This window comes from Arachis hypogaea, chromosome 11, assembly GCF_003086295.3.
Source record: "Arachis hypogaea cultivar Tifrunner chromosome 11, arahy.Tifrunner.gnm2.J5K5, whole genome shotgun sequence".
In the NCBI taxonomy this organism is placed as follows: domain Eukaryota; kingdom Viridiplantae; phylum Streptophyta; class Magnoliopsida; order Fabales; family Fabaceae; genus Arachis; species Arachis hypogaea.
Window position 1 is genome coordinate 19,140,448 of NC_092046.1, and position 144,179 is coordinate 19,284,626.

General features: G+C 34.2%; 9 protein-coding genes, 1 long non-coding RNA gene, 1 other non-coding gene and 1 pseudogene across 16 annotated transcripts; 7 read left to right on the forward strand and 5 right to left on the reverse strand.

The window, feature by feature from the left end:
• The first annotated feature begins 19,664 nt into the window (after nucleotides 1–19,664).
• Nucleotides 19,665–24,450, forward strand: LOC112720482 (UDP-D-xylose:L-fucose alpha-1,3-D-xylosyltransferase MGP4). 3 transcript variants are annotated; one of them, XM_025771432.3, is made up of 6 exons: nucleotides 19,665–20,318; nucleotides 21,068–21,335; nucleotides 21,577–22,242; nucleotides 23,116–23,277; nucleotides 23,381–23,596; nucleotides 23,892–24,450. In XM_025771432.3, the coding sequence occupies exons 3-6, from the start codon at nucleotides 21,763–21,765 to the stop codon at nucleotides 24,099–24,101; spliced, it is 1,068 nt and encodes a 355-aa protein (XP_025627217.1). In that variant the 5' UTR covers nucleotides 19,665–20,318; nucleotides 21,068–21,335; nucleotides 21,577–21,762; the 3' UTR covers nucleotides 24,102–24,450. The 3 variants fall into 3 exon arrangements, with proteins under 3 accessions (XP_025627217.1, XP_025627218.1, XP_072062669.1); XM_072206568.1 differs by having other exon boundaries at nucleotides 19,711–20,318; nucleotides 21,272–21,335; XM_025771433.3 differs by lacking the exon at nucleotides 21,068–21,335 and having other exon boundaries at nucleotides 19,690–20,318.
• Nucleotides 24,451–44,925: 20,475 nt separating this feature from the next.
• On the reverse strand, nucleotides 44,926–46,889 carry LOC112720483 (uncharacterized). The gene is made up of 3 exons (XM_025771434.2): nucleotides 46,236–46,889; nucleotides 45,627–45,812; nucleotides 44,926–45,516 (listed from the first exon to the last, which is right to left on the reverse strand). The coding sequence occupies exons 1-3, from the start codon at nucleotides 46,731–46,733 to the stop codon at nucleotides 45,232–45,234; spliced, it is 969 nt and encodes a 322-aa protein (XP_025627219.1). The 5' UTR covers nucleotides 46,734–46,889; the 3' UTR covers nucleotides 44,926–45,231.
• Nucleotides 46,890–52,750: 5,861 nt separating this feature from the next.
• Nucleotides 52,751–58,323, forward strand: LOC112720484 (PI-PLC X domain-containing protein At5g67130). Its single transcript, XM_025771435.3, has 9 exons — nucleotides 52,751–52,898; nucleotides 53,008–53,067; nucleotides 53,151–53,276; nucleotides 53,435–53,572; nucleotides 53,708–53,806; nucleotides 54,400–54,703; nucleotides 56,393–56,616; nucleotides 57,659–57,745; nucleotides 57,858–58,323. The coding sequence occupies exons 1-9, from the start codon at nucleotides 52,809–52,811 to the stop codon at nucleotides 58,047–58,049; spliced, it is 1,320 nt and encodes a 439-aa protein (XP_025627220.1). The 5' UTR covers nucleotides 52,751–52,808; the 3' UTR covers nucleotides 58,050–58,323.
• Nucleotides 58,324–59,849: 1,526 nt separating this feature from the next.
• Nucleotides 59,850–62,643, reverse strand: LOC112720487 (probable serine/threonine-protein kinase At1g01540). 2 transcript variants are annotated; one of them, XM_025771442.3, is made up of 8 exons: nucleotides 61,970–62,643; nucleotides 61,775–61,879; nucleotides 61,543–61,671; nucleotides 61,165–61,335; nucleotides 60,952–61,081; nucleotides 60,640–60,849; nucleotides 60,273–60,452; nucleotides 59,850–60,090 (listed from the first exon to the last, which is right to left on the reverse strand). In XM_025771442.3, exons 1-7 carry the CDS (start codon nucleotides 62,641–62,643, stop codon nucleotides 60,321–60,323), a joined length of 1,551 nt encoding a protein of 516 aa, XP_025627227.1. In that variant the 3' UTR covers nucleotides 59,850–60,090; nucleotides 60,273–60,320. The 2 variants fall into 2 exon arrangements, with proteins under 2 accessions (XP_025627227.1, XP_025627226.1); XM_025771441.3 differs by having other exon boundaries at nucleotides 59,850–60,452.
• Nucleotides 62,644–62,745: 102 nt separating this feature from the next.
• Nucleotides 62,746–64,075, forward strand: LOC112720488 (uncharacterized). The gene is made up of 2 exons (XR_003162187.2): nucleotides 62,746–63,400; nucleotides 63,580–64,075. It is a non-coding gene; the product is annotated as an uncharacterized lncRNA (long non-coding RNA).
• A 346-nt stretch (nucleotides 64,076–64,421) lies between these two features.
• LOC112720486 (nicotinate phosphoribosyltransferase 2) lies at nucleotides 64,422–74,325 on the reverse strand. 2 transcript variants are annotated; one of them, XM_029290139.2, is made up of 15 exons: nucleotides 73,319–74,325; nucleotides 72,899–73,046; nucleotides 72,324–72,443; nucleotides 72,083–72,217; nucleotides 71,913–71,974; nucleotides 70,706–70,781; nucleotides 70,137–70,238; nucleotides 69,417–69,533; nucleotides 68,585–68,643; nucleotides 67,963–68,137; nucleotides 66,518–66,652; nucleotides 66,332–66,430; nucleotides 65,420–65,528; nucleotides 64,885–64,997; nucleotides 64,422–64,776 (listed from the first exon to the last, which is right to left on the reverse strand). In XM_029290139.2, the coding sequence occupies exons 1-15, from the start codon at nucleotides 73,453–73,455 to the stop codon at nucleotides 64,699–64,701; spliced, it is 1,665 nt and encodes a 554-aa protein (XP_029145972.1). In that variant the 5' UTR covers nucleotides 73,456–74,325; the 3' UTR covers nucleotides 64,422–64,698. The 2 variants fall into 2 exon arrangements, with proteins under 2 accessions (XP_029145972.1, XP_072062670.1); XM_072206569.1 differs by lacking the exon at nucleotides 72,899–73,046 and having other exon boundaries at nucleotides 72,324–72,420; nucleotides 73,319–74,315.
• A 4,239-nt stretch (nucleotides 74,326–78,564) lies between these two features.
• Nucleotides 78,565–81,906, forward strand: LOC112721097 (uncharacterized; annotated as a pseudogene).
• A 176-nt stretch (nucleotides 81,907–82,082) lies between these two features.
• On the forward strand, nucleotides 82,083–88,395 carry LOC112721098 (uncharacterized). The gene is made up of 5 exons (XM_025772171.1): nucleotides 82,083–82,360; nucleotides 84,166–84,396; nucleotides 86,021–86,214; nucleotides 86,331–87,635; nucleotides 87,722–88,395. Exons 1-5 carry the CDS (start codon nucleotides 82,083–82,085, stop codon nucleotides 88,393–88,395), a joined length of 2,682 nt encoding a protein of 893 aa, XP_025627956.1.
• Nucleotides 88,396–88,877: 482 nt separating this feature from the next.
• LOC140176054 (uncharacterized) lies at nucleotides 88,878–89,399 on the forward strand. Its single transcript, XM_072205908.1, has one exon. The coding sequence runs from the start codon at nucleotides 88,878–88,880 to the stop codon at nucleotides 89,397–89,399; it is 522 nt and encodes a 173-aa protein (XP_072062009.1).
• Nucleotides 89,400–90,089: 690 nt separating this feature from the next.
• LOC112720489 (uncharacterized) lies at nucleotides 90,090–96,593 on the forward strand. Of its 2 annotated transcripts, XM_029290141.2 has the most exons (8): nucleotides 90,090–90,430; nucleotides 90,550–90,781; nucleotides 92,711–92,797; nucleotides 93,305–93,442; nucleotides 94,285–94,445; nucleotides 95,071–95,113; nucleotides 95,555–95,587; nucleotides 96,203–96,593. In XM_029290141.2, the coding sequence occupies exons 4-8, from the start codon at nucleotides 93,437–93,439 to the stop codon at nucleotides 96,242–96,244; spliced, it is 285 nt and encodes a 94-aa protein (XP_029145974.1). In that variant the 5' UTR covers nucleotides 90,090–90,430; nucleotides 90,550–90,781; nucleotides 92,711–92,797; nucleotides 93,305–93,436; the 3' UTR covers nucleotides 96,245–96,593. The 2 variants fall into 2 exon arrangements, with proteins under 2 accessions (XP_029145974.1, XP_072064140.1); XM_072208039.1 differs by having other exon boundaries at nucleotides 90,093–90,453; nucleotides 93,305–94,445.
• An 11,605-nt stretch (nucleotides 96,594–108,198) lies between these two features.
• On the reverse strand, nucleotides 108,199–112,627 carry LOC112720490 (caffeoyl-CoA O-methyltransferase 5). The gene is made up of 5 exons (XM_025771450.2): nucleotides 112,317–112,627; nucleotides 112,027–112,106; nucleotides 110,434–110,578; nucleotides 110,165–110,296; nucleotides 108,199–108,700 (listed from the first exon to the last, which is right to left on the reverse strand). Exons 1-5 carry the CDS (start codon nucleotides 112,422–112,424, stop codon nucleotides 108,407–108,409), a joined length of 759 nt encoding a protein of 252 aa, XP_025627235.1. The 5' UTR covers nucleotides 112,425–112,627; the 3' UTR covers nucleotides 108,199–108,406.
• A 20,611-nt stretch (nucleotides 112,628–133,238) lies between these two features.
• On the reverse strand, nucleotides 133,239–133,346 carry LOC112724533 (small nucleolar RNA R71). Its single transcript, XR_003163691.1, has one exon. It is a non-coding gene; the product is annotated as a small nucleolar RNA R71 (small nucleolar RNA).
• Nucleotides 133,347–144,179: the final 10,833 nt, after the last annotated feature.

Genomic DNA, 144,179 nt, shown 5'->3' on the forward strand with positions numbered 1-144,179 from the left:
TGTGTAATTCCTAATTGCCATGACTACAGCTCTCTTGGAATTGAATTCTATTCCAATAGCAAACTCACTATCTTGCACAGAAGGAATACTTGTATATGAAGAATATCAATTTTTAAGTTGTATAAAAGTATATTTAGTTGTATACTTGTATTTAACTGGTACCTTAACTAAATTCATAAAATATGTACTTTCAACAAATATATTTTAAATAATTCAATATCTAAATTTAAAACGTATAATCGTAATTTAAAGATTAAAAAGTAAAATTATTATAACGAAAAATAAAATAATGACAGCTGAATTTGCCAGCTCAGAAAATTTTGGTACGTTCATAGCTTCGTATAAAAGATGACAAACCAAAAGGATGTTGGTTTGTTACCATGTTTATTACAGTCTGAACTTCCGTGTTCGTGCTCTCGTTTTTTTCATCGTTTTCTCCCAACATGTCATTATTGGTTAAGAACTCCTCATCACTGTCACTGTTATTTTCTTTTTTACAGTATGTGTTGTTCCCTTCATTTACGAAGGATTCGTTCACTTCATGACTAATAGCCAATTCTTTGAATGCAACATATAACTCGATCATCGACACATGAGTTTGATTCTATTGATAAATCATTAACATCTCTAGCATGGTGGCTTCATTGGTCACATTCATTACTTGAAACTGTATTATACTACGAAAAACTAATATGGGATGTCTGTATAAAATAGTACTGATTCTCTTTGAAAAATTATCATATATGTGTTGGCATAATATACTTTATAATTCTACAAATGACATCATGCAATGAATAATAAAAGATGATGGAATCGTATAGATAAATTTTACATCCTCATTTGTATATGGTATAATCTTACCATTAAAAATAGTAACAAATACACATTAATTTTTATTGTTTCTAAAAAAATTTCATATCTCTAATATTCTTACATTCTAAAACTTCAAGAAAAATTACAAATAAGAACACAAATAGAAATCACAAGTAAGTACATAAAGGTATGAAAAAAATGAATGTTCTAAAACTTGAAGAGAAATTAAAAGAATATGAAAGTAGAAAAAAAAGTGAATGAATGTATGATTTACTTCTGTGAGGTTAACTTATTTATACTAAAATAAAAACTAATTTTTTTTATTTTTTTCGCAAAACAGTAAAATTTTATTTGAAATAATATTTAATTATTAATTTTTTTAGATAAAATGAGAAACTGAGTTAGTCAATTTAATCTGATAAAGAAAACTCTGGCAGTATACGATGGATCAAAAATGCCTAATCATCCATTTAAAAAAATAATAAACATTCTTAGTCCACAAAATTATTTTTAAAATTAAAAAAAATTTGTAAAATCCTTCTCGTTAACAACGTGAGAAGAATGATCCCATTACTTTTCGGTTTAACACTCCATGTTTTCATCTTCGAGAATAATACCAAAAATAAATTTATAATTAAATTTTTGGCTTTATTGTTCATGTGATGGATTTTATTTTATTTTTATAATATTTTTTCTCTAATTCTTTTTCATGTATGTTATTATTTTTTTATGAGACTTTATTATTTCTTGTTAATGAGTTTTTTTAACTTTTTTTATGAAATCTTTTTTGTTTTATCTTGTGATTTTATTAATCTCGTTATAAAGACCAAATTAAATAAAAAACTAACATAAAAATAATATTAGAATCATAAGTAATAAAAATTTATAAATAAAAAATATTAAAAAGTATTGAGAATACTAAAAAAGATTAAAATTTTTTTAAATAATTTTTGTCAAAAATAATTTTAAATAATATAATTAAAATAATATTTAACTTATTATAATTTATTTTAATATTAAAAATTATTACACATAAACTACATTTAATTCACTTTTAATCAAAATAAAATTTATAAAATTAATTTTATGAAAGGTCAATTTGGTATTAATATTTTTTTTTATTGGAAAAGCACTAATAATTTAACTTCACAACATCAATACTTTACAATTGTTCTGACCTGTTGATGTCGAGATATAACTCGTTCTCCAGCAAAGGTCGGCAAACTCTCGAGATAGAACACGAACACGTCAGCGATGGGAACCGAGGTGGTGGATACCTGCAAAGGTCCTCCGACGCTCAAGTTAGTAAGAGGATATATGAGCTTATGCTTTTTGGAAAAGATTGAATACCTCTTTTGGCCTCTGTTCTTTTCCTTATATCTAGCTGGATGAAGCTGACCGTTTTTCATGTAACGTCCGAGCATTAACTGTGTATCCGACGTTACAGGAAGAACATAGATGCTGATTATCTGGAATATGCAGTTACAATTTGAAAATCGTGCGTTGCCGAGCTATAACTCGTAACCGACCTTTACTGTCCATATCACAGCCTCCAAGCTTGGCCTGATTTGAAAGAGACAGGTTGAGCTTTTTTATTGTCTTGACGAGTTATAGTTCGGTATGCCCAGCCCCCAGGTCAACGTGGCTCATCAGAATCCAACCTTGGCATATGAAAGCGTTGTTTGAAATAAATTTGAGTCATTTACTTTTATTGGCCCTTGTGTTATTTATTATTTGTTTGGTTCAACTTCCAATGTCACGCTTCAACCGTTAAAGTGAGTTTGGCTTGCACGGCTAAGATTTAATTATGGAACTGAAAAGTTAATTAAATTAGTGGTTAGGTTTCAAGTTTTCTCACTCATTGGGTTTAAGCTGGAGGCAGAAGCTCTTAAGGGACCATGAGTAGAAGAGGTTAGTAAGCTTTCTTCACCCCCCTCTGTTCCCATTACTTTTTCTGCTAGATTCGTTAAGAATGAGTGAGAAGAAGAAAAAATTGCTTCCCCAAGTTAAAGATGATGAGAGTTATGACTGGGTTGACAGTGATGTCCATATACGGGCTTCATTGTTTTCTGATATTGAGAGTGTGAAGCGGGTAAACATGGGTAGGATAGTGAGGGCTGGTTTTCATATAGAACTGTTGCCATGCAGTCAAACTGACCATGTTTTCCATAGAAAAATGGATTTTGAAAATTTTTATATTTATAGTTGCATGATCGAGGAACTGAAAGTTAAACTTCCTTTTTCCAGCTTTGAATGTGATGTGATGAAACAGCTGAATTGTGCTCCATCCCAAATACACCCGAACGGGTGGGCTTTTATCAGGTGTTTTCAAGCGTTGACGGGGGAAAAAATTCTCAAGGTAGGAAAAAGAGTACTGGTATGCTGCTTATTGTTAACTGTAATATTGCTTCAAAGAGTTAATGTTCCATGTGTTGGGAATTTGTGTGCCATCTAGCTGCTCCAATTTATATGCTCCTCTACCTAGCACCTCAGATACTCGGTACGGACCGTCCCAGGCTGCGGCGAGCTTCCCGTGAGAAGGAGGTCGGCGAGCTTGTTCAGTCTTCCGAAGTACTAAGTCTCCGTTGCTGAATGATCTTGGAACTACCTTCCGAGAATATCATCGGCCCACTTGCTGTTGTAAGGCTCTATGCCTAACGGCTGCTATTTCTCTAATTTCTTCAACTAGGTCAAGCTCCGCTTGCCGAGCTTGCTCATGATGTTCGGCTAACGTCTGAATAGAGTTTTGGGACACCTCAATGGGGATCATTGCTTCAGATCCGTAGACCAGCCGGAACGGGGTTTCCTTGGTCGTTGAATGGACTGTAGTGTTATATGCCCATAGCACTTCAGGAATAAGTTCGGCCCATAACCCTTTTGCATTGTCGAGCTTCTTCTTTAATACTTGCAAGATGACCTTATTAGCGGCCTCTGCCAGGCCGTTGGACTGCGGATTCTCCACAGAAGAGAAGTGTTGTTTTATCTTTAAATTCTGCAAAAATTCCTTGAAAGTATTATTAGCAAATTGCCGACCATTATCAGTTACGATGTGGCTTGGTATACTAAATCTACAAATTATATGTTTCCAAACAAAACTTATCATTTGTGATGATGTGATTTTTGCCAGCGGCTGCACCTCAATCCATTTAGAAAAGTAATCTATTGCAACTACTAAAAATTTCACCTGTCTTGGAGCAGTGGGGAAAGGACCGAGGATATCTATCCCCCATCGATTGAACGGCCAGCTTACCACTGAATGATGAAGATGCTCAGCAGGCATATTAATGATCGGCGAGTGTTTTTGACAGTTGTCGCAGGTTCTGACTTTGCGCCTACTGTCCTCCCATATTGTCGGCCAATAAAAACCTGCTCGGAGAACCTTCTGTGCTAGGCTCCGAGCTCCACAGTGTATGCCACAGATCCCTTCGTGGGCCTTGGCTAAGAGAAGATCTGCTTCTGACCTATCCAAGCATTTTAACAATGGTCGAGAATAACCTCGCCTATACAGAGTGTTATTTAACAAGGTAAAAAAAGAAGCTTGTCTTCTGAATTTACTCTTGTCTCCAATTTCCTTCGGAATGGAACCATGGCGGAGGTATTGAATGTAAGGTTCCTGCCAACTTTCTTTACTCAAAGTGGTCAAAATGGTGGCTGATTCAATGCTCAGTTTGTCTAAAGTTGATTGTAAAAGTGTAGCAGTGTGTGCTTGCGTTGTTGCTAGTTTTGATAAAACATCGACTCTGTGGTTTTGTTCTCTAGGTATATGGACAATTTCCACTTTAGAAAATTCATTTAACAGCCTCTAAACAATATTTAAATACTTCAAAAGAGTTAGATCTTTTGTTTGGAAACTTTGATTTACTTGTTGGACGACTAATAAGGAATCGCAGTAAACTTTTAAATTACCAATATGTAAATCAGTAGCTAACCTGAGCCTAGCTATGAGGGCTTCGTATTCTGCTTGGTTATTGCTGGCTTTGAATGAAAATCTGAGAGAATATTCGAGAACTATACCATCCGAGCTTTCTAGCAGTACTCCTGCTCCAGCTCCTTGAGGGTTTGAAGCGCCATCAACAAACAAGGTCCAGAGCGGACTTCTTTCCTCGGATGAAGTGCTGGTAAATTCGGCCACAAAGTCGGCTAAACATTGCGATTTAACAGATCTCCTAGGTTGGAATTGTATGTCGAACTCGGAGAGTTCAATAGACCATTTAATTAGTCGTCCTGCTAATTCAGGTTTAGAAAGTATCTGCCGAAGTGGGTGTGCTGTTCTGACAATGACTGTATGACTCTGAAAATAAGGTCGGAGTCGTCTCGCAGAGAAAATTAGTGCCAGGACGAGCTTTTCAAGTTTTGGATATCTAAGTTCTGCATTTTGTAATGACTTGCTGACGAAGTAGACTGGCTGCTGGTCTTTGTTGTTTTCTGTAATAAGAACAGAACTAATGGTCATATCAGTAACAGACAAATATAGATATAATGGGTCGTCGAGCATTGGTTTCTGCAAAACAGGTGGTTTGGAAAGGAACTGTTTCAAACCCAAAAATGCTTCTTCACATTTGTCATCCCAAGAAAAGCTCTTCGCACTTTTCTTTAAACATTGAAAAAAGTTAAAAGATTTGAACGCCAAGCACGGCAAGAATCTTGACAATGCCGCTAATCTGCCTGTTAACCTTTGAACTTCTTTCGTCGTCTTCGGACTGTGTATATCGAGTATTGCTTGGCACTTCTCTGGATTTGCCTCAATACCCCGACTTGTTAGAATAAATCCGAGGAATTTTCCGCCTTTCACACCAAAGGCACACTTCTCGGGGTTTAGCCGCATACTATATTTTCTGATTTGTGCAAATATTTCCTCAAGGTCTTGTATATGGGATTGGCCAATCTTTGTCTTGACGACCATGTCGTCGACGTATACCTCGATATTTCTGCCTATTTGCTACTCGAAAATCTTGTTCATTAGCCTTTGATATGTCGCCCCTGCATTCTTTAAACCAAAAGGTATAACATTATAGCAATAATTACCATATTCAGTTATAAAAGCTGTTTTTTCTTGGTCTGATGGATGCATAAGGATTTGATTATAACCAGAATATGCATCCATAAAACTCAAAGTGCCGTAACCACAAGAATTGTCTACTAAAGTGTCTATGCAAGGTAGAGGATAAGCATCCTTTGGACAGGCTTTATTTAAATCAGTAAAGTCGACGCACATGCGCCATTTACCGTTATTCTTTTTTACCATAACAACGTTAGCCAACCACGTGGTGAATCTGATTTCTCGGATGAACTGTGCTTCGAGAAGTTTGTTGACTTCTGTTATGGAGGCTGATCACTTCTCGGCGCCGAGGTTTCTCTTCCTCTGGGAAACTGGTCGGGCTGCCGGACTGACGGCTAATTTGTGTGTGATTACTGACGAACTAATCCCTGGCATATCCCCGGAGGTCCAAGCAAAGAGGTCGGCGTTCATACGCAAGAAATTAATCAGCTTGTTCTTGACCTCGTCGTCAATTGATGTTCTGATAAATGTGAATTTTTTTGGGTCTTCGGTTAAGGCGACCTTTTCCAGATCTTCATTAGGCATAGGGCATTCCTGAAAGTCGGCTCTTGGGTCTAATTCTGCCAAGATTGGTTGTTCGGATTGTATTGAGTTGACCCTAGCTTCAGTGTTCCTTCTGACGGGCTTCAAACTTATGTTGTAGCACTGCCGAGCTTCTTGCAAATCACCATGTATGGTTGCGACGACATTATCCTGCACAGGGAACTTGACACAGAGGTGATATGTAGAAACGATAGCAGCAAATCTGTTTAAAAAAGGTCTCCCTAAGATAACATTATAAGGACTAAAACAGTCTACGATGAGATATTGAATATCCTGTGTTCTGGATAATGGTTGTTCGCCTAGTGTAGTTTGCAACCATGCGGACCCCAAGACAGGGACTCGATCTCCTGAGAATCCGACCAAGTCTCCTGAATATGGCTGCAAAATGTTAGTGCTCAATTTCATTTTTCGAAATGTTGCAAAGAAAAGTACATCAGCACTACTTCCTGGATCAAGCAGTGCTTTCCGAACAATAAGGTCTCCCAGTTGGATAGAGACAACCACGGGATCGTCGTAGTTTGTGTGGCTGCAATTGAAGTCGGTAGGGCGAAAAGTCAGCTCGGGGACATCTGGAATTGGTGCAGAATTATGGGCAGTATCTCCGACTGCTAACATAGCTCGGTAAGTTCGCTTCCTGGCCGAGCTTGTATTTCCTCCCCCGGCATAACCTCCTGAAATACAATTGATTACTCCCCGAGGTTGAGCCGGAACTTTATCCTTCTCCTTTGACGATTGACCTGCTGTGGGTTGCTCGGAGCTGGATGCTGTTCTCTTCTGCATATGACCTGCAAAGAATTTATCGAGATGGCCTTGTCGTGCCAATCGTTCCAGGAGATCTTTAGCAATTACGCACTTATCAGTTGTGTGGCCGTGCTTCTGGTGAAAGGTGCAGTATTTTGATTTGTCTACGTTTTTGGGTTCGGGATAACTGCCTGCCTTGCGGGGGGGGGGTTTAATTAACTTTGAATTCAAAATTTCCTTAATGATATCATCCCTTTTGGTATTGAACTGGGTGTATGATTCATAACGGGGGGACTGGCTTGAAGACCTTCTTGTTATCGCAAGTTCTTTCGTCCTCTTTAGTGACCGACTTATCTGACTTTCGTGCTTGGCGAAGCTCTTCTATATCTATCTGTCCTTTAGCTTTCTCACAGAATTCGGCCAAAGTTTTTGGCTTAGCAACAGCAATGGTCTCCTGGAACTTCCCTGGACGAAGACCACTTTTAATGGCATGAAGGTGAACCTCAGGGTGCAAATCCGGAATACTCATGGCGACCTTGGTGAACCGAGTTATATACTCCTTTAGACTTTCCTGTGGTCCCTGCTTAATGGTCGTTAAGTAGTCAGAATCATGGAGGTATATCGCCGAGGCTGCAAAATGGTCCTCAAACTGTTTGGCTAACTCCTGAAAACGTGATATAGAATCTGCAGGCAAAGAGCAAAACCAGTCAAGTGCAGGACCATCTAAAAAAGAAGGAAAACATCGGCATAAAATAGTATCAGATGCACCGTTAACAATCATAATTGATCGGAATTTTTTAACATGTTGTTTTGGGTCTCCCAATCCATCATATGGGGTCAACGACGCTGGTAGAGTGAACTATCTGGGGAGCTGGAAGTTCATTATGTCAGCTGTGAATGGCCCTGCAGAGTTGTCGGGCTTTTCTCCTTCATCATCAGGTTGGGCCTCTTCGTTCTGTTGCTCCTCGTCATTCCTATTTTGTGGTGTATCAGAGACATGAGTTGGTAGTGATTGTCGTTCATCATTTTCGTGTTGTTCGTGGTCATTATTGTTATGCTCCAGCCGAGCATTCACCAGTTGCGCGATTTGATTTTGCATTCGTTGATTGTCTTCTGCCATCCGTTGGTTTGCTTGTTGGAGCTCGGTCACCATTCTTAGGAGCTCGGATGGGGTAGGGGGAGGAGCGTCAGCCATAAGGAATTTTGGGCTTACAACAAATGATATCTCAAATCGGCCCTCCTTCTAGCGCCAAATGTTCTGACCTGTTGATGCCGAGATATAACTCGTTCTCCAGTAAAGGTCGGCAAACTCTCGAGATAGAACACGAACACGTCAGCGATGGGAACCGAGGTGGTGGGTACCTGCAAAGGTCCTCCGACGCTCAAGTTAGTAAGAGGATATATGAGCTTATGCTTTTTGGAAAAGATTGAATACTTCTTTTGGCCTCTGTTCTTCTCCTTATATTTAGCTGGATGAAGCTGACCGTTTTTCATGTAACGTCCGAGCATTAACTGTGTATCCGACATTACAGGAAGAACATAGATGCTGATTATCTGAAATATGCAGTTACAATTTGAAAATCGTGCGTTGCCGAACTATAACTCATAACCGACCTTTACTGTCCATATCAACAATACTAATAAATTGTGCCATTGAGGTTAATAAATTTTGCTACTCTTATTATTAGTTATTGTATAAAATAGAGTATAATCTGACTCAACATGCACAAATGAGTGATGTTTGATGAAAGTTATTGACTTACAAATTACACTAGTTTAAATATTTATATAATAAGATCGAACACTACAAATTATTTTTTGCAAATAAAGCCTCACTAGCGATTCCAATTAACATGTCATTCCATATTTTTTTGGGATTCTCAGTTCACAGTCACTATCGATTCTAATCAATATGTCATACTATAATTTGTCGAAACTTTCAGCTCACATCCACTTTCTCCCTTTTCTAATATTATTTGTACGTGCATTCATGTGAAATGTATATAAAAAAATTATCAACGTGTGTCAGTGTGTTAAATATCTTAAAAAATAAAAATATAATAATATAATAAATATAAATTAATTAGTTAGTTATTAAAATAAAAAATAATTATTTTAATATAAAAATAAAACTAAAAAAATTTATTATAAAAAAATATTAAAATTTTATATACTTATTTTTAATAATAAAATTTGATTTTTAATTATTTTATATTTTTTATTTATATAAGGTTAATTTTACCGATTCAACCCGTGACTCATCGATTTAATATATAAATCAATGAACCAATAGTCTAATTAGTTTGATCACCAATTCAATTCTGACAATTAGCTTCACAAAGATAACAATTGTAATGAGAAAAAAACATAAAAAAAATATTCTTGAAAAAAAATAAAAAAGATGTTAAAAACAAAAAGCTACGTTTTGTTTCATATTCATCCACGAGTTTGTTTATGTAATTCTAATTTAGAGTTAATATCAATATTTTAAAATACTTTAACGTGTCATTCCATAATTATGGGGATTCTCAATTCACATCCACTATGGATTTCAATCAACATTTGATACCATAGTTTATGGGGACTCTCAGCTCACGCCTACTTCCTCTCTTTCTGATATCATTTGCATGTGCATTATCGGAACTCTCAGCTCACACCCACTTCCTCTCTTTCTGATATCATTTGCACATCAACATTTGATACCATAGTTTATCAGGACTCTCAGCTCACGCCTACTTCCTCTCTTTCTGATATCATTTGCACGTGCATTATCGGAACTCCCAGCTCACACCCACTTCCTCTCTTTCTGATATCATTTGCATGTGCATTCATGTGAAATATATATAAAAAAATATCAGCGTGTCAACGTATTAAATATTTTAAATATCTTAAAAAGTAAAAAAAATATAACAATATAATAAATATAAATTAATTAATTAATTATTAAAATAAAAAAATAATTATTTTAATATAAAAATAAAATTAAAAAATTTTTATTATAAAAAAATATTAAAATTTTATATACTTATTTTTTTATTATTTTATATACTTATTTAATAATAAAATTAGATTTTTAATTGTTTTATATTTTTTATTTACGTAAAGCTAATTTTACTGATTTAACCTATGACTCATCGGTTGAATCAACAAAGCAATGAACCAATAGTTTAATTGATTCAATCACCGATTTGATTCTGATAACTAGGCTCATAAAAATAATAATTGTAACAAGAGAAAAACATAAAAAAAAATTCTTGAGAAAAAATACAAAAGATATTAAAAACAAAATGCTATGATTTAGTTTTTCATATTCATCCATGAGTTTGTTTGTGTAATTCTAATTTAGAGTTATTAGTATTTTAGAATATTTTAGATTAATTTAAAGTTTAGTCCTAATTTTGGAACTTATTTTTTATTGGGCTGTTTTTTCTTTCTAAATGCAAACGTGATTCTATCGCGTTTGCACTAAAACTACAAGTTTTAATTTTTGTATTTATTTTTGTCCATTAGGCGATTAATTAAAAAATATTATTTTTTATCTATTAATTTTATCCTTCGTTCAGTTCATTATTCATATGATGAATTTTATTATTTTTTATAATATTTTTTCTATAATACTCCCTCATGTATGTTATTATTTTTTTATGGGATTTTTATTATTTCTTGTCCATGAGTTTTTTTTTTTACTTTTTTTTCATTTTGTCTTGTAATTTTATTAATCTTATTAGAAAGATCAAATTAAATAAAAAACTAACATAAAAATAATATTCAAATGATAAATAATAAAAATTTATAGTTAAAAAATATCAAAGAATACTGAGAGTATTAAAAAATATTAAAATTTATTTAAATATTTAAAATAAAATAATATAAAATAATTATTTAAAATTATATTCTTTTTAATAATTGTTACCAAAAATATTTTTAAATAATATAATCAAACTAATATTTAATTTATTATAATCCATTTTAACATAAAAATTACTAAATATAAATCACATTTAATTCATTTTTAATCAAAATAAAATTTATAAAATTAATTTTATAAAAGGTCAATTTGATATTGATATTTTCTTCCATTGAAAAACACCAATAATTTGACAATCAAATACTTTGCAATACTAATAAATTGTGCCTCCCAACATGAATTTTGCTGCTTTTGTTGTTGGCTATTACATGAAATAGAGTATAATTAGATTCAAATAGGTGACAAACGGATGAATCTCGTTAGTTTACAAATTACACTTATTTCTTGCAAATAAAGCCTCTTCTTACCAGCTTCAATAAAAATGTTATACCATAACTTTTCTGAGCTCTTAGTTCACATTTGTTATCCACTTCAATTAATATGTCATACCATAATTTTTTGAGACTTTCAGTTCACACTTACTCTCTCACTCTTTGATATCATTTTTATGTATATTCATGTAAAATATATATATAAAAAAATATCAGTGAAGTTGATTTTTAATTTAGACGGAACGGTACCATTAATTATTTTTTTATTGTAAAAGATATAGGTATTTTAGGTATTGTATTTAGTAAATTATCATTTTGGATCGTTCTAATAAAAGATTTATATTTTTATAAAATATTAAAAAATAATAGTATTTCAATCTTTTAAAACTAATTTTAATTAGACAAAATACATCTTATTTTTTCGTAACAAACTGTTAATGTAATTTATCTAATTTTTTATATAAATATTTAAATAATTATTTAAAAAATCAATAAAAAATATCAATATCGGATAGTCTTTGAAAAAATACTATTTTTTAATTAATTAAAATTTTTAAGATTAAATAGTAATTTAGTCTATTTTATTTAACACTAATAGTACTATAAGAAATAGAAAACATCAATTTGTGTATATGCATGTATTTTTCTTTTAAACAAACTAAATGTCAAGATAAATAAATGTTAACATCTGAATGTATATGAGCATATATATATTATTTAAATTATAATGTGCTAAAACACAAAAAAATTCAGTATGTTATAAGTAATTTATATGATAAATTCTATTAGTACTTTGAAGCATCAAATCTTTTTGGCCTATCTTAAAAAGAAGAACTATATACAATGTATGCCCATTTCTACATTAATTAATTATTTACCTTTTAGGCCTTTTCATATAAGACAATAGTCGCAAAAAAGATAGAAAGATTTGTTAGGTAATTAAGAATTGAGTTATACTACACATACAAATTTTTTTAGTTTATAAGTCTTACAAGTTGGACCAAATCTAACAAAAACTACATTCACCCATTGGAGCGTGATAACATGCACGTCACTCAACTGTTTCCAAAGCGCGCTTTCACTCACCATTATGGAAGACACTTCTTCTTCTTCACGTTCCTCCTTCTCCTCCTCCTCTTCCTTCTTCTTTTTCTCCTTCTTTGTGTTTCTCTTCCTTTTTCTTCGTGTGTTTCATCTTCATCGTTGTTTTTTATTATTGTTGTTGTTACTGTATTTTTTTCCTCCTCCTCTTTCTATTGATTTTGCAATATTATGAATTTTTTTCTTTGTTTGATTTTTTCTCCCAAGAAGAATTATAAGAAAACGAAATAAGAAGATGAAGAAGAAGAAGCAGTAGAAGATGAAGAGGAGGAAGAGAAAGAGTTTTTAATTATGCAAAACTTATCAGAATAAAAATACACCAAAAAATTCTTAAAATACACCCAAATATCTTCGTGTTACACCCAAATATCTTCGTACTACACCCAAATTTGCTGCAAATACAGAAAAATATTTTCTCTAATGCTGCATTTTTTTCTTCTTTTTTTCCTTATTTCTTTCTTTCTTTTAGTTAAATGAATGTAAGTTCATCCTCTTCCAAGTAATTTTGCAGCATTATGTATTTCTTCTTCTTCTTTGTTTGATTTTTTTATTTTTATTCTTGTTAAAAGAGTAAAACAAGAAGAAACTTGAGAAGATAAAATAAAAAGGAAAAGATGAATAAGAAAAAAAAGAAGAAGATCGTGATGATGATAAAAAAAATAAGAAATAGTAGAAGATGAGAAGGAGGAAGAGGAAGAGTTTTGAGTTATGCAGAACTTATCAGAATAAAAATACACTCAAAAATTCTTAAAATACACCCAAATATTTTCGTATTACACCCAAATATCTTCGTGCTACACCCAAATTTGCTGCAGAAAAATATTTCCTCTAACACTGTATTTTTTTTCCTAAATTGAACCACACTTTAGCCACTTGATTAGATTCAAAACAATAATCAATTTCGTTCTAGTTCAATTGACAATTTGAACGTAAATTATTTATTATCTTCAACAACGAGATAACTGATGATGAAGGGGAAAGAGAAAAAGAAAAGAGGTGAAGAAATTTCAATGAAAAAAGAAGGAGGAAGAGGTGGTGTTGATGACGATGATAACGAGAAAGAAAAATTACGAAGAAGAAGAAGAGGCCCAGAGAAAAACGTGAAAGCGCGTGAATATAAATGACTTGTATGACTTGTATGGAAAAACGCTTGTACGTGGAGAATAATTCTTAAGAATTATAATATTCAATGGATAAGCAAAAATAATGAGACCTATACCTTTGTATGCATGCACTATACTTGCTAATTTTTCTATGAAAAAAAGAAATAAAAAATGTATGTACTTATTATTCCGTGTGCCAAACTTTGGTCGTTCACGTGTTCTAAGTGTGAAACAATTTGTATGCTTAGAAATTTAAAATATAAAAGAAAAAGAAATTTAGAATGCTATTTACATATTACTAAATAATAATCTTTTGTCAATATTAGAACTTTTGTGCTCTATTAGGGTTTGGTCAAAATCTTACGGAATCCTGTTTCTAAATACGAGTGTGATTTAAAAATTTTATTGTTCTATTGAGCAACTGCAGGCATAGTGATGAGGAGAACCTTACTAAACTATGACCCTGATCCACCTAGTGGAGAAGACGAAGAAGAAATTTTTTTATAGAAGGAAGATATAAGAAAAGATATAAAAAATTGTAATAGAAGCTTGATACAGAGATTGATGGCGGATAGAGAATTTGGCAGTGGAACCATGGAGGTAGCCTTCAATGCGATCTAGAATCAACCAGAAGAAATGCGAATCAAAATGCATAGAGATAATATATACCAATTTTTTTTAATCGAGAGGCTAACGTGATCCGAATAAAAAGGGGATCTCCATGACTTTCTAAGCAATATGTGATTCATCTAAGGAGGTGGAAGGAAGGAACAAGGATAGAAGAAGAGGATTTCACAAGAATTTCTACATGAGCGCAACTTTTGGGAATGCTTGAGAATTGCAAAACTACTGAGGCTACAACCAAGATAGTAAAAAGGGTTGGTGAAGTTTTGGAGGTGACAACTTTCAATATGAGAGGAAAAGATGGACGAATCATGAAGCCATAATTGAACTCGACATAACCAAATCCCTTAAACAATCAATCAAAGTTTCAGGCCCAACAACCCAACCTTTGTGATTCAACTTAGATATGAACGTCTAGGAACTTACTGCACATTCTGCAGATACATTGGCCATGAATACAAAAATTGCAGTAATTATCTAGAGGCTTCAACTAATCAACAACATCCTAAAATCAAACGGAGCAAGGAATTAAAAGTTGAGCAAATAGGGTGGAAAGCGGAAGAATTAAAGGAGAATACAAACCCAAACTCAAGAAGAACGATGGATGAAGGTGCCCAACATATATATAAGAAAATCAACACTAGTTAATTTACTAGAATTATTTTTTAAATGATCAGTTAGTGAATCTCATCATCCAAAATATCCACACACCCCGGATACAAACTATCACAACTTTTCAATCACCATCTAACCAAACCGACCATATCAGCATCAAACTATCCAAGATACCTAAACTAAAAACTAAAACCCCATCCACATAACCCGATCCATGAAATAGCAAAGTATCCATCACAAACACATCCACTTGGCGGCGACAGCACCCTCCACTTGAGGAGAATGATTTGACGATGAGTTTGAGCTCATGAGTTAGTGGAGTGGGATGGTGGCTGGGATGCTGGGTATCGAAGGGTTTAGGGTTACATTTTTTTCAATTTTCAAAGAGAGAAATGGGTGGTAAGGGTTTTTGATCTCTGAATCTTTTTTTTTTAAATAAAAAATTAAAAAAGACGTCATTCTGAAGCGTCTGGGTCTGAAACAAAAACTCTCTAAAATTGAACCTGTTCTAACAATTCATCAGTTAATAACCAGTTCGGCCAGTTTGTTTATCGATTTTTTGTCAGATAATTTCTGACCTCAACTGAATTAGTCAGAGAACCAATTTTCGGTTAATCCAATAAATCGACTGATTCGATCTTATTTTCAGAATTATGATTAAAAAAAAAGAAAAATACATATAATTGTTTGGCATATGTAAATGAAGTATTAATAATTTATCAATGCGTCATCGATATGTTAATCCACAAGGAAAGGGATAAGAAAATAATTACCTTACCTGACATTAACAGAAAATGCCAGATCTCAAAGTCTTGGAATCAAATACCATGTTGCAAATTCATTAGAGGTAGAGTAAAGAAAAAAATATATGGCGAAATAAAACAGAAATTATTTTTCTTATGGAACTCTTTTTTGTGTATTGGCTGAATATTGGTGAAGGAGGTATTTTGTCGAAGTGTGGTGTTAGATTCAACACGCCGGGGACGTGATGTCTGAGTTCGTCAGTGATGTGTCAGCACCCCGTCAATACGCAGGGGGCGTGGTGATGTGGCGAGCAGGGACGGATGGCAGTCCACTACCAACACGCCAGGGGCGTGGTGCTGTGGAACCCGTAAAGCGGTGCAGATTTTTGCTGAGTTCCAATGTTACAGCAGCAGCATGGGAGGGGGCGTGTTGCAATCCTGTCTGCATGCAGGAAACAGCCCCTCACTCCGGTAACTAGTGAGCAGCCTTCAACCCTTTATAAATTCAATCTTCTTTCCTTCCATTGAAGCACACAAGGAGAGTGCTGAAGCAAGGAATCGAGAGAGAAAAAAAAATAGTGTATGAGGAGGAGCGTGTAGCTTGAAAGAAGAAAAAAATTATACGGCGCAGTAGTGAAGAGAGTATTGGTAGCAGTAGTGATAGTAGTGTATAGTGTAAGTGGTGGTTTAGAAGAAAAAAAATTTTGAAAATAAAATTATTAGTTTGTAGTGATTAAAAAATGGTACGTAATTATACGGCACCCGAAGAACATACTATCAATTATTTGGATCATCCAATTTATGTAAGTTGACACATTTTATTTTTTATGTATTTAAATTTTTTAAAATTTGGATCATCCAGCCGCAGCGGGCGTTCGTGGTTGTTGACGAGTACAACCCCGGTGCATTTGCTCCGGCAGAGGCAGGTGGGTTGACAACTCCGGGTGTGGATGACTCAGTTCGAGGTTACCTGTATGACTCAGGTGGGTCGGCAGCTCCGGGTGGGTCGTCGCCGGCTTCATAAGTGGCTTCGAAGTCCTCTTCGCTGTCACTATTCATTCCTTCGCACACTGCAGCTCTATCATCCTCTATATCTAAATCATTTTGAATCTCTTCTGCCTTTATGTTTTCAAACTCAACATACAGTTCAATTTGTGGCTGTCGCATCTGATTTTGCCGGTGAATTTGGAACATATTCTGCATACTCGTTTCATCAGTGATCGACATGATATCAAACTGTATTAGACCACCAAAAACTACAACAGAATTTTGGTACAGAATTCTGCTCACTCTCGTTAACATACCGTTCTCCATATTTTGACAAAGACCGTTCTGAAGCTCCATTAACGTCATGGTGCATGGAACCACAAACGAAAACGGATTCTGGCACACAAACCTCACTCCCTCATGAGTATTCCGTATTATCTCACTGTTGCGATACACTACCAAATTTACAGTACCCTCCATTACACTACCAACACTCAAAGACCACTCAAAGTACACTCTTCTTCAGAATGAAAATGGTACCGAGTTTTGCCTTATATAGAGGTGAGCATTCAACACGCCCCCCACGTGCTGCTAGCTTCAACCAACTAGGCGTCGCTACGTATCAGCATGCTCTTGCGTGCTGACTCAGCACGCCCCCACGTGCTGCCTAGTTCAACCAACCAGGCCTCGCCATGTCAGCACGCCCCCTGTGTGCTTTCTCAGCACGCCCCCCACGTGCTGCCAGCTTCAACCAACCAGTCCTCGCCACGTGTCCTCCACGTCCCTTGTGTGATGTATGTAACACGTCCTCTGTGTGTTAGACCTCTCATCTGACACGTCCACCAAAGTTTAAATACACTCCTTGCACCCATTTCTAACTAAAACACCACCCTTTACTCCATAACAAAATTCTTGAGCCTAAATAAAAACTATGAATAATAGTAAAGTGTTGCCATTGTTTATTTGTTTATTTGAGCATCATAGAAAATGGTCCTAGATTTTGATACAATATGTTATTGTCATGCATTTAAGCTAGACCTCTCATAGTATCTTGGAGCAGCTTTATAACAAAAATGTGCTTTTTGTTTAAAGCGATTTAGGAACTCTCACTTGTAAAATTTGCAAAATCATCCGCATTATATTTTCCGTCATCACGAAAAGCAAGCCACTAAAATAAGTAGATTATTTCTCCAAAAAAATCATTAAAAAAAAATCAATTCACGGTATAGAAAATCCAACTTTATTTTGAAAGAAGATGGTAATCCGAAAAGATATTTGAGGATGATGAAAAATTTGAGAATATATTTTGTTTAAATGAAGATGTTAAAAACATCTACTCAAATATAGATAATATTTTATAACATATTTAGGGGTAGTAATAGATAGAATAAGGTTTGAACTTAATCCTAATTTTATCCTACTTGCAAGATTAAAATATGTCAACTCTAATTCTACTTATCCTTAATCCGTAAGTATTTGACTCTATCCACACGTTAGCAAAAAAATATAATATTATTATATAATTTGATGAGTATATATATTAAAAATTAAATAAAATATATTTTTTGTCTTTAATATTTTTTAAAATTTTTAAAATTATCCCTAACATTTAATTTGATTCAATTATATTATATGCTTAACGTTTATAATGGTTTTAATTTTACTCCTATTGTTAAATTTTTTATAATAAAAAATTAGTTAAATTTTTTTACTTTGATTTCAATCTTAATTTAATTTCATCCTCCAACTCCAATCTAATCTCCCATCACTATTACTATCACTGTCACTATCATCAACATCATTCATCCATCCACCATTAAAATCTAACCCTAAATGCATTGTTCAAAAGTAAAAAAAAAAAAAATTTATATAAAAACAATTATAAAATTTTGGTTGACTATCCAAAAATATATTTCTAAAGAAAAAGTATAAGCTAATATAATTTTTCAGCGCTTTATTTTTTTGTATATTAAAAAATGTTGGTGTAATACTCAATCATTGAGTTTTATGGTATATTTTAAAATTATGGAAGCATGACAATATGCCCCTTATATTTGACATACAATACAAGGAGGCGTATTGTCAATATAAGAACTAACAAAATTATAGGGACTAACAAAATAATTAAATTTTATTTTTTTTACTTGATTATTTTAACATAAATTTAATACTAATTGGAATTTTTTTATTAATTATTTTTAGAAATTGAGATTTGATTGTTGTTATAATTTTAGTCAAAAACATATATTCCCACTAATTAGGGGTGACAAGTGGGCTGGTCCGTCCCTCCCTAGTCTACTCTACCAAAAGTCCGTCCTTCGGCAAAATAGTTCATCCCGCCCGCTTATTGAGGTGGTCCCAAATTTCTACCCCTTCCTACCTAACGGCGAGTTGGCAGCTTTTTTTTTTTAATTATTAAACCATTAAATATTAAAAAATATAATTTCATAAACATTTTGATAAATTTATAATTTTCGAAGACATAAAAAAATTATAATTTTTAAAGTCACAAACACTAAAGTCTTTATAATTCTAAATATTTAATAAACATAATTATCAACTAAGCTTTTTGAAACTAAATAATGAAACAATAAACATTGTCCAAAATATATAATTAACCATTGTCCAAGTCTCTAATCAATTAAACATAGTCCAAAATATAACTTAAAATAAACAAACATTTTAAATACATATAAAAGTAACATTCTAAATTTAATTATCATCTTAAAACCAAAAACCCACCAAACAAATTTGTCATGTTCTATAAAATCCGTCAAAATCTGCAAATTAAGTTGTAAGTTAGACAAACTTTTTTATTATAGTAGTATCAAATTCGAGCGAGTTCGACGAATTTTGGCCCGTTTATAATTCCTACTACTAATGAAACAATCCATTCAATCCATACATGGTTCTGAAAATCCGTTTTTAATGTTAATTTAATCCGTTTGCCATCCTAGTATTTTAATGTTAATTTAATCCGATTCAATCCATACATAGTTTTGAAAATCAGATTGGACAGATCGGTCCAATGGTGAACCGGATCATTCTGCGGTTCGAATCAATGTTTAAACCGGCCGGTTCACTTGAAACGGCGTCATGTTGTTCTTTCCTTGAAGAAAAGAAAGCCTTCTCCTTTCCCCTCGAGCTGCGCAACGCAGGTTCCCCACTTCCCCTTCTCCTCATTCAGAATTTCAGATGCAGCCCCCCACCCCCCAAAACACAAAGCCTAGGTTACTCCTCCACCGCCGCAAGAGTCTTACTCAGCGCCGCCGTCCATTGCGCTCAGACACCACTGTGTCTCCGTCCGGTCGTCCGCGGCTCCGCGCGTCTTCCTCTATCCCAAAACACAACCTAAGCTTACAGTAATCTCCCCCACCGCCGCAAGGAGTGAGACTCAGCGCTGCCGTCGCATCTGCTCGAAGCCGCCGCCGTCCCCACTGGGCTCGTCTACGCCACTGCTCGAAGGCGTGGTCCCCACTGCAACTCGTTGCGTGGTTCCTCCGTCGCCCAGCCGCTGTTCCGCCGCGCCGGCACTGTTCCACCGCGCTCCACCCCTCCTCTTCTCCGGATCCGCCGCGCTTCACCCTCCTCTTCTCCATTCCGTGCGCTCCACCCTCCGCTGCTCCAAAATCCCTCTCCCTCATATTCTGCCACTTCTCCGCATTGTAAACATAAAACTGCCTCCAGCTTCTGCGCGTCACGTTCTTGCTCCTTCTCCTTCATACTCTGCTCGTTCGAAGACCACCGAAGGTTAGTCAATTTTTCTTGCTTTCTCTTTTTGTTTTTAATCTGTTGTTTATAAAAAGAAAATGTGATTTGGTTAATTTAGTTTTTTAAGTGTTCAGCATGATTTAGTTAACAACAATTAGTTAATTTTGTGTGTGTTTGTGAGCTCTGATCTCTTATGATGCTATGTATGTAATGTAGTTGACTAATTGCTTGGTTCTGAATTTATGATGAGACTTGAATTTGCCATTTTGTTAAACGGGATACTTAAATTTGTTGAATGGGAAGCTTGCTAATTACTAATTTAGTTATGCTGCTGACTGCTGATTTTGGGTGCATTTGCTAATTTTGAATTTGTTAAATGGAAAGCTTGTTAATTTTTGTGTGTTTGCTATTTAGTTCTACTTTATGTAACTTCATATCTTGCAAAATTAATCTTCCAATAGTTCTAGTTCCATGAATGACTGAATAATATCATGAAAATATATCTAACATGATGAGAGAGATTTGAATGATAACTGCAAAATATAATGATGTAATCTGAGTTATAGAACATTCATGTTTAAAGTACCAAAAGTATTGCCACAAAAACTCTCATAGATAATCATATGTAAGTTAACAAGTGACACAGTATGAGATCTGAGGGCTATGAATGTATTTTTCTCTTGTAGAAATGATAATTGGGATGTATGCTTAGTAGGGAGGGGGCACTGGTATCTTAAATCAATGTTTTTTGCTTGATTTAATTGAGTAGGGTCCTGACATTTTGACAGGAGATGGGAATGATGCTGGCTACTATGAATTGTGCATATTGGAAATCTCAGCTTTGTTGGCATTTGGAGCTGCTTTATATTCCTGCATTGCTCTTTGTGGTGCTTGACTAGGCTCTAGTTAGGATATAAATAACCATTTTCTAGTTGTACAGTGGACTAGTATATTATCGGGGCATGTTGATAATGTAGTCTTATTCTAATTAGAGTATCAAGTGTTGAAAAGAAAGAAAGAAAGGAAGTGATCAAACAAGTGACACAGAAAAATGTGGTAATAATATTGTGTATGTTACTTATTAATATATGTTTCGTATTTTCATTTTATATGCATATTTTTATTTTTATTTTATTTATTATTTTATTATAAAATGGTTTTTCCGGTTGAACTGGTTGAAGCAGTAAACCAGTAATTAGAACTGTTCGATGACCGGTCGGTTTTCAGAACCTTGAATTCCATATACTTACATTTTCAATTGATTATTCTACTGATATTTACTTTAATCTTTTGTAAGGGTCGAATTTTATTGGATCCATTCAAGTGTTGCCACAGCACCACTACCGCTGTCACTACCTCTGTTTCTTGCTTAATCTAAATCTTCCCATCTCAAATCTCAAACCTCCAATAATTTCATCAAAGTCTCAATCTTTTCCCTTTTCCACAACAACCCCACTTCTCCATTTCTTCTTTACGAGCTACGATGTCAATGTTTCTGCATCAAAGAAGCTTGCACAATGCCTTTTCGAACCCATTTGCCGCTCCACCACCTTCCTCAGCCAATTCCAAGAGACCCATCTCCATCCTCACCCCAATGACACTCTTGGTCCTCCTTTGCCTCATCATGGTGGTGGGTGTCTTCAGCCCCTGGGTCAATATCCCCCATGGAATCTTCTCAGTTTCCAAGCCTGCTGTTTCAAAGTGGAACTCATACACATTGGACCAAGCTCTCTCCTTTGTGGCAAAAAATGGAACTGTCATAGTTTGCATTGTGAGTCAGCCTTACTTGCCGTTTCTCAACAACTGGTTGATCAGTATCACAAGGCAGAACCGCCAGGATATGGTTCTTGTCATTGCTGAGGACTATGCTTCACTCTATAAGGTTAATGAGCGTTGGCCTGGTCATGCTGTTCTTATTCCACCTGTGCTTGATGCTGAATCTGCTCATAAGTTTGGATCTAAGGTTTGTATGTATGCTCTTACTTTATTAGGAACTGAAATTTAGTTGTTTTCATGTGTTTTGGAGTTTAGGCCTGAATTGAATTGGGCTTTCATTTAGTAATATATGGATCATGATTTATTATAGTTTGCTTTACCAGTTATTAGAAATTGATCTTATTAATCGTATACTCTGTTAGTTATGTGCATGGCTCAAACATGCTTTGTGCTTGTTTGGGTGCCATTAAATTGATAGAAAAAAGATTTTATTTTTTTTATTTTTTAGCGTGTTTGGTAAATTTCTAGTAGTAAAAGCACTAGAAAAAAAAAAAAACTTTTTTGAGAAGCTACAAGTTACATTTTTTTCAAAAGATCATTTTCCTTAAAAAAAGATGTTTTTCATATAATAAATAAACAAAAAAGTACTTTTATATTGTTATACCCAAATATAATTGATAGATAAAAAGATCTTTTTGCATGAGATATTCAAACATAAAATTACTTTTACTTTTCTATAAGGTTTTTTAAAAAAAGAGAACTCGAAAAAAGATCTTTTCTTAGAAGTTCATCCAAACAAGCCCTTAGTTATATTTCATACCCTTATACAGGGGTGGACGACCTCAATTGTATTGCTTACCTTGTCCCAGTAAATTTTCATATTCTTTACCTTCTATCTATATTATCTTTTCTCTTATAAACATGTTTCTCAATGTTCGGTTACTTTAATTCTTGTTATTGTATTGGATTCATCTCGGAAATTATCACACATATATCCTGTCCTGTGTTACTCTTCCTGCTTATGTTATGTCTGAAGTGTTATTAATTATCTTGATCTATTTTTTTTTCTGAATGTGTTTCTGAATTTTAGAATCTGTTCTTGTTTATTTTCACTGTCTAGGGATTTTTCAACTTCACGGCCAGAAGGCCTAGCCATCTTCTGAAGATTTTGGAGCTCGGATATAGTGTAATGTACAATGATGTTGATATGGTCTGGTTGGGGGATCCATTGCTTCAGTTAGAAGGGAATCATGATGTGTACTTTACAGATGATATGATTCCGGTAAGTATGATGATATGTGTATATGCTGCGGTCTAGTGCTTTTCTGTTTCATTCTTGGTATTACAGACTTTTTTATTTTCTTTTTGTTACCTTGTGAGATCAGATCAAACCATTAAACCATTCTCATGCTTTACCGCCACCAGGAAAAAAGGGCCACCCTTACATATGCAGTTGCATGATTTTCCTTCGCCCTACAGACGGAGCAAAGCTAGTCTTGAGAAAGTGGATCGAGGAACTTCAGAATCAACCATGGTCTAGAACCCAGAAATCAAATGATCAACCTGCTTTTAACTGGGCTTTGATGAAGACAGCTAAAGAGGTTTGTCCCTTTTTTATTTCTCTTTTTATTCTCTTCCAGTGTGGATAACTTCTATACCTTAAATAGACCAATATATGACCGAAGCTTATTTATGTCATCATGGTAGTGTATTACATGATTTATGGTCAATTACAAGGGAGAGATCTTCAATTCAGAAAACAGGAAAATGTCAATTGTTCTGATATTTGTACTAATTGCTTGATCTCAAGTTTGTTATATAACCAGTTTATTCTTTGTAACATGTAAGAGGCTGAATATGTTCTTTTTCATGATTCATTTCCATGACTACCTACAGGTGGACTTATACTTGTTGCCGCAGGCAGCTTTTCCTACAGGTGGGTTATATTTCAAGAACAAGACATGGGTTAAGGAAACTAAAGGAAAGCATGTGATCATTCACAATAACTATATAGTAGGTTTTGAGAAGAAGATAAAGCGATTTCGCGACTATGGCCTCTGGTTGGTGGATGATCATGCTGACGAATCCCCGCTTGGTAGAATATGACCCTTAGATGTCTCGAGTTTATCGTCGGATTTTGTTAGAGCATTTATTTTCGGAAATTAGAACATGGTTTCTGCCAATTCATTCATCCGCCTATCTGGTAGAGGCTTGATGAAGACATCCGAACTCTTGCTATCAACATGTGCTGCACCCATACCAGCCTCCAAACGATTCCTTGGCAGATAGTTTGTGTTTCATTTTTGTGCGGAAAAAGGTGCTTCAAAGATGCTGGATTGTATTACAAGTCCATAGAAGAGAAGGATAGAATTTATTTGGTTCTTGTAGTTGGACTACAAATGCTACTTAAAATAATATTTATAAGAGAAATTATAGGAAATGAATTTTTAATTAACCAATATTAGCAAGTAAATGGACAAGTATATATGAAAGAGTTTAGGATAGAAAAAAGTACACAAGATTCATATATATTGAGTTACACTTGAAATGGTTTTTTTTTTTTTTTTTTTTTTTTTTTTTTTTTTTTTATCGGCAAAAATGTCTATGTCGTCAGCAGATTTGTGAGGCTTATGGTATATTTTTATATTTATAAATTTTGATGTGTATTTTTGTCTACTTTAAAGTCTTTTATGTGTACTTTTATTTATTTATTCAATATTAGTCAATTTTGTTTTAAGATTTATAATTTAGAGTTTGGTTGGAAGCTTGGTTTAAGTGGCATATTATATGCTTCTCAAACAACCACATCCGGTTCAAATTTTACTCGTGGAAAAAAGAACGATATAGTGTAGTGTGTGAGAGTGTTGTCTGGGTGTGTTGTGTTATAAAAAACAAAAAAGAAAAATTAGAGTCTAAAATTAAGGTTTTAGAATTTATGATTTATAGTCTAAAATTAAGATAAATAAAATAATTTTTAAAAAATTGGTTAATATTAGCTAAAAAAAACTTTCCAGTATTATTCCAATAATAAATTTTCAGCTTCGAAAGATACAAAACTAAATTTTTAGTCGATAAAAATGAATAACAGTTTTTAGCCGATAAAAATAAATGGTTTAATTATTCTGTTGGTCTCTATAGTTTCGCAAAATTTTTAATTAAGTCCCTATATTTTTTTTTCCTTTTAATTGAGTCTTTGTACCAATTTTTTTTTAATTAGGTCTCTGCACCAAATTTTTTTGTTAGTTGGATTTCTATAAAATTAATCCAATTACTGCTAACAAGGGCCTAATTGAAAAAAAAATTCGGTGTAGGAACTCAATTAAAAGGAAAAAAGTATAAGAATCTAATTGAAAATTTTGTAAAACTATAGAGACCACAAAGTAATTAAACCAAAATAAATAGCACTGGCTAAATGTTAGCTGAAAAAAAAAATTAGTTTTCAAGTAAGAAATACTCATAGCCAACTTAGAATTTACGAATCCCATCTTATTAGACAATTGATATTTTGTTTTCCTATTCGCTACTAAATTTAATTACATGTATAAAAATGATATCATAAATCTATAATGTCATTGTAACTCAAGTGTAAAGTTCAGTTGCTAAATTCAATTCAATGAACTTTTCAAATCTTTTTTTCTTTTGGTGTATATTTTCAAGCTTTTCTTCTAGCTATTAAATTACCTTCTGTTTAATTTATTATCTATATTGCATTGATAAAAAAGAACAAATAATTTTATTTAGATAATAGTTCCAAAAATGAGTACAACTTTTTATTTTTTTTTTTTCTTTGACAAGAATGAGCACAAGCTTGTTGCAATACGAAAATGGCAAAACAACTAACTCTTAAAGATAATTCAACAACTACTCAGCATCCTATACGCTATGCATAGCATTAAAAATGAAGAAATTGTTTAGACATATCCATAAATTTTCTCTGTTGCTTTAGACAATCATAAACATTTTTATATATATTTGAATTTACTCTTGCGATCTTTCTAGTTTCTTCTCTTCCGTTGTCTCCAAAATTAAAGAATCTGTGAGATGGTATCAAGAAAATGAGCAAAGCAGAGTACTTATATTGTTTAATATCTTACCTAGCCTGCAAACGCATACATAAACATGTATTATTAATGCATTTAATAGCATATACTCTCAACTAACAACAAAGTAATGATCATAGATTCTGGGTTAATTGAGTTTCAACATCATTTCTTGCCTGCAAATGTATAATCAGTGTGAGAGAATGCTTTCAACAAAATATAGAAAAATCAAAAATCACTAAAAATGTTGGGAAACCAAATACAAAAAATGGGTAAAAATGTGATGGCATTCTGATCTCATAATGTATAATAGTTGTGTGCACTTCTATCTGCTTTGTGTAAATTGGTCAAGGTTACATTGAGATAAAAGCATGTCAGCAATGATTAGATAAATTTAAAAGAAAAATCTTTAATTGGGATAATTTGTATCCCATAAAGGATATATAAAGCTCTGTAGATTCTAGTACCATGTTTTCAACTCTTAGAAGGATATCAACTCTCCCAATTGGCACAAATGGAGAATTCTAAAGAAAAAAGTATATCTCATTAGCATAAATCAATAAATCTTGAAGCTCCACATAAACCTGACCATATAAAGTAATTGATTTGAACACAAAAATATAAGTAATGTAATTGAACAAATGAAGCAATTCAAACAATTTGCAAGTTTACTTCACAGTAACGTAGATCAAGAAACCAGTATCTTAAGATAAGTAAGTGGATAAAAAATAAAAAAGACAGATCGCATTTGCAACCCACCTCATTACATGATCCATTATCATTTACATGAGTGCATAAGAATACAACTACTACATGGGCAAATTTTCTTATTGCCAAAATTTCACTTTTCACAAAGTTACCAATAACATTCACGTTGATCATAGCCGAGTGCTATACCCCTTTGACCTTTAATTACCAAAAACAAAATGATGGAATCAACTCTTAGATTTCTCACCTAACATTACCAGCATTCAGGGAGGGGTTAATACCCATTCGAATCAAGTCGTTGTGACGATCACTGGTCATTGTTTGTCCGTAAACTTGACACCCCGGATTTTTCTTCTCAGAAGCATATACACAAACAATTAGAATACATTGATCACAACAAATATAAAAGCTTCGGCTATACCTCTCCAATTTTAAGCTACAAAACGATCTAGAACCCTAGAACCCACTGAGCAAGACATGGGTGATTTTGATCCTAATTAGAGTGTGATTCTTGAGTGGGTCAAACATGTTATATACATAGTTAAATACTATTTTGATCTTGCATATTATTGGTAAAAATCAAAATCGTCTTAAATGTTTTTTTTTTTAAATTGTCCATATCGTTAAAATTAATTTTAAAATGATCCTTGGGACTAAATTATTCTTGTGACATAAATCTTTTATCTGTTACTCACCGATGCATGAGCATCTTAAGCACTTTTCATTGGGATTTCTTATAGAAAAGTTACGACTTTTGTTTGATATATAATTTTTAAGATTATTCTATTAGTACTTTCATTTTCTTGATTTCATGATTCTTGTAGAAAAATATTAAAAAAGAGAAGCAAAAGAATAAGGAGGAACAAAAAATTAAAAACAATTGTAAAGAGAATTCGTGGATGCTGTCAACCCTGACCTCCTCACACTCCAACAACCATAACTTGAGATATATAGGTCCAAATGATGCGGTTTCAGCGGCATTAGAAAGCCAACTTATAGAGCTTTCCTACGATATATAATAATCCATACATGCTCTCTGGCATCATGGTGCTAAACGCCGCGACATTGGCGTTTAGTGCCAAACCGCCTCCATCATCAATTCTTCTCGGGAGACTTGGCGCTAAACACCACTCTTCCGGCGTTTAGCGCCAGACCTGCAGAAAGGAGCGTTAGAATTGCTACAGAAGTGGCGTTAATGCCAGTAAGGCCTAAAGCTCAAAAATCATGCTGATATAAAATAAAAAAGGGCTCTCTCTCGTGAGACACTCTCCCTCTTCCGTCTTTCATTCGTTAGTTTTAGGTTTTATACATTAGATTATGATTTTAATTTTCTGCACTATGAATAACTAAATCTTTATTGTTAAAGTTAGAAGCTCTATTTACTTTGATGGACTAATAATTATTTGTTCATCTACTTTTGATTAATGCATTAATTTATGTTTAAGAATTAGTTTCGTTCTTCATCCTATGAATTACTATGTATTGGAAAACAACTCTGATCTAAATTGAATTCTTTTGAATCTTGAAAAAGTTATATCATTAGAATTAAAGCTTAAAATCCTTTCTCACAACTCCTTAATTGTCTGGATTTAATATGATACATGACATATAATTGCATCATTTTTAGGTTCTTAGGGTTTGTGTGGCTTATAAATCAGAATTTGAACTTAACCCTATAATACAATTGATTGATCAAGAAATTGACAATTGGTTGGGTTAGAGGTGATTGAATTTCCTAAGAATAGGAATTCAATCACCTAGGGTTTATCATAAACTCAATCTTTGCATGATCAAAGTAGATAGCAATAATTGTTAATCGAAAAATTTAAATATCTTTCACACCTTAATTATAATGTAACACCCTATCACACAGAACTTTATGCTTAAGCTGTAAAATAGAGGTGGTATGGTATTACGGCCTCTAATATAAAATATATACATATAGTAGTAGAAAGAATATAATAACTAGGAGCCTTGAAAAACGGATAATTCGAAATCACAAAATAAAAAGCGCAACGCTCAGGAAACGAGATTACGTACGTGCGAAGAAATCTAAAGATCATAGGTATAGGTAAACAAAAAGTGAGATTAGAGAGTCAAGGATACAAAATATCTAACTCCTAACTCAGCCTGCGAAGTCAAGGCTGGTCGAAGAATATTTACACACATATATACATATCCCAAAATGCCCAAAATACATAGATAAAACCCTAACTCTCCTTAAACCTCTCAGAGGAACAAAATAAACAAGATATTCAGAGAGAAAGTTAAGTACATATATACATAAATTATACAACAAAAGAAACCTAGAAACCACTCCACTTCAGAAGTCCAGACGCCTAGCGAGGTGCCTCTCGACCTGCTTCTGAAAATAATAACACAGTATGGAGTGAGAACCAGAGGTTCTAACCATGGTAAAGATGCCATGCACATAATATACAAGGTCCTGGGAATGCCAGAGGCAATCCTAGAATGCCTATTTTCATATTGAAAAGCTTAAAGTCTTAAACAGAAACCATGAAAAGAGGGTAGGTATCTAGAGAATTCTAAACTCAACTTAAACTTAATCTTAACACTCAACCGGTCCACCTTTCCTACGTTCCTCCATCTCCAGTGAATTAACAAGACAGACAAACAAACAATTGCAAGCATAGGTAGGAGACAAGTAGTGCAAGTAGCAATTATTACAATTAGCATAATATATTCCGTTAGACATTCCCAAATAAAGTCATAGCAAACAAACAAACAAAATGCACATGATGTATGCATGTCCTATGGCTGATGAGGCTCATCTGTCAGTTATCAAGCCAAGCCGACAGTTCCGAAATCCTTGGACTGTCCCCCGTCACACATTCCCATGAGTCTATGCATATATAGCTTTTTTTTCTCATCTCATTCATAAATCATGCATCCATATATAATTTTACTCAATGGGGATAACCATTCCTGGGAATTTATACGTGCCCGATCACCCTTACGACGTAGGGTCAACAGAGTATCAAGTCTCAACCTGGTACACGTGGTGGCAAGCCACGGTATCTACCTAGGGAAACTCGTATCTCAGATAACATTAAATGCATAAGTCACATAAGTATTCATAATCATTCATATTCATTACATAATCGTTCATCATAGCCATGGCATCATATATCCTTCATGCATACACATTCTCCTCATATACTCATCACTTTTAACCTTTACTTCATTCCCAAGTTATCTCTATTACCTAGCTCCAAGTTATTACTAGGCCTATCATCATGTTCTATGACTAAAAAGGATGAAAATAGAGGTTTGGAGGTTCAAAATTGAGTTTTAAAACACAAAATACCTTTGCTGAAAACAGGAGAGTCACGCGTACGCGTGGGCCACGCGTACGCGTGGGTGTGCAAACGGACCATTATGCGTACGCATCCCTATATACGCATACTCATGGGAGTTTCGCGTACGCAAGCACCATTGTCACGCGTTCGCGTGGACATGCATCCTGGCCCATTACGCGTACGCGTATGCTTTTTCGCGTACGCATGGGGAGGAGGCAGTGGCAACAGTCTGTGAATGGGGTGTATGCATGCGCAAAATTTCCATGCCACGCGTACGCGTGTGCATACGTTTCTCCAAAAATTTACATAAGTTCGAAAAAAACTGCAGAATTTCAACTTTTTTATTCCAACTTCCGACGTGCATAACTTTTTGTTTTAAATTATTTTTCTTCCGTTTTTCGAATGGCGTAAACTTCACGGACCCAATTTTCATATAAAATAAATTTGAAACGATTTGGGAGTCCGAAAGTCGAGTTATGCCTCGCCGAAGTTCGACTAAAAACCAATTTTTACAAAACCTCAAAAACCTCCATTTTTATTAAAACTCAACTTACTACCTTTATATCCATCAACACAACACATCTATATCAATACCACAACAATCTCCTCATCCATACCATTCCTCAATTCATCCATATAATGCATCAACATCTCAAATAATAAACAAGGTGAACATATCCCTATTCCTTATATATATACAAACACATATCATTTATCAACTCATCACTAAACTCTTATTCAACCAGCATTAAGCTCACAATATATCAGTTAACACATATCCAACAAGCACCAAAATCATATCACAATTCTTATCAAAGTCACTAAACATTAAATATACTCATACGTTCCAACTTATCCTAGGTCACCTAGCCTAAGTTTTCATAGAACATTATATATTAAATACGCGAAACCTAAACCATACCTTGACTGATTTTCGCGTATTTACCGAGACACCACCAAGGTTTCAAACACAACCCTCAAAGTCCAAAGTCTCCAAAGCAAGGTCTCCCAAACTCCACCAAGATCTTAATGTCCACAATTCAAGCTCCAATTACATATACACAACCTAATTCGTATATATATATATACACACACCCAAATTCAATATCTAGCATACCAAATCAAGAAATTGACTAGGGTTAGTGATCCTTACCGTACTCACGGACAAAACAACCCAAACCCGATAAGCTCCGCAAGCTAAATCAAACCTAGAATACCAAAATCGAGAAAATCTCAACATAGAGGCTCACAATTTTTCGAAAATCAAAGGGAGTAGAGAAATTGAGGTGAGATTGTGGCTTACCTATGAAATTGTTCCAGTAGAATCATAGAGCTCGACGCAGTAGTCATCGTGGCCGCAAACAGTGCAGCGATCAGAGCTCGGATGGAAGAGATATGGTGATTTATATGTGATGTTAGGGTTTGAAAGCTTTCCCCCTTCTCCTCTGGTTATGCAGCGTGAATGAAGAGGAAGAAGGAAGGGGGAGGCTGGGTTCATTAAGGGTATTGGGCTGAGCTGGGGCTTAGGCCCATTTTGGACCCGGTTCAATCGGTTCGGTCCGTTCGGCTCAATCTTAGGACAAATTTTTTGAAATTAGTGTCAAAATTCTTATTTTAATGAGCTCTATCCTAATTTAATATAAAATTCACGTTTTTAATTTTTCTTATTAAAATTTAATTTATTGACTAATTATTTACTAATTTAACGGGATTTACAACTTTATCATATTATTTTTTTATCTAATTTTACTTTGTTTTTATTTATTTTTCTATTTTTATGTTATTTACTATTAAAATTCTAAATTTTGATTGTTTGAGTAGAATAATTAATTAACTATTATTTACTTAATTTATTAATTTTCGTAAAATTGACACTCTCTCACCTAAATTTATTACACTTGTCATAAGTTGTTGTTAGAAAAATCCGCACCACTCACTCCCCCCCCGCACAGTCACATCACATTCTTATATAGATCATCAAGAGGCAAAGAGAAACAAAGATCAACCAAAAATAGGTGATAGTGGTGGTAGGGGTCAGATATGAAGCCTATTGGCGATGAGAGTTGTGGGAGGGAGACAGAAGTGGAAAGGGAATAAATTTGTCCAAAATATAAATTTTTTTAATAAAAAGACCATTTTAAAATTTATTATAAAATTAGAGACAATTTAAAAAAAATACTAAAAGCGATTTTAATTTTAAAAATTAAAATAGACTTAATATATATATATATATTATTTTTAATATTATATTTTTTTAGGTTCGTCACTCTTTTTTATTTGGACTTTTTAAATAAATAAATTAAATATTTTATTTATAAATATAAATAATTTATAATCTATTTATTAATTTGCACTGTTTAACTTATTTCATTTACTATGTAAATAAAATAATTATATAAATATTTTATTTATATTGAGAAATAAGATATAATTTTATTTGATTTTATCTCGTTTATAAATAAAATATATAAAATTTAAAAAAAATACATATCTTGTTTATAGTGTCATTTACGCTACAAACAAAATACATATATTTATATAGATAGAGAGAATAGCTGGTGAATGATTAGTAGTGCCAATATAGAGCACAGTTTCAAACTAAACCGTATGAAACAGAAGAAACAGAGATGAGTGGTGTAGTGAGAACTGCGAAATTGGAGAGCTTTTTTCTCTTGCTTTTTATTTATTTGACTTTTTTTTTCTCCCTTCTTTTCACTACTAATAATGAATTAATGATACAGTCAAATAAATCGAAAATCAAATATCAAAGTTACCAATTAGTAATTAGTATATAATTCGATATTGATAACAATAATTATTATTATATTATATTTAAATTTGGTTATGTGTATGTGTTTGCACTATTATATGCATTGAGGTGAATGGTGGTGGCGAAGAACGCACACGTTTCCTGGCGAAGAACGTGGCGAGGACGAATGATTGTTGTAACATTTAATTATAATTTTTTCAAATTTTTCGACAGTTAAATATATATCTTTTAAATTTAAATCAATCCAATTCATTTTATTTTTTGTGTATTTTTTTTAGTTTTAATTTAAATGAATTGATTTAAAAAAATAGTATATTAATTTTAAATAGACAATTTTAAATTACTAGTTTTAGATTAAAAAAATTAAAATTAATATCACTGTATAAAATTAAATTATATTAGAGGGACAGTTTACAAAAATTTTTAATTTTTAAAAATTGAATTAATTTAAAAATATAAATTATATTATATTATTTTAATTATAAATTTTTTTATAATAATACACATATCTCGTTTACATTATGAATTTATCTCGTTTGCAAATGAGATAAAGTTAAATAAAATTGTGTCTTATATTATTTACTTAGTGGTGAAATTGATCGTTTTAATATAAAATTAGTTGCTAAAGAATACAAACAAAAGTCAAGTATTAACTATTTTGAAGTATTTGCTCTTGTTGCTAGATTAGACACTATTCGTATGACTATTTCATTCTCGGCTCAAAATAAATGAAAGATACATCAGATAAATGTTAAGTAAGCATTTTTAAATAGTATTTTAGAAGAAGTGTATGTTGAGCAACCTATAGGATATGAAATTTCTGGCAAAGAAAATAAAGTGTACATGTTGAAAAAGTCTTGTACGGGTTGAAACAAGCACCAAGAACATAGTACAACAAGATTAATTCTTATTTCACTAAGAATGGTTTTAGAAGATGTCCGTTTGAGCGTACCCTTTACATCAAGTTTATTGAATAATCTGAAGATATCTTGATCGTGTATTTTTATGTTGACGATTTAATCTTTGCTGGCATCAATTTGAAGATAATTGCAGAATTATAGAAAGCTATGATAAAACCATTTGAAGTGACAGACATGGACTTGATGTCTTATTTTTTTTGGCATTGAAGTAGTTCAAAAAGATGATGAAGTTTTCATTTTTCAAAAAAAAAAATGCAAATGATATTGCTAAGAAATTTCAGATGGAGCGTTCAAAACCAGTTCTTACTCCCGTAGAAGAGAAATTCAAGTTGCTGAGAAAAAAATAAAAAAAGAGCAGTAAATCTCACTTATTACAAAAGTTTGATTGGAAGTCTGAGGTACCTAACTACGACTAGACCAGATATTGTGTTTGGAGTTAGATTGCTTAGCAGAATTATGGAAGAGCCTTGTACCAACCATTTGCAAGCGGCAAAAATAATGCTTCGAAATATCAAAGGTACTTTAAATGATGGTATTTTTTATGAAACTAATGAAGTAAATCTTGTCGGTTACACTGATAGTGATTGGGTTGGAGATATTGAAACAAGAAAAAGTACTTCAAGATTTGCATTTCATCTTGGTTCTGATGTAATTTCATGGTCTTCTAAAAAAAATCAGTAGTAGTACTTTCTACAGCATAAACGGAATATATAATAGCAGCAAGTTGTGTAACGTAAGCAGTTTGACTAAGAAGAATTATTGAGGAATTGAACCAGAAATAAAGTACTCCAACAATGATATTTTGTGATAACAAGTTAACTATTGTATTTTGCAAAAATTCAATATTTCATAGGAGATTAAAGCACATTGATATTCGATTTCATAAAATCAGAGAGTTGGTGAATGAGAAAGAAATTGTGATCGAATATTATCTAACTGAAGAACAAATTATAAATATCTTTACAAAACTGTTAAAGATTGAATTATTTTATAAGTTAAAAAAAATACTTAAAATGATTAATTCTACAAACTTAATTTAAGTTAATAATTAAATCAACTTCTAACACATCACCATTGTACTAGAAGAGTTATGCAAGTTTACAAGTGGGAGGAAGGATCATGAAAACATCATATGACAAGTTGAAAAGTTTAAAAAGTCAAATACCAATTCAAATTGAAAATTAGTGTCTACAAGCTTTAGTGCAAGTTGTGATAGATTGTCTATAAAAGACCATGTAATATGTTAACATTGTGTGTGTTTCATGAAATAAACATGAGCATGATTATGAGAAGTGTTTTTCATTCTATCATATGAATATATGAATGTTAGTGAGTTTGAGAGATAAAAAATATAATAATATTATTTATGTAAATGAATGATTTTGAAACTAATAAATTGTGGGTATAATACTTACGTGTTGCTATTTTTTTTGGAAGTATTTCTTGTGTGGTTTTAAAAGCTGACCTTCATGAAACAGATCACCCCTAGAACTGTGTTCTTTAGAATTTGATGTGAGGTGATGAAGTATTGGACGTGGTGATATAAGTTGAAAAAGACAAAGTTTTGAGATTGGTCGAAAAACTAATGGATCAATGGAAGGAGAAGTGGTGGCCAACTGGCCATGGAGTGATGTTGGAACTTGGAAGACAGTTGCCAAGGAAGAGAGTAGAGGGCAGCTGAGTATATCAATGAAATAAGGAAATAAGAGTATGGAGATAGAAGGAGAAGAAAATGGTAATCACGGGCCACTTGCGATTCTTCATATTAGTTGGGGAATATTTTGAATTAAAAAAAGGATGCATTCTCTTTCACTAATTTGGTATCTCCAAACATGGTCCTTTAATTTAAGCTCCAACTCTAACTTTTCCCACTATAGACAGTGTTTTATTTTTATGGAATGGAATATTATTCAAATAATTTATATGCTCTGCAACAATGATTCGTCTAACATTACGACTTTTACTGTCCATTTATCAGTTTAAGTGGAAGAGTTTAGTATGGTAAAAATATTTAGGATTTGTTTGGGAAGTTTTAAAAGTAATTTTTTTTAGTTTTTGATTTATGCAAAGTAATACGTAGTATTAATGTTTGGTGTAATTTTTTAAACTAAATTGTAACTTTTTAAGAAGCTATTTAAGAATTTATAGAGAAATTAAAAAAAAAATAACTCCTCTCATAATACTACTACTTTTTATTATATTTCTATAAAATAAGCACTTTTAGAACAAAAAATTTAAATATAAAATAACTTATTTATAAGTTACTTTTAATATAGTCATTTATTATTTAAACTATTTTTTTAAAAGGAACTTAATTAAACTGTTTATGCAAATTGGATTTTAATGATCTTTAAAGAATCATGATGTTTAGAAAAATTTAAAATAAATTTAGGATGAAATTATAAATATATTAATATAATTTTTTTTATGTAGAATATTATAAATTTGTCACATGTTCTTTTCATTTTCTATTTTTACTGGATTTAAGCTTTTTTATTTTAGACTTTTTTAAATAAATAATTTATTTATTGATATAATTTTCATTGCTAATGAAATAAATAATAAAAAATAAAAAATATTATATGATCAAATTATTTTTTAACCAAATTCAGTTAAGTATTTTTATTTTTTTTATATGTCTTTTCTTTCTTTTCTATTAGACCAATTAATTTTATTCAAAATAATAAAATTTATATTACATCAATTTAAATCTATTTTTTCATCCATTCCAATTCAAATTATTGTAATAAATAAATAAATAAAGAAATAAATAATTTATTGATATGTAATTCTTAAAATATTTTAAATTTTAAAAATATATGTGTATTAATAAAAGAAAAAATGTAAATATTTCAAAAAAATCTAAACAAATAATTACTTTAATTAATTTATTAATTTTTTTATATTAACAAAAATTTGTCCACCTATATTTGTCAAACTATATTAAACAATTACAATTTTTTTTTTAAATAAACTCTTTCTAAAATTTTAATATTTTAAAATAAACATCAAATTTTAATTTGTAATATAATTAAATAATTTTAAAAATAAAATAGTATTTTTGTTTTTTAATACTAATACCGAAAATATTATTTTTTGGTAATATTAAGAAAAATCTTTAATCCTTCCAAAAAAAATTAATTATGTACGTGGTCTTTAACTAATATTGCTTAAAGAGGAGTACTAGGGGTAGTAATTTTTGTGTTTTGTAACCATTAATTGGCCATCAATAATCTTTTTAATGGTGTGAGATTACATCCAATGGTAAAAAATTATTCACTTTTCTTTTGATGATTAAATGCTAGCCACAAAATACAAAAATTACTGGCCCCTAGACTTTTCCTTGCTTAAATTATCAATTCTTTACATAATTCAATAGACCATTTTATAATTAGCACAAACTTAAAGAATTAAAGTCAAACTTTGTAAATTTACAATTTTATATACAATACCAATAAAAAATACTAAATTAAATATGCTCACCTGGTCCATTAAGAACCAATTTTAAGTTTTCCAGCAGAGACGATTCCTTAGTTTAAACAACAAAATTTCTATATCTAAAATTAGACTCCATTAAATTTTGAATTAAATAGGTTGAAACCAATTAACCTAAAAATATATTAGGTTAAGTGAGTTAGTTCATGTTGTGATAAGCATGGGACGTGGATGTCCATTTCTCTATGTGAAACTCACATTCTCAAGAGAGAATGTATTTAATAAAGGTTGAAAAAGGGTGATATTTTATGTGTATAAATAGGGGATGCATTGCATCCATCTGAACACAGCAATAACAAATATTCCTACCTTTTTCTTCTTTCATATATTATAAAATCTATTTTCATTTCTCTTTCTCTCCTTACAGTAATAAAACAAATGCAATTCTCTCTCTTTACTTTTAATACTTCTTTCTATCTTTACATATATATACATATTACAACATATAATATTAATGTATATATACAAATTATTATTGAGCTAATTATATTAATGCTAGAGTCTTCTATTTACATATTTTATTTTATATTTACATCTTCCTTATTTATTTAATTGTTTTACAACACGTTATCAGCACGAGACTCTGATCAAATTTTTAGGAAGACTCCAGGTAACAAATTTTTATTATGTCGAAACTCTTTCATCTTAAATATAATGCTCTTGATATATTTGGAAATAATTATTTATCATGGATATAGATGTTGAAATCCATCTTGATTCAATGGATCTTGAAGATACCATTGAGGCTGAAAATAATACATCCCAGAAGGATAAAAGTCAAGGCCATGATTTTCCTTCGTCGTCAAGATATGATTGAAAAATGAATATCTCACATTAAAAGATCCTGCAGATCTGTAAAAAGACCTTGAAGAAAGGTACAATCATGTGATACTTCCTCAAGCCCGATATGTTAGAGAAAATTTTCTCAACCTTCCATGCCTCGAATGTGCTCCTGCAGCAGCAGTATCGAGAGAAAGGGTTTAAAAAATATTCTGAGTTAATTTCTTGCCTTCTTGTTGCTGAACACAACAATGAGTTGTTATTGAAAAATCATGAAGCGCGCCCAGCTGGCGCTGCCCCATTTCCTGAAGTAAATGTGGCAAATTACCCCAGAAGAAGTAAATGGCAAGGTTTTAATAATAAGAAAAATTATGGAAGGAAAAAGAATTATGTTCAAAAGAGAGGATCTCACCAGAAGTGGGATAGAGAAAGGAATATCGGGCAGAATAAATCAACAGAGGATAAGTGTTTCTGTTGTGGTGGAAAGGGCCATTGGTCACGTACCTGTCGTACCCCAAGGCACCTAGTCGATCTTTACCAGGCATCTTTGAAAAAGGACGACAAAGGAAAGAAAAAAATTTTGTCTCAAATGATGCTGAGAACTCCACCACTCATTATGATGTATCTGATTTCTTTGAGGATCCTGAAGGAAATATTGGTCATTTGATCAATGATGGAATAGTTTGATATATGTATGTGTTTGTTAAGTATTCAGGTGAATAATTTTACTGTGCATGTACTTCTACTCATTTTATTATTATCATTTGTTTTTGAAGAAAAATGGCAAGGACATATTCTGAAGATATTTGCCTTACGGATAGTGCAAGTTCGCACACTATTCTCAAAAGTGATATATATTTTACCCATCTTGTACCAAAAGAGGAATATGTTAATCCTATTATTGGCTCAGGCAATGTGATAGAAGGCTCCGGAAGAGCTATAATTTTGTTTCCTGGAGGAACAAAATTTATAATAAATAATGCACTATTATCTACCAAGTCTCTGAGAAACTTGTTGAGTTTCAAAGATATTCGCCGAAATGGATATCATATTGAAACAATGAATGAGGAAAATCATGAGTATTTATGTATTACAACTCATGATTTAAATAAAAAGTTATATTAGAAAAGTTACCCTCACTTTCATCTGGGTTGTATTATACCAAGATTAGTGCAATTGAATCACATGCCATTGTAAACCAGAAGTTTACTAGCCCAAATGAGTTCATAACTTGGCACGACCGATTGGGTCATCCGCGAACAACCATGATGAGGAAAATTATTGAAAACTCTCATGGACATTCACTAAAGAACCAGAAGATTCTTAAAACTAGTGAATTTTGTTGTGCTGCGTGTTCTCAGGGAAAGTTAATTTTAAGGCCATCACCAGTAAAGATTGGATTTGAGTCCCCTGAATTCCTAGAAAGGATTCAAGGTGATATATGTGGACCTATTCATCCACCATGTGGATCTTTTAGATATTTTATGGTCCTAATAGACGCATCTTCGAGATGGTCACATGTGTGCTTATTATCTTCTCGCAACCTGGCGTTTGCGAGATTACTGGCTCAAATTATTCGATTAAAAGCACAATTTCCAGAAATCCAATCAAAGCAATTCGTCTTGATAATGCTGGTGAATTTACTTTCCAAGCTTTTGATGCTTATTGTATGGCTAATGGAATAAGTGTTGAACATCCAGTAGCTTATGTTCACACACAAAATGGGTTAGCAGAATCACTTATTAAGCGCCTCCAATTAATTGCTAGACCCTTGCTTATGAGAACAAATCTCCCAACCTCGTTTTGGGGGCATGCAGTTTTACATGCCGCAACACTTATTCATTTGAGGCCAACGAGTTATCATCAATTCTCTCCTATGCAATTAACTTTTGGCCAGCAGCCAAATGTTTCCCATTTAAGAATATTTGGGTGTGCAATATATGTTCCCATTGCACCACTTAATCGCACCAAAATGGGACCCCAAAGAAAATTGGGGATATATGTTGGATATGATTCTCCCTCTATAGTGAGGTATCTTAAGATACAAACTGGTGATGTGTTTAAAGCCCGGTTTGCGGATTGTCATTTTGATGAATCAAAATTTCCAACATTAGGGGGAGAGAATAAGCTTCCTGAAAAGGAACTTAATTGGAATGCATCATCATTGATGCATTTAGATCCTCGATCAGGGCAATGTGAACTAGAAGTTCAAAAGATTATACATTTGCAAAGAATAGCAAATGAATTGCCTGATGCATTTTCCGATACAAAGAGCATTACCAAGTCGTATATACCAGCGGAAAATGCTCCAATTCGAATTGATGTTCCAGTAGGACAAGTAGTCACTGAAGCAAATTCACGCCAGAAGCGTGGCAGGGCGAAAAATGCCCCAATTCGAATTGATGTCCCAGTTGGACAAATTGCCACTGAAGCAAATACACGCCAGAAGCGCGGCAGGCCTGTCGGTTCCAAAGATAAAAATCCTCGAAAGAGAAAAGAGGTAAATATTCATGTGGAAAAAGACATAGTAAAGACACCTGCAGTTGTCCAAAATTCTGATATAACGCCAGAAGACGTTCAGGTACCTGAAAATTGTGAAAATGACGAGATCTCGATAAATTATGTCTTTACAGGAGAGAAATGGGACCGAAATAAGACAATTGTCAATGAAATATTTGCATATAATGTGGCATTGAATATCATGCATGAAAGTAAGGATCTTGAGCCAAGATCAGTCGAAGAATGTCGACAAAGGAATGATTGGCCAAAATGGAAAGAAGCCATGAAGGCTGAATTAGACTCACTTGCAAAACGTGAAGTCTTTGGTCCTGTAGTCCGTACACCAGAATATGTAAAACCTGTAGGATACCGGTGGGTATTTGTGAGAAAACGAAATGAGAAAAATGAAGTTGTGCGCTATAAAACCCGACTTGTGGCACAAGGTTTTTCACAAAGGCCCGGTATAGATTTTGAAGAAACGTATTCCCCTGTAGTGGATGCGATAACATTGCGTTATTTGGTCAGTTTATCTGCATATCATAAACTGCATATGCATTTAATGGATGTGGGAACAGCCTATTTATACGGCTCATTAGATCGGGATATCTATATGAAAGTCCCTGAAGGACTAAAGATATCTAAACCATCCAATGAATATTCACAGGGATTATACTCAGTTAAATTGCAAAGATCTCTATACGGTCTAAAGCAATCTGGACGAATGTGGTATAATCGTCTTACTGAGTATCTGGCCAAAAATGGATGATGATATCTGCCCCTGTGTTTTCATAAAGAAAACTGCTTCTGGATTCATTATAATTGCTGTGTACGTTGATGATTTAAATATCATTGGGACTCTTGAAGAGATTCCAACAATTATAAAAACTAGAGTAAAGTATCGTTTTTGTCCCCAACGTTTGGGGTAAGTCCCAAAGTTGTTCCTAACGTTTCAATCGTCCTATTTATGTCCCTAACGTTTCAAAACTGACTCAATGTTGTCCTGCCGTTAGAGATCCGTTAACAGAATTGATGGCAGGACAAAATTGAGACAATTTTGAAACGCCAGGGACTTAAATAGGACGAAAACATTGGGGACAAAAATGATACATAAAAATAAATTTTAATTGTATCCTTCAAAAATATCAATTTCTTACTATACGACATAGTATTCAATTATTTTTTAATCACATATAAGTAAATTACACTTAATCATATTACTTTCATTTTAAATAAATTAATTTTTTTTATAATTTTACTCTTAAAGATGTTTAGTTATCATGAAATGTTTGTAGAATGACTAGTATATAAACTTGCAGAAAAAAATAATATATATACAATAAAATATAAATTATACCTTTTGTCTCTAATGTATCAAAATTCTTTGAAATTATAAAAAAAAATAAATTTATTTAAAATGAAAGTAATGTGATTAAGTGTAATTTATTTAGATGTAATTAAAAAAATAATTGAATACTATGTACAGTAAAAAAATTAATATTATTGAAAGATAAAATTAAATTAAAATTTATTTTTATGTATCGTTTTTATCCCTAACGTTTTCGTCCTATTTAAGTCCCTAACGTTTTAAAATCGTCTCAATTTTGTCCCGCCGTCAATTCTGTTAACGGATCCTTAACGGCAGGACAACATTGAGTCAATTTTGAAACGTTAGGGACTTAAATAGGATGATTGAAACGTTAGGGACAACTTTGAGACTTATCCCAAACGTTGGGGACAAAAACGATACTTTACTCTAAAAACTACCATATCTTAGTGTCATTGGGGTACTTAATGTATCTTGCTAATAATACGCGACCTGACATATCATTTGCTGTGAATTTACTAGCAAGATATAGTTCCTCTCCAACCAGAAGACATTGGAGTGGAATCAAACAAATCTTTTGATATCTTCATGGGACGGTTGATATGGGATTGTTTTATCTCTATGGATCCAAGTCACAACTAGTTGGCTATGCAGATGCCGGATACTTGTCTGATCCACATAAAGGGAGATCTCAAACAGGATACCTGTTTACATATGGTGGAACAGCTATATCATGGAGGTCCATGAAACAGACGATTGCTGCAACATCCTCTAATCATGCCGAAATACTGGCGATTCATGAAACTAGTCGCGAGTGTTTTTGGCTGAGGAGTCTGATCCAATATATTCTGTCATCATGTGGACTTATTGATCATAAGATAGCTCCAACTATCCTGTTGAAGATAATGCAGCATGTATTGCTCAACTTAAAGGCGGATACATCAAAGGCGATAGAACAAAGCATATTTCTCCCAAATTCTTCTTCATTCATGATCTTCAAAATCAAGGGACAATTGATGTGCAACAGATCTGCTCAAGTGACAATCTGGCAGATTTATTTACAAAGTCACTCCCAAAATCCTCCTTTGAAAGATTGGTACATGAGATTGAGATGCTCCGATTTCGAGACATTAAATGATGTCGGCAAGAGGGGGAAACTGTACTCTTTTTCCCTTGATCAAGTTTTTTTTCCCATTGGGTTTTTCTTGACAAGGTTTTTAATGAGGCAGCCCCATCATTAAAGGATATTGTACTCTTTTTCCTTTACTAAAGTTTTTTTTCCACTGGGTTTTTCTTTAGTAAGGTTTTAACGAGGTAATAATCCTAAAATGGTCATCCAAGGAGGAGTGTTGTGATAAGCATGGGACGTGGATGCCCATTTCTCCATGTGAAGCTCACATTCTCAAGAGAGAATGTATTTAATAAAGGTTGAAAAAGGGTGATATTTTATGTGTATAAATAGGGGATGCATTGCATCCATCTGAACACAGCAATAACAAATATTCCTACCTTTCTCTTCTTTCATATATTATAAAGTCTATTTCCATTTCTCTCTCTCTCTTTACAATAATAAAACAAATGCAATTCTCTCTCTTTACTTTTAATACTTCTTTCTATCTTTACATATATATATATATTACAACATATAATATTAATGTATATATACAAATTATTATTGGACTAATTATATTAATGCTAGAGTCTTCTATTTACATATTTTATTTTATATTTATATCTTCCTTATTTATTTAATTATTTTACAACAGTTCACAATAAAACAGGTCTTTTTTCAAAAAATCATCATTCTTTTTAATATAAAAAATATGTTTGTTTAAGATTTTTTTCATATAAAAGTGATATTTTTCTGTCTAATTTTTTAGCCAAAAAATTGATTTTTTTAAATATTTTTTTAAAATAAAAGATAAATGAATTAATCTCTATAATCCGTCAAAATGATCATAAACAGTTTATTTTCGGTCCACAAACAAACAAAAAAATAAATGAACTAGGTAGTATAACACGCACGCGTGTTTAAACAAATTGGGCTGGCCTGTTTAATGGCGCCAAACGAAATTATTTCATCTATTGAATTTGACTTGACTTTTTGCGGTTTCATTGCATGTGTTAAGAGTAAAAGTTTCTTCTAAATGCATTGTAATATTATTAAGTATATAAAATTAAATTTATTTCCTGCTAATGGAATGGTATAATCGGTTGAAGCCTAGATAGGGATTCAGTAACTTATGGTATAATCCTGCTAAGGGATTCAGTCACTTTCATTGAATTGTCGTGTTCGTGTATTAATATATTTTGGATACGATAATTATCGATATTCGTTCGACACGCGTGTCTGTTGTATTCAATTGTGTCTTACTAAAAAATAAAAAATTATTTTTCAGATAGTTTGAATACACCTAAATATCATTACGTGTCAACGTGTCCAATCTTATTCTTAACATATATTTTTAAAATAAATTTAGATATAGTGTATATTATTATTTATTAAAACAAAAAAATATTTTAAAAATTTGATATAATTAAAATAAGACATTAAAAATAATTAAAAATTTTAATTTATATTTGAATATAAAAAAAATATCAAGATATCATTACGATTTATTTAAAAAATACTTTATATTTTATATATATGCGTGTCCCGTATCATATAAGATTTTAAAATTTGCGTGTCGGCGTATTACTTATCGTATCGTGTCCCGTGTCTATGTCAGCGTTCGTACAATATAAATAGAGTGAAGACTAATAAATTTTATAATTTGTAACTATTAATTAATTATTATTAATATTTTTTAATATTATAAAATTATATCTAATAATATAAAATTATTCCTTCTTTTTTATTAATAAAATATTGATAAAATTTTAATAAAAATACTAATTACTTAGACTTTCTCTGTGTTTAATTCGGTTCTAGTATTTACTCATACAACTTGTCAACGTGATTAAACATATATATTGAATCCTCCGAAAAAGAAAAAGAAAAAGAAAAAGAACATATCGTATCCGCAAGAGACAAGAAAAGTTGGAAAAATAAATAAAGGAGATTGAGATAGAGATAGAGAGAAAACAAATCAAATTAAGATATAAAAATTCACTTAACTTCTGCCTGTAATATAGCACAAGACAAGATACAATATATTATTGAAATTAAGCCACCGACGAGCTCCAAAATTACCCTTTAGCCCATCTCATGCAGGTTTCGTGAGAATGAGGCAAAACTTGGCAAAACCTCGATACGTTCATGCTTGCTTTAATTCTTTCATGTACCTTTTCTCCAACGCTCATAATCAAATTACTAATAACTCACATTATCCTTAATTAATTACTTTTTTATTGTTTTAGTTGATTAATTAATTAATTCATTACTGGTAAGTGCACTTGTTCTTGAGGGAGATGGGCACGCCCATCTTCTTGGGATCCATGACCACGGTGCACTCTATCTTCTTGTAGAACTTGGGCTTCACCAACTTGCCCAAAACATAAGCCTTTGACCTCACCATCAAGGTCAGCTTCAACGGCACCGGTTCCACAGGTGCGCCGTTGATGCTGCTCAGGTCAGCTCCCCCTCCGTACAGTGGGATATGACTCCCCTTCACCACTATTCTCACTGATCTCTGGCTTTTCCTCGATTGGTAAAACTTTGGCATCTACAACAAATTAGTTTTGATTAAAAATTTATATATCTATCTCTACATCTAGTAGTATTAATTGATGTAGGAAACAATGTTTAGATGAACTTAATTAATTAGATACTCACATTTCCAGTGGCTAGAGTGAGCTGGGAATAACTGAGATCTAAGGGTGTTGGAGTCACATGGACTCCAAAGAATGTTGCGGTGTTGCGAAAGGTCAATTTCACCGAAGAATTCATGGTAACTAAGCTAGTTGCAACTCCTGACATATCCGCACCCGCTTGAATCACAAATTCATCAAATGTTATACTCTGCCATAAAAAATTATTCAAAGTCACACTTAAAATTAATTAAGATTAATACATCAACAAATTGCCCTTCACACTAAATGTACAATATAAATAAGCCAATTCTATAAAATACGTTTAAATACAAAATATATTTATACACATATGACTGGTTTGGTGACAGAGTTTTTGAAATAAATAATTACAAAAGCTCATTACTAATAAATGTCCAGATAGTTTGAGATTCATAAATTTATAGCAGTTAATGGTTGAGACAGCCGTCATTTTCTTTTTTGAGAATTAAATTTAATAATTAGAGAAAAATACTAAATATTGGAAAAATACAATCACATAACTTCACTTGTCATCAATCTTTTAAACAAGTGAAAATATGAAAGAGTTAATGTGAGAAAGATGAATACATATTAAGGATGAATGAAGTCCTACCTTGACAGTAATGGCGGGTTTCTGGGGGCGGCTGGCGCCCCAGAGAATGAGAGAGAACACGGAGAACAGCAAGGCGAAGCCAACGACGAAGGCTGGGAAGTAGCATCGACGAGGGAGGCCATGGTGATCTGCATCGTGCAGATCAAGAAGGCCTTCTTCTTCAATGGCGTTGAAGTTGTTGTTGTTGTGGTCCTTCCAGGGCCTCCAGGGGCCCTTGTTGCGGTTAGTGGCGTTGCTCTTGCGGGAGCCCGAGAAGCGCGTGGAGGCCGACTCGCGGGAGTGCGGGCCCAAAGAGGAGTTGGAGTGAGAGTGGGGAGGGGAGCCCAGCGGGCTCTGCAGCGGGCTTGACTGAAACGAGTTCGTTGTTTTTTCACCGTCATGGGAGGAGTCCCTCGAGGGGCTCTGGACGTAATACACAGCACGTCGAGGGGACCTGGCAGGTGAGGACTGGCTCAGGCTGCTGACCTCGGAGTCGGTCTTTGCGAGCATTGATGACATTGTTGGTGTTGGTAGTTCCAAGATGGGTGATTTGGTAGTGTATTGATCTGAATCTGAAAAAAATGAGGAGTGTCAGAGTGAGAGTGAGGAGGGAAGAGTGAGGACGAAGGCTCGTGTGGTGTGTGAATTGTCATGTTATGTTATGTTTGCTTAGAGGGGTGAATGCAGAATCTGCATAGCGTACTTGTTGGGCCAGCGGTGATTCTTTCAATTTAAATTTAAAAAAAAAAAAACAAATTTAACGAAAATGGAGTTTAATTTTGTTGGACAGTCAACAACGTTTTATATACTTTAATTACATTCATTTTTTTACGCAATCAATTAAAATTTAATTATTTTTATTAATATAATATTATATAATAAAATTTACGTATAAAATTTTATATTGATAATATATTAAAATTAATTTTTTTATTAACAGTATTAATGCACTATAGAGTCAGACAATAAATATTATTATTTTAAATTCATACTTGATCAATAATTTATATTTAAATTTGTAAAAATTTTATACATAAAATAAGTAATTTATATTTATGAAAATGTATATATATAAATTAATATAATTTATATCTATATTTATCAATATATATTTGATCTTTATAATGACTAAAATTAATAAAAAATACTGACCTTAAAATCTTTTTTATTTTAGTGTCACTAAAGACGGTCTTATTAAAAAATTTAAACTTAAAATGAAATTAACTCTCTTTATCAATAAATCACACTTTTATACAAAGCATCTTCATAAAAAGATATTTTTTGCATCTTCATTTGAGTAGCTCCCAAAATATAAAAGTATCATACCCATGGGGAGTGGTACAAATAACGCCATACATAAAATAATGACTCGTGTATGGGCTATGGGCTTGACCAAATTCAATTTACATGCATTTTGTCGTTTTGTATAGGCTCTTGCTCTTCTTTCCTTTCTCCTTTTATAGTTATTATTTATTTTTCGGTGTTTTACTACTATCTAAACTTTGACATAGGCCTTTTTCTGGTCGATTTATTAAGTGATTATTATGGGTTATTACATGTTCTGTCCGAAAAGGTAATAATGTAATATCGTTGTAAGTTGTTGTAATTTTGTTTTGAATTGAATGTTTTGGCTCTTTCCTTTTATTTCTTTTATGCAATGCAATGCCTATTTTAGTAATGAAAAACTCAATTTAATTCTGAACATTTTAAAATAGCCAAATAAAATTTCCACCATTACTTAGTTTTTAGGTAAATTTCTATCTCACAAACCCGTACTATATATAGTGATAGTTAAATACCATTATGGTATTGCTTAGTTGATCTAAATATTTTTTTAAATAAAATATTTTTTTTAGTCATTAAATAATATTTTGCTTAAGTTTTAATGTTTTCTAATGTTTAAAATAGCTTATTTTTGTTTTAAACGTTTTATTTTATTCTATTTGTCTCTTCTGATTAAAATTAAAATTAATTTTTAAGAATACAATTTTATTATTATTTTTTCTCTTATTCTTCTATTTTTAATTTATTCTCAAATCACTAAATACCATTATGATCATTATAATTATTATTTTTGTCACTATTTAAAAAAAGTCATAATAAAAAATTATTTTTAAAAAAAATTAATTTTAACTAAAAAATTAAAATAAAACAAAATAAGATATTTAAGATAAAGAATATAACATTTCATATATTTAGAGACAAAATTATTAAATTAGTCTTTATTCTAAATATTAGACTTATTTGGTGACGTCTCTCATGGCTAGCTAAGCCAAGATGACTACAGCTGGCCATAGTTTGACCAGCAAATAAAGAATTAACACATATAGCATAATAGAATGTATAAGAAATAATCAACTTAAATAGTAGACTATGATTATCAAAGTAAGTAGTGGTAAATCTTTTCCTTTAACCGTAGAGTTAAAATTGCAAAAATAAATAAAATAGACTATTTTTGGCGTGGGCCTTTATGAGAATAGGCTACAACCCAAAAATATTAGTGGGTAATGAATTTATAGGACATATTTAGGATTTGATTGAAGGAAAAAAATTAAGGTTAATTTTAAAATACAGCATCATTACAAAAAAAAAAAAAAACGTTGAGTATCGTCGAATTTATTGTCGGACATTAGCGATAAGTTTACCAGCGAATTAACTATCGTATTTGGTAATAAATTCATCACCCTAAAAAATTACTGTCAGATATGGTATTCGGACGATAAATTTACCGATAATATTTGGAGAAAAAAATAAAAAATTTGGCGCGATAATTTCCATCAGATTTATAGGCGACTAAATTCAACGGTAACATTGATTAGTGAAACGTTGTGTTTTTGTCACACACAAATTTTACTGGCGAATTTATTCGCCGGTAAATCCACGGTAATCGTGTCCTATATTAAACACGCGAACCGTCTTCTTCCTTGTTTCGAAGTTCTCTCTCTCTCTCTCTCTCTCTCTCTCTCTCTCTCTCTCTCTCTCTCTCTCTCTCTCTCTCTCTCTCTCTCTCTCTCTCATCATTGCCTCCCCTCCCTTTTCTACCTCATCGCCTCGCTGCTCCCTTCCCTTCTCTACCGTCGGCCGCGCTCATCACCACCATCATTGCCGTTACTATCATCCTCACCTCCATCGCAAGCCACCTCTTTTTCGTGACCTCCTCCTCCGCTCTCTTTGACGAGACGCACTCCGGTGACCTCACTTCACCGTCACCAGCTGCGGTGTCATTGCTGCAACCTCCATCTCTCCCCTAATATCTTGCTCTATGTTTCGTTTCAGGTTTTGTCAAATTTTTTATTAATCTTCTTATTTTAAATTCATTAGGATTTAATTAGATTTTAATTCCTCGTTAGTAATTTGATTTAGTTAAACTACTTGTTGCTGTTAAGTTGATTTAGAGTAAAATTAGAATTTTTTTTATTAGAATTTCTCTTAGTTCATAGGTAATTAAGCATGCTATTGTGATTCTTACGTTTGTAATTTAAATTTGTTTAAATTCATTAACTGAGGGTTTAATTAGATTTTAATTCTTTGTTAGTAATTTAATTTAGTTAAACTACTTTTTGCTGTTAGGTTGATTTAGAGTAAAATTAGAATTTTCTTACAAGGAATTTCTGTGTTAGTATTATTATAACTTATTGTTGATTTATGTTTCTGAATTTCTATTAATTGGTATGCTATTTACAGATATGACAGCAGGTAGAGGTATTGCGGACCAGGCTGCTGGTCGTGGTCGTAGTCGTGGTCATGGTTATGGTAGAGGGAGGGTTTCTTCTGGTACCTCCAAAAATTCTGGATCCTCTCATTCTACTCCGACTACGCCAGTGACGTCATAGGTTGTAGGTTTAGCGGACCAGCCGTTCATCATGGTCCCTAACCCCAAGTACGTGCTTCCGTCTATGGCGACGACGTGTAACACCCTAACTATCAAAGTGTCATGCTTCCGGCTGCGCCGCTCTGATAGCTAGGGTCATCGTAATACCCGAGCTATCAGAGCGGCGCAGCCGGAAGCGTAACACTTTGATAGTTAGGGTGTTACACGATGCCCCTCCAACCGCTCAGCAGCTCGCTGCCATGGCAACGCCGCCTCCTACCTCTCAGTAGCCCGCTGTCACGGCGATGCCGCCTCCAGCGACGGAAGTCGTGACCCCGGAGTCCTCTCATGGAAGTGAGGTAGCTGATGCCCCTCTACCACCTCCCATCGTATAGCTGACCATTTAGCCTGATGGCGGCATGAGGTAAGTATCACTTTGAGTCTTTTATATTTTATGATTTTTAAATTGCTTGAAGTGTCTGATTATTGATTTCCAGTTTAGTGGATTTAGCTTTGAATGGCTAAAAGTGTCTGATTATTGATTTTCAGATTAGTTGATTTAGGTTTGAATGGCTGAAAGTGTCTAATTATTGTTTCTTGATTATCGAATTGATTTTTAGTTTAGTGGATTTAGGTTTGAATGGCTGAAAGTGTCTGATTATTGTTTTCTGATTATCGAATTGCTAAAGTGTCTGATTATTGATTTCTAATTTAGTGGATTTAGGTTTGAATGGCTGAAAGTGTTTGATTATTATTTTCTGATTATTGAATTGCTGAAAGTGTCTGATTATTAATTTTCAGTTTAGTGGATTTAGGTTTGAATGGCTAAAGGTATCTTATTATTGTTTCCTGATTATCGAATTGCTGAAAGTATTTGATTATTGATTTCTAGTTTAGTGAATATGAAAGTATCTGATTATTGATTTTCAGTTTAGTGGATTTAGGTTTGAATGGCTGAAAGTGTCTGATTTAGGTTTGTGGCACATTCCAGTTACAGATGAAACTCTACTGAAATTTATATAAAAATCTCTATATGTCATGGTTATTTGCTTCTGATGAAGTTTTAATTTATATTGCCATATTGTTTTGTTTGTGGATTGTTGATAGGTTTGTGCTGAACAACAACGCATGTACTTAAGAGATGACCAACATCATCAAGCTGATGTACGATCATCCGTGTCCCAACTACAAGAAGATCCCCTCTGAGACTAGAGAGCGATGGTTTCAGAAATGGGTGGTAATTAGGTTTTTTTTAGCTTCAAACCTTTTTAGGTAGTTTATATCTTCTATTTTAATTGACTAATTTAAATTTTTTTTGTGCAGTTGCATTTTATATGGGATGCTGAGCACGATCTTACCATCAGGAAGATATACGATCATCGAATGGATCGGCGGTTGCAGCAGATGATGGAGGATGTTCGTGAGGGGCAGGACCACCTGACGACCTGGCTTCGACCGAAAATAAAGAAGGCTCTCTTAGCTTATTGGGAGACTGATGCGAGATTCAGGCATCGGCATCTCACTAACAGAGCTAACAGGGCATCGGGTAGATCGTCCAAGTATACCAGCAGCTCAGAGACCTTCATGAAGACTAAGGCCAGGCTGGTCTGTAGTGTCTTTAATTTTCTTAATAACTTATTAGTTATATTCTTTTACATATCATTACTAGGCATCCTAAACATATTGTTTCAATGCAACATGTATAGTCAAAATAGTTGGATCGCGAGGTGATATTGGCAGAGACATTCAAGTACACCCACACGCTGAAGGAGAACAAAGAGACATTTACTGATCAGCGGTCTCAGGACCATTATGTGAGTAAACATACATTTGATTATCTTCTGGTATAAAATTATTAGAGATTAACTATATAAAATTAATAACTGTTTGTGTTATTAATTTAAGCAAAGACGTTTATATAGAATTGAACATTTGATGGTTATGTTGTTTATGGAACGATTATGTTATTTGTATTGAATTTTTAATTTGCATCCTCATTAAGTTATATAATAATATTGCTTATTTGTGAAAACATGCGGATTAACTACAAGTAAGATTACAATTGAATTATTCTCAACTTGCAAATAAAGTAAGATTAAATTTTAATAATAAATTTACAATAGTCACATTAATTTAAAATAGAGATCATATAACTTTTTTATAGTCACATTTTTAAACTACCATAACCATAAAATAAACTATGATCACGTTTTAAAATTGAGACCATAGATTAAACAATTGCCACATTTTTATATAGAGATGGAATATTTTATATATAATATGAGATTCGAATTTGCCTCTAAGATTATTAAATAAACACCTTGTCCAATTAAAAATTAAAATAACAAATTTATTCACAAATAATTGAAATTAGATTTATATTCACAATTTTTTTTAATAATAAAGTATTAGTTTTGTTTACGAGTACAATTGTGTACTATTAGTTTTGTTTCACAGTCAATTTAAGAGAAAGGAATGCTTTCTAAATATGATCTTCTAGAAAACTCCATTTTTAATGATTGTTTATCTAGAGTGCAGGGCCCTATAGTTACGTAGCTTTCAACGACAAACAAATGAATAATATATATATTGTGCATCGTTAGATTTAAATTTGTTTTCAAGATTATTAGAGAAACCGGGTCTAAATTGGTAGTTGAATTTTTCAAAATATTAGAAATTTCCTCCCACATCAAAGCCATCTATTTCTTTTTGTTCAGTCTCCGTATACAATAATTAATAAATTAAAGCATATATAAAGATTGTTAATTTGTTATGTGGGGAAAATGAAATACATTACTAATTCTCTCTCTTTCCTTGCCTCGCCTCTGTCTTTGAAGGGAACACCAAGTAAAAAATCCGATATGAAAATGAAGGCATGAAGTCATGAACATATTATATAGCTTAGCTTACTGTATTGCGATGTTCATTAATTTAAATTCAGTAATATATATTTCTTATTCTTACGTATGTTATATTCATCAGAGTGAAGTGGTGATGATTGTTGTAGCGCTTTGTCTTATAAACAGGTCGTCAAGCCTCAAGGTGAGTGGCATTTCAGTTTTGCAGAAATTAAACTCATGATATAATTATGAATGTTTTAATTTGCGTGTGATGAACACATACAGCAAGGAGAAACATGTGGGTCATCGGGAGCCCAATGCGACGCAGGGCTTCAATGCGAAACATGCCCTGCAAATGGGAACACAAGGCCAAGATGCACTCGCACTCAACCAACCATGCCAACTTCAAAAGTAATGATTTTAGGAATAAGATTAAACTTTTAAAATAATCCCTGAAATTGGATTTGTGAATAATTCTCAAAATGTAAAATTTTAATTGTAGTGTTAAAATTCTTGAGATTGTACTCCAAACACTTTAGTAGTCCTTTTGTCTCTTTTTGAATTGGTAGGTGAAAGGTTTGGCGTTCAACAAATACTCGTGGCTGACGACACATAATTCATATGCTGTGTCCGGCACAAAGTCGGAGACGGGATCTTCTATTATATCAGGCACCAACCAGGATTACAACGTTACCCATCAACTCAATGTAAAAACTCTGCTTCTTTCATCTTATGTGCTATGCACGCGCATCATCTAGAGAGAAATTTCTATTGAAAAGAATCTAATGCATCATTTATCTTTTTGGTAATCCATTTTACATTGCCTTTTTATAATAATGCAGAATGGTGTTCGAGGCCTTATGTTAGATATGTATGACTTTGAAAACGATATCTGGTTATGTCATTCCTTTGGAGGTCAATGTTTCAACGCTACTTCATTTGTAAGTTCCATCAACCTGCTTTCTCTAATTTGTCAATTTATTAATTGGGTAGGTCAGTTTCGTCCTTTACTATATTTTTAGTTTCACTTGAATTTTCTAATCATGTAAATAGTAAACTGAGTAATAGGACAAGTAGAATTAGAAAAAAATTATGGTCAACTTATAGATCTTTAAAAAAAAAGTCATTTTTAAAAAAGTTGAGATAAATTAATAAAATTATGAAAAGAATATCAAATAAAATAAAATCACTATTAAAAGAAAAAGACATATTATAATATTATTAGCTAGTTTTCTCTCATACATGTTATAAGGAAGCATTATTATACTTTTGAAGAGTGGCAAATTAAATGAATTTATCATTTTAAATTTTAATGAGAGACTTTGTGTACTGAGATATAAATCATACAACTATTACACTAAAATTAATTATCAGTGTAACACATTAAAATATAAAAAATATATTAAAAATAAATTAAATTATTCATATATTGATATACAAACACATAATAACTAATTTTAATGACTGATTTTAGTGTGCGAATAATATTTTTATAAATCATAATATGATTTTTCTGTCATCCTATGCATGGTAGCAACCAGCCATAAACGTGCTTAGAGAAATCAAATCATTTCTAGAAGCAAACCCGTCAGAAATTGTAACAATGTTCATTGAAGACTATGTGAAATCATCCCAAGGATTAAGCAAAGTGTTCAACGCTTCTGAGTTGAACAAGTATTGGTTCCCAGTTTCTAGAATGCCCAAGAATGGTGAGGATTGGCCAACCGTTGATGACATGGTCCGAAAGAATCAACGGCTGATCGTTTTCACATCCAAATTATCCAAAGAAGCTTCCGAGGGCATTGCCTACCAATGGAACTATGTCGTAGAAAACCAATGTGAGTTGAGTCCCCTGCTGCAGTCACATAACATCTAATTATTGGAATTTCTATGTGGATATTATTATTATTATTATTATTATTATTATTATTATTATTATTATTATTATTATTATTGAGCTTAATTACTACTATTGACGAGCATCTTTGATAGTGAAAGAGATAGTCCTTGTGGGAGTCGATTTGATCTGACCTGACCAAACCTGACTTACATTGTCAAGTTTTGAATGGAGTGAATTTTTCAACCATTGGTTGGATTTTAGAGCGTGTACCAATAATGCCTGATGTTAATTGTTTGAAAATTAACCATATATAAAAAATTAATTATGTTAGGTATATATTAAAATTAGTTATTAAAATTAATTATTAGAATAAAATATATATTAAAAATAAATTAAATTATATATATATATATATATATATATATATATATATATATATATATATATAAGAATTGATTTTGATAATTAATTTTAATATGTAAACAGTATTTTTTTATAGATAATATTATTTAATTGTATACTAGCTATGATCAATGTCAAATATTATTGATTCTAGAATTCTTTCCTAAAATTTTTGTATTTCGTGTTGTCATCCATTTTATTATATTTAAATTTTGAGAAAATTTTACTCTCTTCTTTTGAGAGATATTAAAATGATAATTTTTTTTTATTTATAAAATGGACACTCTCATTTCTTATAATTTAAAAAAAAATATTCTTTAATTCATTTTAAATTTTTTGTATTAACTAACATTAATTTTACTTATTTTTTAAGAAAAAATAAATTATTTTTTATAAAAATATTCTTTAGCAAAAAATTTATTTATTTTTTATTAAATTTTGTTTATCAAAATACCCTTTAACAAATTATTTTTCTATTAATTAAATTATTCTTTTTCTAAGATACTTTTCAATAATTTTTTAATTATTAAATTATAATTTTATCAAAATTTTCGTTAACAATTATTTTTGTACTTTACTATTAATTTTTCAATATTAATGTAACATTATATTAAAAAAATCTTATCATTGTTAACATGTATAACAATTAATATTAATAAATAATTTGTTTCATAGAACTATTAAATATTATTAACAACTTTATCAAAATTTAAAAATAAGTTGAGATAGATAAATTCCAAATTTAAAAAATTAATATCTCATTCCTTCATATTTTTACAAAGCAAGTTCTTTAATAATTAAAAATTATTGAAGGATATCTTAAGAAAAAATAATTTAATTATTAAAATTTTTTTTAAAATTTTTAAAAAAAGTATTTTTAAAAAATATAATTTAATCAATAAAAAAATTTGTTAAAGGATATTTTGATAAATAAAATTTAATCACAAAAATAAAATTTTTGCTAAAAGATATTTTTATAAGAAATAATTTATTTTTTTTAAAAAGTAGATAAAGTTAATGTTAATTAATACAAAAAATTTTAAATAGATTAAAGATAAAATTTTTTAAAAATTATAAGAAAGAGAAGTGTATATTTTATAAATAGAAAAAAAAAATATTATTTTAGTATCTCTTAAAAGATGAAAGTGAAATTTTCTCTTAAATTTTTGTACCATTTTCATCTGGTTTATTACTACTATTACCTTGCAAATATTTGAATGTGTAAATACTAAATATATATACGAATATGACTATATCTACTCCAATTGCATGATTATATATATAGATGGAGATGGCGGAATGAAAGGTGGTTCTTGTCCAAATCGTGCGGAATCTTCAGCTATGAACACGAAGTCAAAGTCCCTTGTTCTTCAGAACTATTTTCGCACCGATCCGAATGCAAGTGAAGCATGTGCTGACAATTCAGCACCATTAATTAGCATGATGAAGACTTGCCATGATGCTGCTGGAAATCGCTGGCCAAATTTCATTGCTGTTGATTTTTACCAGGTATGCATTCTTCTTATCACTATTAATACCACATCAATTTGAATCTTCTCTATTATTTAAATAAAACGTGTACTTTTTGGGATGAGCAATGCTTTTTGTGATTAATAAAATTTATTATTTTTAATCAATACTTAGTCAACTCTATATAATAAAAACTAAATTTTAAATTTTAAACATTAAATTCTAAACTCCAATAATATATAAAAAAAAGTGTTTTAAATCACTAACATTTCTCTTTTGCAATATCAAGAGATCACCACAACAAAAGGGCAAAACATAGGTCTTTATATGCATTTTCTACTTTTATTATTAAAAGTGATTAATAAAAAAGGAACAAAAATAAAAACGTTGTTTTTTTATAGCATAAAAAAATGGTGAATATTTCAATAATAATGTTTTCAACTTTTCATATAAAAATTACATTGTGAATTGTCAGATGGATTAAGAGGTTTGCTGAATATATTTAACTAAACAATCTAAAAGAGTTCACCGTGTGATTTTTATGTGAAACATCATCATTGAAGTATAAAAAATACAAATATATACTAATAGTTGTGCAAACGATATTTTTCGTTTTCAATGAGTTATAACTCAAATAACACAGTCTTCCTATACTCATCTAAAAAGTTGTGGGTTCAAGTCTCTTTATCTTTGGTAAAAAAAAAAAACGATACTTCTCGTTTAGTAAACAATGGAAATATTAGTAGGAAAAATAAGTTGCAATAAAAAATGTTAGATATAAAATCATTATGGATAAAATAAAAAAAACAAAAATAATAGGGTTAAAACATATGGGGCCTTCACAATTCTAATGAATTCCCTTAAAAAAAAACTAAAATTAAAAAAAAAAGAGTTTGATATATGGTAACAAGTAACAACTCCTCTTAGGCCTTTAATTTTTGGCTCCTCAGATCAACGAGTTGTCATTAGCAAAACTGCAAAACCTTTTATTTATTTATTTAATCTATCTATCTTTGTACAAAGAAACAGAATCTGCCAAAGTTATATCATAATCCGTTACTATCATATATTTGTTATACAGAGGAGCGATGGCGGAGGAGCCTCAGAAGCCGTTGATGAAGCAAATGGTCACTTAACTTGTGGATGTGACAACATTGCCTATTGCAAGGTTTCTCACTTCTTTTAGCCATATTTCTCTTTAAACTCTAGTATCTATAAGATTTATGCTTTACTCTTTTGAATATCAATAACTTTATATGTATGGATATGTGTGTATACAGGTAAATGCTACATATGGAACATGCCAAGTGCCTCCGATTTCTCCGCCACCACCTGCAGCTCTCGCTACCCCCCCTATGGCTGGAGGAAACCAGCCGTCAAAAAACATCGCTTTTATGAACACCATGCCGGCCCAGCTGCTAAATTTGTTTGGTGTAATTTTGGGGATGGCAACTTTTTTGTCTTGGCCATAGGACTTCAATTGTATTTTATAGCACTTCCTTCTTTTAGGGTGTTTCTGAGTTAAGATTTCGGAGAAAAATGAGTAGAATATATAGGACTTGAAATTGAAGAGTGGATAGATTATCCTTGAACTTTTACACGTGTAGATAAAGCACCCTTAGTCCTTAGATTTCTAAAAACACAGTTTGTAAATTGATCATTTATATTCGTGTCCATGATTTTATCTATATTTATAAGATACATCTATTTATACAAATAATAAAAGAGATTCCTTGAAATGGTTAATATTTTGGTTTTAAAATGTTAATAATCCAAATATCTATACATCAGGGAGTTGGGGGCATAATAAAGAGTTTGGAAACAAGAAAAAAAATAAAAATATATATTATAAATATATAAAAAATACAATATAAATGTTACAATGTTCACTTAAAAAATTGTGAGTTCTTATCAGTCCACAAGTACCAAATCCTAATAATAGTAGACGAAAACTATTGCTTAACTAACTGTGACTAAAAAATAATTATATAAAATCCATAGAAAGGGGAGGTGTGTGCATATGTTATATAATTTAACCCAAAAATAAATACTAACGTACATTTGTATTAATCTATCATTATAGCTATTTTAATTTTGATTTACCACAACTACAATTAAGAATGGCAAAAAAAAAAAAAACTGCACATGCAAATACCCGGGGGTTACACGCAAAAAGGAGGTTAATGGAGACTTGCAAAATCTTCACATAGATAGAAATCCGCCCCACGAATAAATAAGGACAGGGTGGAAATTGAGATACCCACCTTATGAGAACCTGTGAAATTCCCATGAAATAAAATTTACTTAAATGTCTTTATATATATGTTATGTAAGTAATTCTAACTTATTTTAATTTATATGTTAAAAATTTGATGTCTATGTTGTTATGTTAAATTTGCGTTTGAATTATATTTAATTTGATATATTTGGTTGAATTATATAAAATTTTATTATGACTGTGTTAATTAGTTTTAAAAAAAACTTAAAAATTAAAACTTAATATCCAATTATCCATGAATACCCCCGATATCCAACTCCCCCGCAGAGAGAAATAAACAGGGATCCCGCAGAAAGAAATAAAGGGGGATCCATGACGGGGCGGGGACACTTTAATAAACGGGGCGGGGCCCCCATGGAGACCATTGCCATTCCTATCTACAATCTTTGAAGTAAAGCAATGCCAAACCTGGCAAACCAATATCAGAAGGACCTTTATCATAAGATGAGACCTTGCCATCTTAAAGGTTCATGCCAAAATTTTCCTTTTCATGGTCACCAAGGTCTGAGATCCAGTGAAACTTATCTTTCTCCTTTTTTATGAAAGATTTTCCATACCATAAAAGTATCAATTGTGGGCCTTGCTCTTATAAAGAGCACAAAAATTCAGCCCCATTAACCAGAAATTTTGTCTCAAGAATTATCTTGGTTCACTCATCTTCAAAGAGAGAGGATCCAATGATTCCAAAATTGGAGACTTTTTGGAGTCTTCACTCTTCACCCAGCTGTTAAGGTCTCCCCAAATCACAACAAAAGTTCCCTACTTATTGCAACATGGAAGGTAAAGTACAATAGCATTGGAAAGACAGAAATTTATCATCTAATGCAAGTTGCATTTCATTCACAAATGTTTTTCCTTTATGTACCATTGGTTGTTACATGAGGGTATCACTTTTACATCTTTTCACTCAAGGCAATATATCAATTATTCACCATTAAAACTGCTTATTCAATTTTAAAGGAAAACAAAACTGAAAGTACTTTACATCGTTCAATCAGCTAAGGGGTGTGGACTCACCCTAATATGTACATTTATAATTTCTCTCATAAATCTTACACTTAATTACACATCTCAATTGAGTATTTCTATCTCAACATGACCTGCTGGGTGCTACAATATGTTACAAAGTACAAACTTTCAATCACATAATCAGATCAAGCATGAGAAGCATTACAACATTTTTTATTCAATGAATGAAGTACATTTACATGATTGACATTAAATTAAAAGCACATCTGCAAAAACACATGGGACAAAGTAAGCAAAGCAAATCTTGTGTTAAGGTTATTGTGGGTATAGGATGAGTGGAAGAAGCCACAAACAAAGTAGAGCAATATACGTAAAAGTCTCATGGATATAAATTGATTTCAGCATCTTTGTACAACAGATTGTAAAGGGACTAGGGAGGGATGGTTACCGTAATCTTTTTGGTAAATTCTATACTCAGCTTCGCTTCTTGGTAGCTTCATCTTGTCTCATTGTCCTGCATCCCACTTTCAGTTCTACAATCATCGCTGGAAACAGTTGCCTCCTCTTTTGGATTGTCGTTTACTTTATTCTTGGGCGTGTATCCCGATTCCCTTCTAGCTCTACGATCCTGAAACAAGATAAAGAAACTTTATTAATGAGTAAACAAAACAACTTCCTGTTGTGAACATTAAATGTCAGGGATGCAAAGTAAGGTCTTTATTTAACTTCCGAATTAAAGAAAACCCAAACCGCAGGTAGCATTTCTTAATTATTCAACAATTATGATACTGAGGTCATAGCAGAAAAGCTCTAACCTCTTTGTAAGGGGATTCTTCAGCTTCAAGCATGTGTACAATATGTCCCATTTTAGGCCGCTTTTGTGCATTTGAGTCTGTGCAGCGCAATGCTACAATAAGTACTCTCTTTAGGGCCCTTGAATTCGGTTTCTCAGGGAGTTTGGGATCCAACACTCCCTCTGCATTTCTATTACCAACCATCTTCTTTAGCCAGTCAACTAAATTCACCTGAAAATTTCAGCTTTTCAGTTACAAGTGAAAAATACAATATCTAAAGAGTCTAAAGACTAACATCTCAAATGCAGTTTTGCAACAGCAGACAGAACAAACCTGCTCCGATGGCCGTCTATAATCAACAGGATTCCTGCCTGTAATTACTTCCATTATAAGGATTCCGAAACTATACACATCACTTCGTTCATTCAACATGCCGGTACTTGCATATTCAGGAGCTACGTATCTGTCAAAAAGATTATATGTAAGGGAACATATGGAAGAGTTTACCAAAGAAAGAGAAATGTGAACAAGGGAGAGTGTACAAACCCGAATGTACCCATTACACGAGTTGTAATGTAGTTGCTATCAGAGTCAAGGAGTTTAGCAAGTCCAAAGTCAGACACCTTTGAATTCCATTGCTTGTCAATCAAAATATTGCTCGATTTAATGTCGCGATGAACAACTTTGGGTTCCAACCCCTCATGAAGATAAGCTAACCTATAATGAAACATAGCAGTTCTAAGTCATGACCAACTAAAAGCAATTATGCCAATGAATTAAAAGGAATTATATCCATAAATTGGAATTAAATTATCCTTAAAAAATAAAATAAAATAAAAAAGCCCACCAAAGCCAATTAATTACACATAATAAAGGAACATGAAGTTAAATAATGCAAGTTAATTTGAAGGTTTTTTTACTTACCCTTTTGCAGTTCCAAGAATTATGTTCATTCTAATTTCCCAAGTGAGAGGACTACAAGGTCCAACTGCAACATCGCCATGCAGCCATTGCTCCAAGTTTCCGTTATCAACGTACTCATATACAAGCATTCTGTTAGAGGCGAAAACTCACTTCATTATAATCAATTTATAACAAAAGAATATTAGGGCACAAATATAAGAAGAGAAGAGAAGAGAAGAGAGTAAATAAATACCTATGAGCACCTTCAGCACAATACCCGAGCAACCTCACCAGATTCTTATGCCGAACTCGCCCTATAGCTTCCACCTCAACCTTGAACTCTTTCTCAGCTTGACCTCTAAGGTTCCGATTCAAATTGAAGTTGTAGTACACATTCAACACACCAGAAAAGATATATATATATATAAAAAAAAAAAAAAAAGCTTACTTATTATTGAGCAAATTCTTGATGGCAACATGAGTTTTGTCGTTGAAGATGCCGTGGTAAACAATCCCGTAGCCTCCTTCGCCGATAACGTTGTCGTTGGCAAAGCTATTGGTGGAAACTTCAAGCTCCCTAAGGGTGTACCAGTGTCCCCAACCCAAATGCGACACCTCAGGGATCACCGTAGGAGCCTGCTGATTATGCTCCAATGCCTCCCCGCTTTCGTGATTCGATTGCGAAGATGACCTCACGAAAGCCCGTTCCGGGTACGATATTCTATGGTTCTTCCCAATCTCAAACTGAATTCTCTTAAACCCCAAAGCCGCGTTGCTGTTGCTGTTGTTGCTTTCTTCTGCTTCTGGTGGCGGCGGGTGAGGGTCCGGCTCAGGAGTGGGGTCGGGCTGGCAGGGAAGCCCAACGGGCTTGGGAGAAGAAGACGAATGGGTGGGCTCTATCTTGATTTCTTGGATTTCTTTGGAGACGTCGGGAATGGTGTGGCGGTTTCTCTTATTGGTGGTGGAGAGCTTGGAGGCGAGCCAGAGGGAGATGAGGACGAGGATGAGGACAATGGCGGCGCCGACGCAGACACCGCCGACCACCCAGAGGCGGAGACCGAAGATTGATGTTTGCTTGGAGAGCTGGTCGTTCATTGTTGGCGGTGTGGGGTGGTCGGGCATTGGGCTTCAGTTAACTTAACTAACAGTAGTTAAGTTAACTAACTGAGTTAATGTTTATGCTACTGAAGACGAGTTTGAGTGGTGAGAGTGAGGAAGGAGGAGGGAGAAAGGGAGTGTGAATGGGAGTGGAGGCAAGCTGGCATGATGGGACATTTTGAAGAAGAGAGAGAGTGAATGATGAAGAAAGAGGAATGTGTGTTTTGTGTTTGCGAGTGAGAGTGGCGATGACGCGGGGTCAAATTTTTGCTATCCTGACATCGCCATCGCGGTTGGGTTCTGACAGCTTCTCTTATCGTTAAGGCAATATGCATCTAGTAGCCTTTCATATTTGAAGCTAATCCACGCCTTGGGACGCTCTCCGCTCTTGATCCAGAAGCCTGTTTGTAGTGGTTTGGTGACATCTCTTGCTACTTCGAACTTGAGAAACTCTCTCATTAGTACACCATCCACTATTGGGTTCTCGACTTCTGCCAATATTCTCATCATATTGCCTATCGCTCTAGTTGTTTTCACTCTCATATAATCAACTGGAACTCCATGTACTTGAATCCAAAATTCCATGTATTCATGACTTACCTCATAGATTGAAACATCTTGAGACTAATACTGCAGGTTTATTAGACTATCCCTGATATTCCACGAGCCGTTGTGGAGAATCTTTAATCTATAGTTAATGTTTTTAAAGCTAATGAGTATTTTATTTCTCCCTACTTCTGTGATAGCCACTCCAGTCAGATTGTCCCAGAGACTGAGTAAGGTATTTTTGCATATCTTAAATTTTACTTCCTTGTCTGATAACACTTTCTCCAATAAGTTGAGATGGTCTGGAACATATCCTGCATTTCTGTTGAGATTCAGACAGATCGTCTTCCCTTCAATTGGATGTATTCCAAAGTTGTCCATTTGACTTGGTTAACAGTTTGCTCTGATTTGTAGTGATCTGCTCCTTGGAACAATGCTTGGCTGCTATGATGGTGACACGATAGTGTTATGTGGTTATTGCTGCTGTGTTTTGGTGGTCTAACAAGAAGCAATGCTGGCGACGAATGTTACTTAGTGAGGGTGATGATGGGTGGAAAATCTATGGGTGAAAAACTCTCGGTGAAGGGCTTTAAGTAAAGGGTTATTGCTATTCTTCCTCTATCCTGGTATAATATATGGTCTAAGTGATAGAATGGTAGAATGGTTCAAGATTTGGTTATGTTTGTGTTGGGATTGTGCTTAATTTGCTTGTTTGGAGTTGGTGATATATGTGTTTAAGGAATGGTCAATGCTATTTGGTCAGGACCTGCGTTCTAGGTTGACTTTCCAGACGAGAGGAAAATCTCTCCCAATGAGAATTGCATTACCAGCTTGTATCCCTTTGTATACCATGCGAATTTCTTCTGGGCCTTTAGTCTTATTATTTATAAAAAAGAAAATATTTGAAGTATAGAACTCCTCGTAAAAATAAAGATAAAATAAATAGTATAAAAATTATATACAATTATTTGTTTCTTTTTCCTTTATATAAAGGTGTAAAGTTAATGGTCCATTAACACTTCTAACATTAATATTCTTGTAAAGGGTTTAACAATTTAGTTAGTTACATATCACCTTTTTTTTTTTTATCCTAAAGGGCATTTTGTTATTCTTTCAAAAGCATAATAGTAGAATCATAGAAATAAACGGGAACTCTATCTATTTCAGTTACATATGTTTTTTTTCTCTTTAGGGTTAGATATTTTATAGAAATAGTATACAAGTTTGAGATTAAAAGAAAGGATAAATCACACCCATAAATAACACGCTCTCCGCACTGTACTTTTTATATTTCAACGGAAAAATGCCAACAATGTAACTTTTAGAGTTTAAGTAATGAATTAACATTGCGGTCAAGGGTAAAGATAGATTATTAGGGCTGGAAAAAAAATTATTACTCCTTTACAATTTAAAATACAGTTAAAAACACACTGAATCTATGCTATACTGGATGACAGGATTTTTTTTTTTACAGAAATCCTCTTTGCCCAAATTATTAGGTTATCATAATATGCTACTTTATTTTTTTTATTATTACTGCAACTCCCCAACCGGTGCCTCATTGAGCCACAAGAAATGAATGAAGTCATATAACTTTGCGCTTACACTAACCTGCTCATAAACGAGGAAAAAGGAATTCAGATTCAAAATCATTCAAGAAGAAAAAAATAAAATAAAATAAAATAAAATAAAAGAGAAGCATAGAATAGTTTCTGTGACCTTGTATGGAGTTGGATTAAGCCTCCTCATGTGATCAGGTCGCATTTGTTCAAGTTGCTGGATGCATCGCTCCCTAATGTCCCTTAGAGTTGGCAATGTTTCCCGTCTTTTATCTTCAAAATTAAATCATTAAGTTACTTAATTGCATATCTGAAATGCAGATGAATGAATGCTCATAAGCCATTTCAAATACTTCTGAAAACCCGATAACACATGATCATTTCATTTCAGGTGTGAAATGATACATTTGACAACTGTATCATTGCCATATGAGAGAATATCTTTCATAAAATTCTTTATTGTCTTAGCTTATGGTGTAACAGCGTGTAGCAAATGTAGCATGCAAACAAATTACAATAATTAATAAGAAATCATTGAAGTGGAAAGAAAATGAGGGGAGGAAAATGGACAAAGCTTCACATTTCAACCTCTATTTCCCTCCAAAATCAAAACTCAAACATAGCTGAGCATGCAGAGAATTATAGTTATCAATGACCATCAAATTCATACCAGACTTTTGGTAATTTGTTCTCACCTGAATTACCAGGCCAGTAGCACCTTAGAAGCTCCTCAACTTGCTGCGGCACCACATATGCTCTCTTGGATTCTTGGAAGGGATGGCGGCACAGGATCCTTTCTCCCACCTGTGAATTATAAGAATAACTAAATAATGTTTGTGCCGCCATTTTTTAACTACACATGGCTAGCCAATAGGATTAAACCATAGTGTTGCAAGGGTACGAGACAATTCAATAATGCAAGCTTCCTGATCATTAATTGATTTTAGACTAAACTTGCTGATAGTCCCTCAAAGATACATGTGATATGATATCAATTGAGTACTCAAAATATTGTAACATCAATTTACTCCCTAAAGAATTCATGTCATATCAATTTAATTCTTAAAAAGATTTTTTACATCAATGTAGTCTATGAAAAAGACACCAAGTAGATATCATATTCGTTCTTTTAAGGACTAAATTGACATGGAATTTACTTTTTTCAGGGACTAAATTGATGTAACAAATCTTTGAAGAACTGAATTGATGTGATGTATTCTTTTACGGACCAACTTAATGTCAAAAATCCTTCAGGGACTATACTGAAGTCGCATGTATCTTTCCGGAACTAAATAGATAATTTAGTCTTGATGATTTATATTATTCAACAGAGTGTAGAATAGCCACTGGATATGGATTTACATGAATGAAAGTTCACTATCAATAACTGCACAGAAAAGGGGTATTCTTTGTCCAGCTCCCCCTAAGGTAAGGCTGGACCAGAAGGGACCTTATCAGTGTGGCAGAGAGAGGAGAGTAACTCAATAGATAAATAAGTACAGGCTTCAACCTAAACATTACAATTTTCTCGTTCTTGTACTAGAACCGGGTTATTCTACCCAGGGAAAAGAAAGAATATAGCATGACCCATAGTGTAAAAAAAATACCTTAGGAGATGGTTCGTTTTCCCCAGTCATGATGTCTACCAGGGGATAACCTTCTTTACCATACAACCTATAGCTTCGCTTCTTACATGGAATAGAGACCTAGATTGCAGAAGGAACAGAGAAAAGGATTATAATTGACAATCAACATGTGATTACAATAACATTTACAATTCAGTCTATTCAAACCTTTGACACATCTTCAGAAAGTTTGATACGAGGCTGATTATTTATTTCAACCAACTTGAAAACTACACCTAAAGCAGCTTGAGCATAACATGTGACCAGGTATGTACCAATTCCAAAGGCATCAACCTCATGACCCTGTAGAGTAAATCAAAATCAAATGGGAAGGGTAGGATGATCAATCATTTACCTTTGTTAATTTTTCAAGACACAATAACCAACTAAGTCCCATTATTGAGGCCAGACCTGTTGTTAATCCCCCCGCCACTTTTTTCCAAATCACTAGATAAAATTGTTTTCATTACGCGTAATGATACTTGCACAACCAATTTGGGGTAAACTTTACACACCTAAGATCTAAAGGTAGAGAGAGTGGCTAAGTGAGAATCAAGTGGGGTCTATAATTAATCTAATGGTGATAAAGTTGGTGTGCAAATGAGAAACACCTCTTCGAACGTGAAGATATCATTTTCCTTCCATTACATCATCCACTCTCACACAAACACAAATAAAACCAATCAGAGAGAGGATATCTTCTGAAGAAAGTAATGTCCTCCATATTCTCTTTAATAAGTCAGCATTACACATTTGGATTGAGAACTATCACTTATTTTGCCAGTAGACTCACCAAAGAGACTAGATTTTTCGATTTGGGCTATCTGGCTGGGGGTTACGGTCTATTCACCTTTAACTAGTTTTGTTTAGTTGCAGATTAAGGACTGGATAAGTCAAAAAGTAAATTGAAGGAGGCAAATCAGATAGTATACATAATTCCTGAGCACTTATTATAGTAACCAAATGTCCAAATTCAATTCTATATTATTAACATCATCTGGAGCTAGGAATCTAGGATACAGCTTCCCATTTGATAAAAAATCCTAAGTTCTACACTTAAATAACGTGGTTTTTAATCACACCTTAATTTATTGATCTTTTGGTTAATAGACAAAATATTTCTAGGACTTAAAGGTCCATTTGGAAGTTTTAAGGAGAATGAAGATGAATGATGAATTATGAATAATGAAATGGAATGAACATATTGAGGGAGTAAGATAACCATCATAAGATTGTGCCTCAATGTTGTAAAACATAAACCCAGAAACTGACAGATAACCGTGGTACACAAATATGCAACACTAACATAAGCATACTTTTACTCTTTTACTATATTACTGCATTTTATGCACACTAATTATCTCCACATACATGTTATATTATCAATTTACTAGAATTTATAATATTGAAAATAACTACTGTCAATCAACTTTTCATCTATATATTTTTATTTAGGAAAAAAGCATTAGAATAACTACCCACCCAATTTAATCTCTAACTTTTTAGGATAGAATTTACATTGTTGTAAACACAAAAATGAACACAGCTTAACTATTAAGCTGCTGAATAAATGGGCAGAAAGATACAGGTTCAAGTTAGTAATGATTACTTACCTGTTTGTTTAAAGCATCTATAGTTTCCTCATTGAGGTCATTACTAGCAGTGATAGCCATCTTCCCAAATTCAGGCACTGCAAATTCCTTCTCAATGGAGCAAAAGAACTTCCTTGCCTCACAAGACAAATATGCAAGGTCACCAGAGTCCAATCTAATGCCTACAGCTTTGTATCTGCATAGGAAATCATCCAAAACTTAAGTACTGAATGACAAGGGGGAATCACATTGTTCTTTTCTTTTCCTTTTTATTTTTTTCCCACTCCCCTTATTTCTTTTGTAAACAGGAAGAGGCAGGTTACTATGATACTATTTGAACCAACACATTATCAATTACTACCCAGTGCATGTAAGAAGGGATATTACAGTCAATTAACAGCTATAATATTTCATATTGAAAATAACAAACATCATAACAAGCCATAATCTAACTATAATGTCTGCAATACCTTAAGCTACATATGGTTTCGAGAAAACTATAAGGAAATATAGTTACACCCTTCCGAAAAGCTATAGTTTTAGGCGAAGGGCCAAGTACTCCAACCAGAACTATGTAGAAAATGATTTAAAACTTTTTACAAGGAGATAATAGCGGTAATAGACAAGAGAAACTCTCTCATACCCTAAATCCTGGAGAGCTAATGCTACTGCACAAAAATTAGGGATTCCACTTCTCATGACCTGTCAAAAGAAATGAAATTATCTCAAGAAATAGCTTGTCTAAGAAGAAACAAAAGGAATGAGCAAAAGAAATAAGAAATTTATGAGTTGCTTTAAAACATTATTAAAAATAATAAACATTGATGAGTAATATAATAAAAAGAAAAAAGAAAAAAAGCTTGTCCAATTTCAAATTTAAGATAACATTGCAATAAAAAAAAATTGGTATGAATTAGTAGGCAGACGTTGAAGGGTCAGATGTGTTAACAACATTTATGTCAGAAATAAGTACCATTGTATCACATCACTAAGATAGCATTTGGAAGGGAAATAGAGCTGAAAGACGAAAACTAAATTAAGTCAACTTAGTCTCATTCATTCATATTGCAGTTATTTGCCCTCAAAAATCATGCAAGCTGTGTGATTCGCCTGTCTCTCAGCCAAATCGATAGAGACCCAAGAAGAACTGATTCCCATCATTTAGCTTATAACAAATTCTTAGTTTTATTCTCAATCATTGCAGACTAAAATATAAATCATGATTGGGAAACAGATGCAATTCATAGTATCCCAATTAAAACATAAACATTCTGTTTTCGTTTCACGGAAGAAATAAAGGAAAGATAAACAGAAACAACACCTTAGCCTTGTCCCATTAGGTGGAATTGGCAAAGAAAGAGTAAGCAAGATACCATAAATCCAATTCCATACTTACTGGACATTGCTGGATAAAAGGATGCTCAGATGATATATATAATGTTTAAGAAACAGACTGTTGCAAAGAAGATACTTACATCGTATGTATCCACAAGGGCAAGAAAGCTATCTGGAAATGCCAGTGCATATGATGTGAATGCTGCCAACTCGCTTTGATTGGTCTCACCAAAAATGCCACGCAATGAACTTGACCACTGCACATTGGGAGCACGAATTAGTGAACTATGAATCTATGATTATATCACCTTTGATCTTTTAAGAGTGCATAATATAAAATATTCTAGCAGAAGAATTATTATTATTTGTGGAACATTTCCAAAGCAGAAGAGTATATTGCCCGTGACATAGGCATGATCTGAAAGACTAAAAGCATCTTTTAGCCACTGTACTAGATGTTGCTTTACATATACAAAGGCATAAGTCTTTCCATAACAGATTGCTATGCATACATTCATGCCATCACCAGTTGAATGTTTTCTTTTAATTTTCTTGGTCTTCTAAATAAGAATTCTTTAGTTATATTAAAAACAACAATATTTTAGCTTCCAAAATTCATGCCATAACAAACCAGAATAGGTTAAATTCTCTAGAATAATGCTAGCATATGCAGTAGTTAACATGAACATCTGTTGTGTGCAAACATTGACTTTTACATTACAGAGTTCATGTAAAAACATTTGATATGCACTGATTTAATAAAGAAAAGAGCCTACCATGTTTATATCTTGGCATAAACAATACAAAAAGAACTATAATATAAAGGCAACATTATGATCTAAATGTTTATATCCTAGTACCTGTATTTTGTTCAGCCATGTTTGAACAAGACTAACGAAATCTTCACAAGTACTTGAACCATCTTTCCTACTAAGTGACTTGTCTATAATCTCATCAAGGCTCTGCACATGACAGCACAGACAAGGTACACATAGAATTAAGTGAAATTATATATCAGGAAATGTGACAGGTCACATAAAAAATAATAATGCCAACAAAAGTAATCACATAAAGATTAACCTACCAAAGGCAATTCAGCTTGTTTGGTAACGATATTTATCAAAACAAACTAGATTGAAACTCCACCATTAAAAAGAAAAATAAACAGTTTAAAGTTTCATCTGCTGTAATTTTGCAGTTTTGCTTTGACTGCACATTGTGGAAGAATAACATTTATATCTATATTCCCACTTAACAGCAATTCTCCATTAATTATCATGGACTTCTGCACCCACTAAAAATTTGGAACTATTCTTTCACAAACTAATTGAAAGAGAGAAGAGAAAAAAGCTATGCTGGGATTGCCTTTGAAAAATCTCTTAAGAAATATCAAACAAATTTATAAAGCTTCAGTGAAATGGTTACACACCATATATGAGCTAACAAAGGCATGGGAATGAGTACCACGTAGGGGTATCCCAAATAACTTTCCAGCTGCAACATTGCTGATTAGGACACATGAAAACGTCACAGAAGCAAAGGTTAGAAACCTAAATAATAATAATAACAAAGAAGATCAACCCCCCCTTTTTTTTCTCTATCTTTGACTTTCTTTTGAGTGACCTACCCCCATATCAGAAGGTGTAGAGTGAGGCCTGCAACTGCAAGGGTGACTTTCCCCTAATATTCCATATGTTACCATATTGTGCAAACACAATTTATGTGTTCAATTGGAAGCAGCTAAGCATATAATATTCACCAATATGTACACATGAACCTAGTTAGACTATCTCTCAATATTAGGATTAATTTACTTTATTCATCTGCAAACCGCGCCGATTTAGATGAACAATGAAAGTGCAAATGATCTCAAAGGAAAGAAAACAAATTAAGGGTTCCTCCAAAACCAATAGAAAACTTCACATGATAATGCTACATCCATCTCATCACATAATAATGACTTAAAATAGTAACAAAAGGAGATCAACAATAAAATGACATGTTGGTGATCAATTCAAGTTCTCTTAATTGGATTATCTGACTAGCCAAATAGTCATGCAAGGTTCTGTGCCATTTTTAACCAAGAATTCCTCGTCATAATTAAACTATTACATAGAAATGCTGGTATAAAAAGAATGTCATGATATTTTGATAATTAATGTTTAACTGCAATCTCTCCCCTTCATACAAGTTTCCCATTTCCCTTCTACATCTCATTCATTTTCATAATCGAGGTAATTTCTTGAATCTTGCAACATGATAGTTTTAATTTTGACAAAAGTGATTTTGGTTAGAGATGCCACTAAGCAGATTTAGCACTCCTGCAACACTAAACTCTTCAGACCTGTGATCATGGATTTATCAACATTGGAACTATACAACAAAGAGTCTACCATGTTGTTCTAAATGCTCTAATCAAATATTCCAGTTAGAATTATATTTGATGACATAATTGAAAACATATTGGAATATACTAACATTTTTTTAAATATTGTAGTTCCACGAAAACTCAAGAACATTAACTGTTAGAACTACATAGTATAATGAACATTTCCACATTGAAATTAAAAAAGCAAATAAATGCCGCTAGGAAATATAGGAAATAATTGCTTAATTGATTATTGATAGTATAATACCTGGTTGCATCAAATCCACCGATATAGCAGTACTTTGATGCACTTAGTCCCCCATCAGGACCCTGAGTACAATACAGTCAAAATGAGAATTTCATTTAATTTAATAAATACAAAAAGACAATTTTTCCTAAAATTACACATTCAAAAGTGGTTTTAAAAGACTTTGTAACCTGAGCCCTTCGTAGTCCAAATTCAAGTAGTGTTTTGGATTTTCCAGCAACATTACGGTGTCTTGCAGCATTTGTAGAAACTAATGATGCATAATTAATAAGATTCACAAATGGTGTTTCTAGCAATTGAACCACCTGAACAGTATAGAAAGTCAACGTAAGGTAAGAAATAAGTTGTCTAAAAGAAATAACTATATAAAAAAGCATTTAGAGTGGGTATTTGATGGTAGCATGTACTCACGGCAATTGGACCTTCAACTCGCAACAGGGGTATCTTAGGAAAAACAATGGATCCCTCAGGAATAGCATACAACTCAACATCAGAACAGTCAATTCCTCTGAGATAATCAAAGAATCCATCCTACAATAAATAATAGTTATCAATTATAAATAACTTATGGTTTATATATGAGGGTTCCATACTAGAAAATGCCAGCAGCATTAAAACTTTTAACAGAATAGTCATCAACCATGTTGTTTGAGACTTAAGCATAGCCCAATGCTATTATAAGAAACATTTTATAAAATTGTAAAAGAATGATAAATATCCCGTTAACAACCAACTGAAGAAATTGCCTTTGTCTTAAGTACTCACAATACAAATAGTTCTGATCTATCTATACCTATTATTGCCTACACAAGTTCTACAATCTAATTGGTAATTACTATAACTATCATTTCCTTTATTGAAAAGTCTTCAATGTAAATGATAACAAGAGAAAAACTTTACTCAACAACTAAGATGAAATCATCCTACTCAATCCCACAATGAAACATTAATGTCATGGCCAGGAAAATAATCATAATTTGGTCTACCTCACACGAACCAGGTAAACTTTCCCTGATAAAATTGATCTCATCCTCTATGAGTCTGAAATTAGCAATGAACCTGATGCATTCCTCCAAACCAGCAAAGACAGTATACTCTCCACCAAATGGATTCTTCCGAAAATATAAATCAAAGCTGAAATGAAATTCAAATCTTCTAACATAAACATACACCACCATGCATCTAAGACAAATTAATACTACTAAGTCCAATCTAATCTCCAAAATATGTTGATTATCCAGTGACTAAAATATAAACACTAACCCTAAAGACGAAACTGAAACTGTTCAATTCAGCAATAAATAAATAAATCATTTCGAGCTAACTCAGCAACCAAAACACCAAGCAACAAAAAGAAAATGCAAATTTATGCAAAAAAAAAAAAAAGAAAAGGTAAGAACACATACACAGCTCGTTCTTGATGCTTGCCAGCTTTCCAGTAAGCGTAAGCCATGGTGAATTGATAGAGATCCGTGAGCAGAGGAGTGACCATGGGATTCGTTGGTCCATCTATGGCTCCAACACCGTTCTCCGTCACCTCCATTCTTCTTTGGAATTCGTGTCTCTCTATCCTTGTTCTGCTTCCACGTTTGTTCAGTTGTCTGTGATGTTTTATTTTATTTTACTATTTTCTCTCTCTATTGGGCCAAACGCCCGGCGCTAGCTCTACTTATATAAAGTGAAATTACGAAGCGAGCGTGTGCGTGACGCAGAAATTAGAAGTAGAAACAAAGAAGAAAGAATTGAAGACTTAGAACTAAGACCGGTTTGAACTTTGAACGAGAACAAGAAAGAGCGTGAAGGAAAGACAAAAATCAAAGATTGTGAAATATAAGAGGAAAATAGTTAAGTGTTGTTTGGGTTATTTCGACTTAATTTCTAGACTAAAACTAAATAGTGGCGTGCGGATAGACACTTACCAACCTTAAACTTTAAACCCAATAAAACCTCCACGTCATCGTGCCAAACTAAGACCGGGTCTAACAACAGCGTTCAGCAGATCGGCAGCAGAAGGGTGGAGCGGCCGGAAGCATAGTGGAGCAAGGAAAGCAATTAGGCAATGTATGAGAGGCAGAGATTAATGGCGGCAGTGGTGAGTCTGGGAGGCTCAAAAAGTAAATGAAAAAATCGGTGATGGAAGGTTCGTATGACTCGAACGGTGGCGAGAGGCTCATCGACGGCGCCGCCGGAGAACTGGCCGGCGCAGATGAACGAAGGCTAAAGGAGAGAATGGAGAGAGGCAAGGTGCAGCCATGTGGGTGGAGTGGATATGCCAAAGAGAATGCTGTGTGAAAGTGTGGAATCGGATAGAGATTAATTTGATTTAACCGAGTGACTGAGCTGAACAATAGCCTTAATCCGGTTGAATACTTAAACCGGACAAGTTTATTTGCATTTGAATTTGTAGCGTTTCGAAATTTAACCTGATTGATTTTAGCCTAAATATGTTGGGTGTTTGGGCCGGATTCCAGGATCTAAGTCCTGCATACCACCAACAGTCCGGTTCAGTCTTTTGGGACCAATGTTAATGTCTCGTGACATAGTTAATACTCGTGGACTTAAGTTTGGGTTGTTGGGCGAATGGAATAAGAAGGAAAAAAAATAAAATTTTATAGTTAATAAATTTATTTAATGATTTTATATTTTTATTAGTGAGAAATAGATATTATAAGTTTTATAGTCCTAGCCATATACAATAGATACGTGTATCAACCCGTGTAATGTTGTAGTTAATGCGTTAAATATTCCGCTTGAAAAAAAATTTAACGTCTAAATCAATAAGAATATAAACAATATGTTCATGTGAGAATTAAGTTGAAAAATAATTAAAATATTGGAGTATTTTAAGAAATGATACTATGATCATTACTTCAGAAGATTTTATCTGAAATTAGTAAATAATTTCTTCCTTTATTATATGAAAAGTTATCTCACGTCAAAATCAAGAAGTCTCACCCAAATTAAATCGATTTGCACCTATAAATATCTCTTAGTGCGATTTGATTCAATTATTTGAGGAAAAACTATCTGATCTAATTTTATTTTATATTAATTCTACGGTTCGATTTGGTTTGATTTTTTTATTGAAGTTTGGATCATTTTTTTTATTTTTCAATTAATTTAAAATAATATCCTATTCTAAACTTCTATTCATCTGGTGTACTAAAATTAAATAGTAGAACAAGAAAAATCCTAAATCAAAAATAAGAAATCCAAAACAAATAATTATAAAAAAAACTATAATAAAAAACTCAAAATAGAACATACAATCAAAATCAAGATAAAATATTCAGATTCCAAATCCTAAGCAAAAACTCACAACCAAGAGCAAATAATCACAACCAAAAATTATAATAAATTTCTATTTTAATAATATCACTATTTTTTAAAAAAATTATAAACACATACAAATGATACCATATAAAAAAATGTATTATAAAAAATTAGAGCAACATCATCATTTCCCTATTAATTACTACTTAATATTTGCTAAATAATCTAACCTAATAAAATAATTCAATTTAAATAAAAAAATGAATCAGGTAAAATTAATAATTCTTGAGATAAATACTTTTTGCCCTTTTAAATATTTTTGAATATAAAATAATAATCTTATACTTTTGAAAGATATATTATATTATTATCACATTGTGATATGCTTCTAAGGCAGTACGTTGACTCAGACTCAATTTTCGAGATTACATTCAAGTTTTCACATGTTAAAATATTAATTAATTTACTTATATTTAAAGTTTTAAGAATTGGACCAATCATTAAACCATTTTAATTATTAGTTTATTAGTTTAACGGATCTAACTATAGTTAAATCAAAAAAATTGTTTTAGAATAAAATAATAAATAAATTATAAATAAAAAGAAGCTTATTACTAACTATAGTTGGAAATTTAGAACTAAGAAGATTAGAATTAACAGCATCATTCTACACAGTAGATATATTGTTATCCATAAATGTATTATTATGAGAATTGCTCTTTGATTAATATTATCATTTATAACTCAAATCAATAAATTATCAAAACAATCACAATCTAATCTAACTAAAAATCTAATGCATAATTAAATCACAAAATTGCATAACACAACAACAGTAAATTAGTATTACTCTCCCATTACTCTCCCAGCAGCTAAAAGCCTAAAACTAAATAGAAGTCATTCCTCTGCTCATCAAACACACTACAAAGCTAACCTCACTTATTACCATCTACTTCCCTTAACTTCTTAGAGTAAGTCCAATGCGGAGACCCAATTTTACTTTTTTCTAACACTAACAGGTTTTAACTGTTCGAACAAACTAAGAGAAGGTCTCCACACATATTTTTAGGGGAGCCAGACCCTCTGAGCAGGGACTTTGACAAGCCAATAATAACTTACCAAGTGGCAAGTTATTATTTAAATAAATAATTATATTAAATAAATAGATAATAATTAATTTAGTAATAATTATAATAATTATTTATATTAAATAATTAAATAATAATTAATGTAATAATAATTATAATAATTAATTATATTAAATATTGATATTCTTATTTAATTAATAATTTATTAATAATTATAATAATTAAGTAGATTAAATAATTAAATTTTTATTTAATTAATAATTTATATTAATTATTTATATCAAAGTTAATATTAAATATTATTTATATTTATATTATTATATTAAATTAGCCGTTGTAAAATTAGCCGTTAGAAACTAGCCGTTACTATGTTACCGTTATTATTAATAAATTAATATTTTGTTACTTTATATATACCACTTAGATACACTTCTATTCTCACACTCTCTACTACTCTTCTTCATCTTCTTCCAAGTTTACGAAATCAAAGTTCTGCTACTATTATTTTTTGTTCGAAAAAATGGATCCAAACCAACTCAACTCTTTCTTCAATTACTTACAAAACTTTCCTCAAATTCCAAATACCCAACAATCTCAAACCTCAAACTCTCAAGTTCCAAATCAAAACTTCACACTACCAAATACATTTCAAAATCCAAATCCACAAAATCTTTCTAATTTCAATTTTCAAGCTCCTTATAATAATCAATTTCCTATATTCCAACCGCAAAATCAAAATTCGCAAACACCCCATTTTCCATTTTCATCCATATTTAACCCCTCTATCGAAAATGTTACTCCAACTTCCTTGCCGTTTCCAACTCAATTCAGTGCATCAAGACATAACTCATCTGGTGTTGGTGGCTCTTCTAACCCATCCTCTCAGACTCCTATACAATCTAGTCCAAATTCGCAATATTCAGATTTTTACCAACCCTCGTGGATTAGATGCTATCGACCTCAATGATGATGATATTGAAGATCGGAGGCAAGATAGTATTCAACACTGGCATTGGAAAGAGGATGAGATGCTGATCAGTGCATGGTTAAATATTTTAACTGACTCTGTAGTTGGTACCGATCAAAAGGGAGAAATATTTTGGAGTCGAATTCATAGCTACTGTGTAGAATTTTGCTCCGACATGACAAGGGGGTAGTTGCATGTAAGAAACGATGGTATAAGATCAACAAGGCTGTTGCACAATTTGCTGGTTGATACGATCAAGCTAGTCGAAACATAAGGAGTGGTTCGAACGCTAATGATATAAAGGAGTTGGCTTATAAACTTTATTCCACACATTATGGTCAAAAATTCACTTTTGAGAGGCATTGGAACATGCTTCGGTTGGAGCAAAAATAGAGAAGCCAACTACCTACATAGAGTGGCGGCTCAAAGAGAACCAAGGTTAGTGCAACTGGAGCATACTCATCCTCATCAAATCCAGAAACACCGTTGGCTGACGAACCCGGTGTGGACTCTCCCGTTCGCCCACAAGGATCAAAGAAGAGCAAGCGAAAAGGTAAGGAAAAAGCACAGATGTCTGAAGATTTTAGCGAAAGAAAATTATTGGTTGTCAAAAAATTATCTCTCATGGAAGATATTAAGAATGTTAGAGAAAAGGAACTACTGGAAAGGGAAAAAGAAAGAGAAGAGGAGAAGGAACATAGAGCAAAGATAATGGCAATCAAAGAGAAGGAGTTACAGTTTCCAGCGGCAATGAAAGAACAAGAGTTACAAGCTCAAGCGGCAATGAAAGAACAAGAATTACAAACTCAGAGGTATATTAAAGAAATGGAGATAAAAGCAAAAGAAAGGGAAATGAAAAGGATGGCCAAAGAAAGGAAAAGGGAGATGGATATGCAAATACTTAATGCTGACACGTCTACAATGAGTGAAAAACGACGAGCTCTTCATGAGATTGCATGTGAGAAAATAATTGCCAAGTGGTTTACTTAATGGTTCCTTGTATTCGTAGAGTTATGTAGTATGTTCTTATTTTTATTGCGTATTACTGGTATGAGATGTAGTTTGTTTTATTTATTTCTGATGTAAGTTTTTAAATTAGTCAATATTATTGTGCCGTTATTGTTTATGAAAGTGACCGTTGCAAAACTAGCCGTTAAGTAGCCGTTGTAAAACTAGCCGTTAACTAGTCGTTAAGGTAGTTATTGTAGACACACTTATAAATATCAACTATCAATAACTCTTCAACTCCACTTTAACTCTTGTTTCTCACCTCGAAAGAGAACTAAAAATTACATTTCTAGATATGGCTAGAAATTTTGATGATATGTTTAATGAGGCTTTGTATGGCAAAAGAAGACGGCAAGATAACACACTCATAGATAATTGGATCGATGAGTATTTACTTGAAGATTCAGAAGAAGAAGATATCGATAGAAGATCTATCCCAATTACTCGTAGATGGATCAACAGAGATCGAGAAGCAGGACATGATTGCCTTTTCCAAGATTACTTTGCAGATGATCCGGTGTATAATGCTCACATTTTTCGACGGAGATTTCGAATGAGAAGACATGTGTTCCTTCGGATAGTAGACGCTCTCTCAAACGTCTATCCTTATTTCCAACAGAGGGTTGATGCAACTGGAAGAAGAGGCTTGTCGCCACTGCAGAAATGTACCGCTGCGATACGGATGTTAGCATATGGCGTAGCAGCTGATGCTGTTGATGATTATGTGCGCATAGGCGAGAGCACTACAATTGAATGCTTGGAAAAATTTGTTGAATGTGTCATTTCGGTGTTCGAAGATGAATACTTGCGAAAACCAAATCCAAATGGCGTACAACGCCTACTACAAATGGCAGAGGGTCGTGGCTTCCCTGGCATGTTGGGTAGCATTGACTGCATGCATTGGCAATGGAAAAATTGTCCAAAGGCATGGAAAGGTATGTACATGAGTGGTTATCGTGGGTTGCAACCATAGTACTTGAGGTTGTAGCATCTTCAGACCTTTGGATATGGCATGCGTTCTTTGGAGTTTCTGGTTCAAATAACGATATCAACGTGTTAGATCGTTCTCCAGTGTTTGATGACATTCTAAATGATCGTGCTCCGGAGGTAAATTATACTATTAATGGTAATAATTATACAATGGGATACTACTTAGCAGATGATATTTATCCTAAATGGGCCACATTTGTCAAATCAATCTCAAAGCCACAAGGGGAGAAACGCAAGTTATTTGCACAATACCAAGAAGGACAAAGAAAAGATGTGGAACGAGCATTCGGAGTGTTGCAAGCACGCTTTGCAATTATACGTGGTCCAGCTTGTTTTTAGGAAAAGAAGAAGCTTGCCAACATAATGAGAGCTTGTATTATATTGCATAATATGATTGTTGAGAATGAAAGAGACACTTATGCAGGAAATTTTGCTCAAGGCTTAGAGTATGATGATGTTGAAAATGGCTTATCACAACCTCAGTTGGGAGAAGAAGATTTTGCACCATACCATCAATTTCTCCAAAGAAATGTCCAACTTCGAAATAGGCAGCAGCATAGACAATTAAAAGAGGACTTGATTGAACACATATGGCAATTTCACAATGCTTGTCGTCAACTATAGAATTTAATTATGTTTTTTTTATTAAGTAATTTTACAAATTTGTGTAATCCCGAATTATATATTGTGTATTATTGTTATATATAAATTTATTTAATATTAATATCTTTTAATAGTGAATTATTTTTAAATTTAAATATTTAAATTACATTATTAAAAAAATTAATTATATTAATTTCAAGTATTTTAATTAATTAATTAAGTGGGACCACAACAGGGACTAAAGTTAGTTCCTCCTAATGGAGAAGAGAGAGATGCTTTGAGTTCCTATTTACTGTTTATGACGCAAAAACTGATGTGGAGTTACTTTTTATGACAGATGGGCCATAAATAGGAATTGGGATGAGTTCCCTACTGGAGATGGTCTTAATTCCCAATCATGGCCGTCTTCACATTCGAGGATGAAATCACCTCCCCATGCCCCCTGCCAAGCTTTACAATGCTATGAAGGATGCGGATTTAATCCCCCTAAGATTATTGATGACGTCAAGAGTGTTGATATATTATTATTATTATTATTATTATTATTATTATTATATCCTAAGTTAATATTCTAATTTTCGGTTTCAGCTGTCCAGGTGTCACAATCCCAAGTAATACTGGGTGAATCCTTTTTTTTCAACACAGGTGTTTCGCGGTCTTCCTTTGCTTTAAACCATTCAACCAGCTCATGCATTTGACTGTTGACAATTTGACTCTGTTTTCTGCTGTCATTCATTCCCGGTTTCAATCAAAGTATGGTACACAAAAAAATTTATCTACTAATATATATCCACTGACCCACTAAAGTATATGTTTCTTTAAGATAATTATAGTTATATATTTATATTTATATTTATAGTTAAATAATATAATGTATATAATATAATGTAATGTAATATAATATAGTTATATAGTTATAGTTATATAGTTATTATTATTATATAATTGTATATTATTATATAATTGTATAGTATATAATAATAATAATATATAATAATAATATACAATATAAAATATACTATTACTTGCTTGTAGTTTTTTTTTTATGTATTTGTTTATATGTATAAATTATAATATATATTTTATTTATAATTTATAATCATAATTTATAATTTATATTCGTCATTCTCCATTGTGTTCTACTGTATGCTTTTGTTTGTGCATTTAAGTAGAGCGATACTCACGGTGTAGGAACCCACACCAACTAGAGAAATACTTCTACCTTTTACAGAGAATTTCCACCTTCATGTCTAGGAAAGAATCTCACTATCGATTTGGAATGTCCTGAGCAACAATCGAAGAGGTTGATCATGCCTTCCACGTTGGGCATGGTAGCGATGAGGCCAATTTCAACATTCCTACCTTGCCAACCGACGTGATTTTGAAGATTTTTCTTCTTTCTGATGCAAAAACGATAGGAAGGGGGAGGTGTATGTCGCGCGATTGGTACGACAGATTGAACCGGGCGAATAACATGGTGACTCATTTCAAATCGGTTGGTGGGAAGGCGGTGGTTCTTCACTTGGACAACCCCCTGAGAGATGCTGATTGTGGGAGGCTTTCCATGTTTGTCTTTGAAACTCGTGTAGCCATTCCGGTTGCGGCTCCTCTGGAATGGACCTGGTTTTTCCTGGTGGGAACAGACTCCGGCAAGGTATATGCAAGATTCTCAATAGACGGTCGTTCGAGTTCATTGATCACTTGGGATCCGTTGGGTTCTTGGAGGTCTGTTATTGCTGATCCCGGGTCTGATGGTTACCACTATAACCATCGTGATGACTGCTCTGCTTATGCCTTTCTCAGCATGGTGGGTTGTGATGCTTATAAGATTCTCAGTCTGACGAAGAGTAATCTGGCAAGTCCTGGATACGACGTGCAGATGTATCTCTCGACTACGGGTCGGTGGAGTAGCGCTGTTCGGACCCCGCCAATGATCGATAGACTGAGCAGTGGGTATGCCGTGGTCAGCAGCTGGGTTTTTGGGTCAATTGTGAAGGTAGATTCACGAAGACACCGGTCTCCGTGGTTCGATTTGCAACTATGGACTCCGCGTGGGATGAGATAGAGATAGGCGCAGGCGCATATGTAGATCATCCCATCTTGATTGGCCACGATGATTATGTGGATTTCGTAACGTATGAGTAGTCCGCTTTGAGATTTGGAGTGCATGTCATGACCATCAACCTCAGCCATGTTGGCGCAATGGCGTGGGGTCGACATCTCTTTATTGGTGTCGCTAACATGACGGAAACACCCTCTCTGAAGATAGGCCGCGATCTCCTCGGGATCAGCCACTGTGTCTGCGGGTTCGACGGTGCTGCGGCATCGCTTGATGAGGTTGTTTCGGTTGCCCAGTTTTGCTCCATTGGTCTGAAACGACGGAGTTGTGAAGTTTATTGGAAGCATTACATGGCCTGGAGTTGTTTACATCAGGGGGTGCATGGGGTTTTCTATATAAGTCTGACTATTGCTGATTATCATGTTGTTCTTTTACGCGATGTGTTTTCCTCCTTGATCCAGTTAGTTTTTTGTATGCACTTGCTGAACAAGTTGGTGGTTTGCCAATTGTAGTATTTAGTTTTGGCCCCCGAGTTTAATGCATCATTTTCCGGGGGCTGATGGGTTTGATATGATTTAGAACTTTTGTCTCCATGTCTCTTGATAAATGTTTCATGTTTTATTTATCTTTTATAAATCCCGCTTTTTATTCCCTGGTTATCATGTAACGTGTTGGGTATTGTTTATTGGTGATGCTAGACCTGGATTTGGTGGTTATGATAATGGTTGGTTTGGCCAAGTACCTTGTGTTGCGGTTACTTTTCCTCTCTTTGCAACATATCGTAACTTAGTCACAGCCCGCCTGTTCCGTTGGGCTGCCGTTTTCAACCCGCCATTTCAATCCAAATGCATCATGATTCTTTTAGGCATAACCGGCCTTTTCTCCTCACATGGGCCCAATCCATTGCATTTGTAATTGTGGTTTGGGTTAGCATTGGCCCACACTTAAGATATGACCTAATCCTACTGCAACGACCCCCCCTCATTTCGTATCCGCTTGAAACCCTTGCCTCGGCCGTTGCTCACGGCTAACAGGTTGGCACAGCAATGTCTCTCTGTGATCGTACCGCCGGTCCTTCTTTTCGCCGTTATAGTGGCTCTTGCTCCTCACCGTGGCCAGGACACTTTCATTTTGCATTTTACCTCGGTAATTCCTGACTCATCCCTTCTATTGTTATTTTCTTTTTTCTTTTTTTATTTTTTTCATTGTTCTCACAAATTTAACCCCCTCCGACGGTTTTGATGCTATGCTCGGTTTGTGTTGTTCGAGAAATCGCATTTCCAACATCATGCATGGAAAAATCTTTTGTTTCAACTAATGCCGGACTATCCCATTTGTTGATTCCGACAAATTTCGTTGACCGCATCTGTTAATACCATCCACTTTTGAGCTACCTCTTTTGCGCTACAGCTCCGGCTTTTGTGCGGCAATGCTTAGTTAATGAACTTCGAGGATATACGCTTTCCTGGCGCTGCTTTCCTTGACTGTGGCCTTCTCACTGCGCAGGTTATTAGTCAACTGTGTTTTTTGCCTATAATGATCATAGTTATAATAATACCATCAAATATTATTCATTCTCACTAATAGTTAAATACAGGATATCCTTTTCTTGCAGTAAAGATTAGGGTGGTGCAATTAATAATTAAAGGCTTATTTTTATCTTTTCTTCATCATCGTATCATGCATTATATATATATATATGAAATGATGATTAAATAGCCACATATGCCATATGACATATTAAAGAATCGTTAAATTGACATTTGTCAACTAACTCATCTAACACAACAATGATTTCTATGGATTTATTAGTTCAGTCTCTGTATGTAGTTATATCTTTATTTTACAACTACAAATCCACCGTGACTTTGATTCCGGGGGAAAAACATAAAAAAACCACTTTTTATTGAACCAATATAAATTAAGATCCATTTTTTTTATTTATCACTTTTTTATTGTCTATTAAAAATTAAGATTTAAGATTTAGATTTTAGATATACAACATAGTTTAAAAAAAAAACCTGATTCGTTTTTAAAATTAAAAAATTTTAACAGATTTTTAACAAACCCAATATGAATTTTGGCAATATTTTTTAAATGTTGATCAAACTTGCATAGGGACGGTAATTATAGACATGATAGCATGCGCTAAAAGAAAAAGAGTTGTATGTGCTGAATTCATGTGTTCTCTATTTTGATTTTCTCTTCTAAGTTTTTAAAGATCTTCTTAGCCCGGATAAAGTTTTACATGTCTTGTTGTTGCAGTGCATTGTTTTTAATTGGGACTAAGGCAATGTGTGCTTTGGCAAGAGATCGAAGAATAGTTTGGGCTTCTATTCATCAACCATGCAGTGAAGTGTTTGAACTCCTGGATCAGTTGTACTCGCTCGAAGGTAGCAGAACTGTTTATTGTCGCCAAGCTTCTGAGGCATATGAGGTACCAGTCTACCAATCTATTCACTTTTGTGCACGTCATAATCTTGCCTATTGCAACATGTCAGTTTTATTCTTCCTGAGATTGTGTTCTGATCAGTCGATATTTTATACAATCATGCTTTTAAATAACTAAATGTTCCTTTATGCATGGCAAAATCAAGGTGCACTGTTGATGATCCCTACTAATCTGATTTAGGTTGCATATCTTTACCTATTTAACAATCTGATTTAGCTTGAATACATTTAGCTTATTAGGCCATGACTTCCTATTTGCTGAATTCCCCCGCTAAGCTAACATTGGCAACGTAACTTTTGCTATTCAGATTTGGTGCTGATCATTAAACTGGTTAACAACCGAGTAGATGCAATCAACCAATGCCTCTACACGTCCTCCGATTTATTTTTGGCTGCCAAGTATATTCTTTTGCTCCTAATAATTTTTGTTTCCCAAATTTATTCATTTGTTATTTACTTCTATGCTTATCTGTTAGCCCAGCATTTTCATTGCAAATACATTTACATATACATCAACGCTTTTGAAATCTGTCACAGCGCTCATTTTTGACTATGACGTCCCCGTACCTTTTTTGCTTGGTTCCCATGCATCTCTCCATGTATGATACATCCATCCGACTTCCCCATTCATCTAATCTTGCTTCCATTTCAATATGCTTGGTGATTCAACGCAATTAATTAGTTTAGGTCTGTTCTATTCTTTCCTATCCATCCTGTTCAACCCTGTGAATCTCTCGTGACAAGACAGATTCCTACCTGGAGTTAATGAACTTCATTTTCCATACTTGCTTCAACACTTACTGTGAATTACATTTAATGATACTTTATCTTCTTTTAGTCATACTTATGTCAGGTGTAATTAAACTAAGTTATTATGAATTCTATTTTTAGTCTTCGGACTACTTGGTTGCTGACTGATCTCATTTCATGATCTGCATTTATTGAGTACCTGTTTCTTATTAATTTTCGTCACGCTATACTCCAAAGGCGGGAACTTTTTCTTCTTCAAATTTTTTAACTTTGTCTGATTCCTGCGTATAAAGTGCTCCCTATATTGTCCGTAATTAATTCTGAACCGTCAACATATATTATTTACTATATATTGTATATTATAATATATTATATATTATATATGCTGGTCATTATCATGATTATTTATCGTTGTATTACATGCTAAATATCTCTAATGGGTTATTTAATAAGCCCTCTGATCATCACATTAGCTGGGATTCTATTTACTGTGCTTCAAGGGGCCCAAAGTTTTTTAATGAACACCGCTTGGTTGCTTTGATTATGAACAATTGATGCTTAATTTTTTGGTTTCCTAGCATTGTTAACATCTAAATAACTTTGGTCTCTCGTTTTATTCAGTTAATTGGTCATACTACCTTTTGCTTAAGTGTTTAATTTAACTTACGCAATTTGTTATCATGAAAAGACTCATAGTGATCACATTTGTCATACCCACCTCACTCAGGGATTGCTTTAGCCATTAATTCTTCAATTTTTTATTTATGCCAATCCTTTCCTTTAGTATAGCTAATCCAATCTCTCCTTCAGTATCTGGGCCTGGGTGGCCCAAATAACACACCTGCCCACGACTTCGGATTCCATATATCTTATCCCGATACATGTACAACAATTGTAAAGATGCATTTGCTATTTGCAGGTATGCCGGATACCCTAGCTATTTCATTACTATCACATGTAACCCAGATTGGACCGAGATTAAAGATTGCGTTGCGGCCTATTCATTAAAGCCAAGTGACAGGCCAGATATCATATCAAGGATTTTCAAGATCAAGTTAGATGTCTTGCTGAAAGACTTAAAGGATGGGTCCATATTCGGAAAGCCTAAAGGAAGTGAGTTTTCCCATTCACTTTTTACAATGTCGCGCTAACACATTTGTTATTTTTCCATCAACGTCGACTTGCCCCCTAACATATTTTTTTGCTTTTTCCCATTTTCTTTGTTCCAGTTGTGTACACAGTTGAATTCCAAAAGCGTGGTCTTCCCCATTGTCATATTTTATTGTTTGTTCAACCAGCCGAGAAGCCTCGATCATCTGAGGATATTGACCATCATATATCGGCTGAGATACCCGACGAACACACACAACCTAAGCTGTACAGCTTAGTCCAAAAATTCATGATTCACGGACCATGTGGGGTTTTGAACATGAGTAGCCCGTGTATGGTTAATGGGAGGTGTTCCAAGTTTTATCCAGTGCCTTTCCGTGAGAAAACATCCATAGACAGTGCAGGTTTTCCCAAGTATAAACGGTCGGATAATAGTCGTTCAATAACCAAGAGGAATGTTAATCTCGACAATAGGTTTATTGTCCCATACAATGCAACATTGCTCCTTAAGTATGGCTGCCACATAAATGTTGAGTATACTTGCCAGACGTCTACTATTAAGTATTTGTTCAAGTATGTCCACAAAGGTAATGATCGTGTCACAGCTTCGTTCTTCCGATCACATGATTCAGCTGGTTCTGATGTCACTGTAGATGAAATCCAAAACTACTATGATTGTCGGTATATATCAGCTTGTGAGGCATCCTGGCGGCTATTCGGGTTTGAGATTCAGTACAAAGAGCCTAACGTCATCCGCCTTCCATTCCATCTTCCAAATGAACAGAATGTTTTGTACGAAGATCACCAGCTTATTGAGAATGTTATCGACGCTGCGGTCTCAAAGGATAGTATGTTTATTGGTTGGTTTAAGGCTAACAAGAATTTTGATCTGGCCCCTACACTGACTTACGCAGAGATGCCGTCATTTTTTGTTTGGGACAAGCAGGGGTATATGTGGAGGCCACGAAAGCAAGGGAATGTCATAGGTCGTCTCACGCATATTCCTCACTCGCATGGAAAGGAGTACTACCTTCGTATGTTATTGAATTATCAAAAAGGGTGCCAGACATTTGCTGATGTGCGTTCCGTTGGTGGGATTGTGTACGATACATTCAAAGAGGCCTGTTATGCCCTAGGGTTATTGCAGGATGATAGGGAATTTATTGATTCACTTAATGAAGCCAGTGCGTGGGCATTGCCGAATTATATCAGGAGGTTGTTTGCAATGCTTTTGATGTCGAACAACATTGTGCGTCCTGACATGGTGTGGGAGAAATGTTGGCAACATTGCGTGGACAACTCGCTTCTTTCTGGAAGACATAACTTAGGTAAACTTTTCGGATTGCTTTTACTATCTGGTTACTGTTTCGCAATAAATTCAGACCACTCCATTCAAAAACGTCCAGTCGTCTCCACCTCTTGCAGTTTGTTATGCATTTATTTTATTTTCCCTTCGTCATCGTGTCCAGTTTGTTTCTTATGTAACTACGTTGCATTTTTTTGCTTTTAGGTTTCCAGCGTTCTGTTCATGAGATTAAGTCCATCACGCTTGCCGAAATTGAAAAACTCTTGCAGCCGAATGGTCGGAGCCTGAAAGAATTTCCTGACATGTCGTTTCCTGATTATGCTGGTTTACCTGAACCTTCCGACACAATCTTTTCTAATGAGCTGAATTTCGACATGACAGAATTGGCAAGTATCGCCGTGGATTTGATTTCCCGGTTGAATCGAGACCAGCGCGTTGCGTTTGACACAATAGCAAATGCAGTTCATTGTGACGCTGGTGGTTTTTTCTTTGTCTGTGGTTATGGTGGAACTGGTAAGACCTTTCTATGGAATGCACTGTCTGCTTCGATAAGGTCTAAGGGTGATATTGTCCTCAATGTTGTATCCAGTGGCATTGCAGCTTTGTTGTTGCCTAATGGGCAAACTGCTCATTCACGCTTTAAGGTTCCGCTCAGTGTTAACCAGGACTCTATTTGTAATATAAGGCAAGGCACACCCCTCGCACGTCTTATTTCATCTGCAAAATTAGTTATATGGGATGAGGCACCTATGTTAAATAAATTTTGCTTCGAAGCGTTGGACAAATGCCTTAAGGATGTTCTTCGATTTGATCGTGGATATAATCCTCATGCCCCATTTGGTGGGAAAATTGTTGTTCTAGGAGGTGATTTCCGTTAGATATTGCCTGTGATTCCTCGTGGTTCTCGGGAAGAGATCGTTCATTCGTGTATTAATGCTTCGAACCTGTGGCAATCTTGCCAAGTGTTGCAGTTAACTGAAAACATGAGACTGTCCCGTGGTTCACGAGATATCCACGGTGTACAATTGAAGGAATTTGCTACATGGTTGCTTTAAGTTGGTGACGGGTTAATCGGAGACAATACCGATGGCGAATCAGTGATTAGAATACTCGACAACTTGCTGCTTAATGTTAAGTCTCCCTGTCTGCATGATTTGGTGTTGTTCGTTTATCCTGACATCTTACTCTATTCTTCTAGCGTGGATTATTTTAAGGGTAGGAGTATATTAGCACCAACACTTGATGTCGTACCTGAAGTTAACAATCATGTGATGTCTTTGATCCCGGCAACGAGAGGGTATACTTGAGCTCTGATACACTAATTAGTGAAGATGGTCACTTGGAATCTGAATTATATACAATGAGCACCGAGTCATTGAATGCGCTAAATTGTTCAGGAATTCCCCAACACTGGTTAGTTCTTAAAATCGGTGTTCCTGTGATGCTTCTTCGCAATATTGACCAATCCAATGGACTATGCAATGGTACGCGCATGCAGGTTAGACGTCTTGGTGACCATATCATTGAGTGCGTCATCTTAGCAGGTCGTAATACTGGTGATGTTGTATTTATTCACAGGATGAACATGTCACTCAATAACGATACATTACCAATCAGGTTTACTCGACGTCAATTTCCAGTTACTCTTTGCTTTGCGATGACCATAAACAAGTCCCAAGGTCAAACGCTGTCAACAGTTGGCGTCTATCTTCCGAGGCCTGTTTTTACTCTTGGTCAGCTTTATGTTGCGCTTTCTCGGGTTAGCATGCATTCTGGACTGAAGATTTTATCTGTTGATTCTAACGGCAAAGTTTCAGATCATACTATTAATGTTGTCTATAAAGAAGTTTTTACCGGGATGCTACCTAACTTTCTCCCTTGATCGGTTTACCTCTCATGTGCTCCTTCTGTAATCTTTTCGGTACGCAGTTCTTCTAACTCTTAAAGAATAAATAAAGAACATTTTTCTCTTACTTAATTACATATTAAATATTATTATTTATATAATACATCTCTATACAAACAATTATTTTTAAAGGAAAAGTCTAGGAGGCTAGCAATTTTATTTAATTTTGGCTAGCATGTAATCCGTAGAGAACGTTGAGTCATTTAATGAAATCTCACACCAATCCACCACCATTAAATCATCATTGATGATTATTTGATGCTGCCAATCATAAACATTGCTAGCCGCAAGCATTGTTTATTTTTAAATAATTTAATTCGTTTTCTTATTGAATAATATTTATTTACAATTATAATTTTAATGCCCGTGCTTGGCACGGGAGATAAAACTAATATATATATATATATATATATATATATATATATATATATATATAATAAGAATGTAGTAGGTGGTTAGGTGCTCAACAAGTGGTGCTTTATATAATAGACGAGTGTTACTTTTTATTGCATGACAAATGGCAAAACAACAAAAATTAATATTAATAAAGTAATTAAAAATCTGATATGAACAAAACGATTGGCGGGATTTTGATTCAAATTGAAATTCAAAATGATTTTGTTACAGCTGTTTTCATATATATGTTAGTTAAGCGGTGAAGAAAGAAAAGAAGGAAAGAGAGAAAGAAAGAAACCGACGGTCACAGAGAAGAGGGTGTCGACGAACAAAGAAAACGATGGTTGAAGAAAGAAAAGACGACAGAAGAAGAAGAGAACGACAGTGAAGAAAGACGATCGATGTCGCAGAGAAGAAGAAAAACAACGGTGAATAAGGCAAGGACGACGGAAGAAGGAGAAGAAGGTGGCGACGACAGCGACGGTCACAGAAGCTAAATCGACAGAGAAAAGAAGAGCAACAAGGCGACGGCGGTGATGGAGTCCACCGTCGCTGTTGGATCCGCAGAGCTGCATCCTCTGCAGGACGGTGTCGCCGTCGTTTCTTCGCTGGTGAGTGCTGCAAATCAAGGATGGTTAGTTCTCTCGCTTGGATATACTTTATTTTATTGTTTGATTGGTTGAAAACGCTAATTTAAATTGAATATGGATTTTCGTGTTAATATCTTCAGAATGGCGTGCTACACTTAAAGAAGTGAATGGTGAAGGAGCAGCTAGCAGCAAGTTGATGACACCGGTGAAGAGAACGGTGAGCTTTGATATCCTATCGTGGGCGGTATTATAGAGGTAATTTACTTTTAAGTTAGAATAGCCACACAAAATCAATGTGTCTCTGTGAAATCAATGAACTAGACAAGACCTTGCACCACCAAATAAGAAGCCACTTTCTGAAGATGAGTAGAGGTATATATCTTTAGTTCTCTTTGTTTTATTTGAATGTTTTGTGATGATTGCATTCTCTAAATCTCTTTGTGGTTACTGATTATGTGTTTTGGCCTTTTTTGTTTAATATGAACAGGATGAGGTACTACTCTTTTGTCTTCTCCTAGACATTTGTAAATTTAGACTTGGATTCCATTGTTTACTTGAAACTCTATATACAAATTCATAATACAAAGCACTTATATAGAATATTTTGGTAGTTGAATTTTTAAATATCTTACATTAGGCTTTGAAGGACAATATTTTTTTGAATATTTTCTATTGTAGACATTGTTCCCAGGTTAGATAATTGTTTACATCGTTGCAGCAGGAAAAAGCACCCCAATAAGACATGTTTTTGGTGAACATATATTTACAAATATAAGATTATAATCAGTTTTGCTTGCCTGTGATGTGTTTTGCTAAAACTATAACCAAAATTTTCATTATCATCTCAAATTGCTTGGGTTGTTGACATTTCATGTTGCAATTGGGGATTTAGATATATTTTTCTTTTAGTAATGACAGTGATTGCAAGTAGAAGATAGTTACTTGAAGTTTGTCTTAAGGCTTCTCTTATTGGTAGTGTCTTAAGGTGGGATGTCTTTGGTCTCATATAACTAATTGAAAGTGTTTGCTTCAAAACTTATGGCTACATTAGCATGTCTCAAGCCATTTCATTTCTCAGTAATTTCAAGCTTGAACACTACATAAAAATCCCCTTAAGATCAATGTCTTACTGCGGGTATATTCTTTATGACCAATTTCAGTCCCTTCCTCATCAAAAAGTTTTGCAGAGTTTATATATTAGTTTAATTATAATTGTTTATTTACTGTGATCCAATAAAAAAATAAGAAAGAAGAAATGACACTCATAAGGAAAAATGTATGCACATAAGCTGATAAAAATTGTCGCATATGTGGGAGATACTGTCAGTTCTGCATTATATTGCCCATATATATAGTTCTACATTCAAGATAAGAATATACATGCAATATAATGCAGAACGAGGTCTATTTGGTAAATATTATGATTGGTGTGAATCATTTAGTACATATCCCATGACAAATGATCTCCTTCTTGCTCCCCTGTTTTTGAATAGTGCTACAGGTTTGATCAAATTCATTTAAAAAATTTGTAGTCTGCTATAATTATTTCATAATTGTAGCTGGCTTATTAGCTAGCTTTCTTTTCCCCATTTTTGTATAGAATGATTCGTTTGTAAGTAAGTTAAATGGCTGAAAATACTTTCTTAATAGAATTTTATCATTTTGTATTAAAGAAGTTTTCTTTGAGTGATAAATTGGGATACCGTAACTGATATAGCTGTATGCTTGATATTATATTTGTAATAAAATTTAAATATGGTTGGTAGGACAAAGGATCTTCCAAAACCAGAAGAGATAATTGAGTAGGTGAAACGAAGAATAGTTGTTGCATCTCCGTTTGAATATATTTTGAACTTTGAACTGAACTTAACAGCCTGATCTTTTTGCTTTGCATATCATGTCTTTGATGAATGAACTTAACACCCCTTTGGTTGAAATACCACTATCTTTTATTCATTTATGATGTATAGGGAGCTACCTGAATCTTACATTGTTGCAGACTTTTCTGTATTTTTGTGGTCAAACAAAATTGATTTTCTTACCTTGAATATTTATGTCACCATAATCTTCTTCTACATAGCGTTACATGTAGGTATATATGATGATAAATGTATTTTGTTTATTGCAGGATTTATGAATTTGCCTTGGCCTTTGTTTTCATTTATTTATTTATGTCGATTTTATACCGATGGGGTTTGAATTTGTTTTTATCACTGTGCATATATGAAATCATGTGGTGTTTTACCTGTGACTTATAGCTGCTGTGTTTTCTGATTTTTTTTTTAATTTTGTTTTAATTAGGTTCTCTTTGTGCTTCTCATGAATCGATAAGAAAAAGTGATGCTCATAAAGTGGTATGCCCCATGCTCTCGGAAGGAAAGATCCAAGGTATATGGCCATGTGATTAAATACATACAAAGTTTCACATTTTTAATTTATTATTATATATTATATATTTTATAGAAGAGGATCATATTTCTTTTGTAAATTCAAATTATTTGATCTTGAGCTATATATCATCATTTGGGCAAAAGGTTTTAAATTGGAGTAGGAGATTGTAATTGTGTTCGTTGCAATAAAAATTTGTTACTTAAAATTGATTTGATGAAATCCATTACAAGCTATTGCAAACCACAATTGCAATATGATACAATTGTAGTAGAGACTCCTTAAAATATAAAATTAATAGACTGTAGAAGAAAGCAACCTGTCCAATTCTATAATTGTGATCCTCTAATTTGTTTAAAGAAAAAGTTACATCTGTATTTTATACTGCTTTAAAGCTATATCTTATTTGTCTGCTTATTCAAATATTTGTATCATGGAAGTGGGTAATCATGAAAATTTGGAACATGATTGTGATTTAATGTAGAGGGTGTGCTTTTAATTTCCTAGAATTGACAAAGCACATGGCTGTCGGAGCTAATGAGGTGTTGCCTAAACTATGGAAATTAACAATGAAATGTTGTCATATATGCATATGGAGCCTGGCCTTCACCATTTTGAAAACACATCATTCAATGGAAGATGGTGGTAATTATATGAAAAGTTACTTCTTTTGATTTACAGACTTCAATTTAGACAGAGATATTGATAATGATATCTTGAATAATAATTGAGAGTCTTAATTCATCTTTTTAATTATCTCTCTCTTCTACAAGTAAAAATATTTAAAAATCTTTTTATTTAAAAATTAAGAGGATAAATTAAGATTTTTAATTATTTTTTTATGTCTTGAGACAAATCACGCTAAACTCGAAACCCTAAATAAAGAATATTTATACTGCTTTAAAGTTAAATTGTTTAAAGAAAAACCTACATCTTATTTTGCTGCTTACTCAAATGTTTCTATCATGGAAATGATTGTGATTTAATTCCTCTGGCCTATCCTTTGTTGCCTCGGGAGTGTGAAAATATGTTATATGGTGCTAGAAAATTATTAGTTTGTGTAATTTACTTTTAAGTAGTTCACTTGCCTAAATTTTTGAGACCCTTTTCTTTTATAAGGTTGTATTTCTATTAGGAGTTATGTATAGTATTTACAGGTGTTAATAAGTTAGTGATGGATTGAAGTTAACAAAACACTTAATTGAAGTTCAATTTGATCAGATAAATGTTGATAACTAACATAACCTTGGATTTATTGATTGATGGATTTATATGCCATACTTAAATTGAACAATGAACATAACCTAAATTGTTTTTTGAAATTTCATTTTGTTCATATGGCGATCCTTATCCTTTTTAATGCTATGATTGTTGTTGTATTTAGATAATAAGGCTGACAAAATAACTATTTTAGTTATTTAAAAGTGAGCTAAAATTTATATTTAAGCATGTCTATTTTTATGAGAAAAACTACAATGTTGATTTAGGTTGCATTTGCAAAAAGGGCAGATTTGACGATGGCTAATAGGGTGCATAAGATATCATCAATAGTGGGTGGAATGCTCTTCGTAGCTGACAATTTATACATTCATACTGCATGGCATCTTGCAACCGCAATTGGTGTCAGTACCTGCAACATGCTCCTTGAGTAGGTGTTCTTTCTCTTTATTCGAATCTTAGTATTTTTGTATCTATATTGTTAGGATAAATAAATAAACAAATATGCATTGCAGCTATTCTGTTTGTGTTTAGTAGAATTATCTCACATGCTAGCTGATCTTCCTTTTAAGCATTTTCTATTTAGGGCTTCAATTTAGTTTCCATATTGTTTTGCTAATAGTTAAAATAAAGATAACTATGTGTAATTAAAATATTTGACAATTAGGATCACAACATTATATAAAGATAACTTATCCCTCACTTTTCTTACCTCTAATTATGGAAGAAAATATGATAAAATGTAATTATAAATATTATTTCTCCATACAAATAATTATATCATTTCACCCTGTTTCCTTCCATTCATCCTGTTCTATTTCATTTCATTCCCCTACTTCCTATCGATTCAAACATAGCTTATATATGCTTTTACATGTAAATATACCATTCTTTTTAAGAATCTATGGTTACTAGGCACCATTCTCTCTATCTTTTCTATGTTCTACATAATTGGATTAAGCTATAAACATTTTTGCATTTTGCAAGAAATGTGGTGATAGAAAAGTGAGGGATGTTGCTTTGACTTACCAATTGTCCTTGCTTTTATGATGTAGGCAGTGCTTTCGTAGCAACGCTAAGGAAATTGACTTCATTAAGGTATCTCTGTTCCTAAACTTGATCTTCAATAAATTGATTGCTAGGGATTTATTTAAAACAATGAAGTGGGCTTGGGATTGATTGCTAGGGCTTGATCTTAGCACATAAGCTAGTTTCTTACGTTCCTCATTCTGGTAGTGATGGGTCTTAGAAATATATTTTTTGCTTATCTTGCTTCATCATGGAAGTGTTTATTTACTTTTGGTTTTTTGGAAAAGTTTTGTGCTCTTTGGTGTTATTACTTTTAAGTGTTTTGAGTTTTATTGCTTCAGTGTACTAAGTAGTAGTATTACTGATCTGAAGTTGAATCATTCCGATTAAACTGAATTTAGCCCTAAAGGCATGAACTACAAAATGATCACTTTGAAGTTTAGCTATTTAGATAGTAATATACTAATATGTATGAATTGCTTATGTTCGTTTCATAATATGCGTTTGTAGGTCACACCAAAGACAACGACTATGGCCTTGCTGGTGAGAAATGGTTTTTTATTGTTTGCTTGGTAGTTTTGTCAATAATCTTATAGCATATGTTATTGAAAAAAGTAATAGAAAGTTGAGGACATCTCTTTCATTTTTTATTTCTATGAACGGATGGCTACAGATAACTCATGTATGTACATACCAAAAGCAATGGATTACTTTCATAATTTCATTTTTAATCAATTTCAGTTAAGCAACAAGTCATGTAATTTCTATTGAGATGCTGATATGAATGTGAAGGCCATTGTTTTATTGAGTGAATAAATTTTTCGTGTTGGTTTTATCGAATGAATAAAAAGTCTTATACTATACAATGAGTTTTATATATAAAAACTTTTTTAAATTAAAAGTAACAACTATTAATATTAATGGATAAGTGCTAATAAATTTTTATAATGAAACAATATTTGGCCCACGCTACGTGCGGGTTTTACACTAGTATATATATGTTTTACACTAGTATATATATATATATATATATATATATATATAAAGGATGCGGATTCTATCACCATTGTCGAGGGTCAGTAACTATTCAATTAAGTAAACGTACTATATATGAGATAATCATAGTTGTGAATTGTGATAATAATGATATACATGCAGATGGAGAAAGCAAGTTTATATTGCACAAAGTGGAGGCAATAGATGAGGCTAACTATGCATACAACTACAGTGTTGTTGGTAGAAGGACCCAACAGAGGATCCATTGGAAAGCTGAGTGTGAAGTTCCACTCCAAAGGAGATGCGAAGCCTGACGAGGAAGACATGAAGAAGGGTAAGGCCAAGGGTGAAGCTCTCTTCAAGGCTATTGAGGGTTACTTCTTAGCCAATCCTGCTCAATATTAGAACACTTTGTTCAATGTTGCAGTTGTTTTTTCTGGGCATGTTTGTGTGCAAGTGTTTCAAGTAATTGGTTTTTTCTATGTAATCTAAAACACAAAACACACAACCCTGAGCTGAATCATCAAATAATCATCTACAAATTTTACAAAAACACAAAGCAGCAGCAGCACAGTAGAGCCAGAACCCAAAAATCAAATAATCATTCAATGATTTCAACAAAACACAAAACCCTGTAATCATTTAATAATTTGTTGATTTCAGAACAAAGATTCAGAGAATAAAACGAAAATCGAAGAACAGGTGCACACCAAAGCCACTGACCTTTGAGACAATGACGACGAGACGATGGCGACAGGATGATCGCGAGCAGGATGAATTCGATGGAGGATGGGCGCCGAGCGAGGAAGAAGACATCGAATAGGGGATTTGACTTGATAATGCCGACAATAAGTATTGTTTTGGTTCCTAACGTTGAGGGTTAGAATCGAAACCGTCCCTGATGTAATTTTTGACTTAAAATTGTCCTTAATGTTGCATTTCATTTTAAAATCGTCCTGTCTAATAAAATTTTTTAATTTATTCCTAAACTACCCCTATTTTAATAAAAAAATTATAAAATTTAAAAAAAATAAAAGAAAACGCGTTGGGAGAAAACGCGTTGGGGGGTGGGGGGGGAGGAAAAGGGTATAAGAAAGGGGAAGGGGGAGGGGGAGGGGGGACGGCGCCGGCGGCGAAGCTTGGAGCCGCTGTCACCGTCAGGAAACCCAGCGCACAGTGGGAGGAGCGATGGAGCAAGGGGAAGGGGAAAAGGCTTCGCACGAAGGGGAGGGGCCTGGACGCTGCGGCGGAGTTGGGTTGGGTCGCCATGGCTCGTCGATGGTGGAGGCTACGGGTCAGTGGTTCGGCCATGGGGAGGTTGGTTTGCGATGGTGGTTTGATGCTAAGAGGAGACGCGAGGGGGAGAAGAGGGTAGAGGGTCGCGGGGGTGGTTGGCTGGGTTAGGGTTCGGACAGGGGGTGGTGACGGGTTGGGACGCCGGTAAGGGAGCAGTGGCGAAGGTTGGGTGGCAACGCCTCACCGCCTCTCTGCCTCGCCGCCTCGCCGCCTCGCCGCCTCATCTGCATCGCTTTCTGCTTCTGCATCTTGCTTCTTCTTTCTTACTTTCTGTTTTCTTACTTCTGCTTTTTTGCTTTTTTGTTTCTTGTTTTCTGTTTCTGCTTCTTGGTTTGGTGTTGTTTGGTGTTGTTGCTGTTGTTTGGTGGTGGTGGTGGTGTTGCTGTTGCTGTTGTTTGGTGGTGGTGGTAGTGGTGGTGGTGGTGTTGGTGTTGGTGTTGGTGTTGGTGTTGGTGGTGGTGGAGGAGGTAATTGTGCTGGTAGTGGTGAGGGTATTTTTATCCAAAAAAATTAAAAGGACGATTTTAATACGAAAAAAAAAATGTTAAGGATGATTCTAAATCGGAAATTACGTTGGGGACGGTATCGATTCTAACCCTCAACGTTAGGGATCAAAACAATACTTATCCCTTATTTTCTATATGAGAATACTGTTTAGTTTGTTTAACGGGATTAAGTATTATTTTGATCCTCAACGTTTGGGCCAAATCCTTTTAAACGTCATACTTCAATCCAAAAAAAATTTCAAATCTCCTATTTCAATCCCAAAAAATATTTAAGCAGGTTTAATGTTGTTCCACCATTAAATTTGACACAAGCAATTCGCATATTGAATAATTAATAACATTCGATTTCGTAAGTAATATCAATCCACCAATGATCACTAATATAAAAGTTTTTCTTTTGATTTTGAAGTGTTCATGATCGACTATTAGGATTTGAAATTTTGTACAAAAAAAATTGAGAAAAAATGTTATAAAAAAGTTTGGCTATATTTTTCTAACACATAGAAGAAGATATGACTTAATTAGTAACATTATTAACATCCACATCACTCATTTTGTTAACTATTAGTGTTAAATTGAATGATAAGACTATATTGAACCTATTTAAAATTTTTTGGAATGAAAATAGTGTTTAAAATATTAGAGACCAAATTAAAATTTGTCCTAAATATAGAAGACCAAAATACTACTTTGTGAAAAAAGAGAATGTAGCACGGTTCTTTCCTACTTTATGTTAGTAGATGTGTAAGGTTTAGTTCCATTTATTATTTGCGGATTAGATTTCTCAACTCAAACCATGAACCAAAAAATAAAGAGTAAACACTTAATCCGGTTTTTATTCATTTTTACGAAAGACAAAGCAATTCTTATAAAAAAGGGACACTTTGACCCTCAACTTTTTTATTTTGGAACAATACGATTCCTCTATTAAAAAAACCGTTAAATAATAACAAAAATTAGTTTTGTGAGGGTTTTAAACCTTCACAAAATTTTTTTCAACAATTTAACCAATTACTACCACTACCTTCTTCATCCTCATTATTATCACTCCTACTTCTATTATTTTTATTGCTTTATCATCACCATTATCTCCTTTACCGTCATCATCACCAATACCAATATTATCAATATTAAAGTTCTTTTCTTTCATTTCTTATTTGATGTTATTTTTTCCTTTAAAAGGTATTTGTACTACAATTACTTTTTTTTTGCGGTATCATTTTCATCAATGATTTTTCTTCACTTAACCACCATTGGTGAATGAATTTTTCAAAAACAAATTTATTAATAGTTTGTGAAGGTTTAAAACCCCCCACAAAATACAAATAAAACCCTCCACAAAACTAATTTTTGTTATTATTTAACAAATTTTTTAACAGAGAGATCGTATTATTCCAAAATAAAAAGATTGAGGGTTGAGGTGTCATTTTTCTTAAACAGGGATCACTTTGTCTTTCGTAAAAATAAACAATGACCGGATTGAATATTATTCAAAAATAAATAAAAAAGGATGTCAAATTTAACAATTATAGTTTCACAGTTTGTAGTCCCATAAAATAATGCTGACAAAAAATCATACAAAAATGATACACCGAAAAATCATTCATTACCTTCAAATTAATACAAGAAAAACCATGCATAAAAAAGGTCTATTAGCCGTGCAATAAGAGAATTAGCCAAACTAAAACAAAAGATCATGACAAAAAAAAAATCCAAAACAAAAGGTAAACCATCCAAGAAACCAGCCACCAAGCCACCAACAAGGGAAGCATGTGCCAAGGAGCAACAGGGTGTAATCTTCTTCCAATCATACCTCGTGGAACACAAAATTTGGTACACACTCAAGATGCTCTCCATTGTAAGCAGATGTCACATAAAAAATCTTATCTATTCATATTTTTAAATTAATATTTTGACGATGCAGATTTAATATGGTGAAATTCTTCCAAAAAAATTAATCCATTACACACTTGACCAAATATTAATTATTAAAACTCAATTTGAGATACTTGTGGTCCTAACAATTTTATCCCGCCTATGGTAAAGATTGGTGGTTTCTTTCTCATTAGCAAACGATGATGAATATAGTCTCAATAAAAAACAAGAATAAATATACAATTAGGTCTCTCAAGATGTTAAATTTGGAGTAATTAGTTTCTAAAAAAAATATTAATTTGGTCTTTTATGATAATAAACAGTGAATACGTGATGTCTTCTTATTAATTGATCACATAAAATTTAACAGTAGTATTTAATTATTTATATGTATTATTACGTACTATGGCGTGTTTATTTATGAAATATTGTCATACAGTTAACAATTTTTAGTAGGATTCGTGATAAATAGAGAGTAGTTAATAAATATTATATAAAAAGTTAAAAACTCAAAAGATAATAAATATTTTACTATCTAAAATTATATTGTTTCTATACTCACATAGCAATAATGGAATATACACCATTGTAGATAATGAAATATATAGACAATTTCATTTCGTTTCGTACTATTCATTGATGGAAGGATATATATGTCCACCATTTATTATCGTGAAGCACTTAATTTGTATTTTTTTCAAGGACTAATTAGTTTAAGATCGAAATCTCTAAATATCTAATTGTCATTTTACTCTAAAAACAAAGACACATAATGCTCACTTTAGAGCTAGAAAAAACATTTTTCCATTAATACAGTAATAGATAATGCTCATTTTGAAGACGTTATTGACATATGACCTCACGGCTATTAAGATAAGTAGATATCATATGTATTTGTTTCAATTGTTTTGGTGTGTATTATATTTAGAGGAAGTCAAATGCCCAAACACATTAAATTTGAATGAAAGAAAAAAAAAATTGGAGTGAATGGAAGAAGTGAAAATTGAAAACAAGCTATTAAATTGTCAGTTTAAAATTTTAACCAACTAAGCTAACTATACTCTTTGAAATAAATCTAGTAATTCTTTTATAAAAAGTTTTGGAAGGGGGATAGCCCTTATTGCCTATGAGAAGCTCCACCACTAATTATATTGTTTTGCTGTGCTTTATGTATTTATGTGCTATATGTTTAATTTTATACGAATTTGTTGGTGCAGGAGGCGATATAGGTTGTGGTGGTGCTGGATCATACAATTGTTGTCCTAGACTAAGATCTTGTGTGAAGAGGACAAGAGAAGTGCTATGTTAATGAGATAGTTAGCTATTAGGTGAGTGAGTAATGAAGACAAGAGACATAAGAATTCCTAGTTCTTTGTCTTTGAGTATTTAGAAAAGATTTCTTAGAGAATATTGAAAATGTAAGAAGCACGCGAGAAGGGGATTCGAATCAATCTTTGATTCCTTTTGCTCTGAAATAAAAACATAAAAGCTTTTCACGTCTTGGGGCTTAAATGTCGCGGATATATGTTAGTGAGAATAACTAGTTTTTTTCAAGTTCGTTTTAGAACAAAATTTCGGATACCGAATTTTTGGAAACACCTTCTAAGGTCTAGAAAAATGTAAAATGCCTTTTAAAGTGGTTAAATCAGTTATCTTAGATGTAATAGAAAGACTTATGAATTTAAGATAGATAAATAAATAATAAATGTAGGAGATAAGTGTTCAAATCTAAAGAGTGATGCTAGGTAGCCAAAGAATAATTAGGGTTAAGTTTGATTTTGGTCCCTAACGTAGGGGTCGAAAATTTGTTTCGTCCCTAACTCTTTTTTTTTACTTACAAAATGGTCCCCAAAGTTTTAGTTTGTTTTAAAATCGTCATTCGGACGAAAATACCCCTTCCTCTCCTCTTCTTCATCAACACCCATCTTCTTCCTCAACATTAACCAGAAGCAGATGCACAAACGCAGAAGAACAACAATGGATCTAAGCATCATCAAAATTTCAAATTCAAGCCAAATCAGAAGCAGAAATTCACCTAATCAACATAGCATGACACTGCAGCAACATCAACATATCCAAAGCCCATATCATCAATAGACAAACGCAATATTCCACAACAAAAATCAGAATAAAAAACAAAAGCAAAACAGAAGCAGAAGCAGAAACAACACCAATGAACTCAGAACTCAGAAAAATCATCATCTGAACTCAAACAAATAACAATAAAAACAACAAAAAATAGAAGAACAACAACCTAGAACTCAAAATCATCGTCAGCGTCAAAACTCAGAACCCAAAATCAGAAAAATGAAAACCCATAACTTAGAACTCAATGGATAATGGAATCAAAAGAACAACAACAACACAGAAACCAGATTGATAATCATAAGCATGCAGAAGCAGCAGAACCAGAAGAAACCACAAGAAACCAGAAACCGGCGAGGAGCAACGACCCCGGCGGCCGAGCGAAGAGCGGCGGCGTCCGTGAAGACCGGTGGCGGCGGCGAGAACCCTTCCCCTTTCCCCTCTTCTTCCCGAAACCCCCCTCCCCCTCTTCTCCCTTCGCGTTCCCTTCCCCCTTTGCTCGAGGAGCAGAGCGGCGGCGGCAGCAAAGAGCGGCGGTGGCAGCGAAGAGCGGCGGCGGTAATGAAGACCGGTGGCGGCGGCGAGGAGAGTAGAAGAAGAAGAAGAAGAAGGTGGTGGTGGTGTGGTGGTGCGGTGCGGTGGTGCGGCGGTCCCCCTTCCCTCCCCTCTCCCCACTCCTCCCCCCTTTTTCTCGCGCCCTCTGCTTTCTTTCTCTCCCCACCCCCTTCTCGTATCCCTTTCTTTCTTCTTTTTTTTATTTATTTTATATTTATTTTATTTTATAATTTTTTAATGAGGGGTAATTTGGTAATAAAAAAATAAAATTGGTAAAAAGGACGATTTTAAAACAAACTGAGATTTTGGGGACCATTTTGTAGTAAAAAAAAAGTTAGGGACGAAACAAATTTTCGACCCCTACGTTAGGGACCAAAATCGAACTTAACCCGAATAATTACAATATAGAAATATTACGTAAAAATTTTTATTCTCTTGATAAGTAAGTGATATACACCTCCTTATCACTTATTCTCCTTATCACCTACCATTTTGCTGTATGTTTGGAGTCATTAATGTTCTTTCCAAAATTAATTTCAGTTTCTCCCAAATCAAATTCCTAACATCTCTCATTCACATTATTATCCATTAAAATGTAATAATTCTCTGCAAAAATTATAGAAGTTAAATTAAAATTTTTTAACAACTTCTACTATATAATTTTTATTTTACATATAAACTATTAAAAAATAAAAAATAAAATATAAAATATAAAATATAAACAAAAATTAAAAAATAAATTTTTAAAAATAATTATAAACGCTTCATATCAAAATCAATAATAAGCATACATACGAATATTAAATAAAAATATTAAAATCATAACATATTAGTACACATATGAGATAATTTGAAGAATACAACAAAACGTATAGTTTAAAATTTGATAATATTAATTACAAAAATTTATTAATTATAGACATCATATGATGAAATTATAAATATCATGAGTACAAAATTATGGATGTTATTAATATGAAATTATGGATGTTATGTATATGAATTTATGGATGTTATGAGTAAATTTATCAATTGAATAAATTAATTTAAGAATTTAACGTTTTTTTAAATTCAATTATGATCAAATTTAAAAACATCTGTGTTAATTTTATAGTTACTTATGCAATAACTAAAAAAATGATATGCGTATGGATGTAATATCTAATAAACATGAATTTAATTTTTAGATGTTAGTTGCATGTAATTATGGATGTTATGTATATAAACGTATGAATGTTATGTGTATGAACTTTGTTAGTATATAATTATAAATGCACATAAAAATACAAAAAATTAATCAGTTTATTACCATACCTCATCAAAACTAGTGTAGTTTTTCATATTCTCGAAAATTGATTGGCTGACAATAACTTCGTCGGGTGAGTCAATCTGTTGCTCAAATTCTTCAGCACTTTCTACCATAGGTACCGTATTAAGGTAGAATTCAAATGACATATTATTTGTAATGATAAAGATGATCTCTTGTAAAATTCTTTAACCTATTCTAATTGTGCTTGCAATGGTATTAGAGTTATGAATTTTGAATGAAAATAATTGAATTAACGGAAACAAAATCATATTATATAGGGTAGCTTTTAGATTTTGTATCTCTCCATTGAATGATGATAATGACTTAACAAAAACAGAAAATTAATTACAATGATAAATCATAACCGTTATTAATTATTTTTATTAATCTTTATTATATTCTTAAATATAAAAATCAAATTATAAAAGAGAATATTAAGTATTGATTACAAGAATGTCTAATAATAAGAAATATGATATTATAATTAATATCGTTAATAAATGGAGTTGATAAGAATATGATAAGTGGAATGATAAGAGAGTGGGTTAAAAAATAAAATTGTTATTAAATGATGTAAATAAAGTATGGAGACCACTTTAATAAAGACACTAAAAATGTCTTTTTTTTAAAGACGTTTATATGTGTTATGTTATTATTAGACATTTTTATTAAATCGGTTAATAATTTATTTTTTAATAAATCAGAACAAAATCGGTTTATTATAGTAACAATAATAAATCCAATTATCTGCATTATAATTATTAGATCCAATTTGATCCGATCAAATTACACAATATAAATCGAATATCTTTAAATTTTTTGATAAAAAGACAAATATATCCCTAACTTTTTGTTTTGCAAATATTTAAATCCCTAAAAATTTAAAAATATAATTAAATTCCTAAAAAAAATTGGATTTATTGTTATTATTATAAAAAAATCGATTTTATTCTAATTTGCTAAGAAATTCAAAAATAACCGATTCATTAATACGTCAAATAATAATGCGACACGTAAGCGTCTTTACAAAAAGACATTTTACGCGTCGTTATGGGAGTATCCCCATAAAGTATATTATGGAAAGTTTTGGCTAATTATGGCTGAAACTTTTTGGTTACCAAACTGTTTCCATGTCTAAAATACTACAAGAAAAACGTTGAATACCATTGGATTTATCGTTGAATTTACTGGCATTAACAGCATCAATTAACTCGTAAGGTTCAATAATTACCAGCGGATTTTAGTTTCTGACGGTAAATCCGCCAGTAATATTTAGAGGAAAAAAAATAAATTGGCGCTCTTTTACCGTTTGAAAAAATCCGACGATAAACCCAATTAATGAAACATTGTATTTTGGTGACCCACAATGGTTTACCTCGGAAAAATCCGACGGTAACTGTGTGTCAATTTAAATCGCGAACCATCTTCTCCCTCAATCGAGATTCACACTCTCTCTCTCACTCAACCACCTTTTTCTCCCTTCTCCCCAACACCAGAATCTGTCGCCGTCGACACCATCACCATCACAGCCCCTCTTCGTCACCGTCATTCCACCCACCGCCAAGATCCCTCCCCTCTTCTTCTTCTCCCTCTTCTCTCCTTGCCACTTCATCGTTCACGTTCTTCCTTCTCGGAACTGCCGCGCCGCACCACAGAGCCACCACCGCCACTGCCCAGCTTCGCCTTTCTCCCTCTTCACGTCTCTGCTTGACTTTGCTTCATGCGTACGTGTTATCGCGCGTCTCTCCGCCTCTCCTCCATCTCTGTGGGTGGTTGTTGCTGCTCATTCCTCGTTGTCCGTGCCTCCGTGGTTGTGCTGCATGCACGCTGCCGTGCATAGTCCACCTTCTGGAATCAATTCTGCATTTCAACATGTAATCATTTTAATTTTTTTTTCAGTTATTTATATTTTATATGCTATATTAATTTTAAGTAGTTGATTAATTGATATTTTACTGTTAATTTCCTATGCTCCATCTAATCCCTTATCCACTACCTTCCTTCCTTCTAGTAAACTTTGGCAGTTCTAAGAAGAATTTACACCTTTTTCTGCTGTCAATGGCAATGTATACCGAAAATACTTAGCTTTTAAAATTCGAGCCAGTAAAAAATTAGGATTAGTATTTATCCACCAAAACTATTTATCTAGCAGTGTCAGATTCTGAGCCTTCAGATCCTTGAGGCCAAGACCACCTTCTCTCTTTTGTCTAGTCATTTTGTCCCAACTGATCCATGACATCTTCTTCTCTGATCCTCATTGTCCCCACTAAAATTGAGTAAACATCCTATGCATGTCATCCAGAAGCATTTCTGGGAGTTTGAAACATGATAAAGTATACACAGGAATTGCTTCCCCTACTGCCTTAATAAGTTACATATCTTCCTCCTGCTGACAATAAGTTCCTCTTCCAGACTTATAATTTTTTTCTAAACTTTATGTTTCAAAGCTCCAAAGTAGTCTTTTTGGATCACAAAACGATGGATGGAAGACCCAGATATTTATCTTGCGTCTCTATATGCTAAATACCAAGCCTGTTAGCTAGATATAATCGTAAAGGGACTGTAGTGTTCTTGCTGAAAAAAAATTACAGATTTGCTGAGATTGAATTTCTGTCCACTAATTCTTTCATACGTTTCTAGGAGTCATAATATAGCATTGCAGGATTCTAGGGAAGCCTTATTGAATAAAATAGAATCGTCTGCAAAGAGAAGATGGTTAATAGCTGGACACCTTCTGTGAATCCTAATGCCTTGAATAACCCTGTTTTGCTCTACCTTGTATAACAAGAAGGAAAGTCCTTCTGTGCAAAAAATAAGCTTGGAATAGAAATGCGCAATACGATGTGGCCTCGAGTTATCAAATTGCATATGGTTTCTCTCCTGTCCCAATAGAGCAATTTTCGCAGGTAATGCAGACCCATCAATCTATAAAGATTATGGAGCTTGAAAATTCTACACAAAATTTAGCTATTTTTATGGAAGTCTATCCATAAAAAACTCCCTGTTCTTAAATTGCTCCATCAATAATTTTCAATAATTTTACCTATTTGTCCAAGATGCGGTGTGAAAGAAGATACTATTTGTTATTGTCTTTTCCGTTGCAATGCTACCAAGGAGGTTGGGGTTTGTCTAACATTGGTATTGACAGCATTGAACCAACCCATGAGTTTTTTTGAAGAGTAGTAGAAATAGATGATTGTTTCAGATAGAATTAAAAGAGAAGGTGACCGAAAACTAATCTTGTGTGCTATTTTTTGTTGGAGCTTATGGAAATAAAAAAATTAAAAAATTTTTGAAGGAACAAAAACAACACCTTAAGAGAACTTCAATTTAGCGATAAGACTTCAGTAAGAACTTTGTCTAATTAAAAATGGATTTGGATTTTCTAAATTTTAAATTTTACTTTAGAAGATAAAGTGTGATCTCTTACTATTTATTTTATAAGTGAGACAAAAAAAAAAGGGTAAAAAATCACACTTTATTCTCTAAAATGAAAATTTAAAATTTAGAAGATCCAAATTTATTAAAAATGGTTATTGTTACTTTTCTTACCTTCGTTAAATAATTTTGTGTTTTTTTTTAAATAATTTTCTTTTCTTTATATAGTCCAGGACTATATCTTATGAGATAATTCCGCCTCTTGTTTTTGTCCCACAATAACCAATGTATTTTCTATTTACGATATAAAGTACAATAACAATATCTTTTGGGGAAAAAAAACTTTAAGTCTAATTTAAAGAATATGATGGCAGAATAATTAATTATAATCGTAGAAATAAAGCAAACGCAACCAACACTAGTATTATATTCCGATTGATCTGTTTATCGGTGCACAAAAATCTGTCCCATGTATATGTTCCTTTTAGATCCTGATCAGGAGAAACAAAAATGCTATATAACTAAAACAATAAAGTTTAAGTGCCGAATCTGAATTCTTTAAGCATAGTGTGATCACACTACAAGAAGGGCACACATATATACTATGCACGTAGTACGTAATAATTGGAGTTATAGCTTACAACTTACAAGTTCCCGATCCATAAGTCAACTTTTAAATAAATACGGGAATCCTTCTAAATTAATATATTGTAAATTTAGTTAAGTTAGAGTTATAATTATTTATATAATTTATTTTATCAATTTAAATTTTAAAAAAATAATTTTATAATATGATATTAAAATTTTTATGATTAAAATATTTAAAATTTGATTCTTGTTATTTTTAAAAAATTTAAATAGCATAAAATAAAATAAAAAAAATTATATACAAATTTAGTTAAATCTAAAAAAATATTTTTATTAAAAAATGTATTAAAAATATAATTATTCATATATTTTTTATTAATTTAAATTTTAAAAAGAAATAATTTTATTTTATACTAAAATCAATCACTAAAATAAATTATTAATATAAAATATATATTAAAAATAAAGTAAATTACATTATGAAAATATAATAATTAATTTAATAATTAATTATTTTTGTGTAAATAGTATTTTTTTATTATCAATAAAAAAAATAACAATATAAATTTTTCCCTTAGCAAATACCCTAATATAAGGATGTAGCAGCGTGTCTAGTTTACATCTTATTTATTAATAGTACATGAGATACGAATAGACATATTCATTAATTTAGGCCACAGACATAGTACTTTAATGAATTGAGGCCACATGGCACTCAATCATTTTTTGAGGGGATTTAAAATTTCACTGAATCATATATAAAGGAGTGATAGATCAGATGATACGGCGGCACAAGGTAATGCCATCACCAACAGGGATTTGACAAATTTCAATTCTTTCATCACTAGCAAGGTGCTTGTTGAGTTCCATCACATAACCGCGAGAGTTCTTCACAAAATCCATCATTGGTGCATGAGGTGGCTGAGCCACAGATCCAAACCATAGGGTGTTATCATAGCCGATCAACCCTCCAATCCTCACAAGCTCAATCACCCTCTTATGGTAGTTCAAGTAGTTGTTCTTATCCGCGTCCACGAAAACAAAATCATATTTTCCCATGTTATTTTTCTGAAAAATGGAAACATTTTTAAATAAATAAAATACATTATATATATATATATATATAGCTATTAAATTCAATTCAATAATAATAATTACATTCTCATATTCTCATATAAAAAAATTATTCTCATTAAATATATTTCCTACACACACATATCTACCTTCCAAAAAAATTATATTTTTTTATATTATTACTATATATATATATATGGCTATTAAATTCAATTCAATGGTAATAATTACATTTTCATATTTTTATATAAAAAATTTATTCTAATTAAATATATTCCCTATATATATACACATATATTATCTTCCAAAAAAAATTATATTTTTCTTTTATATTATTACTTATCTCGTTTAGTAAAAGAGCGTTAAAAGATAAAATAAAACCTTTTAACTCTTTTTTGGACAAAATACTTATATAAGTACTATATCATATACATCTTGTTTATTGTAGGTATCTGGTCTTCACCATAAACACAATGCGTATGGTACAATACCTGTTACTTTTTATGTGCAGATGAAATATAATTTTAGTATTTTATTATTTAATTTGCAATGTCGACAAAATATGTTTATAACTATTTCGTTTTCATTGCAATCGAGATAAATAATATTTTATTTATTTAAAATTTTCAAAAATTTATAGTATCAATTAATAATAAAATATAAACTCTCTCAAGTCAATCCATTATTAATCTGGAAAATATGGTAAGCAATATTGATATATATTTTGTATTGATTTTATTTTAGTTTAATTTAATATTAAATTAATTAGACTATTATGATTAGATTGTATGTTTAATTTATGAAAAAAAATACGTTATTAATTTTTTGTTCCATAAACATTTAAGTCTTGATTATTTGAAAAGATATTTAAATTTTTGACTTTTTTAAATATCAATTTTTTATGTTTATTTGGATTTCTCAGATCTAACAGAAAAAACAAATATAACTTCCGTTGTATTGATATAGTTGATATGGATGCACAAGTAAAATTTTTTTAAAATAAGATAAATTAGACCCAAAAATAGATATATCCAGATTTTAAAAAGTCAGAAATTTAAATGTATTTTTAAATTCTCAAAAACTTAAATGTCTGCAAACCAAAAAGTAAAGTTAGGAATCAATTTGTCATTTTCTCTTCATTTATAAATAAACTAGTACTTTTCATAGTATGTATTACCTACACTTTGAATAATGTATGTTTTAGCTAGAAGGTATATTAATTTTAAAACAAAAATGTTATTCGTATATTAAAATCAGCCACTAAAATCAGTCATTAATGTATATATTTGTATATAAATACATGTGTAATTTAATTTATTTTCAACGTGTATTTGTATTGTGACATGTATTTAATGACTGATTTTAGTGTGCACGCAGCATAATTTATTTTAAAATTTAGAACTTTATTTAATTTGACAATTATTTTGAGATAAATATAGTATAATAGTGTGCACATACATCTTTAAGCAGTTCATCAAGAAGAGAAAGAGCAGGTCCTTCTCTAAAATCAATCTTGTGAGCCACTCCAGCTTTTTGAATTATGGGCAATCCCAATTCATAATATTCCCGGTTCACATCCATAGCCAATATCTAATAATATTCATAGAAGGACCCAATCATCGGCTAGGTATATAATAATAGCGAATATTAATTAAATTAAGTAATATAAATGAATAATATAATATTTTAGACTATATGTACATCTCAAGCTAATAATAAGTAAGAACCTTTCCATCATGAGGAAGAGCAAGGGCAGTAGAAAGCAGAGAGTAACCAGTGTAGACGCCAATTTCCATGGTGTTCTTGGCGTTTATGAGTTTAACCAACATCATTATCAGTTGTCCTTCGTCCGGTGGTGTAGCCATGATGTTACTGTTTTAGAATTCAGTTATTTAATAATGGTTAGATGTATAATCTTGATATATTTTTATATTTGTACTTTTAGCAAAAAACTTCAAATTCTAGATTTTGACCCAAAAATTTAATTAAAGATCAGACTAATTCCTCACTTTTGCATAGGAACTAATTTGTCTAATATTTTAAATTATCTTCAATCAAATGTCAATTTTTTAGTTGATAGAGAGTAATTAATTTATCCAATAAAAACTATTAGAAACTGATTTGGAATATTGCTCATTATTTTTTAAGAATAAAGTGACAATTATATTTTTAAAAATTTTGACCTCAAACTAATTAATTTTTAAAGAAAAAAATAAGTAGGTCTTCTATGATAATAAATGGTAGACATATATATTTGTTCTTCAACCAATAAATAGTACAAAACAAAATAAAGTTCTCTATGTGTTTCGTTATTTAAAATAGTGCGTATTTCATTGCTACCATATGAGTATAGAAACAATGTAATTTTAAATAGTAAAATATTTATTATCTCTTGAGTTTTCACATAATCTTTATTAATTACTCTTTATTTATCACGAATTTTATCAAAACATGTAAAATTTTATTTCAAAAATTATTATCTGCATGACGATCTTTCATAAATAAATACGTCACAGTAAGTAACAACACATATAAACACCACTATTAAGTTTTACATGATGAATTAACAGAAAGATATTATGTGTCCATCGTTTATTATCGTAGAGGACCAAACTAGTACTTTTTCTTCTTCAAAAATTAATTAGTTTGAAATCGAAATCTCTAAGGACTTAATTCTCACTTTACTCTTCTTTAAATATTCTTTTAAAATTTATTATAAATTTAATTTAATATACTTTTAATATAAAATAATTTTACATATATATCCAATTATATAATATTATATTATAAAAAATAACTAATATTTTTATTAATTATCTAAATAATCATTTAAAATAATAAATATAATTTTATGACGGTAAAATATTTTATAATATATTAAAATTAAATTCAATTATTATGTATAATAAATGTAAAACTAGAAACATATTGAGCAGACACACTATTCAAGGTTGGTGCTGTTTAAATTTTAATAATGTCAGGAATTATTAAATCAATCAATCACATAAAATATATATTAAATAATAAAATATATTTTTAAATTAAATAACATATATATTTATATATAAATACATAAATACATAATGCATGTCTGATTTAATAATTTTAATAGGCATTTAAAATTTTTTGCTATTATTACTTAACTCCATCAATAAAATTTCCCATAACCTTTGGCGGAAAAACCGGTGAGAAGAACGTGGTTGAGAGAAAGAGAAAAAAGAGAAAACTTAACTGAACCAAATAATTACACTTGTATTTAATGAACATATAAGAAGGAGGTCTTTTTAATTAAAAGAAAAAAAAGACGTAATCTAAATTACCGAGGGTGGTTTTGTGTCATCTCACGGAGCTCCTTCAAGCTCTCGTGTTCTCTTGGATACACACTTGTTTCAAGTACATACTGCACCAACCAGTACATGCATCATCTGTGTTAGAAAAAATGAAAGAATTACCAGGAACTTGATGTTTATTTAATTTATTTTTGTGTCTATTAATTAATCGACAAGAGATATAAATTATTTGTTTTGTTCTAACATGCATTTCTGTCACTTTAGAATTTTCCAGAACAGATCGGAAGAAATAGAAATTAACAAAGGGTTGTTGAATGAACCTGGTAGAGTGCATCGCTCTGAAGGAGACTCTTGTGATTGAGATCTTTGTGACCGTTCAGTTCGTTTTGTTGTTGTTGCTCGGCCATGGGCGTTTCCGTCATTGTCATTACTGGCAGGGGCAAGTTTTATTTCGTGCGAGAGATGAAAACCCAAGAGATCGTCCCAGCTATTTTATAGACAGACCACACCGATACGCTTGTGTTTTGGTGGCAACTAATTAGTTAATGAATTTTTTTTTTTTTTTTTGAGAAACTTTAAAGTGCCTATTGACATCATAGAGTTAGCTATAAATGGATAATAATATAAGGAGAATATTTACACATGATGAAATTTTTATATAAAGATGAGATTATGAATTTTTAGATAATTAATCAAATATATTTAATTAATCATATTAATTTATCTAATGGTCTACAATATTATTTTCATATAAAAATATTATTATGAGAATATTCACCATAATATAATTCACTTTTTAATTAGCTCATAAATTAATTATTCTTTAATTGTTTAAATTTTAAAGCGTCTATTATGTTATCAAGTTAATTATACGTTTTTTGATGGTCGTGTGATGTGAGGCTCACTAATGTAAGATTACTTTAGGACCCGTACCAAGCACAAACCAACCAACCTCGAATGCAGCCAAAAGACTAGGTCACTCGGAATTTGGCACATATGCTACAACAATAAATACCCTCGTTAATATAGGGTGTATTTAAATTAAAATTTATGCATAGGAGTTTGTCTGAAAATTGATTATGGTAAAATAGAGTATTTATTTATTTCGGTTCCTACCGAATTTTGTATTAGATATTTTAATTTTTAACTAAAATTAATTATTCGATTAGTCTCTAACAATTAATTTTGTTAGTCATTTAAGTTTTTTATTCTGTCAACTTTAACGGAAGATAAAATAGTTCCTACTAACTCTAACAGAGAACAAAATAGTTCCTGATCCTTTCTATTTAGAAACAATACCGTTCTCCCCAAATTTTCATCATATCTCGCATAATCCTAACACTAACAGTTTAACATTGCAACTTCAAGCTACACAATGCATACTCTGTAACTTTATTGTTCACAACAAAAAAATTTCTCAACTTATTCTCAATCAATTCATACTCAGGAAACTAATGACTATATCTCTCAAGTACTTATCGTCTTTGATGGATTCCATGAATCTAGACAGCAAATCCGATTTGTTAAGACCCATCGTCGTCGTCACCATCTCCCTCTTCCTCTGTCCTATCATCTCCATGACCACATTGTCCACCGTTCTGATCGCTTCCTTCAGCTTCTTCTCTGAACCAATGTTCAGTAATCGCTTTAGTTTCCATATAAGCGGCGACAGCGACATTGCTCGTTGTACTGATAGCTTGGATCAAGGTTGAAACTATCTGCCAACAGTTTGGACTCTAGGAGAGAAGGAATGAAGCAGTCAGGATCCATTCCAAATGAGAATTTGCATATGATGTCAAAGGAGAATCTTCTCATGATGTCATAATGTCCAACAATATATATTGCTTGCCGGAGAGTGGAGAAAGGCATGCCCTTGGGATAGTTGTGGAACTTGGTATTGAGGATGTGATGAACGTTGTCGGAGTTGGAGGTGATGCTGTTATCGAAGACGTGGAGGTGGATGCTTCTAGCAGGTGAAGTGCAGAGGAGGTGAGTGTACCAATCACAGAGATTTGAAAAATTTGTGGTCCATAACATGTTGAGGTAGGTGCGACATGCGTGACAGTTACACTTACACCATGGTTTTTGACGTTCTTAGTTTTAACTTTTATTCAATTCTAGCATTTAAATTTTCGAAAATTTAAGCTTTATTTTAGTTAATTTTTTTTTAATTTTCGAAATTAAGTTTGGCATCCCCCTTAATAATTTTATCTTATTTTTCCTGATTAATTTTCTTTTCATTATTTTCGAATTTAGTGGTTTATTTTTTCTTATTGGTTTTTGAAATTTTTAGTGTTGTTTGTGTATTTTATTTTTTTCTTTTACACACGATATCTCATTAGGAATTCTCTGCACTCTGACGTAGAAAATTTCACATTTTCTTTGTTTTCTATTGTTTATGAGCAGGAACAGGAACAAAAAACCTCTTTTAGACTTTAATCCTAAGATTGAAAGAACCTTGAGGCGGCGTTTACAACAAGCTAGAGCTTATAAAGCCGGTGAGAATCTCAGAAGCAATTTTGATAAGGAAGTTGAAGAATCCACTATGGAGCTCAACAACAATAACAATGCAGTCAATGCCAATGTTGTTAATCCTCCTAATATGGCTGAACAACCGAAGAGAACACTTGACTCATACACTGCTCCTACCCCCGATTTCTATGGGAATAGCATTGTTGTACCCCCTGTTGCTGCTAACAACTTTGAGTTGAAGTCTCAGTTGATCTCTCTAGTGCAACAGAACTGTCAGTTTCACGGACTCCCACAGGAAGACCCAAACTTGTTTATTTTTAATTTCCTGTAGATATATGATATTGTGAAAATTAATAGAGTCTATCCTGATGTCTATAAGCTACTTCTCTTTCCATTTGCTATACGGGACTGAGCTAAACAGTGGCTTGACACTCAACCCAAGGAGAGCTTGGACACTTGGGATAAGGTGGTCAACAAATTTCTGACCAAGTTCTTTCTACCTCAGAGGCTGACTAAGCTGAGGACGAACGTTCATACCTTCAGGCAGAGAAAGGGTGAGCCTCTCTATGAAGCATGGGAGAGGTACAAGCTAATGCTCAGAAAATGTCCTCCTGATATGTTCTCAGACTGGATTCAGTTGCAGATTTTCTATGATGAAGTTTCTGAGACTGCCAGAATATCTTTGCATAATTCTGCAGGAGGGTCACTCTACATGACAAAGACCCCTAATGAGGCTATAGAGTTGATTGAGATGGTTGCTAACAACCAGTATTTATATTCTTCTGAGAGGACCTCTATAAAGAAGGGAGTCATGGAGTTTGATGTCTTGGATGCTATTCTTACCCAAAACAAGGCTATGTCTCAGCAAATTAATGCTATTACACAACACTTGAGCAGAATACAAGTTTCAGCCGTCAGTGCTCAAGATACTTCGTATGAAATGAGTGGTGAATTTTCTCAAGGTGAGCCTTATAATTATGGTCAATTATTCTCTGACCAGGTTAATTATGTAGGCAATTCCTCCAGACCCCTAATAATGATCCTTTTTCAAAGACTTATAATCTGAAGTGGAGGAATCACCCAAATTTTAGATAGAAAAATCAACCACAGAGGCACCAAAGCTTCAATAACAATAAGGGCCATCAGAATAATTTCAATAAGAGTGATTTCAACATGAACAATGCACTTTCTCATTCTCAGAAATCTTTTGACCTGGAATCTATAGTTGCAGAGCTCTCCAAGAGTACTCTTAGTTTCATGCAGAAAATCAAAACTTCACTTAGGAACTTAGAGGTTTAGATGGGTCAAATAGCCACAAAAGTTGCTGAAATTGATTAGAGGTCCACCAATACCTTTTCTAGTAACATAATTCCAAATCAAAGAGAGGAGTGCAAGGTTATCACCTTGGTAAGTGGACCAGTGGCAGGTGAGGAAGCACAAGTTACTAAGGGACCGGTTGAAAAAGAAGCTCTGGAGAGGACTGAGGATGTTGTAGTACACGCCCCTCCAAGGCACCCGAATAACCCCTTTTCAGTTGATCTTGAGCAATATCTGGCATTGCCTAAAGCACCTGAATACAAGCCAAGAATGCCATATCCTCAGAGGCTTCAAAAGGAAACCAAGGACAAGCAGTTTTCAAAGTTCTTAAAAGTCTTCAAAAAGTTACAGATCAATATTTCTTTTGCTGAGGTTTTGGAGCAAATGCCTTTGTATGTCAAGTTCATGAGGGTGTTGCTATCCAAGAAGAGGCCTTTAAAGGGAGATAAGACAGTGGTTCTGACCAAAGAATGTAGTGCCATAATTCAGAGTAATTTTCCAAGGAAGATGCTTGATCTAAGGAGCTTTCAAATATCATGTACCATTGGAAACACAACCTTTGAGAAAGCCTTATGTGATCTGGGAGCTAGCATAAATTTAATGCCCTTGTCTGTGATGAAGAAACTACAAATCAAAGAGGAACAACCAATAAGGATATCATTACAAATGGGAGATAAATCTCTGAAATATGCACATGGAATAGTGGAGAATATCTTGGTCAAGGTGGAAAAGTTTTTCATCCCAGCAGACTTTGTGATTCTTGACACGGGAGAGGATGAAAATCCCTCTATAATTTTAGGAAGACCATTCCTAGTAACTAGGATAGCTCTGATTGATGTGAAAGAAGGTGAATTAGTGCTTAGAGTGCATAATGAGCAACTGGCTTTTCATGTCTTCAAAACTATGCATTTATCAGGCGGAGAGAAAAAGTACATACAGACTGAGCTTATTGTTCCAAACCTTCAAGAACCTCTTGATAATGCACAACAAAGTTATAGCTCAAGCCTCCTTTGGTGGAAATCAACACAATTCTTCCTGACATCAAACCTAAGTTTGGTGTTGGGTGTCCGTCATCCACCAAGAAAGAAGTTTCCAAAAAGAAAATACCCAAGGGATGGAGAAACAAGAAGATCCCCACTGAAGATTTCTCACCAGGAATGAAAGTGGTGTTGACTAAAAGCCCAGTGTTGCCTCATACAGTGGACAAAATCCTCTCTCTTGAACATATTGAGTTAATCCATAGGAACACAGGAAAAAGATTCATAGTGAGAGGGGAGGAGTTGAAACACTATGATCAACCTCCACCTTAGCAACAATCAACTGTTAAGCTAGTGACGTTAAAGAAGTGCTTGTTGGAAGGCAAACCAATCCTTAGTATCCTTTGATTTTATGTTCATTTTAATTTTTATTTATTTATGATTTTTATTTATAGTTTTTCTTGGTTTATTTATATTTGTGGTCATGCAAAGTGTTTGAAACAGGAACAAGTGAAATCTAAAGGAGAAACAGAACACCCTGGAGAGGAAGTAATTCGGGTGCTTTGGCGCTAAATGCCAAGTTGGGCATTCAGTGCTAGAAATGGCACAAGCTTCAAGAAACTGCTTCTGTTTGGGTGGTGCTAAATACCAGGTTGGGTGGTGCAGAGTTTAAAGTCCACAAACTAACTGGCAAGTGCACCGAGTCGTACCAAGTAATACCTCAGGTAAGTGAAAATCGATCCCACGAGGATTGATGGATCATACAACAATGATTGAGTGAATTGCTTAGCCAGCAAACAAAAAATAGTGTTTTGAGAGTTAATTACATTAAACGGTAAATTCAGGAAATTCATAAGACAATCAATAAACGTGGTGTGAAGAGTATGTGAGAAAACAGTTAAGGTTTCAAAGATATTTATCTTCCGAGTTAATTTTTCTTACCAACTATTTTAATCATGTAAGATTCAATTCATGGCAAACTATATTTGACTAAACCCTAATTCTTTAGTAATTTAGTCTCCTCTAACCTAGTTAACCGCCAATTCCTTGGTCACTTAAGTTTAATTAAAGGTTTAAGTCTAATGATAGTTTATGTACCACAAAAATCCTAATTACCCAAATATAAGAGGATTATATGTCACTTATCCCGTTAAGTCCAGATAATTAATGATTTAGGAGAAATTATTTTCAAGATGTTGTTCAAGTAAATTGCTTTTTCAAGGTTCACAAGAACTCAATTAGAATAAATGTTATTCTTCCGATCTACCCAAATCCAGAAGATGAAGAACAAAAACAAATTCTTAAAATTGAAATCAATACATTAATTAAAATAGAAGAGTAATAATATTAATTCATAGAATAAACTAAGCTCCTAACTTTAATAGTGGAGGTTTAGTTGCTTATGACTCAGAGAGAAAACTAAGGTTTCAAAAAGTGTAAACTGCAGAATGAGGTGCGTAAGAGAGAAGAGCCCGAAGGGCTGAATCTTTTCCCTTTTATATCTAACCTAATTAATGTAAAATATATTTTCTAAAACTAATTAATATCTTTTCCTATTTGTGAATAAAATAGAGTTTTAGATCAAAATTACATAGAAGATCTCGTGCTGGCTTCTTTGGGGACATGGGGACCACTGACTTTTCCTAAGGCAACCCAAGTTTGGCGCCACCCCGCCCGTGTCTCACATCAAGAATTCTTCATCCTGACCCAAGTTTGGCGCCACCAAGGCAGTATGAAATTGAAGCTTATAATGATCATGGCACCAAACTTGGAGAATGCCACGTTTGGTGTCACCTTCTGGGATTGATACGGCTTCATTTTTTTCTTCTAAACTCTATTAAATCCGTCTGAATGCTACCTGAAATAAACCGAATTGCACACGACTCAAAGTAGCATTCATAGTGGCTCAAAATACTCAAATCTTGATTAAAACTCAACAAATTCGAATGCAAATTCACTACAAAAAGATAAGAAAGATGATCACGCATCACTGGATGTTCAGCGCCAGAGAGTACGAATTTCAAGATGAAGCCACTGTCTTAGTGGCGCTAAACGCTAGGGTGGGCGTTTAGCGCCAAAAATGGCATAAAAGTTGAATGGCTTCTATTTGCTTGGCGCTAAATGCCAGGAGCGGCGTTTAGCGCCAGGATGGAACAATTTTCAAAAATTTACTTCTTCTTGCCCTCATATCACTCCCTTCCTTCTCTTGCAATATTTTTTTTTATTGTTTTTACTCATATGTGTGCTTCTTATGTCCCTCCTTATTTTCAGTTTTTCTTTGCTTGGGGACAAGCAAACTTTTAAGTTTGGTATTGTAGAGCGAGCTCTGTGTTTATATTATCATCAATGGCACCAAAGTGAGGTGAATAATCTTCACGGAGGAGTAGAGCCTGAGGGGTGAATGGCCACCAGAATAACAGAGGTGGTTGAGTTCCTTTTCATTCTTACCCCCTTCTTGTTCATATTTTATTATTTCCTATTTTCTGTTGCTTATTTTCTGTCCTTTGCATGGTTTTTAATTTTTTATTCTTTTAGCTTTAGTCAGTTTGTTTAGTTATTTTTATTTCAATTAAAAAAAAAAGAGTGTTTCATGTACCGTTCACTGAGCTTGGATTTAAAAAGAAAAAAAAAAGAGAAAAGTGGTGTAATGCATGAGAAATTGAGTTTATTTATTTTGAATTGACCTATTCATCTTGATGTGGTGGTATTATTTGTGGTTCTGAATGTATGAAAAGAATTATGCAAAATTGATATTGGAGTTAAGGATGTTGACTCTTGAGGTACAGAAATTTAGAGAAATTTTATGAATTTTCTAAATTAAACAAGAAACTGATCATTGGAGTAAAATAAAAAGGAAAAAACTAAAATAAAATAAGCAAGGCCCAAGAATTTGAGCATCAATGGCTAGGAAGGTTCATTGTGATAAAAAGCTCAAAAGAGTTATTTTTCTAGTCATATGCTTGTGATGTGAAGGTGTCAAGAAATTCTTGAGACAGAGCACTAAGATTCGAGACCAAGTGCAAATAAAGAGTATGCCAAATGGTCTAAGCACCATTGACTAGGAAAAAAAAAAAGAAAAATCAAAACTCAAAGAGTTCCACAGTTAAGTGCTTGTGGTGTTTTTGTGTCAAGTAAACCTTGAGACAAAATATTTAGAGTCATGGCTAGACTCAAGGTGCAAAGCACCAAATAAAAGACAAGAAATAGTTGTGTTCAAGGATTAATCAGAGCTTAAAGGGAAAGAGAATCCATAATGTCATCCGTGTTCTAGTTTTGACGGGCATCAACATTTTTGAGCTTCAAAACATAGTGAGATGCCAAACCTATTCAGAATCACAGTGTCATTTACTCCACTCGGTAATTGGACAGGAGCATAAATGAACACTCAAGTCTTAGGTGATTTCTTTTCTCTGTCCTATATTATTTTTAGTTGTTTGAGGACAAGTAACTGTTCAAGTTTGGTGTTGTGATGTGTGAGCATCTTTTCTTTATTTTTTTATTTATTTTAGATACAAATTTATTGAGTTTTAATTTAATTTCAGTATTTGAAACCTCTTTGGATGCTACTTTGAGTTGTTTTAGTGTTTTATTTATTTCAGGTGAAGTTTAGATCGATTTGGTAGAGTTCGTGTGCAAGAAAAGAGAAGAGTTTGGAATCTACCAAGCTGATGCTAAACGCGAACCTGGGCGTTTAGCGCCAACAAGTCAAAAACGTGAATAAGAAGCTAAACACCAAACCTGGTATTTAGCACCAGGAAGACAGAATTGAATAGGGAGCTTCTTTAGTTGGATTTAGCTTTTAATTATTGTATTTCTTTTATTTTAGTTCTTTTTATTTACAAACAAAATCTTTTAACTTTAGAATTTATTATTTTATTTTAGTTTCAAATCAAATTAGGTTAGAGATAAAAGAGAAAAGATTTGGTCCTTCGGTGGGATCTTCTCTCTTACTCACTTTCATAATTTCTGAACCCTAGTTTTTTCTCTGAGTCATGAACCACTAAACCTCATTGGTTAATGTTCAGAGCTCTATTTATTTCTATGGATTAACACTATTATCATTCTATTTTAACTAATGTATTGATTCAGTTTTAAGGATTACTTTTGTTCTTCATCTTATGAATCTGGGTATATTAGAAGAATAACCCTTGTTCTATATGCATTCTTGTGATTCTTGGAAAAGTTACCTCACTTGAATACTAGTTTGAAAGTAAATTCCTCCTAAACTGCTAATTGTTTGGACTTAACGGAATACGTGACATATAATCCTCTTATATTTGGGTAATTAGGATTTTTGTGGCTAATAAACTATAATTGAACCTAACCCTCTAATCTATATTAAGAAATGAATCTTGCATGATTAAAATAGCTAATAAGAAAACTAAATCCGGAAGAATAAACAACTCTAAAACCTTAACTGATTTCTCACATACATTTCACACCGATTCTACTATTTGCTTGTCCCACTCTCTACGTTAGTATTTTAATGTTTTTGAACCTCAAAACATCATTTTCTGCCTGCCTGACTAAGTGATTCATTCGATTATTGTTACTCAGTCCATCAATCGTGGGATCGACCCTCATTTACCTGAGGTATTACTTGGTACGACTCGATGCACTTGTCAGTTGGTTTGTGGACTTTAAATTCTGCACCAACTCTAGCCACAAACTTTGACTTCAAAAATTAAGTCATACTAGAGAAGCTTCATGCTTTTGTTTTTAACTTCTATTTTTTAACTATTAACTTTGTTACTAGACACCACTTGTTCATGTTGACATCTTATAACATTATCTTTAGATATTTTAAAGGCGAATTCTACTGTGTAGATGGAGAATTCTATCTACATATGTAGATGACACGTGTATACTTTTAATGAATGTAATGTATTTTATATCATAATGGAGTGAGATAAGTTCTCTGCAGTAATGGACTCCATTGAAAGGTACGCTTGCGGGGATTTTTTTAAAATATAATTTAATTATTAAATTATCGAAATATATAATTTGTAGTGTATTTATTAATTTATATCGCATTGATTTATTTCGTTTATATTGTAAACGAGATATGTGTAAGACCCGGTTAATTAATGGCTAATTAACTCATAAATGAGAATTTATTCTAGAAAGCCAAAAATGTTATTTTTATGGCTTAATGTGATAGAGGAGATTGAGACGAGAATTTCGGTACCAATTTTATAGAAATCGGACCAAGATTGGACCGAACGGGCCAAACCAGACCCAAAATGGACCCTTGGCCCAACTAAACTAAACCAAAACCCTAGTTTTCAGCATTCTCTCTCCTCATTAAACACACACACACGCTGAAATGGAGTGAGGGAGGAGAAGAACACTCTCTAAAGTTCTTTCTCTCACTTGATCTTCAAACCACCATAACTTTTGATCTAGAGCTCCGATTGCCGCTCTGTTTGCGGCCACGCATTCACCGCGGAGAGCTCTACAAAACCCATACAATTAATCTTGAGGTAAGCCACGTTTTACTATTCGAAATTCTAGCCCTTGATTTCGAGTTTCATGAGCAAAAATGTTGAGATTTTGGGTTCTTTGATGTTATAGGACCCAACTCTCTTGAAGGAGAAGGTTAATCTTGTCTCTTTGGATCTTGGGTGTGGTAAGATTCTCAACCCTAGTGTAATTTGTTGTTCTATGAGGTTTGGGCATTGAGATGTTGTGTATGGGTATGATGATTGTGGCTTAGGTTGTGTATATGTGAATATTGGAGCTTGATTGGTGATTTTGAAAAGCTTGGAAGAGGGTTTTGTGTGACAAAATCTGTTCTTGGAGGTGTTGATACCTTGAGAGCTTGTGGACAAGTGGTTTGGAAGTGCTCCGGTTGAGCTTGGGAAATCGGCTAAGGTATGGTTTCGGTTTCCCGTATCTAATATGTAATGTGGTAGGAAATACTTAGGCTAGAGGCCCTAAGATAGGCATTGAATTGTTGGTATTGTTGAATGGTTGAGATATATGATGTGTTCATATATGTGATTATGAATATTGATGCATTGATTGTGTGATATATGAGAAATGCATGTTGTGATATATGCTTGATGGATGATTGAGGTTGAATTGATGGGTGGTACCATGTTGATGGTGAGTATGATGTTGATCATGTATAACGATGGTTGATTTGGAAATTGATATTATTGGAAATTGGGATGAGAAGGATGTATGACATGAGATTGTGTTTGTCCTTTAGCCATTGATTGAGAAGTGTTAAAATGGTTGGAGGTAGTTTTGGGAATTTTGGTAAAATGTCAATGTGTGAGTTGAAGATGGCTTGTTGTTAATTTTGGTACATTTTGAATGATTTCAAAGAGAAGGGTTGAAATTGGCATGTTTTGATTGATTTTGAAAAGAGTTGAAAGTGGCTTGTTTTGAAAATGGCACTTTGTGGTTTTGAATGAAAATATGGTTTTTGGGCATACTTTGACGGGACATAAATTGGACTACGGATCTCTGATTTGTGCCAAATCTGTTTAGAAATAAAATTGGATCCGGGATGACCATGCCGTTTGAAGAACGGGTGAAAAATGATTTAAAATGAGAGAGTTATGACCGTCAGAAGTTTGGGGGTTGAATCTGTGAATTCTGCAGTTTTTTAACTTAGAAAATTTTTAGCAGAATGAACCCCGCGGGTAGGCGCACTTGGCGCGTACGCGCCGAATGTGCTGCACCCAATGCCCAGCCATTTTCTCGAGAGTTGTGCCAGAGTTGTGCCAGTTTTGTGCCTGGGGCGCAAGAGCACCCACGCGTACGCGTGGCTGACGCGTGCGCGTCGTTTGGCTATTTTTCAACCCGCGCGTCCGCGCGTATGACGCTTGCGCATCGATGAGTTTTGTGGCCATCTGCGCGTGCGCGTGGAGTGCGCGTACGCGTGGCCCTGTTTTCATCCCAAAGTTGATTTTTGAGTTTTAAAAGCCAAATTTCATACTTCTAAGCCTCCGATCTCACCACTTATGTCTTAAATCATTATGATATGCCTAGCATGAGAAAAAGGGCTAGTGAATGTGGTAACTTGCGAGTGAAGCAAGGGAAAAAATGAATGATCATTGAGGATCAAAGATGATTATGTGAGATGCGGAGAATGGCGGTGGAAGTGCTTGTTATGCCGTGGGCTGAAGGGCCATAATTGTTAATGAATTGGCTGGTTATGGATTTAACCGTGAGCCGGATGGCTAGATTATTGCCGTGTTACGGCGGAGCCATGTTTATGGCCAAGTATAAATGCATATATGCTGTTGATTGAATTGTGAATGTTTGCACTTCCACCATTGGAGATGAGGGTTTCCCTGGGTAGTAGCAATGGCTAGCCACCATGTGCTCCAGGTTGAGACTCGAAGCTCTGTTAACCCAATGTCGTAAGTGTGGCCGAGCATTGTGAAAGGCCCGGATGAGCTCGCCCCCATAAATATTCACCAGTGATGGTGATGGATAAATATTCACCAGTGAGGGTGATGGAAATGGATCATGATTATGATCAAGTTTATGATGAGTATAACTCGAGTTGGGGATGCACGACAGAGGGACAGTCCAATGGTTAGCTACCAGGACTTGTCGGGTTGGCTCTATAACTGACAGATGATATCATCAGCCACTAGGGATAGGCATGCATCATAAGCATACTACATGAATTGTTTGAGATTGCCTATTTGACTGCATATTACTTGCTAATTGCCTAAATGCCTTATCTATTCCTATTTGTAAATCTCTTGTCTGATATAACTGTGTTTGCTATATTATACTCCTGCTGGTGGTTGGGAGGTCTGAAGGAATTGGAAAGAAAAGTATTAGTTAGACTGAAGAATCTTTAGTCAGTTGCCACTTACGGTTTAGCTTGTTTATAAGCTTTGATATTATCTGGAGGAAGTTCTAGGATTGCCTTCGGCTTTCCTCTATTATTATGTATTATATATGTGGAAGCTGTTACCATGCTGGGGACCTCTGGTTCTCACCCATGCGGATTTTGTGGTTTTCAGATGCAGGACGTGAGGTTTCTCGCTGAGGCATGCTGGAGACTTCCGGATTAGCGAAGATCTTTGTTCTCGGGGCTCTGTTTTGGTTTATATATCTTGTTTAGATACTTTTATCTCCATTAAATAATACAAACTGTGATGACTCCTTCTAGAGGGGATTTTTGGAGAATAGGTTTTCTGTATTTGTGTCCCTTTGGGTTTCCTTTGGGGTTTCCCTTATTTTATCATATGTATATATTGCTATGCTCAGGCCGGTTATCTTCGCGTCCGGATTTTGAGTCTTGATATTCCCGTGCCTGACACTCTTTGTATATATATAGTCTCACGTTAGCTTATCCTTTGCTCGTTACGTTATCGATCGGAGTGTTGCGCTTTCGAGTTACGGTTTTTATTTACCCTTTTTTCTACAAAGGCTCCTAGTTATAATCAATCATTCATACTACTATACGTACTAAATTTTTGTTTTAGAGGTCGTAATACCTTGCCATCTCTGAATTATGACTTAAGCATAAGACTCTGTATGGTAGGGTGTTACATTATGGTATCAGAGCAGTTCGTTCCTGTAGAGCCTGAGGAATGGACTGACTATGCTTCTGTGCATTCTCTGTATGTGTGTTATGTGCTGTTAGTATATCTACTTGATATAGTTAGCATAAACGTTCATGAGCATGCATTTGGGACCTTGAAGCACTAAACTTCCGATATTGAGACTGATCAACTTAATATCGATTGTTTAGTGTGTATAGGAACCAGATGGCGCCTCGTGGACGCGGTAGAGGTCGTGGGAGAGGACGTACTAATGCTCGTGCGCCGGAGACTAACCCTAATGATCCAGTGAACTTTATGACTGCGTTGGAGAACATGGCTTCTGCTATGCAAGCCACTGCTGAGGCTCTTGGTCAACAGATGAACAACCATGGTAATGATGGAGGTGGAGTTCAGGGCCCGATGACACTGGCAAACTTTTTGAAGGTTAATCCACCTAAGTTCAAGGGAACCACTAGTCCGACTGAGGCCGATACATGGTTTCAAGCTATGGAACGAGCACTGCAAGCGCAGGTGGTACCTGAAGGGCAGCGTGTGGAGTTCGCTACCTATTTGCTCACTGGTGAAGCGTCGCATTGGTGGCAGGGAATCCGACGCCTCCTGCAGCAGGGTGATGATTATATCACCTGGGACGTCTTCCAAGAGGAGTTCTATAAGAAGTACTTTCCAACTTCTGCTAGGACGGCCAAGGAGCTTGAATTGTTGCAGCTGAAGCAGGGTACTATGTCCGTATCTGAGTATACTGACAAGTTTGAGGAGCTGTTCAGATTCTCTCGTATGTGTCAAGGGACTCCGGTGGAATATGAGGAATGGAAGTGTGTTAAGTACGAAGGAGGACTCCGGAGCGATATTTTCGGTTCGGTGGGGCCAATGGAGATTAGGACTTTCTCCAAGTTGGTGAACAAGTGTAGGGTTGCTGAAGAGTGTGTGAAGAGGGCAGCCGCTGAGAAAGGAAGTCACAAAGGATCATTCCCACAGAACCGAGGGAAGAGCTTTGCACCTAGAGGTCCACCCTTCAAGAGGGAAGGTTCTTTTAGGAGGCCCAACAACAACAACTCCCAAGGGAAAAGGTTTGGGAAGCAGCCTCAAAATGATCAAGCTTGTACTAGGTGTGGAAGTCATCATCCGGGTGTACCATGCAAGGCCGGATGGGGTTTGTGCTATAATTGTGGAAAGGCGGGGCATAAAGCCATAAGTTGTCTGGAGAAGCAGAAGCAAGGTGCTGGGAAAGTACAACAGACTGGTCGGGTGTTCACCACCTCAGCTGTGGGTGCAGAAGGATCTGAGACACTCATTCGAGGTAACTGTGAAATGGCTGGTCAAACTTTAAATGCTTTATTTGATTTGGGAGCATCGCATTCATTTATTGCATTTGAGAAAGCCCATGAGTTAGGATTGAAGATCGTAACCTTAGGTTATGACTTAAAAGTGTATAATGCTACCCATGAAGCCATGGTAACTAGGCTAGGATGTCCGAAAGTTTCATTTAGGTTCAAGCAGCGTAATTTTGTCCATAATTTAATCTGCTTACCGATGATCGGTCTTGATCTTATCTTGGGATTGGACTGGTTATCTGAGAACCATGTCCTGCTTGATTGTTCTACAAAGTCGGTGTACTTTATGCCGGAGGATACAGAAGGGCCGGTTGTGGTGAATAATTATTACTTGAATTCGATGATGGTGAACTACTCTGGAATCGAATGTCAGGGTATCCTGTTGTTAACTGCGGGTGTTTCGGGTGATGATCAAAGGTTGGATCAGATTCCGGTAGTGTGTGAGTTTCCGGAAGTGTTTCCCGATGATATTGAGGAATTTCCACCTAACCGAGAGGTCGAGTTTGCTATTGAGTTAGTGCCTGGGGCAGGACCAATCTCAAGTGCTCCTTATAGGATGTCACCGTTAGAGATGGCCGAGCTAAAGTCTCAGTTAGAGGAATTGTTGGGTAAGAACTTTATCCGACCAAGTGTTTCCCCGTGGGGTGCTCCAGTGTTACTGGTAAAGAAGAAAGATGGAAGTATGCGGCTCTGTGTGGATTACAGGCAGCTGAACAAGGTCACCATAAAGAATAAATACCCATTGCCGAGAATTGATGATCTCATGGATCAGTTACAAGGAGCTGGGGTTTTCTCTAAAATCGATTTGCGATCCGGTTATCACCAGATAAGAGTGAGGGGTGAGGATATCCCTAAGACCGCTTTCAGGACTCGTTATGGTCATTACGAGTATACTGTAATGTCTTTTGGGTTGACGAACGCTCCTGCAGTGTTTATGGATTACATGAATAGAGTATTCCGCCCGTTTCTGGATAAATTCGTTGTTGTCTTCATTGACGACATACTGATTTACTCCAAGACTGAAGAAAAGCATGCGGGACACTTGAGGACCGTGTTGCAGATTTTAAAGGAGAAGAAACTCTATGCGAAATTGTCTAAGTGTGAGTTTTGGAAGGATGAGGTGAAGTTTTTGGGTCACGTGGTGAGTAAGAAGGGAATAGCCGTAGATCCAACCAAGGTAGAAGCTGTGATGGATTGGAAGCAACCAACCACAGTAACTGAGATAAGGAGTTTTCTGGGATTAGCTGGCTATTACCGAAGGTTCATCAAAGGCTTCTCGCAATTAGCCTTGTCATTGACAAAGTTAACTCGCAAAGACACTCCGTTTGTTTGGACTCCTGAGTGCGAGGAGAGCTTTCAGACATTGAAGGAAAAGTTGACCACTGCACCTGTGTTAGTGTTACCTGAGCCGAACGAGCCTTTTGAGGTGTACTGTGATGCATCGTTAAAGGGCCTAGGGTGCGTGCTGATGCAGCATCATAATGTGGTGGCGTATGCCTCACGACAGTTAAGACCTCATGAAGTTAGTTACCCTACGCACGATCTGGAACTCGCTGCGGTCGTGTTTGCCTTGAAGGTGTGGAGGCATTATCTCTATGGGGTTAAGTTCTAAGTCTTCTCCGATCACAAGAGCTTGAAATACCTCTTTGATCAGAAAGAGCTTAATATAAGGCAAAGGAGGTGGATGGAATTGTTGAAAGACTATGACTTTGAGTTAAATTACCATCCTGGAAAAGCGAATATAGTGGCGGATGCGTTAAGTCGGAAGTCGTTATATGCGTCTTGGATGATGCTTCAAGAGGAGAAGTTGCTCAAGGGATTCGAGAGTCTAAAAATTAGTGCTCGAGAAGTATCTGGAACCTTGTGTTTGAGCCGATTAGAAATCTCAAGTAACTTTAAGTCCGAACTCCTAAAGGCTCATGAAAACGATGAAGTGTTATGGAAGGTGTTACCGGCTATCGAGCAAGGAAAACAGTGGAGAGTGTCGGAAGAAAAAGACGGGTTATGGAGATTCAAGGGTAGGATCATTGTGCCGAATGTTGGCACTTTGAGGCAAGATATCTTGAAGGAGGCATACAAAAGCGGATTCTCCATTCACCCGGGAAGTACTAAGATGTACCATGATTTAAAGGCGATGTTTTGGTGGCCGGGTATAAAGAATGATGTGGTGGAATATGTTTCAAAGTGCTTAACTTGTCAAAAGGTAAAGATTGAACATCAAAGACCTTCCGGGATGTTGCAACCCTTAGAGGTTCCACAATGGAAGTGGGAAAGTATTGCAATGGACTTTGTGTCGGGATTGCCAAGGACTAGGACTGGTTTTGATGCTATCTGGGTGATTGTGGACCGACTGACGAAGTCAGCTCACTTTTTGCCCATTCGGATGACTTACACCCTTGAGGAGTGATGAGCGGATAATTTATACGCTTTTTGACATTGTTTTTAGTATGTTTTTAGTAGGATCTAGTTACTTTTAGGGATGTTTTCATTAGTTTTTATGTTAAATTCACATTTCTGAACTTTACTATGAGTTTGTGTGTATTTCTGTGATTTCAGGTATTTTCTGGCTGAAATTGAGGGACTTGAGCAGAAATCAGATTCAGAGGTTGAAAAAGGACTGCTGATGCTGTTGGATTCTGACCTCCCTGCACTCAAAGTGGATTTGGATTTTCTGGAGCTACAGAACTCGAAATGGCGCGCTTCCAATTGCGTTGGAAAGTAGACATCCAGGGCTTTCCAGTAATATATAATAGTCCATACTTTGGCCAAGAATTGACGACGTAAACTGGCGTTCAACGCCAGCCTTCTGCCCAAATCTGGCGTCCAGCGCCAGAAAAGGATCCAAAACCAGAGTTGAACGCCCAAACTGGCACAGAAACTGGCGTTCAACTCCACAAATGGCCTCTGCACGTGCTACACTCAGGCTCAGCCCAAACATACACCAAGTGGGCCCCGGAAGTGGATTTATGCATCAATTACTTACTCATGTAAACCCTAGTGACTAGTTTATTATAAATAGGACCTCTTACTAGTTTCATCTTTGGTCTCAGTTTTATTCCATTGTTCATCTTAGGAGACTATTGATATCGTTTAGGGGGCTGGCCATCTCGGCCATGCCTGGACCTTTCACTTATGTATTTTCAACGGTAGAGTTTCTACACTCCATAGATTAAGGTGTGGAGCTCTGCTGTTCCTCAAAGATTAATGCAAGTACTACTGTTTTCTATTCAATTTATCTTATTTCGCTTCTAAGATATCCATTCGCACCCAAGAACGTGATGAAGGTGATGATTATGTGTGACGCTCACCATCCTTCTCCTTTATGAATGCGTGCTTGACAAACACTTCTGTTCTACATGAAATAAGCTAGAATGAGTATCTCTTAGATCTCCTAACCAGAATCTTCGTGGCGTAAGCTAGAATGATGGCGGCATTCAAGAGAATCCGGAAGGTCTAAACCTTGTCTGTGGTATTCCGAGTAGGATTCAATGATTGAATGACTGTGACGAGCTCCGAACTCGCTATTGCAGGGCGTTAGTGACAGACGCAAAAGGATAGTAAATCCTATTCCAGCATGATCGAGAACCGACAGATGAATAGCCGTGCCGTGACAGGGTGCGTGAGCATATTATTCACTGAGAGGATAAGATGAAGCCATTGACAAAGGTGATGCCTCCAGACGATTAGCCGTGCCGTGACAGGGCATTGGATCATTTTCCCGAGAGATGACCGAAAGTAGCCATTGACAGTGGTGATGTATCACATAAAGCCAGCCATGGAAAAGAGTAAGACTGATTGGATGAAGACAGCAGGAAAGCAGAGGTTCAGAGGAACGAAAAGCATCTCCGTTCGCTTATCTGAAATTCCTACCAATGAATTACATAAGTATTTCTATCCCTATTTTATTATATTAAATTCGAAAACCACATAACTGTTTTATATCCGCCTGACTGAGATTTACAAGGTGACCATAGCTTGCTTCATACCAACAATCTCCGTGGGATTCGACCCTTACTCACGTAAGGTATTACTTGGACGACCCAGTGCACTTGCTGGTTAGTTGTATCGAAGTTGTGACAGACTGTAAAACTAGATCAGAGTATCTGGCCTAAGAAGCCATTACCAGAGATCACAATTTCGTGCACCAAGTTTTTGGCGCCGTTGCCGGGGATTGTTTGAGTTTGGACAATTGACGGCTCATCTTGTTGCTCAGATTGGGTAACTTTCTTTTCATTTTCTTTTCAAAAAATTTTTCAAAAATATTTCTAAAATTTTCTCATCTATTTTCGAAAATAATAATATAAAAATGTGTTTTCAAAAATAAATTATTTTATGGCTTCAGAATTTTTAAGAATGAATTCTAGTGTTTCATGAAGCATGAGAAGCCTGGCTGGCTGTAAAGCCATGTCTAAATTCTTTTGGACTGAGGCATGCAATTTGTTATCAAAGAGCAATATACTCTCGTGTTAAAGATTAAAGCTTGGCTGGCCATTGGCCATTTCTAGTGTTTTGGACTGGAGCTTTCATTGAAAGCTTGGCTGGCTAGTGAGCCATGTCTAATTCCTGGACTGAAGCTTTAGACTAAGAATGCAAGATTCCTGGAATTCATATTAAAAATTTTTGGAATCCTTATTTTTCCTTTTAATATGCAAAAAATATAAAATAAAAATCCAAAAAAATTAGAAAATCATAAAAATCAAAAATATTTTGTGTTTCTTGTTTGAGTCTTGAGTCATATCATAAGTTTGGTGTCAATTGCATGTGCATCTTGCATTTTTCGAAAATTCATGCATTCATAGTGTTCTTCATGATCTTCAAGTTGTTCTTGGTAAGTCTTCTTGTTTGATCTTGATGATTTTTTGTTTTGTGTCTTTTCATGTTTATCATATGCATTCTTGAATTCTTAGCGTCTAAGCATTAAAGAATTCTAAGTTTGGTGTCTTGCATGTTTTCTTTGCATTAAAAATTTTTCAAAAATATGTTCTTGATGTTCATCATGTTCTTCATAGTGTTCTTGGTGTTCATCTTGACATTCATAGCATTCATGCATGCATTCATTGTTTTGATCTAAAAATTTCATGCATTGCATCCTTTTAGTGTTTTTCTCTTGCATCATAAAAATTCAAAAATAAAAAAAAATATATTTCCCTTTTTCTCTCATCAAATTTGAAAATTTGGATTGACTTTTTCAAAAATTTTTAAAATTAAATTGTTTCTTATGAGTCAAATCAAATTTTCAATTTGAAAATCTTATCTTTTTCAAAATCTTTTTCAAAAATCAAATCTTTTTCAAAATTTTTAGTTATTTTCGAAAATTCCAAAAATATTTTTCAAAAATCTTTTTCTTATTTTTAGACCAAATTTTCGAAAATAACATAATCAATTAATGTTTTGATTCAAAAAATTTGAAGTTTGTTACTTGCTTGTTAAGAAAGATTCAAACTTTAAGTTCTAGAATCATATCTTGTGATTTCTTATGAATCAAGTCATTAATTGTGATTTTAAAAATCAAATCTTTTTCAAAACTAATTTTATCATATCTTTTCAAAAATATCTTCTTATCTTATCTTTTTCAAAATATCTTTTCTAACTTCCTAACTTCTTATCTTTTCAAAATTGGTTTTCAAAATTTGTTTCAACTAACTAACTAACTTTTTGTTTGTTTTTTAACTTTTTCAAAACTACCTAACTAACTCTCTCTCTCCAATTTTCGAAAATATCTCCCCTCTTTTTCAAAAATTTCTTTTTTTATTAACTAATTATTTTTATTTTAAAATTTTAAAAATTTTTCGAAAATTTCTAACATTTTTCAAAAAAACCATTTTTCAAAAATCACTAACTCTTTTTCAAAATAATTTTCGAAAATTATACCTCCCCCATCCTATTCTATTTATTCATTCATATCCTAACATCTCATCTCACATCTCTGCCATTGGTACAGTTGTGTTTCTTCCTTTACATCACATTTTTTGTCTCCCCCTCTTTTCTTTCACTCACAAAGGGATCCCTATACTGTGGTATAAAGGATCTCCATTATTATTATTATTTTTCTGTGCCCTCTTCTTTGTCATATGAGCAGGAGCAAGGATAAGAACATTCTTGTGGAAGCAAATCCAGAACCTGAAAGGACTCTGAAGAGAAAATTAAGAGAAGCTAAAATACAACAATCCAGAGATAACCTTTCAGAAATTTTCGAACAGGAAAAGGAGATGGCAGCCGAAAATAATAATAATGTAAGGAAGATGCTTGGTGACTTTACTGCACCTAACTCCAATTTACATGGAAGAAGCATCTCCATTCCTGCCATTGGAGCAAACAACTTTGAGCTGAAACCTCAATTAGTTTCTCTAATGCAGCAGAACTGCAAGTTTCATGGACTTCCATCTGAAGATCCTTTTCAGTTCTTAACTGAATTCTTGCAGATATGTGATACTGTTAAGACTAATGGAGTAGATCCTGAAGTCTACAGGCTCATGCTTTTCCCTTTTGCTGTAAGAGACAAAGCTAGATTATGGTTGGATTCTCAACCCAAAGACAACCTGAACTCTTGGGATAAGCTGGTCACGGCTTTCTTAGCCAAGTACTTTCCTCCTCAAAAGCTGAGCAAGCTTAGAGCTGATGTTCAAACCTTCAGACAGAAAGAAGGTGAATCCCTCTATGAAGCTTGGGAAAGATACAAACAGTTGACCAAAAAGTGTCCTTCTGACATGCTTTCAGAATGGACCATCCTGGATATATTCTATGATGGTTTATCTGAGCTATCAAAAATGTCACTGGACACTTCTGCAGGTGGATCCATTCACCTAAAGAAAACGCCTGCAGAAGCTCAAGAACTCATTGACATGGTTGCTAATAACCAGTTCATGTACACTTCTATAAGGAATCCTGTGAGTAATAGGACACCTATGAAGAAGGGAGTTCTTGAAGTTGATACTCTGAATGCCATATTGGCTCAGAACAAAATATTGACTCAGCAAGTCAATATGATTTCTCAGAGTCTGCATGGAATGCAAGCTGCATCCAACAGTACTCAAGAGGCATCTTCTGAAGAAGAAGCCTATGATCCTGAGAACCCTGCAATAGCAGAGGTAAATTACATAGGTGAACCTTATGGAAACACCTATAACTCAACATGGAGAAATCATCCAAATTTCTCATGGAAGGATCAAAAGCCCCAACAAGGCTTTAATAATGGTGGAAGAAACAGGTTTAGCAATAGCAAACCTTTTCCATCATCCACTCAGCAACAGACAGAGAACTCTGAACAAAATGCTTCTAATTTAGCAAATCTAGTCTCTGATCTATCTAAGGCCACTGTAAGTTTCATGAATGAAACAAGGTCTTCCATTAGAAATTTGGAAGCACAAGTGGGCCAGCTGAGTAAAAGGATCACTGAAATCCCTCCTAGTACTCTCCCAAGCAATACAGAAGAGAATCCAAAAGGAGAGTGCAAGGCCATTGACATAAGTGCCATGGCCGAACCTGTGAGGAGAGGAGAGGACGTGAATCCCAAGGAGGAAGACCTCCTGGGACGTCTAGTGATCAATAAGGAGCTTCCCTCTGAGGAACCAAAGGACTCTGAGGCTCATCTAGAGACCATAGAGATTCCATTGAACCTCCTTATGCCCTTCATGAGCTCTGATGAGTATTCCTCTTCTGAAGAGAATGAGGATGTCACTGAAGAGCAAACTGCCAAGTTTCTTGGTGCAATCATGAAGCTGAATGCCAAATTGTTTGGCATTGATGCTTGGGAAGTTGAACCTCCCTTGTTCATCAATGAACTAAGTGATCTGGATCAACTGACATTGCCTCAGAAGAGACAGGATCCTGGAAAGTTCATATTACCTTGTACCATAGGCACCATGATCTTTAAAGCTCTGTGTGACCTTGGTTCAGGTATAAACCTCATGCCCCTCTCTGTAATAGAGAAACTGGGAATCTATGGGGTGCAAGCTGCTAAAATCTCACTAGAGATGGCAGACAGCTCAAGAAGACAGGCTTATGGACAAGTAGAAGATGTATTAGTAAAGGTTGAGGGCCTTTACATACCTACTGATTTCATAGTCCTGGATAATGGAAAGGAAGAGGATGAATCCATCATCCTAGGAAGACCTTTCCTGGCCACAGCAAGAGCTGTGATTGATGTTGACAGAGGTGAAATAGTCCTTCAATGGAATGAGAACTCCCTTGTATTCAAAACTCAAGGATCTCCCTCTGCAACCATGGAGAGGAAGCTTGAAAAGCTTCTCTCAAAGCAGAGTCAACCAGAGCCCCCACAGTCAAACTCTAAGTTTGGTGTTGGGAGGCCACAACCAAACTCTAAGTTTGGTGTTGAACTCCCATATCCAAACTCTAAGTTTGGTGTTGGAGAGTCTCAACAAAGCTCTGCACATCTGTGAGGCTCCATGAGAGCCCACTGTCAAGCTATTGACATTAAAGAAGCGCTTGTTGGGAGGCAACCCAATGTTTATCTAATTCTTACTTTTATTATTTTTCATGTTTTCTTAGGTTCATGATCATGTGGAGTCACAAAATAAATATAAAAATTGAAAACGGAATCAAAAACAGCAGAAGAAAAATCACACCCTGGAGGAGCATCTGTCTGGCGTTCAAACGCCAGAACAGAGCATAGTTCTGGCGCTGAACGCCCAGAATGGGAGCATCCTGGCGCTAAACGCCCAGAACAAGCATGGTTCTGGCGTTCAACGCCAGAAATGGCAGCAAAGGGGCGTTGAACGCCCAAAATGGGCACCAACCTGGCGCTGAACGCCCAGAGTTGTGTGCAAGGGCATTTTGCATGCCTAAATTGGTGCAGGGATGTAAATGCCTTGACACCTCAAGATCTGTGGACCCCACAGGATCCCCACCTACCTTCACTCACTCTCTTCTCTCTTCTCAATCATCCTCTATTCCCAATAAACACTCATCCCTTCTGTCTTCCATTTACCACTCACACCCATACACCTACTTACCTTCAAAAATTCAACATCTCTTCCCCACCCAATCCCACCCATATGGCCAAATACACACAGCCATCCATCTCCTCCATATCCTCTTCTTCTTCTATTCTTTCTTCTTTTGCTCGAGGGCGAGCAACATTCTAAGTTTGGTGTGGTAAAAGCATAGCTTTTCTGTTTTTTCCATAACCATTGATGGCACCTAAGGCCAGAGAAACCTCTAGAAAGAGGAATGGGAAGACAAAAGCTTCCATCAAGGGTCTATAGCTCAGTGGTAGAACATTTGACTGCAAATCAAGAGATCCCTGAGATACCTCAGGGGATACATTTTCTTCCACACAATTATTGGAAGCAACTAAGGGTGGAACATCAAGAGCACTCCATCATCCTTCATGAAATAAGAGAATATCTAAAAGCAATGAAGGAGGAGCAGCAAAGACAAGGAAGAGACATAGAAGAGCTCAAGGACATCACTAAGGTGGACTCATTCCTTGTTCTTACTTTCTCTGTTTTTTTCGTTTTATATGTTAGGTGCTTATCCATGTTTGTGTCTTCATTACATGATCATTAGTAGTTAGTAACTTTGTCTTAAAGATATGAATGTCCTATGAATCCATCACCTCTCTTAAATAAAAAATGTTTTAATTCAAAAGAACAAGAAGTACATGAGTTTTGAATTTATCCTTGAACTTAGCTTAATTATATTGATGTGGTGACAATGCTTCTTGTTTTCTAAATGTATGCTTGAACAGTGCATATGTCTTTTGAAGTTGTTGTTTAAGAATGTTAAATATGTTGGCTCTTGAAAGAATGATGACTAGGAGACATGTTATTTGATAATCTGAAAAATCATAAAAATGATTCTTGAAGCAAGAAAAAGCAGCAAAGAACAAAGCTTGCAGAAAAAAAAAAAGAGAAAAAAAAAGGGGCGAAAAAAAAATTAGAAAAAAATAGAAAGAAAAAGAAAAAGCAAGCAGAAAAAGCCAATAACCCTTAAAACCAAAAGGCAAGGGCAAATAAAAAGGATCCCAAGGCTTTGAGCATCAGTGGATAGGAGGGCCTAAAGGAATAAAATCCTGGTCTAAGCGGCTAAACCAAGCTGTCCCTAAACATGTGCTTGTGGCGTGTAGGTGTCAAGTGAAAACTTGAGACTGAGCGGTTAAAGTCAAGGTCCAAAGAAAAAACAAAGAGTGTGCTTAAGAACCCTGGACACCTCTAATTGGGGACTTTAGCAAAGCTGAGTCACAATCTGAAAAGGTTCACCCAATTATGTGTCTGTGGCATTTATGTATCCGGTGGTAATATTGGAAAACAAAGTGCTTAGGACCACGGCCAAGACTCACAAAGAAGCTGTGTTCAAGAATCATCATACTGAACTAGGAGAGTCAATAACACTATTCGAAATCTGAAGTTCCTATAGATGCCAATCATTCTAAACCTCAATGGATAAAGTGAGATGCCAAAACTATTCAAGAGGCAAAAAGCTATAAGTCCCGCTCATATGATTGAAGCTATGTTTCATTGATAGTTTGGAATTTATAGTATATTCTATTCTTTTTATCCTATTTTGATTTTCAGTTGCTTGGGGACAAGCAACAATTTAAGTTTGGTGTTGTGATGAGCGGATAATTTATACGCTTTTTGACATTGTTTTTAGTATGTTTTTAGTAGGATCTAGTTACTTTTAGGGATATTTTCATTAGTTTTTATGTTAAATTCACATTTCTGGACTTTACTATGAGTTTGTGTGTTTTTCTGTGATTTCAGGTATTTTCTGGCTGAAATTGAGGGACTTGAGCAGAAATCAGATTCAGAGGTTGAAAAAGGACTGCTGATGCTGTTGGATTCTGACCTCCCTGCACTCAAAGTAAATTTTCTGGATCTACAGAACTCGAAATGGCGCGCTTCCAATTGCGTTGGAAAGTAGACATCCAGGGCTTTCCAGTAATATATAATAGTCCATACTTTGGCCAAGAATTGACGACGTAAACTGGCGTTCAACGCCAGCCTTCTGCCCAAATCTGGCGTCCAGCGCCAGAAAAGGATCCAAAACCAGAGTTGAACGCCCAAACTGGCACAGAAACTGGCGTTCAACTCCACAAATGGCCTCTGCACGTGCTACACTCAGGCTCAGCCCAAACATACACCAAGTGGGCCCCGGAAGTGGATTTATGCATCAATTACTTACTCATGTAAACCCTAGTGACTAGTTTATTATAAATAGGACCTCTTACTAGTTTCATCTTTGGTCTCAGTTTTATTCCATTGTTCATCTTAGGAGACTATTGATCTCGTTTAGGGGGCTGGCCATCTCGGCCATGCCTGGACCTTTCACTTATGTATTTTCAACGGTAGAGTTTCTACACTCCATAGATTAAGGTGTGGAGCTCTGCTGTTCCTCAAAGATTAATGCAAGTACTACTGTTTTCTATTCAATTTATCTTATTTCGCTTCTAAGATATCCATTCGCACCCAAGAACGTGATGAAGGTGATGATTATGTGTGACGCTCACCATCCTTCTCCTTTATGAATGCGTGCTTGACAAACACTTCTGTTCTACATGAAATAAGCTAGAATGAGTATCTCTTAGATCTCCTAACCAGAATCTTCGTGGCGTAAGCTAGAATGATGGCGGCATTCAAGAGAATCCGGAAGGTCTAAACCTTGTCTGTGGTATTCCGAGTAGGATTCAATGATTGAATGACTGTGATGAGCTCCGAACTCGCTATTGCAGGGCGTTAGTGACAGACGCAAAAGGATAGTAAATCCTATTCCAGCATGATCGAGAACCGACAGATGAATAGCCGTGCCGTGACAGGGTGCGTGAGCATATTATTCACTGAGAGGATAAGATGAAGCCATTGACAAAGGTGATGCCTCCAGACGATTAGCCGTGCCGTGACAGGGCATTGGATCATTTTCCCGAGAGATGACCGAAAGTAGCCATTGACAGTGGTGATGTATCACATAAAGCCAGCCATGGAAAAGAGTAAGACTGATTGGATGAAGACAGCAGGAAAGCAGAGGTTCAGAGGAAGGAAAAGCATCTCCATTCGCTTATCTGAAATTCCTACCAATGAATTACATAAGTATTTCTATCCCTATTTTATTATATTAAATTCGAAAACCACATAACTGTTTTATATCCGCCTGACTGAGATTTACAAGGTGACCATAGCTTGCTTCATACCAACAATCTCCGTGGGATTCGACCCTTACTCACGTAAGGTATTACTTGGACGACCCAGTGCACTTGCTGGTTAGTTGTATCGAAGTTGTGACAGACTGTAAAACTAGATCAGAGTATCTGGCCTAAGAAGCCATTACCAGAGATCACAATTTCGTGCACCAAGGAGCTAGCACGGTTATACATAAAGGAGATTGTGAGACTCCATGGTGTACCTGCTACTATAATCTCTGATAGAGATCCTCGTTTCACTTCGAGGTTCTGGGGTGCATTTCAGAAAGCTTTTGGAACCCGATTAAGCTTGAGTACAGCGTACCATCCTCAAACAGATGGTCAATCTGAGAGGACGATCCAAACACTAGAGGATATGTTGAGAGCTTGTGTTTTGGACCAACCGGTGAGTTGGGATCGGTATATGCCGTTAGTAGAGTTTGCATACAATAATAGTTACCATGCGAGCATCGGAATGGCTCCGTATGAGGCATTGTATGGGAGGAAATGTCAATCTCCGCTATGTTGGTATGAAGCTGGAGAGAAGGGCTTGTTGGGGCCGGAAATGATAGCTGAGACCACTGAACAAGTCAAGAAAATCCGAGATAGGATGCTTACGGCGCAGAGTCACCAAAAGAGTTACGCTGATCAGAGGCGGAAGCCCTTGGAATTTGAGGCAGGAGATCATGTTTTCCTTAAGGTTACTCCGACTACAGGAGTAGGTAGAGCGATTAAAGCAAAGAAGTTGAATCCTTGATACATTGGTCCATTTCAGATCCTAGAGAGGATTGGGCCGGTGGCGTATCGGGTGGCTCTACCACCTCATCTTTCGAACATGCACGATGTGTATCACGTGTCACAGCTTCGGAAGTACACTCCTGATGCTAGCCATGTGTTAGAACCTGAATCGGTTCAGTTAAGGGAAGATTTGACGCTTCCGGTGGCTCCAGTTAGAATTGATGATACTAATATTAAACGATTGCGTGGAAAAGAGGTTTCATTAGTCAAAGTGGCTTGGAGCCGAGGCGGTGTTGAGGAACACACTTGGGAACTCGAGTCGGAGATGCGAACGGATTATCCGCACTTATTCTCAGGTAATTGAATTTGAATTTTGTGGGCAAAATTCCCAAATAGGTGGGTAGAATGTAAGACCCGGTTAATTAATGGCTAATTAACCCATAAATGAGAATTTATTCTAGAAAGCCAAAAATGTTATTTTTATGGCTTAATGTGATAGAGGAGATTGAGACGAGAATTTTGGTACCAATTTTATAGAAATCGGACCAAGATTGGACCGAACGGGCCAAACCGGTCCAACCGGACCCAAAGTGGGCCCTTGGCCCAACTAAACTAAACCAAAACCCTAGTTTTCAGCATTCTCTCTCCTCATTAAACACACACACACACGCTGAAATGGAGTGAGGGAGGAGAAGAACACTCTCTCAAGTTCTTTCTCTCACTTGATCTTCAAACCACCATAACTTTTGATCTAGAGCTCCGATTGCCGCTCCGTTTGCGGCCACGCATTCACCGCGGAGAGCTCTACAAAACCCATACAATTAATCTTGAGGTAATCCACGTTTTACTGTTCGAAATTCCAGCCCTTGATTTCGAGTTTCATGAGCAAAAATGTTGAGATTTTGGGTTCTTTGATGTTATAGGACCCAACTCTCTTGAAGGAGAAGGTTAATCTTGTCTCCTTGGATCTTGGGTGTGGTAAGATTCTCAACCCTAGTATAATTTGTTGTTCTATGAGGTTTGGGCATTGAGATGTTGTGTATGGGTATGATGATTGTGGCTTAGGTTGTGTATATGTGAATATTGGAGCTTGATTGGTGATTTTGAAAAGCTTGGAAGAGGATTTTGTGTGACAAAATCTGTTCTTGGAGGTGTTGATACCTTGAGAGCTTGTGGACAAGTGGTTTGGAAGTGCTCCGGTTGAGCTTGGGAAATCGGCTAAGGTATGGTTTCGGTTTCCCGTATCTAATATGTAATGTGGTAGGAAATACTTAGGCTAGAGGCCCTAAGATAGGCATTGAATTGTTGGTGTTGTTGAATGGTTGAGATATATGATGTGTTCATATATGTGATTATGAATATTGATGCCTTGATTGTGTGATATATGAGAAATGCATGTTGTGATATATGCTTGATGGATGATTGAGGTTGAATTGATGGGTGGTACCATGTTGATGGTGAGTATGATGTTGATCATGTATAATGATGGTTGATTTGGAAATTGATATTATTGGAAATTGGGATGAGAAGGATGTATGACATGAGATTGTGTTTGTCCTTTAGCCATTGATTGAGAAGTGTTAAAATGGTTGGAGGTAGTTTTGGAAATTTTGGTAAAATGTCAATGTGTGAGTTGAGGATGGCTTGTTGTTGATTTTGGTACATTTTGAATGATTTCAAAGAGAAGGGTTGAAATTGGCATGTTTTGATTGATTTTGAAAAGAGTTGAAAGTGGCTTGTTTTGAAAATGGCACTTTGTGGTTTTGAATGAAAATATGGTTTTTGGGCATATTTTGACGGGACATAACTTGGACTACGGATCTCTGATTTGTGCCAAATCTATTTAGAAATAAAATTGGATCTGGGATGTCCATGCCGTTCGAAGAACGGGTGAAAAATGATTTAAAATGAGAGAGTTATGACCGTCAGAAGTTTGGGGGTTGAATCTGTAAATTCTGCAGTTTTTTAACTTAGAAAATTTTTAGCAGAATGAACCCCCGCGCGTAGGCGCACTTGGCGCGTACGCACCGTTCTTCCAGGAAGCGCCATCCACGCGTGCGCGTGATTTGCGCGGGCGCGCCGAATGTGCTGCACCCAATGCCCAGCCATTTTCTCGAGAGTTGTGCCAGAGTTGTGCCAGTTTTGTGCCTGGGGCGCAAGAGCACCCACACGTACGCGTGGCTGACGCGTGCGCGTCGTTTGGCTATTTTTCAACCCGCACGTCCGCGCGTATGACGCTTGCGCGTCGATGAGTTTTGTGGCCATCCGCGCGTGCGCGTGGAGTGCGCGTACGCGTGGCGCTGTTTTCATCCCAAAGTTGATTTTTGAGTTTTAAAAGCCAAATTTCATACTTCTAAGCCTCCGATCTCACCACTTATGTCTTAAATCATTATGATATGCCTAGCATGAGAAAAAGGGCTAGTGAATGTGGTAACTTGCGAGTGAAGCAAGGGGGAAAATGAATGATCATTGAGGATCAAAGATGATTATGTGAGATGCGGAGAATGGCGGTGGAAGTGCTTGTTATGCTGTGGGCTGAAGGGCCATAATTGTTAATGAATTGGCTGGTTATGGATTTAACCGTGAGCCGGATGGCTAGATTATTGCCGTGTTACGGCGGAGCCATGTTTATGGCCAAGTATAAATGCATATATGCTGTTGATTGAATTGTGAATGTTTGCACTTCCACCATTGGAGATGAGGGTTTCCCTGGGTAGTAGCAATGGCTAGCCACCATGTGCTCCAGGTTGAGACTCGAAGCTCTGTTAACCCAATGTCGTAAGTGTGGCCGAGCATTGTGAAAGGCCCGGATGAGCTCGCCCCCATAAATATTCACCAGTGATGGTGATGGATAAATATTCACCAGTGAGGGTGATGGAAATGGATCATGATTATGATCAAGTTTATGATGAGTATAACTCGAGTTGGGGATGCATGACAGAGGGACAGTCCAATGGTTAGCTACCAGGACTTGTCGGGTTGGCTCTATAACTGACAGATGATATCATCAGCCACTAGGGACAGGCATGCATCATAAGCATACTACATGAATTGTTTGAGATTGCCTATTTGACTGCATATTACTTGCTAATTGCCTAAATGCCTTATCTATTCCTATTTGTAAATATCTTGTCTGATATAACTGTGTTTGCTATATTATACTCCTTCTGGTGGTTGGGAGGTCTGAAGGAATTGGAAAGGAAATTATTAGTTAGACTGAAGAATCTTTAGTCAGTTGCCACTTACGGTTTAGCTTGTTTATAAGCTTTGATATTATCTGGAGGAAGTTCTAGGATTGCCTTCGGCTTTCCTCTATTATTATGTATTATATATGTGGAAGTTGTTACCATGCTGGGGACCTCTGGTTCTCACCCATGCGGATTTTGTGGTTTTTAGATGCAGGACGTGAGGTTTCTCGCTGAGGCATGCTGGAGACTTCCGGATTAGCGAAGATCTTTGTTTTCGGGGCTCTATTTTGGTTTATATATCTTGTTTAGATACTTTTATCTCCATTAAATAATACAAACTGTGATGACTCCTTCTAGAGGGGATTTTTGGAGAATAGGTTTTCTGTATTTGTGTCCCTTTAGGTTTCCTTTGGGGTTTCCCTTATTTTATCATATGTATATATTGCTATGCTCAGAGCGGTTATCTTCGCGGCCGGATTTTGAGTCTTGATATTCCCGTGCCTGACACTCTTTGTATATATATAGTCTCACGTTAGCTTATCCTTTGCTCGTTACGTTATCGATCGGAGTGTTGCGCTTTCGAGTTACGGTTTTTGTTTACCCTTTTTTTTACAAAGGCTCCTAGTTATAATCAATCATTCATACTACTATACGTACTAAATTTTTGTTTTAGAGGTCGTAATACCTTGCCATCTCTGAATTATGACTTAAGCATAAGACTCTGTATGGTAGGGTGTTACAATATGTGTATTTCTAAATATAAAAATATAATATTTTAAAAATAATAAAAAAATATTAAGAATTTAAATTGAACCAAACTCTTACAAATTGAACATTTTAAAGAATATAGAAGATATAGATGGCTTTAAATAATAGAAAAGATAGACAGTTTCAAATAATAGGGAAGATGGGAGAAGAGAAGATGGGCAATTTCAAAACAATAGGAGGAGAGAGGTGATTTTAACTAACTAATTAATGGGGGACGGAATGTATCATGTAATTTGAAACTGCCCATTTAAAATTAATACATTATTTTCTTAGAAACCAACCTATTTAAACTAATAATAAAAAATTTTAGTGTTAATTTATTTCTTTTTAAGTATGTTTTATTATATTATTGTGAGCAATTTAGATTATTTATATTACAATATTTTAAGTAAACATACTTAAAAAGGAATAAATTAACACTAAATTTTTTTATTATTAGTTTAAATGGATTGGTTTCTAAGAAAATAATGTATTAATTTTAAATGGGTAGTTTCAAATTACGTGATACATCCAGTCGCCTATTAATTAGTTAGTTAAAATCGCCTCTCTCCTCCTATTATTTTAAAATTGTCCATCTTCTCTCCATCCATCTTTCCTATTATTTGAAACTGTCTATCTTTTCTATTATTTAAAGCTATTCATCTTATATATTCTTTAAAACGTTCAATTTAAATTATTAATTTTTTTATTATTTTAAAATATTATATTTTTATATT

Bases quoted from the DNA above. Each gene is read 5' to 3' on its own strand.
- LOC112720484 (XM_025771435.3), top strand. From the start codon at position 52,809: ATGAAATACATTACTAATTCTCTCTCTTTCCTTGCCTCGCCTCTGTCT. The intron at 54,704-56,392 runs GTGAGTTGAGTC...TTATATATATAG, and splicing joins CTATGTCGTAGAAAACCAAT to ATGGAGATGGCGGAATGAAA. The intron at 56,617-57,658 runs GTATGCATTCTT...TTTGTTATACAG, and splicing joins TTGCTGTTGATTTTTACCAG to AGGAGCGATGGCGGAGGAGC.
- LOC112720483 (XM_025771434.2), bottom strand. From the start codon at position 46,733: ATGTCATCAATGCTCGCAAAGACCGACTCCGAGGTCAGCAGCCTGAGC. The intron at 45,813-46,235 runs GTAGGACTTCAT...TTTTTATGGCAG, and splicing joins AACCCGCCATTACTGTCAAG to AGTATAACATTTGATGAATT. The intron at 45,517-45,626 runs GTGAGTATCTAA...AATTTGTTGTAG, and splicing joins TCACTCTAGCCACTGGAAAT to ATGCCAAAGTTTTACCAATC.
- LOC112720489 (XM_029290141.2), top strand. The intron at 94,446-95,070 runs GTAGGTGTTCTT...TTTATGATGTAG, and splicing joins ACCTGCAACATGCTCCTTGA to GCAGTGCTTTCGTAGCAACG. The intron at 95,588-96,202 runs GTGAGAAATGGT...ATATACATGCAG, and splicing joins CAACGACTATGGCCTTGCTG to ATGGAGAAAGCAAGTTTATA.
- LOC112720482 (XM_025771432.3), top strand. From the start codon at position 21,763: ATGTCAATGTTTCTGCATCAAAGAAGCTTGCACAATGCCTTTTCGAAC. The intron at 22,243-23,115 runs GTTTGTATGTAT...TTCACTGTCTAG, and splicing joins CTCATAAGTTTGGATCTAAG to GGATTTTTCAACTTCACGGC. The intron at 23,278-23,380 runs GTAAGTATGATG...TTGTGAGATCAG, and splicing joins TTACAGATGATATGATTCCG to ATCAAACCATTAAACCATTC.
- LOC112720490 (XM_025771450.2), bottom strand. From the start codon at position 112,424: ATGACAATGACGGAAACGCCCATGGCCGAGCAACAACAACAAAACGAA. The intron at 110,579-112,026 runs GTAATTTAGATT...ATTCTAAAACAG, and splicing joins ATGACACAAAACCACCCTCG to TAACATCATGGCTACACCAC. The intron at 110,297-110,433 runs GTTCTTACTTAT...GAATATTATTAG, and splicing joins CTCTTCCTCATGATGGAAAG to ATATTGGCTATGGATGTGAA.
- LOC112720486 (XM_029290139.2), bottom strand. From the start codon at position 73,455: ATGGAGGTGACGGAGAACGGTGTTGGAGCCATAGATGGACCAACGAAT. The intron at 70,239-70,705 runs GTGTGTAACCAT...TGTCATGTGCAG, and splicing joins CCTTTGTTAGCTCATATATG to AGCCTTGATGAGATTATAGA. The intron at 66,653-67,962 runs GTAAGTAATCAT...TTTACTCTACAG, and splicing joins TAGATGCTTTAAACAAACAG to GGTCATGAGGTTGATGCCTT.
- LOC112721098 (XM_025772171.1), top strand. From the start codon at position 82,083: ATGACGGAAACACCCTCTCTGAAGATAGGCCGCGATCTCCTCGGGATC. The intron at 82,361-84,165 runs GTTAGTTTTTTG...TTGTTGTTGCAG, and splicing joins GTGTTTTCCTCCTTGATCCA to TGCATTGTTTTTAATTGGGA. The intron at 86,215-86,330 runs GTGAGTTTTCCC...TCTTTGTTCCAG, and splicing joins ATTCGGAAAGCCTAAAGGAA to TTGTGTACACAGTTGAATTC.
- LOC140176054 (XM_072205908.1), top strand. From the start codon at position 88,878: ATGAGCACCGAGTCATTGAATGCGCTAAATTGTTCAGGAATTCCCCAA.
- LOC112720487 (XM_025771442.3), bottom strand. From the start codon at position 62,643: ATGCCCGACCACCCCACACCGCCAACAATGAACGACCAGCTCTCCAAG. The intron at 61,880-61,969 runs GTAAGCTTTTTT...TCGGAACCTTAG, and splicing joins AAGAATTTGCTCAATAATAA to AGGTCAAGCTGAGAAAGAGT. The intron at 61,082-61,164 runs GTTTGTACACTC...TCTTTTTGACAG, and splicing joins CGTGTAATGGGTACATTCGG to ATACGTAGCTCCTGAATATG.